The sequence below is a fragment of the Aquarana catesbeiana genome, linkage group LG05, assembly GCF_042186555.1.
Source record: "Aquarana catesbeiana isolate 2022-GZ linkage group LG05, ASM4218655v1, whole genome shotgun sequence".
Taxonomy (NCBI): domain Eukaryota; kingdom Metazoa; phylum Chordata; class Amphibia; order Anura; family Ranidae; genus Aquarana; species Aquarana catesbeiana.
In genome coordinates this window covers 373524684-373668862 of record NC_133328.1, presented here as the reverse complement: position 1 = coordinate 373668862, position 144179 = coordinate 373524684, and the positions used below count along the sequence as shown (strand labels likewise).

At 42.5% G+C, this 144179-nt stretch overlaps 1 protein-coding gene across 3 annotated transcripts; it reads left to right on the top strand.

Moving 5' to 3' along the window:
- Positions 1–44412: 44412 nt before the first annotated feature.
- PXDC1 (PX domain containing 1) lies at positions 44413–140287 on the top strand. 3 transcript variants are annotated; one of them, XM_073630979.1, is made up of 6 exons: positions 44413–46073; positions 85728–85819; positions 97434–97551; positions 98051–98083; positions 111361–111472; positions 138777–140287. In XM_073630979.1, exons 1-6 carry the CDS (start codon positions 45818–45820, stop codon positions 138892–138894), a joined length of 729 nt encoding a protein of 242 aa, XP_073487080.1. In that variant the 5' UTR covers positions 44413–45817; the 3' UTR covers positions 138895–140287. The 3 variants fall into 3 exon arrangements, with proteins under 3 accessions (XP_073487080.1, XP_073487082.1, XP_073487081.1); XM_073630980.1 differs by lacking the exon at positions 98051–98083 and having other exon boundaries at positions 44418–46073; XM_073630981.1 differs by lacking the exons at positions 98051–98083; positions 111361–111472 and having other exon boundaries at positions 44414–46073.
- Positions 140288–144179: the final 3892 nt, after the last annotated feature.

The window sequence follows — 144179 nt, the reverse complement described above, 5'->3', positions numbered from 1 at the left end:
GTTGGAGGTGGGCGAGGCCCCGCCATCTAAAAACTTGGAGGTAGCAGACTAGGTAGTGTCAGATGGGAATCCAGTGTGTTCTGTTTGGTAAACATTTGTGTAGGGGTACATAAGACAGGGTGTATAGACGGCCCAGGGTTGGTCAAAGATAGAGAAGTAGATACCAGAGCAGCAGAGGACAGTGACGGATTAGATAGAGACGTTTGAAGTACTGTATTTGATGAGGTTGAATCTGATATTGGAGATATTTTAGGAATCTTAGGTATATTCAAAATTTGGGCAGCCTGGTGGGCCAACCCTCCCATATATTTTGTTTGTGAGTTATCCCCACTACCATTATGGGATCGGTTCCCCGGTGTTTGAATGTGATTTCTAGAGCTAGTCTCACCACTAGACGGACGTTTCAAATGAGGTGTATAGTGCCCACCACCATAGCCCCACTTACATGATCCTGGGTTGGTATTGTTGGATGCAGGTGCTCCTCGCCTAGTGGACGGCTGTGGAGGGGGAACAGAGATAGATGAGTCAGACTCTGTATCATCCTCTGTCAGTCCGAAATCATTTCCCACATATTTAGCCCTCATATTCTTTTTTGGTCCTCTTCCTTGATGGGGGTTCTGCCATCAATATGCAAAACCTTCCATAAAGGCCACTCTATCTTTGGACATTTTATTTTGTTCTTTGTAAATAATGTCTTTGGTTAGTCTGGTAATATAGTCCTTGACCTCTTGCCAACGTTTAGTGTAGTGAGCATGTTCTTTGTTCGAATCATTAGGTGATTATAATGATAATATGTCTTGATCAAGGCTATTCAATTCTGATTGATATTGTGTGATTAGTAATTTCATTAATTCCATGCTACAATGTGTTAGGACCTTTTCCCATGATTTTTTAAAATCCTGGGTGTAGTTCTGAAAAGAAGGGTACAGATGGACTCGTAACCCAATTGGGCTGATATTTTCCTGTACATATTGTTGTAAGAAATCAACATGCCAATGCAGATTTGACTTCTTTTTGAGCAGTCTTTTCATTTTACTCATATATTGATGTTGATCTCTGGTCCTGTATCTGCATTGACATTAGTATGAATTTCATTCATATAGCCCGTCCAGGCTGTACCTATAAAGTCCATAATGACCAGCCACTGGAGGTCTAAATGAAGACCAGGGAGAGAAAGAGAGGGAAAGAAATTGATATTATTAAGGTGAAAGAGGTGAAAAATAGGGGGGTGGGGATTTATTATAGTTCTTAAATTAGATAATACATCATAGTTAATAAAATATAAAATTAGCAAACCTCAATAGGTTTTTATATAAACCACTTAAATGGGTTTTTTTGGGTGCTCCCACCCTGTACACAAGTTTTAAAAAATTTGTATCACCACAGAGTGGTACTGTGGATACGGCACGTTAATAGTTAATGCCACATCCCGATATTGAAAATCATTAGAAAGGAATTTGAAGTGATGGACTTTATAGGCATAACACAGAAGGTTTTTTTAAAAAAAAATTTAAATATTTATTACAAAAAAATAGAGCTAAAAAACACATACATAGACTTGCATATATTCACAGATAATCCCTATGAGCATGTTAAGTACACAATCTACATACTTAGTACATGTTTAAACAAGATTCATATATTCGATCATTTTACTTGTTCAATCGTAACAGGTTTCAAAAGAGACAGTGTATCATAATAGCTCGACTTGCTCTACATGTTACGCGTTCAATAACGCTTCCTCAAGAGCTTTTGGCATATTCTATGAACAAAAGAATAGACATAAATTCATTGCATTCTACATTAATAAAATAATTTAGCATATGTTCATATATAATATGGTGTTTCCGCCCCTGTGATATTGGCAGTTAGAAACATGTCTCTAGGCCAGAACCCAGAACCTCTATTAACATGTAGAGGTACAGAGGGAGCCTACTGAGGAACAGAACAGGGAAACCAAAAAAGAAGGAAAGGGAAACAAAAGAAAAAGAAAAGAGAGCAAGAACAGAAAAGAAAAGAGAGGGCTGAGGTGTGCGATATGGGGACTATGGGGACGGATATATCATATAAATGATTTAAAGAGCGGGCAATGGGAGTGGCCTTTTCACTATAGGATTATAAATGTATAATCATAACCAGATGTCTACTTACATTTTCCACAAAAAGGAAAGAAAAAAGTGTAATAACATAGAATGAGCGGGGAATGCTGTCCTCCACCTTAATGGGTGTCCAAAAGGGAAGGTCTTCAAATTGGATGAAGTGATCTGCATATATATATATATATATATATATATATATATATATATATAAAAATAATATAAAATTCAATGTTATTAATCTAATTCACATAAAATAATAAAAAAGGAAATAAAGAGGAAGAATATGTATGGATGTGATAGTAATCATCTCACCTAGTAAGGCCAAACTGAACCAAAACCAGCAAGAAATGAATAGTAGGCTGTGAATATCAGCAGAAAACAACATCATTATGGGAACCCTTAATAACTAATGTAACTATAAATAAGAAACTCAGACAAGTGTAGTAATAAATAAGGCCGTGGCTGCTTTATTATTGGTTTTAAGACAATATTTTTATTCATCATAATAAAACCAAATCAATAAACTTTAAACAACCTAGCCACTACGACTCAGGCTGCATATAATATGTTCAGACTCCAAAACTATCCACACAATATTATAACAAAGTAATATCAGATAAACTTCAAAGACAGATTAGTCCCCCTTTGTATTTTATTTTATTTTTAATTTTTTTTAAATTTTTTATTACAAAGGTGACACCACCACATAATTACAGCCGTGACAAAAAAGAAAAAAGGGGAGGGGGGAGGGGAACACCACAGATCCGTCTTCTGAGGCGACTGAGCCTGACTAGATGAAACCCTTCTTATATAGCCCTGTCCTGCGCTGGAACTGACCAGACTTACCCGGTCTTCATTACCAGTACCCCCAAAAGCCTGGGAAAGTCACCTGTACTCCTCTCCCCAGGCCACGTGAGTACCAGGTGTCAACCTGAGAGCCTTTGCTTGAAACTGCCCATCCTTCCGCTCTCCCATGAGGAAAAGGGCGAAATTGAAACCATCTCCCCCTTTTCCTATCATTCTAGCATTATAAAGAAGAAGCGAATGCGCTGCATTAAAAAAATTAAAAATTTGCAGTGTGACGAATGTGCTATCTCCATTACGAACGCTAGTTTTACCAGACCGAGAACTTTCGTCTCGTACTTGATTCAGAGCATGCGTGGAATACTGTGCGCCGAAATTGTCTACACGCGTTTGGAATTTACAAGAACGGATTTTGTTGTGGGAAAATTTGAGATCCAGCTCTCAAATTTTTGTTGTCGGAAATTCTGACAACAAATGTCTGATGGAGCCTACACACGGTCGGAATTTCCAACAACAAGCTCCCATTGAACATTTGTTGTCGGAATTTCTGACCGTGTGTACGCAGCAAAAGGATGACACAGCACTGTAAAACTGGCCAGCAGCAAGACATAGCAATAGCAATTCTAGGCCCAAGTTCACTAGAGACAAAGAGCACAGGTAGGTGTTATACTACAATTATAAGACCAAATATGACACAGCAGTGGGAAATTGGTCAAAAGCAGGACAATTTTAATGAACAAAGGTAGGCCCAAAAATGACTAGAGACCATGAAGTGAATTCATAAAGAGTGTCTAAGACACTCTTTAGAATCCTGATGTGCCTTCATACAATATATATCGGTGTGAGCAACAGACTCATGTACCTGTTGGTAACAGATACATTAACCTGGGGCATGCACCAGAACACCCTACCTGTCTCTGTACATAAACATAGAGTTGGTCTTAAAGTGATTGTAAACTATAAAGGTTAGGGATTTACACCCACTGCTGTTGTGCTGCTTGATTGTTATGTTCATTGTTTTTAGGTATGCCCACCCCCCCCCCCCTTTTTTTTTTTTTCCCCCACTGTTTGACTTTGGGCTATAATGGATACAGCGCTCGTGGTGTTGTATTCTATGTGTGAAAATGCAATTCTGTTTTGTTACATCGGTTAAAATGCACACGAGCCCCTCTATTGTTGGAGTACAACTTGATGAAGTCATATGAAGCTAGATACCGGTATCAAAGGTTCCTTTGCTTTCGTAACCCAATGCATCCCCTTGTTCCTTTCTGTGCCCCCTAGGCGCGTATTGTTTTTGTCTTGTCTTTCTCTATGTATGTTATTTTGCAAATATGAAAATATAAAATAAAGCTTATACAAACAAAAAAAGTGATTGTAAACAATCACCTTGTAAAACAACCCATTCCGTTTAAAATAGAAATGGAATGCAAAACATTTTTGTACAGATATAAATTAAACATTATAAATACCTTTTTTCCCTTTTTTTTATAAGTGATCACATTCCTTCTGTTCTCAGCTGCATACGAGCTGGGGGGAGGAGAAGCAACAGTACACAGCTTCCTGGTGAATGGCTGTGCAGCAGAGGTGTGTCAGGACAAGTCTGAGAACTGACCATGCTGTGTTCTCCTGCCTAGTGTGGTCAGTTTTTAATAAGAAAGCAAGGAGTCTAGCAGGAACACCAGGATTTCACACAAAGGAAGCAATACAAAGAGAACAGGATACTTTCTCATACAAGTACACGGTACAGCAGGCACATATAGTGTTGGAGTAACTTTAATTACCATTTAGTTTCATTAGCTATAAACTGGAGATATTTCTTTTTCTAATTTGGTATGTGAACAGCGCCACTTTGTAAAAGTAGTGCTATTAGGAGCTACTTGAATCTGCCACGCGTATCGGTAAAGCTACATGCCGCTAACAAATTTATTTAAAAGGCCATATTGCCAGAAAAGTGTGTTCTACATGGAGATACATGTTGTTAGCTATCACAAAAATAAAATCATTTTGAAAATGCATTCAAAGCCACACAGAGATTAGGGAATCTGAGTTCAGTAGTCTGATGTATTGTGTTTGTCTCAGTTCAGATTAATCATGGACCTTGTACATAAATAACAGGTTGGAATGTGACAGCGCTGTGGGGAAGATGTCATCACACATTCTGTAAATAAGACTATGTCAATTATGCAGCTGTGCTGGATCTGCCTGTTTGTATAGAACACCTGAGCTGACTCTAGGTAGCCCACCTCACACGATGACATCTTTTTATATCCCTCTCTTGGCTATAAAAAATCTAGGATGGCATCTATAACCCCAATAAAACATAGTAAAAACAAAAACACTTGGGGGGTATGGCCAAGATGGCGGCGGTGTAGGGCGCTTTGTTGAGGAGCTCTGCATCCATCGGGGGGATTATATCCTGTTTCCACACTTTGGGACTTTGAAAGTCTGCCACAATACCCCCGGATCATCCCCGTCAGGGAATGAGACGGAACGGGAATAAATCTAAGGCGCAGAAGACGGTGAACGCTCCCAAATCTTCCAAGTCTCCGGGAGGGGCGACGGTACACGTGGCTGACAAGCACAGCATGGCTTCCCAGACAGAGACCTCTGACCCTGCGCTCTTAGAGCAGAGCAACTTTGAAGCCCTCATGCGAGCGATCACCGGTTGCCAGTCCTCATTGTCGGATCTCACCATCAAGATCGACACGGTCCAGCTGGAGGTCGGTCGGATCCGGCAGGATTTTGACAAGATTCGTCAGAGAGTCACGGAGAGGGAGCGCCGGGTCAGGGAAACAGAGGACACGGTCCGCGATCACACAGCCTCCCTGCATACACTCCAGGTGAGAGTGAGATCCCTGGAAGCCAGATCCCAGGACGTGGAGAACCGCAATCGACGAACAATCTGCGGATTGTCGGTCTTCCGGAAGGATCGGAGGGGCCTGACCCGGCAACATACATGGAGCGGCTGCTTCGCACAATTTTTCCTCAATCAGCCTTCTCGTCCTTCTTCGTGATAGAGGATGCACAGGATGCCACCGCAGCGCGGACAGCCAGGCTCTCCGCTGCGCACCTTCATATTTAGACTGTTAAACTTCCGTGATCGGGACCTAATCCTAAGGGAAGCCAAGAAGATGCAGGAGATCCGTCATGAATCCGCACGCCTGATGTTCTTCCCGGATTTCTCGGTCGACACTCAAAAGCTCCGGAGATCGTTTGATGAGGTGAAACAGGCCCTGCGAGCAAAGGCCATCAAATACAGTATGTTATTCCCAGCGCGCCTCAGGGTGCAGGATGGTGAAGCCACACGTTTTTTTTACCTCACCAGCTGAGGCATCTCAATGGCTGAATACCCTGCCGCCACGTTGATCCAGGGATCTCCTGCACCTGCAGCTGAACGGCGAGCAAGCTCTGTGAGTACTGAACTGTTCCCTTTCTATTACCTGCTCTGACTGATCTCATCCTTATGCTAATACTGTGTGGATGAGTCCCTGTCCCCTTGCACACATTCAGCTAAACGTGGGACATTACATCTATTCCTGATGCAAACATGCGGGGGCTTAGGGCCTCCGACAGGCATGTATGGACTCAACTCTGCACCCCTGTTTTCATCATCCCTTTCCATGGAGATACAGGACTCATCTCCTTTAGAAAGCACTTTTGGATGGAGCCTTACATATGATCTGGTACCTAAAGGAAGACTGACTGGTAGCTATTAAATCTGCTGTTTATGACTTTATCTGTACTCCTTCTTGGATTGGGCCATTTCATACCATAAAAAAAACAAAAACATTTGTGAATAACCATTCAATGTTTATGGGATCCCGTGTGGCTCCAGGAGATACTAACATGACAAATAAGAGATAAATCGGGATCAATGTATTAGTGCAGTGGAAAAACATAACTACCAGCTGGTTTAACAGGTAATAAATCTGTTACAGGGGGCACAAAATTATATTATATTGATTTTTTTATTTCTGCCTATAGTTACATTTTAAAGCTTAACTCCACTTTATGACAACAATTTTTAAAATGGTCCTTCAGCAACTTTAAAATAAAATAAGCAGCTCTGGCTCCAATACTTACTTACTCTCTGGTGTTGTCCTTTGCAAACTCACTTACACTGCAATCCAGGATCTGCCCTCTTCCAGGCTGAATAATGCCCAGCATCTGTCCTCTTCCAGGCTGAATAATGCCCAACATCTGTCCTCTTCCAGGCTGAATAATGCCCAGCATCTGTCCTCTTCCAGGCTGAATAATGCCCAGCATCTGTCCTCTTCCAGGCTGAATAATGCCCAGCATCTGTCCTCTTCCAGGCTGAATAATGTCCAACATCTGTCCTCTTGCTGAATAATGCCCAACATCTGTCCTCTTCCAGGCTGAATAATGCCCAACATCTGTCCTCTTCCAGGCTGAATAATGCCCAACATCTGACCTCTTCCAAGCTGAATATTTCGCACTTTTCATTTCGCCCTTTTAATTTCGTGCTTTTCAGTTCATCTCTGAGCGGCCGTTCGTCAACCAGCCATGTTGCAGAATCAGAGGAGATAACGTGTTATTTATTATTGGCTTTGGAGTTATTGCTTTGACCCAAGTCCAGTCCAGGAACAGGAAGAGGAGGATTTCTTGGATCAAAAATTGGTTGCTTTATTAATCATGACCAATTATATCATATGCTTTTGCTGCGGGAGCTCCAGGAGAATAATACGGATGATTTTCAGAATTATTTCCGGATGACGGACCCCTGCTTTCACCAACTCTTGGCGTTGCTGACCCCCTATATTAAGAAGCAGGACACATGCATGAGGCTTTTATTTTTTGGTTGAATAATAATGATTTGGTTTGTTATATTTTCTATATTTTTGGATGCATAGAATGCACTTTTTGGTTAAGTTCTATTGGCAGATAGCATGTCTAATTTTATTTGTTTCCTTTTTTTAATGCACAATAAAAAAATTGTGGAGAATAATACTTGGCTATGTGTTTTACTTCAAATGACAGTTTGGGAGTAGGCAGTTACATTTAAAAAAATACAATCTAAAATTAATAAGGGACACCAACATAGTTGTGTCTTTGATCTTAAAAACTACAGGATAAAAAAAAAAAAAAAAGCATAATAATATTATTCTTGATATCACTAGAAAATCAGTATAACCAGCAAAAGAGCTTCATTATTATCCCATTAAAGAAGAAGAGGATGTGCACTGCATTTTGAGATTTCATAATTTGCCGCGTCACAAATGTTAATTCTCCATAACGAACGCTACTTTACAAGACCGACCGCTTCAGGCTCGTCCTTGCTTCCGAGCATGCGTGTTTATACTTTGGACTTTTGTCTGACGGACTTGTGTACACACGCTCGGAAAATCTGACAACAGACATTTGTTCGCGGAAAATTTTAAAGCCTGCTATCCAACATTTGTCCGTGGCAAATCCGACAACAATTGTGCGATGGAGAGTACAAACAGTCGGATTTTCCAGCAACAGCCTGTCATCACACATTTCCCAACGGAAAATCCAATAGTGTGTACGAGGCTTTATAGTCAATATTTCAATAGTAGAAGATCTATTTCTGTATTCATTCCCATAGAGTAAAAAGTGAAAACGACAATATTTGGCTCCCTAAATGGAATTGTGCATCATAGATGAAGCAACCACATGTTAAACTGAAATTATTTATTAAAACACACTGCATAAATTCTGAATCTAAGCCTTCCAGCAGTATAGCAATATGTCAAGAAGACAGCAAATCATATTTTAATATAGCGATAGTAATATACTGAAAAAAATGATATATTTGTGTATGTGTTTTCTTGGATAAAGCATTACCTAATACAACTGGCCTATAAGTAACATACCGTAATTATATTTGTAAAGATAGTTTACACCTTAGGGGTATGGTGTTTTTTTACAACTGATGTTTATCACTTCACTCGTCTCACTCCATAATTGTAAATAGACTAAATCTTATATTTGCAAATATATTTTTGTGGCAGAAAATACATTGTAAGTGTATTTCCTATGAGTTGTAGGCTCGTTTTTGTAACAATCTCATTAACATTCTCAGCAGTGTATATACCTAGATAAGAGATCAGTGAGATTGATTGTTTTGCCAATAATTAGATACAAATGTCAAATACATAATGCAAATGGAACAGATCAATTATCAAGGTTAGATATACAGTACTTGTTTGATTTGCCATCAGTGGTTCCACTTCATGGGAACAAGCTAGAGCTTACCTTATTCAGGAACAAAGCTATTAAAATGGAAATACTGAGCTCAGTTTTTTAATACCAGCTTCTGTCTGACATGTTGCTGTTGGAAATAGGTTTCTATATAGTTTACACCTAGTAAAGGCCAGGAAAATGTAATCATAAAGCTTAAATGATGTAATTTATTACCTCTTCTGGAATAAATGTACATTTACATGGTAGGCACAGTAGTACAAGAAACAGACAAAAGAAAAAACAGAAGGACGGAAAAGGGAGATGGCTCTTTGCAGCTTTTTTACCAGCATGCGGCAAACACTTGGAAATTAGATTTCTTAGCTATACCAATGTCACCTTTAATAGGAAACTAGCGTAAATATAATAAGGGGGGGTTGCCATTGCTTATCTCCATCTGAAAATCCTAGTTGCCTGGCTGTACTGGTTAATAAGAAAAATAAAAAATACTGGTTAATAAGAAAAATAAAAAATCGCGCTACCCAAAAAAAAACTGACCAAAAACTGTGCAATTGATAATTGATGTGATCCAAACTCAATTTACAGTAATAAATTAGTCAAACGTGCAAAAAATACATATGAGTACATAAAAAACATGTGAAGTGAATTAATGTTAAACATCAAAACTCGTTAGCAATTGGTAAATTAAATGACAAATAATGAATGAATAAATAAATAAAACCCACTAAAAATTATAAGTAAACAATGTGATGTAACCAGTGAGTGATAAGGTAAAGTCCATAAAAAGTGAATAAACTGTTGTCTTCAAATGTTGTGTGAAATCCACCACCAATATCAGCAGAAATGAGCCCTTACCAGAACACCATGATCCCCCATGACAGAGGATCAGGGAGAGCGTGTGTTATACCATAGACGTTTGACTAATTTATTACTGTATATTGATTTTAGATCACATCAATTATCAATTGCACAGTTTTTGGTCAGTTTTTTATGGGTAGCGCAATTTTTTATTTTTCTTATTATACTTGTGCATTGATGTTGTACATATTTATTGCAGCTCCCAATTTTGAGGATGGTTGGTAATTGTCTCACCACCACTCTTTTGGTTTTCTTAGCGTGGTTTCTATACACATTTTTGTAATACTGGTTAGTTTGCTTTAATACGCTGAGTCACTGACCTGGAAGCAAATATTCAGATTAGGAAAACTGAAGCAAAGTCAAAGTCTGCATACACATGCCAGACCAGCGATTCAATATTTTGAAGTAAAAGTGTTAGCATGACAGCCAGACAACGTGTAGTTTCAAAAGGTGAGCTTACAAATAGCACCCCACCCAATATTTCTCCTATGATATGTTTTATTTAAACTAGTACCTCTACATTTACTAAGCAGTGTTAAAAGAGAAGTAATCATACTTACTAAGCAGTGTTAAAAGAGAAGTAATCATACTTACCTAGGTGGATGTAGCATCGGACCGATGCTGCATCCACCTAGGCAGGGCTTTTTTTCTCAGAAAATAGGTGCAGGATCTCAACCATGACCTCCACCCCCCTCCCTTCCCCACACACACCCTCCAAACTGCATCAACTAATGGGTGTGGTTAAATTTTACGACAAACAGTGGAAGGGTCTTAAAGGGGCAATTAATACCAGGGGTGCATTACGTACAGATTGCAGCGTTCAGGGGGGAAGTGTTACACACAGAGTGCAGAGTTCAGTGGTGCGCTATATGTAGAGTTTGGGGTTGTGCTATGTGCAGAGTTCAGGGGTACGCTGCACACAGATCACAGAGTGCAGCCTTCTTCCATAGCTGCTTACCTCTGCATCCCTTATCCACATCTCACCCCTCTTAAGCTCCAACCTCTGCATGCAACCCCCCCTCCACTGCCCCATCTTTACCCTTCCTACTTAAAAGCTCCACCATCTTCCACATATCTTACTTGTGTTGCTGTATTACGCTGAAACACCCAGCCGCCTCTAGTACCTCCCTGCACATTGTAGATGGCTCTGCCTCTCTCACTTGCAGGGAGATCATCCAGTGGGAGTGTCAGGATCTGCACTGCACCCCAAGCAACTGCATCTCCCTTGTCCCCATCCTGCACTCAGTGGGAGCCACGCAGGAGATCATATCCGTGGGAGTCGTTGGGAGACAAGCTGTCACTTGTAAACACAGAAGCTGGACTTCTGTGATTGCAAGTGATAGTGGTGAGCAGAAGGACTGAGCCAGAGGTGGAGGAAATGAGTTCCACCAAGTTCCAGCTGAAAAAAAGCCCTGCACCTAGGTAAGTATGATTACGGGATGAAAAAAAATCCCATACTTCTCTTCTGTCCCCCCGCTGCCTCTTCACTGAGAACCGAGCCACCAAACACCGCCGATGGATCGGTTCTCTGAGCTCCCAGAGTGGAGAGCTGCTGACTGTCAATCAGCAGCTCTCCTGCTCTGCTCCTTCATGCTCACTGGAGCGCTAAGCTGTGGAGGAGCGGGGAGCAGCCATCTCAGCGGCTCGCTGAGAGGCTGAGACAGCCATCAGTCCAGGCACCTGGCGGATCCAAACTTCCAGAGTCGGGATGACGGGGTGCCTGAACTGATCTTGGTGACGTCAGCAGAGAATGGACTTCAGACTGCTCTCTGCTGAAAACGGGTCACAGGAGTGCTAAACTAATTGCACTCCTGTGACCCATAGGAGAAGCCCAGCTGAATGAGCTCAGGCTGGACTTCTCCTTTAACCCTTTTGCTGACAGGCCCTGTGCTCCATTTTGTACACTCGGGTGGCCAGAACATTTTTGCAATTTTTCCTTTGCTTTTTTATTTTTCACTTATAGCTTTCAGATTTTGTCAAAGACCCCCCCCAAGCCATATATTTTCGGAAAGCACATGATTAGTAGAATAAAAAGAAGGTACTACTGATTTTTTAGACCCCGCGGTATTTGCGCAAATGTTTATCAAACCAATATATTTGCAAAAAATACACTAAAACCATTATTAGAAGATAAAAACACAGTAAATTTTACAAAATTCCTACTAAATATAAAAGCTTAACCTGTATTGAGTTAATAAATAACAAATATTTGTAACTTTTAAATTGTGCCTTTTTGTGAAATGGTGAAAATTGAACAGATACAAAAGTGTAAATATCCAAATTTCTTCAAAAATCTGAAGGTTTTCATTTTTCCCTTACAGCTTTCGGAATTTGCGGCACAAATGTTTATCAAACAATATTTTTGCAAAAAATACACTAAAACCATTATTAGCAGATAAAAACACAGCTAATTTTACAAAATTCCTCCTAAATCCCTACTAAATATAAAAGCTTAACCTGTATGGAGTTAATAAATAACAAAAAAGTGTAATTATTACATTGCAAAATGGTGAAAATCGAACGTACACAAAAATGTAAATATGCAAATTTCTCCTAAAATATGAAGGTTTTAATTTTTCCCTTAGAGCTTTCAGAATTTGTGAAAGACCTCCAAAACCATATATTTTCTGAAAGCATATAACCTCTAAAATAAAAAGAAGGTGCTACTAATTTTTAGACCCCACGGTATTTGCAAAAATGTTTATCAAACCAATATATCGCAAAAAATACACTAAAACCATTATTAGCAGATAAAAACACAGCTAATTTTACAGAAGTCCTGCTAAATCCCTACTAAATATAAAAGCTTAACCTGTACTGGGTTAATAAATAACAAATGTTTGTAAATTTAAAATTGCGCCTTTTTTGAGAAATAGTAATAATCGGAGGTACGCAAAAGTTTTAGAAAATCTGGAGGTTTTCCTTTTTCACTTACAGCTTTCAGAATTTGTAAAAGACCCCCCCAAACCATACATTTTCTGAAAGCACATGGCCAGTAGAATAAAAAAGAAGGTGCTACTGATTTTTAAGGCAGCACAATATTTGCGCAAATGTTTATCAAAACAATATTTTCGCTAAAAATACACTAAAATCATTAATAGTGCACATAAACACAACATAACTTACACAATTCCTGCTAAATTGCTACTAAGCATTGTTCACATGTGACATACTAAAGTGTACGCCCACGGAGGGTCATGTTTACCCACACAGGGATGCACAGGTGTTCCATGCATCCCCATGCAGGCAGTCCCATTTATCTCAATTGAGATGCAACGGCTGCACAGGCATAGCTGCTGTTCCCAATCTGACATGACCCCGAACGCAGACAGCGTGAGCTCAGGGACATGCATGCGGACCTACATAGATGTAAAATTGTGAGCAACGCCTCTGTTTGTGCAGTTGCTACACCCCAAGTGACATCAATGAGATGGCCTGCACAGAGATGCACGGAACACCTGTGCATCCCTGTAAAGGTACGCTGTGTTTGCCCTGTGTGAACAAAGCCTTAGGCCCCTTTAACACAAGCACACCGATCAGATCTGCCTGTCCGTTTTTTAGGCGGCCCCAATCGGACCACCCATTGTTCTCTATGGAGAGGCTGATGTAAATGGACATGTGTCCGTTTACACCCGCCTGCATCCGATCAAGTCCAGTCCGCTAAAAACAGACGGATGGGGATTCCATTCCCCATACATCTAGCAGATCGGATCAGAAGGTATCCGGTGGAACTGGAGACGCAGTCCATTTCCATCTGACCACCCCATAGAAAATAGCGAGCTGTGTCTCCGTGTCCACTCTGCATCAGCAGAGCAGACGCGTACCTGTCATCCACCTGCTCAGCGGGGATCAGCAGACAGATCTCTGAAAAGTATTGTAAGAACAATGCTTGCAGTTCACCAAACACATAACAAACCTGTAAAGAAGACAAACATGGACCATGTAGCAAAAATCAAGTATAACCTGTCTAACATTGTTGATAGGCTGTACGAGGGGGTGCTGATAAGTACTGAGCCTTACCCAGAACAAACTTGAGTGAGGAAGCTGTAAATTGCAGGGTGTACTGGCCAATTTGTCTATATTCAATGGCACATAAATCAACTACCTATGATTTTAACTTATCTTTCTTTTTCAGGTCCAAAGTGAACATGGCAGCACCTCCAGAAAAATTCAATGTGAAAGAGCATAGGACCATAATCATGTTTGTGTTTCTCCAAGGGAAAGTTGCGAAGCAGATCCATGATGAAACGTCACAAACTTTGGGTGACAGTGGCATGGCAAGACTGTTGTGGGGTTGCTGGTGATGGCAAATAGTCACCCACATATAACAAAATGCTTTAGATTGCCAGAAATCTAGTAGTGAAAGTGAAATCCAGTTAGATTTTCATTATTATACAAATGAGTGCAGCATAAATCAAAACTCAATAAAACATGTATAAAATGTAATCTTAAGTCCAACAGAGTTCCAGTAGGAAAGAGGTGGACTAGCAGTCCTAAACAGCACTGAAGAGAATCCCTGTGATAAAGGACAAGAATCCAATAAAAAGGTGACTTTCCCTCCACCTCCAGTGTACTCGTTTCGCTCACCTCAGACTGTGGACCACTGAATTACCAGAAGGTCATTAGCGCATGTCCCATATATATACATCTGGGAAGGATCCAAGACCTCCAACCGTTTCCCCAGGGGTATAAATGATAGAAGAAAAGTGCTCACTCATAACCAGTTTCAAAAAGCTTTATTCATAAAAAATTGCTACTCAAAAACAGGCTTGATTTCAGCGCATATCCAGAGCAGTAACAAACAGTGTAAAATCCCAGGATGGCAGCGGGTGACTTTCAGGGCTAGGCTCAGCCCTTCCTTCTCAAAGCTGGCTGCTCAGCTGCTGGCTAATTGCCAGCTCCTATCTCTCCACAGTGACTCACCTGTTGATGATATCCTGCTCACTAGTCCTGCCTACTTAAAGCGGGGGTCCACCTAAACTGCCAAAAAAAAAAAATATTAAAAGCCAGCAGCTACAAATACTGCAGCTGCTTACTTTTAATACATGGCCACTTACCTGTCCCAGGGTCCAGCGATGTCGGCAGGCGACGTCGAGAACCCGCTCGGTTCTCGGCAGCTGCCGCCGCCATCCTAGTTGAGGGATTTAGGAAGTGAAGCGCTGCGGCTTCACTTCCCGGTTCCCTACTGCGCATGCGCGAGTCGCGCTGCGCATCGTAACTGATCCCCGCTATCTCCTGGGAGCTGTGTGTTTCCCAGGAGACAGCGCGGACTGACAGGAAGAGGCATAGACTCCCATGGGAGTCTATGCCGGAGTCTTAGACAGGTATCTGCACCCCCCTCCCCCCTGAAAGGTGCCAAATGTGACACCGGAGGGGGGGAGGGTTCCGAAAAGCGGAAGTTCCATTTTTGTGTGGAACTCCGCTTTAAGCCATCCAGTCCAGATGATCTCTGCCTTTGCCTTGGTCACATCTCTAGAGACGCTCTCCCTTGTTCCTGTTAAAGACTTGCTTGGCTGACATTCCTTCTGGCTCTAGATCCTGCTTGCTGTTCTATTACGCTGAACTCTGGTTCCCTGATGTTTTGGCTTGTCTGACTTTCCGTTCTGGTTCCTGAACTCTGGCTATGTTTTGACTAAGTTTACTCTATTTACCTTTTTTTTATTATTATTAAACAAGTGTGATTTAACTGCACTTTTGTCTCAGTCTGATTCATGGTTTCTGACAGTGACGAAGTTCTTGTGAACATAACGCACGCGGGGAAGGAGCTACGTTCTGATGTTCATTATTCTCTGGGTGTGTTAACCTAGAAATGAACTGCTTAAAGACTAGGCTGACAATTTGCCCAAGTCTTCTAGTCACTGGTTCTAGACATACAGGGAGTGAGCCAACTGCCTTTTTCAGACTCAACTCCACTAGCTATGGCACAACCCTTGTGTGACTATGATGTTTCATTTTGTTAGTTTGCTATTAAGGCTAGCAGTGTATTAGACCCCTTTCACACCGAGGGCATTTTGCAGGCGCTATAGCGTTAAAAATAGCGCCTGCAATCTGCCCTCAAACAGCTGCTCCATTGACTCCAGTGTGAAAGCCCTAGGGCTTTCACACTGGAGCGGTGTGCTGGCAGGACGTCAGGAAAAGTCCTGCCAGCAGCTTCTTTGGAACGGTGAAGGAGCTGTGTGTTTACCGCTCCTCCACCGCTGCTCCCCATTGAAATCAATGGGGCAGCGCGGCTATAGCGCCGGCCAAACGCCGGCATTGTGGCGCATTGCGGGTGGTTGTAATCCTTTTTTGGCCACTAGCGGGGGTTAAAAGCGCCCCACTAGTGGCCGAAATGCGCCACAAATCCGACGGTAAAACACCGCTAAAAATAGCGGCGTTTTAACGCCAATGCTATGGGTGGCTCGGTGTGAAAGGGCTCTAAAACATACATTACTGATATTATATTAAGCTTATTATTTCCACATGCATATAAAAAAGTGACTATAGATTCATTTTTAAAGAGGAACTGCAGTCTGCTCACATAATTTGTAATAAAAACATCTTTGCCATTCTGCAGCTTCTCTCCAACCACTTTGCATATTGTTTTATATATACTGTGATTCTGTACTTGCCAAATATGCTCCAGAAATCTCCCTCCACTGAGTCTGGCTGCATCCATTTTAACTGTGGGCAGCTGAAGCTGCTTTGCCTGTTCACTTCCTGGATTTACACAGACACACAGAGGCCCACCTTCAGCTCTGCAGCTTTCATTGGCCCTCTTATGACTCATTCCCCCCCTCCCTTCCTGGCAGACTTTCACAAGAGTGAGAGAGAGCTGTGCATGATGCCATAAGCCTAGGCTAATGACCAGACAAGAAACAGAAAGTGGGCTGTATAAGGTATCTACTGCCAGAAAAAAATGTTTTACTATCCAAAGTTAAAACAAGGGCAGAAGATTTAACCACTTGCTAACCAGCCGCTGTTATTATACTGCGGCAGGTTGGCATGATCCCGCGAACTGTCGTAGCTGTACATTGGTCCCTTGCGGGATCATGCCAAGCAGTATAGCTGCACAGTGGGGGTATCGATGCTCGTGACCAGCGGTCACGATGACCGCCGGCCACAAGCGATCGCGGGCACGAGAGGCTTAACAGGGACCTGTGTGTGTAAATACACACATCCCAGTTCTGTGAGGAGAGGAGAGAGAGATCGTGAATTCCTACGAGCTGGGAACCACAATCTCTCATCTCCTATAGTCAGTCCCATCCCCCACAGTTAGAACACACACATAGGGAACACAGTTAACCCCTTGATCGCCCCCTAGTGTTAACCCCTTCCCTGTCAGTGACATTTATACAGTAATCAGTGCATTTTTATAGCACTGATCGCTGTATAATTGTCAATCGACCCAAAAATGTGTCAAAAGTGTCCGATGTGTCCGCCATAATGTCGCAGTCTCGATAAAAATCGCTGATTGCCACCATTACTAGTAAAAAAAAAAATAACAATAAAAATGCCATAAATCTATCCCCTATTTTGTAGACGCTATAACATTTGCGCAAACCAATCAATATACGCTTTTTGACAATTTTTATTACCAAAAATATGTAGAAGAATACATATCGGCCTAAACTGAGGAAAAAGTTAGCTTTTTTACAAAAAAATTGGGGCTATTTATTACATTGCACGACCGCGCAATTGTCAGTTAAAGTGACACAGTGCTGTATCGCAAAAAATGGCCTGGTCATTGAGCAGCCAATTCTTCCGGGGCTGAAGTGGTTAACAGATGGAAAGTTTAAAAAATTACTGAAGGTCCGCTTTAAGCAGAAAAAGGTATTGCTAGGCTACATGTGATCTAAACTGTTCTGAAAATAGAATACCACAATATGTCATGTCTGCAAAACTGCTGACTGAACACTTAAACATCAACCACATCCTACATTCTAAACAACTGTACTAGTAGTAATCACTGAGTTTGTTTCTATGTTAACTTCCTTTCAAGACACCAACATCAATACACAGGACCCACAACAATGTCTGTAGGAGCTGTATAGGTTTAGGGCAAAACACTGCTGTAGTTTTATGTCTCCATTTACAGTATACTTCAATGGATGTAACCTGAGCTAGCCACAGACATGAGATAAGTGTATATTGTCTTGTTAGAAAATGTGTCCTGATTTCTATTGTTCTTCTCTTCCATAATCTATGCTGACAACATTTGTCTGTACTAATTCCTTTCCTCTCTGTTCACAAAAACTGGCTGGGTCAGAAGAGATGACTTTGAAAGTTTACGAAATGTTGGGCTGCCCTTGAGGGATTTGTTACCTAATAGCGTTCAGATCATGCCAACACATCTATAGGAAGGCTTAGGTGTATGCAACTTTTGTAGCTACACAAGACACTGCACCTACCCTCCTATGGGTCCTTGGCATGCTCAGTCATACAAAAATTGTTCTTCTCACAACTATATCCTTGCACAAAGACCATACCTCCTAACATTTTGAGATGGGAATGAGAGACACCTACTAGCAAACATATGTTGACATAGGACACGCCTCCTGCCACACACCCTTAAAGGAGAATGAACCAAAAAAAAGGTTAATTAAATCCACAAGGGCTTTTTTTATCACTACTATTCCTTTATATTGGCTTTTAAAATTTACAAATGCAGCAATTTAGAATTTGGATGACAGGTTTAGCACTGGGAAACACTTTTTGAAAGATAAAAATGCAATTTATATACAACGATATAGATCAGACCAAAATGAGGGACAAATGAGGGGGGAAGAGGGACAGAGGGATATTGCTCCAAATCAGGGATAGTCCCTCGAAATCAGGGACAGTTGGGAGCTATGCAAAGACTAGCACTGCTGCCAGCTGTTTATTTAAAGTGGTGTTGGAGATCTATAACAGCTCACAACATACATTTCTTTGGATCCTTGCACAAAGCCTACTGTTCATCTGCCTATGTAGTATACAGAGGTAGGTAGGTTCTCAGCACCACACAGCCAACCCTTCATCCCACAAAGAGAAGGACAGGATTGTATTCACCACTATGGTGATTTCACTTTTCATGCTCACAAATGACAAGACTTTGGTGCTTTCCTTTCAGTGCCCAGTCCACTCTTTAAGCCACAAGAGACAGTCCATTCTTTATACTACAATAAGATGGTGGTTGGTTCCCGTCAGCACTCAACTCACCCTTCAGGGACAAGACAGGATGGGTTTCATACCACTCCCAACCCTTGCCTCATCCCAGAAGTAACAAGATGATGGTTAATTCCCTACTGTGACTCTCAAACCAGACACCCATTATGAACATAGCAGGTATAGGTACCTATATTGTCCAGATTGCTCCTCACCCCGTGAGGGACAACATTGGGTTTGGTTTCTTACAACATGCACTTCAAAACTCATTTTGGAGATAGGAACACCCCAGCACCCAGCCTAGCCCTCTTTCCAAGGGTGAGATGATTTCAATGCCCACTCCTGTTTTTTTTGTGTAGCACCCAGCCTACTCCTTATCCTCAGCCAGGGTTCCTTATAGCACCCAATCCACTATCTATCCCAGAAGGGGCAAGATGTGCAGGGCATCCTCTAATGCCTGTCTACCCCTTGTCCTATGGGTGGGTTCCCAACAGCACCCAGCCAACCCCACACCCCGCAAAGTACAAGAACTAGGTGGGTCTTATTAGTAATGTTGAAAATGTTTCCCCACTCATCCAAATGGGCTCTCCAAAGTGCTAAGGCCCACTCCTCATCCCACAAGGGACAGGACTGATAGATGCTGTATGTACACTAAAATGATGCCTGCAGAAGGACAACCAAATGAAATGCTAATTAAATATGAAACAGAATGGCATACTACTGTAAATATCTGAATGACAGAATCACTAACGTTGTACTCGCGCTCAGTGCAAATCTCTAACTTTGTATTGGTGCTCAGTGCAAATATCGAGGTATGTATCGGTGCTAAGTCTCAGTGCAAATCTCTAACGTTGTATTGCTGCTCAGTGCAAATCTTTAGTTATGCATCGCTGCTTAGTGCAGAACTCTAACTTTGCACCAGTGCTAAGTGCAAAACACTAACATTGCATGGACACTCAGTGCAAATATCTAAAGCTGGCCATTCACTAATCCAATTTTGGCCAATTTCTGCTGAATGGGCCAAAATTTGTTCCATGGGTGGCCCTATTGGCAGTACCTGGCTTGACAACAGTCAATTTTTGAATTGTTGAAAGAACAGAGCCTGCATCCAATCAGATATTCTGATAATTATGGGTGCCATTTGTCAGAATACAATAGCTACCATTTAGTAAAGATGGAGACATTAAGTGATTTTTCTCATTCAGTCCGTGAGGCTAAACTAGAGAAATCTAATCATGTATGGCCAGCTTAACTTTGCATCAGTGCTCCATGCAAAACTCAGCCTGCATTGGTGTTTAGTGCATAAGACGTGACTATTCATCACAATTTTGAATGCAGCTTTGAGTCACAAAAAAAGCAATTATCTATTTTTAATGCATTGCCACAGCTAGCTTTTCATGTATTCAGATAAGAAAACCAAAGACAGACATACACAAAATCTCACAGTTCTTTTTGGCTGGACTTTAAGGCACAGGAATAAGTCTTGTACAGAACATTCCATTAAGTCTGTAGCTTTAAATCTCTTGAGACTGGTCATATTTTTCAAACACATACACGTCTAAAGTCTTAGCGGGACTAAGATCTAACTGCTATCTCAGAATCCAAGTAAATCCTCAACTCAGTAAAACATTAAAGCAGTATTAAACCGCAAACCTAAAATGTAATATATTGCTGCTTACCAATCATTAGATGTGTTGGCTGCATTAGTTTTCTTATTTAGGCATTTTCTCTCTGTTTTCACCTGGTGATCTGGCCAGTAACACACCTCCTGTATTAGACCCCTTTCACACTGGGTCATTTTTCAGGCGTTTTAGCGCTAAAAATAGCGCCTGTAAAGCGCCTCTCAAGCCACCCCATTGTGAAAGCCCGAGTGCTTTCACACTTGGGCTGTGCGCTTGCAGGATGGGAAAAAAAGTCCTGCAAGCAGCACCTTTGGGTGGTTTGGGAGCAGTGTATACACCACTCCCAAAATTCCCTGCCCATTGAAATGAATGGACAGCACTGCCGAAGCACCTGCAAAGTGCTTCGGCAGCACTGCAACAAGGAGTGCTATTAACCCTTTTTTCGGCCGCTAGCTGGGGTTAAAAGCGCCACGCTAGTGCCCGAATAGCGCTGCTATAACAGCAATAAAGCGCTGCTAAGACTAGTGGAGCTTTACCGATAACGCCTGCACTGCCCCAGTGTGAAAGGGGTCTTAGAGTGCCCCCACTCTGGGTGAAGGACCACAGGGGGCACATCAGATAGCAGCATTGACAGTCAGGGGGGGCGGATGTGTTAAACCTTGAGTTAAAATTGAAGCCAAACTCCAGCTAATACTTTATAAGGAGTTACAGCAAACAGTTTTTTATTTTTTTGGGGTGGGGGGGATAAAGGTTTACATAAATAAATAAAAGATTAACATTGTAAACACCCCTGTCAGTGGTAAATGGTTTACCTCATCAATGCAAACTGATACGTTTGCAGGAGAGCTTGTTCTTTTGAAAAAGAACAGACTTACTGGCCAGATCACCAGCTGAAAATGAAAAAAAGAAAGCCATCACACCTACGAATTTGTAAGCTGCAGTATAATGAATGTTTGCTTTTGGGTTTAATACTGCTTTATATGTGAATAACACCACTTGCCTTTAATCCCTACTATCCCTACGAGCTACTAGCTCATTCCTCTCATCCTGTACAGCTCAGTGTGCTGACATCAGGATCTTGAACTCTAGTACCTTTGGGCTGATATCAATCCACCCCATGGTACTCAGAAATTCAGCAATAGTGGCCTGCGGTGGAACCTTTGGGGACTTCTCACTGAACCCTAGGGTTCTGCAGAACCACAAATGATAAAGCCTGCTTTAGAAGGATTATATTCGGCAATAGATGCCTTTAAACAGACATAAACAAAGAATGATGATCGGTCTCCCTGGAAATCCTGATAATAATAACATTGTACAGTACACACCCATCTGCTCGTTTGTCTAAAGCCTAAATTCCACTTTCTGAGTAACATTCCAGACATATCCCAGCTTTTCTACAACACCAAGCTAGTCACACTTGTTTTATTATAATCCTGGGAAAACTGCCTGTTCCCTGCTACGGGGGGGAAAATTTGCACTTTTGTAACCGTCAAACACTAATTACAATACAATGGTTCCTTGAGAAAGGGAAAATCAGGAATTCTAGCTCAGGAAAGAAAACTTCCTGTGCTGTTGGGGGACTAATGTCCTACTGTATATTGGGAAGAGAGAGTGTTATCCATAGGTAACAGTGGAAGCAACCATTGCATAGCTCCCAACTGTCCCTGATTTCGAGGGACTGTCCCTGATTTGGAGCAATGTCCCTCTGTCATTCCTCCTCATTTTGGTCTGTTCTATATAGATGTATATAAAATGCACTTTTTATCTATCAAAATGTGTTTTCCAGCACTAAACCTTTCATCTGATTTCTAAATTGCTGCATTTGTAAATTCCAAAAGCCAATATAAAGAAATAGTAGTGGTAAAAAAGCAATTGTGGGTTTAACCAATCTTGTTTTTTTGTAAAATTCTCCTTTAAGGGGGCGTGGCAGGGTGTGTGTCCTATGCCTGCATACTTTTGCTGATAGGTGTCCCTCATTCCCACCTCAAAAATTTGGGAGGTATGCATTGTCATTATACTGTTTTATTTGGTACAATTCATCAATACTAGTTTCAGCACCCAGACAAAATGTAAATACAAACAGGATTGTTAAAGTTGCAGAAACTGCATTGCTTTATGTAATAATCTATGTGAACCAATTAGAATGTCTTTAAAGGGCTGATTCACACCAGATGCAGTCCGGGGCATTATTATTCTGCATAAAAAAGGAATGGACATTGTTTAACCACTTAGGGACCAAGCCTCTTTTTGACACTTGTGGTTTACAAGTTAAAAAAAATTTTTTTTGCTAGAAAATTACTTAGAACCCCCAAACATTTGCGCAGCAGTCTTACAAGCGCATTTCTTTTGGAAAAAAATACCCTTTTTTGAGTTAAAAAGTAAGACAACAGTAAAATGAGGCCAATTTTTTTCTATATTGTGAAAGATAATGTTACGCTGAGTAAATTGATACCCAATATGGCACACTTCAAAATTGCGCCGGCTCGTGGAATGGCAACAAACTTTGGCACTAAAAAATCTCCATTGGCAATATTTAAACATTTCTACAGGTCACCAGGTCTAGTGATAGAATTATTGCTCTCGCTCTAACGATTGTGGTAATACCTCACATGTGTGGTTTGAACACTGTTTTCATATGCAGGCATGACTTACATATGCGTTCGCTTCTGTGCACGAGCTCGGCGGGACGGGGCGCTTTAAAAAAAAAAAAAAAAAAAAACCTTATTTATTTTACCTTTTATTTTTTATTTTTACACTGTCCTTTTAAAAAAGAGGAAACAATTTGGGTCACTTTTATTCCTATTACAAGGGATGTAAACATCCTTTGTAATAGAAAAAGAGCATGAAAGGACCTCTTATATATAAGATATGGGGTCAAAAAGATTTGAAAGTTTGAATTTAGTTCTTTAATCAGTATTTTAACCAGTTGTGGACATTGTACAAAAACCTACTTGAAGTACACAGGGTGTGTAGTAGACCTTGTCTTTCTCCCCAACTGCCACTTCTCCTATTGAATTTGCTAGCAATTCCTCCTGGCTGTCAAAATGACAGCCAGGAGTTGCTCTGTAGATACAGCAACTAGTACAGCAGCTGCTGTCAAAAATGTACTGCATGCACACAGACACTTAGCAGCTTGTGTGACTTCCTGGGCTGCAGTAGGTGCACACAGCCATGGCGAACTGCGGATACACCTCCAGACAGGGAACTGTTCATGGGAAAGGGAGACTAATTGTACCTATGCAATGAAGGGTCTCACATGACAAATTTTTTGCAATAATAGGAGCCAATTCTGATCTCTCCCTGTAAACGACAGTAGCCTGGTTGCCAATACTGATCCTCTTTCTTAAATTGTTAGTTGTCACGTCTACCCAATGCAGGTGGTCAGACACTATAGCTGGCTACTGTGTTCTTCACCTATAGCAGCCCACTTTCCCACAAGGCAAGCAGGCCTACTGGTACTCGGTTGCCCCTAGGTCTTATACACAATGCTATAGTGCCTGACCACCACGCCAGGGCAGGCGCGAACTGAGCAAAGCAAATAGGTACTTGCGGTTAGCAGACAGGTAGCGTGGTTCTATGACGATCCAGGTAAAAGGCAGGCTGAGTTCAGGGAATAGTCCAAAACCTGGTCCAAGGTCATACACAGGGAAATCCAATCTAGCAGAGCAGGGCAGACAGACAGGGGCTTGATCAGGAATAACACACGTATCACTCTCTATAACAAGCATGCGAGTGAGGGTTTTGCTGGCTTATAACGGGTTTTTATTTCCACCCAGAGACTGATCACATTAATCACCTTTCAGGTGGACAGAGAGACAAGGAGAGTGCCATAGCCAAAACTCGGATGATGGAATGAGGAGCAATATCTAAGTGCTCCTGACATTACTAAAGCCATATCATTTTTTAAAATTAAAATAACACTTGCTTGCTTTGTGCAGTGGTATTGCCCCGATCCTCCTCTTTTTTTAAGGACTACTAAAGCCAGCCGCTGGCTATGGGGGAGCATAGTCTGCACGCTCCAAACCTGTGTGTCTATGGAGCTGCACTCCATAGACTTACACAGCGAGACTTAGGCCCGCCCTCCCTACTTCCTCTTCACTGCATCTGATTGACAGCAGCAAGAGCCAATGGCTCCTGCTATTGCTTAAACGCTGTGTAAAGAGGAAAAGAGGGGAGAATAGATGCAGCCGTGCACAGCGCTGATCTCTTCTCCCCTCTCTTCTCCTTCACACAGGGGAAGGGGGGGCACAGAGAAACTGAAAACATTTTTTAACCTAATGCAAACAATGCATTAAGGTAAAAAGGTTTTTAGGTTTAGTAACACTTTAAACACTTTCGGTTGATTTACTAAAACTGGGGAGTTCAAAATATGTTATGTGCAGCTCTGCATAGAAACAGCTTCCAGGTTTTTTTCTGACTTCTCTGATCAGCATATTTGTTCTCGGTTGGTGCCTCATATAGTGGTAAAACTATTAGAATAGTGGAATAATGGAATTTAAAAAAAGGACTGAATGAGTTCATTGTTATTAATGAAACCCACAGTTACATTTAACAAGGGATAATATGAAAATATAATTGAATCCAGGAATCGATCTAACTTCCACTGGGGAGTCAGAAAGGAATGTAGTTTTCACCTGTGTTACAGATTAGCAGCAAGTGCCCAGAGGGTTTCGTTTGGTGCACCCATGATTTGGAAATTGGTTGAAGGTTGAAGAAAAATCAGGCTGAACCTGAAAGACACGTACCTTTTTTTCAACCTTGTTACATATGTCACTTTTAAAGTGAACTTTTCAATACTCTTGCAAGTGCAATGGTATAATTTAACAAAAAGTACCTTTCATAAATAAGACTGAGCTCACACTAGTGCGATGGAACAATGGTATAAAAAAATAAAAATCACAATGGAAATCACAATATTTTCCATGATGCCTAATCACATCGATGCTACTTAACACGATGCGATTTTGGAAAAAGTCCCTGTACTACTTTGTAGCAATTTCAGCATAGTTTTGGCCTCATAGATTATGCAAACCACATCCAAGTTACACTACATCACACTGAAAATCGGATCAAAATTTAAAACGCAGCATTGTGAACCTAGCCCAGGACTGATCCTAGGGTCACAGACGCCTGGGTGCAGAAATATTTCTGGTGCCCCCACACAGGCGTGGTCATCTTACTAACTCCTCCCCTTTACAAATGTTAAAGGCGCAGGGAGGCTCCTCCAGTCTCAGGCCCATCACTCAGGCCCTTGGTAGAGGCCAACGATGAAGAAAGATGTCGGCAGTCCAGCTTACATTAACTCCGCCATTGCCAATCCCCCCGGGTCTAAATGCAGCACAGCCTTCTTCCCCCCCACTCCACCCCCGGAAGCCCACCTCCCAGACACACACTGGATCAGGGGAAGGGATGATGTGGCTCTACTCACCGGATCTATATTCTTAATTAACAGTTCCCCTTTAAGCGGCGGAGGCGGACGCCCTCCCCTGTTATTTCTCAGATTCTCCTCCCTCTCTCTCATTTACCGGCTCTCCATCCGCCTCCCTCTGCAGGTCCTGCACCCCCAGAATGCGCTCAGCATCCGCACACCCTCACTTCTACTTTATGATTACACGGGAGGCAGCAGTCAGTGTGTGCGCCAAGTGTGCCGGGGCTACCAATACCACCGGCCTCTTTGTGTGGGAGGGCCCCGGACATGAAAGGACACCTGACTGGGACAAGGACGGCGCCCCCCCAGTAGAATGGGGGTTTATTGTTCAAGAAAGAGCCAAGTACTGCATGTCTTCATATACAGTATAATAAACTAGAACTATGTGCACACATTGCCGCCCATCTTGTACCTGATGAGTGTGTATATCTCCTTGGGGTAGCAAAACGACCTCAGAAACTCCATAGCCGGGGAAGCGGGGATGATCCGCTCTCTGCGGTCACCGCATCCACGCATTCCTGAGGCTTTTATAGTAGCCCCGCCCTCACCTGTCACCAGTGGCCAATCGCTGTGCGTAGGGACAAAGTAGAGGCATGGCTTGCTGCTTTCAGTGACAGCTGGTCAGGGCTCTGCAGGTGTAATGGCTGGGCGCAGCCATACACAGGGCCGATCCTGGGCATCACAGTATGCCATAGAAACTTAAAGTGCCATGGTGCCAGGCCCACGGAGGCAGCGTGCGGCTGAATGTAAGTGAGTGGCACTCACAGAGTGCTACTTGAGCTTCGGTGCCCCCTTCTGCCTCAGCTCGTGGTGCACGCTGTGCACCTGTCCAGGATCGGCCCTGACCTGGCCTAAAAGCAAAGCTCCAGTCAAGTAACCTTGCCTAGGCAAGAAAAAGAATAGTAATCAGACAAAGATGTCATTAGTCTGCTGCAGGCAGGAAGAATCATTTCCTCATTCTCTTTTCTCTGTCCTTGTGACAAGAAAATCAGATTAAGGCATTGTCTTAGGGAGAACTGTGATGTTTCTTCTATGGGAGGAAATGTAAGTGTTACATTTACAAGTTAACTGGCATGCATTCATTAACCATGAAAATATATCTGATTCTAAGTCCAACCACAAAATTGTAGTTTCCTTTATTTCTGCATAATATGCCAAAAATCTTATCTGTGCACCAAAATCTGTCAGCTCTATGTATTTATATCAAACTCTGCAGCATATGCAGGACACACAAGATCCTAAATACCTGATTAAACTATGTGCAAAAATACACATTTTTTCATGAGTGAGAAAAAAAGAATAGGGATGCTTCTGTTTTTTTGAGAATTGAAAGCATTTGGCCGTGATGTTTTTCTTCATGGTTCCTTATGATTAGTCCCCACAGTAAGATTAGGAAACTTCATTGGTTACAGTACACTACATTGGAGACAGACATTTTGAAGTATGTTGAAAATTTTTTGCTTCAGTGTTATTGCTAGTTGGTAGACATCCTCCAAAATATCTACCTTCTTCAGGTGTGGTTGTATGAGAGAATAGCTAAATACTAATTATACACATGTATGTAATGTTTGTATGATGAATGAATTAAAAACTAAGACTGGGGTTAGGCTACTGTCCTCCTAAAGTTTGTCACCCTAGGTCTGTGTTCAGGGACATTACTGTAAATCATATGGTCCTACATCAAAATTTTAAGGAGGCCTAGCACTCTGCATTATTAGAAATGGGTTTATATTATATCCCTGATAACAGCTCCCATAATATTGGTGGGCAGTAAAAATGTCTGGTATTCATGGCAGAAATTACCTTTATAGTCAGTGCAAGCGTGCCATCTTTATACTTTACTGGTCAGGGTATATTCCTGTTATTCAATTGTACAAAGATTAAAGCAAAGAGATTAAAGCAGAACACCATGAACACTGGTTTTGCATTGCCATCATTACTCACCATGGACTGTGCCAGAATTACCATAGTTAACTTTTTAAATAAATTGTAATCACATGTTCCTTAAAAATACATGTTAATTTCAGATTATGTGACCTATGGGAGGAAAGTAGTGGCACCCATACATCTCACTCTACTGATATGACTATCACTTGGTACCACATTGCAGGAAGAGGACACCCCCTTTACCATGGCTGCTATGGTAACAGGGATCATTTATTAGCATCAAGGGGAAGCAGAAGAGGTTCAGTTGAGTGACTTTTTCCAGAGATTCACTGCACAAGATTTAATTAAAGACATGAAGCTGGATTTCAAATGTAAAATATAACTGAACTGCACCCTGAAAGCCCACCATGATTTCTATCCTTACTCCATGCCTTCAAGCAGCCAAAAGGCCTATTATGGCAGTAGTTATACTTCCATCTGTTTTCCCTTTCCACAAGTCTGCGCCTGTATGAAGGCTTTGTATTTTTGCAAATAAGCTGTTTAATTTCCAAACAACTATTAAAATATTTCAAATGAATTATTTTCTGACCACAAACACATACTTTGGAAAGTGATGCACTGCTGAAGTTGAAGGTATAGAGAATGTTTAACTGATCATGGTCTTACGCTCTTGAACCTACAGGTATTTATAACAAAATTTTTTCTTATACCAAAAGTGTCTATTGGTTTCAACTGAAAAACATGTTGAGCAGGAAAAAAATAATCATTTGTTATTTTTTAAGTTGCCAGAAGGAGTTTTTAGAAATGTTTTCTTTCCCTAAAGCTGAACTTTGAGCACAAACTAAACACACATATATGCAAACCTTTCTCACTAAAATATTCAATAATCCTGCTTAGCCAGTCTTGTAATTTTCCCCCATTAGACAGCAAAGGAAGGTCAGTGACCTCACTTATCATGATTGCACTTTATCAGCACAGCTTGGTCACTGACCTGCCCCTAATTTGCTGACTGTACAGTAAAGGAGCCCCACCACACTAAGGTCACCATCGGTGTGCTCTCCTTTCCCCGGTTTTTCAGTTCTCATAGCTACACATAAAATTATTGATTTAGAGTAGGGGTGCTCAACCTTTTTGAGACATCTGCCTGGTAAATTCCTCCACAAACTTCCATGCCCCAAGATTAAAGAATAAAGTTTATTTTCTTTATAAAAAAAAAAGAATAAAGTTTATACACAAACAATCCAAGTATGGTAATGCAAAACATGCTCTGAAATTCTGGAAGGGCCGGGTGTCACTGTGTGTGTAGGGTTTCTTTTGTGGATGTCAGGGCTGGGCTCAGCCCTTCCTTCTCTGAGCTGGCCACTCAGTTGTCGGCTAATTGCCAGCTCCTATCTCTCCACAATTACTCAGCTGTTGATGATATCCTGCTTGTCAGTCCTGCCTACTTAAGCCGTCCAGTCCAGAGGATCTCTGCCTTTGCCTTGGTCAACATCACAGAAACTATCTCCTGCAATCCTGTTCAAGACTTGCTTTGCTGACATCCCTTCTGGCTCCAGATCTTGCTTGCTGTTCCACTACATTGATCCCTGACTTCTGGCTTGGCTGATTATCCATTCCGGTTACTGAACTTTGGCTATGTTTTGACTATGTTTGTTCTTTTTTACTTTTATTATTAAACAGGGGTGATTTAACTGTACTTCTGTCTCGGCCTGATTTAATGGTTTCTGACAGTGGAGTAGGTTATGGGATGCTGCAGTTGACTTGGGGCCCTGTAGGTAGGTGATGAGGTTTCTACAAGGGGCAAGGGAGAATTGAGGGAGGTTTGAGGGTACTATGGGACACTGTAGGAGGTTGGGGAAACTATGGAGGGCTAGAGGCTCTGCAGCAGGCTGGGGAACACTGGTCAGTGCTGAGGAAGGTTGGGGGTACTCTGGAGTTTGAAGGCTCTCAGGGGGCTAGGGTGGTACTATGGGCCACTATGGGAGGTTGTTGGCACTAAGGTAACTGGGAGGTAAGGTGGGTAGTCAAGGGATCTGCAGCTGGCTGGAGACCCAGGAGAGGGAAGATTGCAGACCATTAGATGAGAACCACTGGTTTAAAGAGCTATTGGGTTTATACAGTTTAATACAGAAGGAATAGGAGGGCCCTGCTTATGGAGCTTACAATCTAAAGGGAAGGGAAGGTGGTACAAAAGCAAACAGCTGCAGGGGGTGATCTGATGGAGATGACTCAAGTACAGTTTTTTAGGTGGCGTAGGCATCCCTGAATAAATGAGTTTTCAAGGATCGCCTAAAGGCTGACAGGGTAGAAGCTGACTTGACATACAGGGCTAGTTCCAGAGGATGGGAGAGGTTCTGGAAAAATCGAGAGGCGAGCATGGGAGGTGGTAACAAGGGAGCTAGAGAGCAAGGTGTCTTGGGAGGAATGGAGAGGAGGATTTGGGCAATATCTGCAGGTTGAGGTTGGTGATTTAGGTTGGAGATTGTATATATTGGGCTAGTGGAAGCCAATGAAGGAATTGGCAGAGAGGGACAGCAGTCACGGATTGGTTGATAAGGTGTATAAGTCTAGCAGTAGCATTCATAATAGACATAGTGTTGGCATGTAACAAAGTTGTTTATTGTTAAATTCCTAAGCCTTCTGGAAAATCACCTTTTGAGGTGATTTACTGTATACAATTCCACGTATGCAAACTGTACATCATAACTTTTGCTTTAAGGCTTAGTAGACTAGAGAATGTATGAATAAAAGCATATCATAACTAGCAAGGCTGTACTTTAGTAGAAGTGAAGCTAATACAGTAGATGGCTTTTCTTCATCAGTACCTTAACTTATAATGATTCATAATGTTCTTTCGCCTAATGGCCTCACAAATCCTACAGTCCATTAAACTACAGATCCCTATTCTCAGCTTTGGCTGTTGTCAGTCGATGTGGCAACAGGAAATTGGTCCTCAGGCTTGCCTGAAAAAATAGAACCATCTGGTGCATCAACAATAACCGCTGTCTCAGCAGATTAACTGAGTTTCACTACAAGCTGGTAGCACTTTGCTGCTGTTACAACACAGACACTTTCAAGCAGATATGGTTGCATGTACTATATCATCACATAAGTGAAAGTCACTTCATAAAATCCACTGTCACTATTTAAACAAAGCAATCTATAGAAACTAGTTAAATGCCCTGTGAAAAGCAAACAGTAAAAAAGGACTATAAGGCCATGCTATGGTATTGTTAACTTTTAAAAGCCCATTCTTATGTGGCAACAGTGATGTACTGTTATATAGAACATCGGAGACTAAATTGGAAGGGTTAGAACATCTGTCCGATTTTTATTGCTTTCTGTATCCCTTAAAATATCGCCAATGTAGACGTAGACACAGTGATAAAAAAAACCTTATTTAAAGGATGGACAAGAGTTAGTGGCAATTTTTTTTTTGCTCTTTTCATATCCTTTGCATACCCTTTGCACACGTTCATCTCACTCATTGGCCCATTGGCTATGCTTACCAGAACAGGAAGTAAGGGAAACATCCCGGGGGCACCCAGACAAGAGTAAATACTAGACAAAGCTCCAAACTACTTTTCCATTTTATCCATAGATCAGAAAAAAAAAGATGTTACTCTTTAAAAACTTGCAATATGCAATATATACCTTAAAAAATGGTCTTGTTTCTCTATAAATACCTTTTTCGCCTTTTTTTAATAACTCAATACTGCTGATCTTTTCCAGCATTTTCCTGTCTACAGTACTCGTTACAGCACTGATTGCACATCATTGCTCTTGGCTTGCTCCTGATAGTGACAATATTGGACCAAGGATGTGTAAAGTGTGTTGGTATGGCCGCTTGTAGTCTTCAACAGAGAAGCATGTCACAGGGTGACAACGAAGAAACACAGTTGAGAGACAGTATACACCTTATAACTGGAAATACCTGAACAAGGTCCTTGATTGCAGGATCACCATGTCATTTTTAGATGAAAGCTGCAGATTAAAAAATACTGAAAACAACTTTTGAAATTACTTTAACATGTTAAAGCATAAATTAGATTTTAGTGATTTATGGAATATGCACTGAACTCTAGGCTGGTCTAAAATTTAACCATACAGTGGTCTTTAACTTTTGATAAAAAATATAGCCACACATATCAGTGATGGCTCCTTTTCATGTTCCAGGTAGTAATTAATTTTGTCGGTATGGATTATTGTCTTACCTAACACACATATTTCTGGGAAGGTGAAGAGCAGCATGAAAATAGACTTTGTTCATATTATGCTTGGGCCTGCCAGCTAACTTGGCACTGTAGTTAGCTGCTGGCTTAGTTATCCCCATACTTTTAGGGACCTCAGTGTCATCACAGAATAATGCACACCAGATATCATGGTCATAGAAGACATTGTGATGTATAAGAACTGTCATGGACATACTACTTCCAGACCTGCAACAGGGCTCAGGCGCATCCCCACCAACAGGTTCCCAGTAACGAACAGGCGTGCGCCAATGCGCATGTGCCGATCGCAGAGATCGCACGCACAGTGATTCGGCTTTGGCGCCCAGTAGCCTTTAAGAGGGGCTTCCACAATTCAGCACTTGCTGTTTGATCTGCAGCTTCACCTGTGACCTGTTCCTGTAATCAGCATCCGATCACTTGACCTGGCTCTCTGACCACGCTGCTGTCTCCAATCCTGAACCTTGGCTTTCCCTGACTCTGATTCTGTTTACCTGCCTGTCTGATCTCCTGTTACCAGAAACCAGCCTGAACTTGACTATTCCTTGCCTGCCGAATCTGTTGAACTGATCCACTGTGTATGACCCGGCTTGTCTGACCTTGCTTCTGCCTGCTGTGTGCACCCTGCTGACCTGCATCCAGCTTACCTGCATCCTGCTGACCTGCATCCAGCTTACCTGCATCCAGCTTACCTGCATCCAGCTCACCTGCAGCCTGCTGACCTGCATCCAGCTTACCTGCAGCCTGCTGACCTGCATCCAGCTCACCTGCATCCTGCTGACCTGCATCCAGCTCACCTGAAGCCTGCTGACCTGCATCCAGCTCACCTGCAGCCTGCTGACCTGCATCCAGCTTACCTGCATCCTGCTGACCTGCATCCAGCTCACCTGCACCCTGCTGACCTGCATCCGGCTTACCTGCTGACTTGTATCCAGCTTACCTGCACCCGGCACTCCAGTCAGTTTCAGTGTCTCCTAGTGGACATCATCTCCAGTTCCAGAGAATCCACCAGGCACTCATACCCCACTGTGCTCCTACGGTCACTGTCCTCAACTCCAGCGATCTGGGAACCAGGGCTGTACGAGAGGTCTCCCTCTGCACGTCAGGCTCACATACGAGGTACGTGTCAGTATCAAACAGCCATGCCTGAGCCTGCAAGAGGGACCTCTGCTACTGATGAAATCTGCCAATTACTCTCCGTCCTCACTCAAGAGGTGAAATCGCTTCAGGACAGCTATGAACACCTGGTGAGACAAGTGCAGTCCCGGACGAGTATTACAAACCCTTCTTCCAGTGGGTTGTCATCAGAGGCTTCCCCCGCACTCCCTGTAATGATGTTATCTCCAGAACCCAGGGTCCCAATTCCGGAGAAGTTTTCTGGGAATCGAAGCAAGTTTCGGACTTTCCGCAATGCATGTGAGCTGTACTTTTCCTTACTACCCTTAACCTTTTCACGGGAAAACACCAAGGTGGGGTTTGTTGTCTCACTTCTGCTGGGAGAACCACAAGCCTGGGCTCATCACCTGCTGGAAGAACACCATGTTTCTCTGGACTCTTTGTCATCCTTCTTTGACGCAATGTCACTCTTATATGATGACCCCCAATGAACTTCCACTGCCGAAGCTGCTCTTAGCACGCTCCAGCAGGGCCGCAGAGTGGTCGAAGATTATATAATGGACTTTAGACGCTGGAGCGCGGATACCCAGTGGAACCATGCAGCTTTACGGCACAAGTTTCGCCTAGGCTTGTCAGAAGGACTAAAGGATGAACTGGCTCGGGTCGGTGTACCAAATTCCCTGGAATCCTTGATGACCCTAACTATTCAGATAGACCGTCGTCTTCGGGAACGCAGGATGGAGAGGGTGACCCAGCAGACTCAACCAACTTGGATGTTACCCCAAGTGCCTACGACCTCTCGTCCTGTTCCCCTTAGACCGGTCCCAGTTAATCCTGCACCAACCAAACTAATACCGGACTTTCAGAAATCTGGGCAGGTCGGACTAATGAGACCCACATTGTCTGCCGAGGAACGTCTACGTCGGCAACAGCTCAACCTGTGCTTGTACTGCGGGGGACCAGGCCATTATGTACATTCGTGTCCTGCCAAGTACCGTAGATCTTCATCCATCCCACCACACAGTCACCCAGCTCTCTCTACTCACCTGGCTATTCCCATCACCCTTCAGTTTTCTGGAAAGACTGTGTCTGTTACAGCAATAATAGACTCTGGTGCATGCAGTTGTTTTATTGATTTGAACTTTGCCAACCAACAACGCATTCCACTCCAGCACAGGGCTCAAGGACTTTCTGTTTTCTTGGCAGATGGATCCCGTATTAAATCTGGCCAGGTGACTCAAGAGACTCCCCCACTGCCTGTAATTACTGTCTCAAACCACAAGGAACTGCTTAAGTTTGATGCTATTGCTTCCCCTCTGTTCCCGATCATCTTGGGTCTACCGTGGCTTCAGGCCCACAACCCGCAAATTGACTGGGGCTCCGGAGAAATCAGGTTTCAGTCCCTCTACTGTCAAGAACATTGTCTGCCCTTACCTTCCAAGATATCTGGTCCTTTGCTGTGCCTGGAAGCTGACTCAGAATTACGCTCAGCAGTACCTGAACAGTATCACGAGTTCTTAGACGTTTTTAGTAAACGAGGGGCAGAGACACTTCCTCCTCATCGTTCCTACGATTGCCCGATTGAGTTACTGCCTGGAGCTGAAATCCCCTTTGGGCGAATTTTCCCTCTGTCTGAGCGGGAGTTGGAGGTTTTAAAGGAATATGTTGACGAAAACCTTAAGAGGGGGTTCATCCGGCCATCCACCTCTCCAGCTGGGGCAGGGATCTTTTTTGTGGAGAAGAAGGACCACTCATTGCGTCCCTGTGTGGACTACCGGGAGCTGAACAAGGTCACGGTCAAGAACCGGTATCCCTTACCCCTGGTACCTGAGCTTTTTCAAAGATTAAGAACTACTGTTGTGTTCACCAAACTCGATCTTCGTGGGGCCTACAATTTGGTTCGCATTCGTGCAGGGGACGAGTGGAAAACGGCCTTCCGTACCAGGTTTGGCCATTATGAATATCTGGTGATGCCCTTCGGCCTGTGTAATGCCCCTGCTACCTTCCAGCACCTGATAAATGATATCTTCAGAGACTATCTGGACATTTCCGTCATAGCCTACTTAGACGATATCCTGATCTTTTCCTCATCCCTGGATCAGCACCGGAAACACGTCAAGATGGTACTCTGCCGACTCCGTCAGCATGGCTTATACGCCAAACCAGAAAAATGCGAATTTGAGCGGCAGAGTATCCAATTTCTGGGCCTGGTAATTTCCACAGAAGGGTTCAAGATGGACCCACAAAAAGTCACAGCTGTTCTGGACTGGCCTGCACCCTCAAATAAAAAAGGGGGTGCAACGTTTTGTTGGCTTCGCCAATTTTTACAGAAGGTTCATCAAAGGATTTTCTGCAATTATCTCTCCGATCACCCAGCTAACAAGACAAAACGTCCGATTCCAGTGGAATCCCCAGGCTCAAGCTGCCTTCTCTACCCTAAAGGGACTCTTTACCTCTGCCCCCATCTTGAGCCATCCGGATCCCTCTCTTCCTTACCTACTCGAGGTTGATGCCTCAGAAACAGCTGTGGGGGCAGTTATTTCTCAGCGCCAAGGACTCAAGGATCTCATGCACCCCATAGCTTTCTTCTCTCAGAAGCTTTCGCCTGCAGAGAAGAATTACGATGTGGGGGACCGTGAACTTTTGGCCATTAAAGCCGCACTCGAAGAATGGCGATACCTGCTAGAGGGAGCGGCACATCCCATACTTATCTACACGGATCATAAAAATCTGGAATATTTACGAACTGCCAAACGTTTGAAGCCGCGTCAGGCACGATGGGCGTTATTCTTTTCCAGATTTTCATTTCACATCACCTACCGGCCAGGATCAAAGAACATCAAGCCTGACGCTCTCTCTTGGATGTACGATGACCCCAAAGAAACTTCAGTTCCGGACACCATCTTATCTGGGGGCAACTTTATGCTTTTCCAGACAGACCTGATGTCCGGTCTAAAACAAGCCTCAGAGGGGGTGTCCGGTCCTCCAGGATCAATCTTGATACCCAGGGATGGGATGCTTTGGAAGGACAGCAAAATTTTTGTGCCAGAAAGTTGCCGGACAGAAGTGTTGAGCCTGTGTCACGACCATCCGCTGGCTGGACATTTTGGGGTTCACAAGACTCGTGAACTAATCCAGTGCATGTTTTGGTGGCCGAAGCTTGAGGAAGATTGCAAGGACTATGTTAAATCATGTGTCATCTGTACCCAAAGCAAGTCTACCCCTAAAGAGTACGCCGTCTGCTTTGGAAACCGCCCGGGTGTTCATCAAGGAGATCGTAAGGCTGCAGGGGGTACCAACCAACATTGTATCTGACAGGGGAGTCCAGTTCACCTCCCGCTTCTGGAGGTCACTATGCCAAATTCTGAAAATTGAACTTTCCATGTCATCTGCTTTCCACCCCCAGACTAACGGACAAACTGAAAGGACGAACCAAACCCTGGAACAGTACATCCGTTGCTTTACCTCATTTGTCCAAGATGATTGGGTAGCACTGTTGCCTTTAGCGGAATTTGCTTTCAACAATGCCAGCCATTCAGCCACAGGTCAGTCACCGTTCTTTGCGAACTATGGGTTCCATCCAGTCTTCCTGCCTAACATTATTCCAGAATCTCCTGTTCCAGCAGTACAAAGCACTGTCGAGTTCCTGGGTCGCAACAACAAGTTGTTGCAAGAAGCTATGGCCAAGGCGCAGGCAACCAACAAGAGGCTTTATGACAGGAAGAGAAGAGGTGAATTACGTCTCCAACCAGGTGATCAGGTGTGGTTATCTACCACCAACCTCAAGATGGCTTGCCCTTCAAAGAAGCTGGCACCCAGATTCATTGGCCCTTTCCCAGTTAAAAGGAAATTGAATGAGGTCTCCTATGAACTTACCCTGCCTGAGTCGCTCAAAGTGCACCCGGTGTTTCACGTGTCTCTGCTTAAACCCACAGTACCCGACCCTTTCCCGGACAGAGGAACGGGGCCACCCGGACCCGTTATTATTAATAAGGACGAGGAGTATGAGGTGGAGGCTGTCGTAGACTGCAGGAGAAGAGGTAACCAACTTCAATTTTTAATCAAATGGAAGGGCTATGGACCAGAGGAGAACTCATGGGAACCTAAGCAAAATGTGCATGCCCAAGAACTGATCCAGGCCTTCTTCCGCAGACATCCTCAGAAAAGAGCTCTTTTGGGCACCCGGAGGTTGACCTTAAGGGGGGGGCAATGTCATGGACATACTACTTCCAGACCTGCAACAGGGCTCAGGCACATCCCCACCAACAGGTTCCCAGTAACGAACAGGCGTGCGCCAATGCGCATGTGCCGATCGCAGAGATCGCACGCACAGTGATTCGGCTTTGGTGCCCAGTGGCCTTTAAGAGGGGCTTCCACAATTCAGCACTTGCTGTTTGATCTGCAGCTTCATCTGTGACCTGTTCCTGTAATCAGCATCCGATCACCTGACCTGGCTCTCTGACCACGCTGCTGTCTCCAATCCTGAACCTTGGCTTTCCCTGACTCTGATTCTGTTTACCTGCCTGTCTGATCTCCTGTTACCAGAAACCAACCCGAACTTGACTATTCCTTGCCTGCCGAATCTGTTGAACTGATCCACTGTGTATGACCCGGCTTGTCTGACCTTGCTTCTGCCTGCTGTGTGCACCCTGCTGACCTGCATCCAGCTTACCTGCATCCTGCTGACCTGCATCCAGCTTACCTGCATCCTGCTGACCTGCATCCAGCTCACCTGCAGCCTGCTGACCTGCATCCAGCTTACCTGCAGCCTGCTGACCTGCATCCAGCTCACCTGCATCCTGCTGACCTGCATCCAGCTCACCTGCAGCCTGCTGACCTGCATCCAGCTCACCTGCAGCCTGCTGACCTGCATCCAGCTTACCTGCATCCTGCTGACCTGCATCCAGCTCACCTGCACCCTGCTGACCTGCATCCGGCTTACCTGCTGACTTGTATCCAGCTTACCTGTACCCGGCACTCCAGTCAGTTCCAGTGTCTCCCAGTGGACATCATCTCCAGTTCCAGAGAATCCACCAGGCACTCATACCCCACTGTGCTCCTACGGTCACTGTCCTCAACTCCAGTGATCTGGGAACCAGGGCTGTACGAGAGGTCTCCCTCTGCACGTCAGGCTCACATACGAGGTACGTGTCAAGAACAACTTTAACAAAATTAGACAATTGCCTTTGACTTACGTTCACCAGCCACTTTATTAGGTACACCTGTTCAATTGCTTGGTGATGCAAATTGCTAATCAGCCAATCACATGGCAGAAACTCAATGCATTTAGCATCTAGACGTGGTGAAGCTGACTTGCTGAAGTTCAAACTGAGCATCAGAATGGGGAAGAAAGGGGATTTAAGGTGGCATGGTTGTTGGTGCCAGATGGGCTGGTCTGAGCATTTCAAAAACTGCTGATCTACTGGGATTTTTACGCACAACCATCTCTAGAGTTTACAGAGAATGTTCCGAAAAAAAGTGAAAATATCCAGTGAGCGGTAGTTGTGTGAACGAAAATGCCTTGTTAGAGGTCAGAGGAGAATGGGCAAACTGGTTCAAGATGATAGAAAGGCAATAGTAACTCAAATAACCACTTGTTACAACCAAGGTATGGAGAATACCATCTCTGAAAGCAGAACACATTGAACCTTGAAGCAGATGGCGCTATAGCAGCAGAAGACCACACCGGGTGCCAATCCTGTCAGCTAAGAACAGGAAGCTGAGTCTAAAAGTCGTACAGGCTTACCAAAATTGGACAATAGAAGATTAGAAAAACGTTGCCTGGTCTGATGAGTCTCGATTTCAGCTGCATTATTCAGATGGTAGAGTCTGAATTTGGCATAAACAACATGAAAGCATGGATCCATCCTGCCTTGTATTAACGGTTCAGGCTGGTGGTGGCGATGTGGGGGATACTGTATTTTCTTGGCACACATTGGGCCCCTTAGTACCAATTGAGCATTATTTAAACGTCATGGCCTACCTGAGTATTGTTGCTGACCATGTCCATCCCTTTATGACTACATTGTACCCATCTTCTGATGGCTATTTCTAGCTGGATAATGCACCATGTCACAAAGCTCAAATCATCTCACCACTGGTTTCTTGAACATGACAATAAGTTCACTGTACTCCAATGGCCTCCATAGTCACCAGATCTCACGCCAATAGAGCACCTTTGGGATCTGGTCGAACGGGAGATTTGAATCTCGATTCATGGATGTGCAGCAGACAAATCTGCAGCAACTGCGTGATACTATTATGTCAATATGAACCAAAACCTCTGAGGAATGTTTCCAACACCTTGTTGAATCAATGCCACGAAGAATTAAGGCAGTTATAAAGGCAAAAGGGGCTCCAACCCGGTACTAGCAAGGTGCACCTAATAAAGTGGCTGGTGAGTGTACATGCATAAGGTTATATAGATTAGGAATGAGTGTTTCTACAACAGATACAATCTCATATGCGCCATGGGCACCTAGTTATCTACTAAAACAAACCCATCTGACAGGACTGCATAATAATCAGATACTTGAAACCCTGTTTCAATATTAAAACAAGGTTCTCATAAGTGGGCCTAATCTTTATCACTAATGAGGAATATCTGTTTGCCCAACATTTAAACAAACTATTCGCAGTATAAACAAGAACTCTATATAGAAGAAGAGAGAAAAAAAGGGAAAGACAGAATTTAATGAAGAAGAACAAAGGAGTGAGTCACAAATCTCTGCAGCAGGTGTCTGAATATATAAATTACTCAGTAGAGTTGTAGTGGATGAAAAGGTGCCACATTAGTTTTGATCTGTTTTGAGTATCGTTCAGGATATTTGTTAGCCTATTGTTACTCATGATCAATTTGTTCTAAGTTGTAGTTTAATCAATAGTTCTTTAAGTAATATTGTATTTCAATTTGAAACTTAAAAATTAACCTATCAGGGTGAATAAAATTGAATTGCCATTACTGACATGTTTTTGAAAGTGCATATTCCAGGTCTGTTATATTTGCTTTACTACTTTGTGGATCATATGCACATGATTGCTTTGGGTTTTAGTTACAGAAGAAAAGATAAGGACACCAGTACAGAGCTGCCATCTAAGTCAGCAATGGCAGCTCCTGTATTCTGTCCTTACAGGCTGACAATCAACACAAAGACCCATAGATGTTTTGAAACTGGTACCTGCCATAAATATAAACTCATACAGTATATAGCTTTTGTGGCATAAGACAGAGATATATATTGTATAATCTCATACATACACTGAAAAAATCATAGCTCCCAACTGTCCCTCATTTGGAGCATTTGCCCCTCGATTAGAACTAAATCCCTCTTTCCCTCCTCAGTTGTTCAACTTTTTTCATCTGATATATATATATATATATATATATATATATATATACAGTATCTCACGGAAGTGAGTACACCCTCACATTTTTGTAAATATTTTATTCTGTCTTTTCATGTGACAACACTGAAGAAATTACACTTTTCTACAATGTAAAGTAGTGAGTGTACAGCTTGTATAACAGTGTACATTTGCTGTCCCCTCAAAATAACTCAACACACAGTCATTAATGTCTAAACTGCTGGCAACAAAAAAGAGTACACCCCTAAGTGAAAATGGGCCCAATTAGCCATTTTCCCTCCCCGGTGTCATGTGACTCGTTAGTGTTGCAAGGTCTCAGGTGTGAATGGAGAGCAGGTGTGTTAAATTTGGTGTTATCGCTCTCGATCTCTCATACTGGTCACTGGAAGTTCAACATGGCAACTCATGGCAAAAAGCTCTCTAAGGATCTGAAAAAAAAAGAATTGTTGCTAAACATAAAGATGGCCTAGGCTATAAGAAGATTGCCAAGACCCTGAAACTGAGCTGCAGCATGGTGGCCAAGACCATACATTAGTTTAACAGGACAGGTTCCACTCAGAACAGGCCTCGCCATGGTGGACCATAGAAGTTGAGTGCACGTGCTCAGCGTCATATCCAGAGGTTTTCTTTGGGAAATAGACATATGAGTGCTGCCAGCATTGCTGCAGAGGTTGAAGGGGTGGGGGGTCAGCCTGTCAGTGCTCAGACCATACGCCGCACACTGCATCAAATTGGTCTGCATGGCTGTAATCCCAGAAGGAAGCCTCTTCTAAAGATGATGCACAAAAAAGCCTGCAAACAGTTTGCTGAAGACAAGCAGACTAAGGACATGGATTACTGGACCATGTCCTGTGGTCTGATGAGACCAAGATTAACTTATTTGGTTCAGATGGTGTCAAACATGTGTGGCAGCAACCAGGTAAGGAGTACAAAGACAAGTGTGTATTGCCTACAGTCAAGCATGGTGGTGGGAGTGTCATGGTCTGGGGCTGCATGAGTGCTGCCGTCACTGGGGAGCTTCAGTTCATTGAGGGAACCATGAATGCCAACATGTACTGTGACATACTGAAGCAAAGCATGAACCCCTCCCTTCGGAGACTGGGCTGCAGGGCAGTATTCCAACATGATAACGACCAAAAACACACCTCCAAGATGACCACTGCCTTGCTAAAGAAATTAAGAGTAGAGGTGATGGACTGGCCAAGCATGTCTCCAGACTTAAACCCTAATAAACATCTGTGGGGCATCCTCAAATGGAAGGAGTAGGAGAGCAAGGTCTCTAACATCCACCAGCTCTGTGATGTTGTCATGGATGAGTGGAAGAGGACTCCAGTGGCAACCTGTGAAGCTCTGGTGAACTCTATGCCCAAGAGAGCTAAGGCAGTGCTGGAAAATAATGGTGTCCACACAAAATTTTGACACTTTGGGCCCAATTCAGATATTTTCACTTAGGGGTGTACTCACTTTTGTTGCCAGCGGTTTACACATTAATGGCTGTGTGTTGAGTTATTTTGAGGGGGCAGCAAATTTACAATGTTATACAAGCTGTACACTCACTACTTTACATTGTAGCAAAGTGTCATTTCGTCAGTGTTGTCACATGAAAAGATAGAATAAAATATTTACAAAAATGTGAGGGGTGTACTCACTTTTGTGAGATACTATATATATATATATATATATATATATATATATATATATATATATATATATATATATATATATATATATAAAAATACTAAACCACGAAAAATTAAACTGCTGAGCCCCTGAAATGTATTAGTTGTTATTGTGACCTCTGTTTGTAATGAATAAAGACTTGCAGCACTTGTTGCACTTATACCATACTTATGACACTCTCCTCTTCCTCCTACTGTTTTGACTATTCGGGGGACCCCTTGGGGTACCCTGGCTGATTGATGCATTAGTGTTCAGGAAACATTGCCCCCCTTACATTGATGTTCAAGAAAGAGTGCTCCCCCTACGTTGGTGGTCAGAGAAGAATGACCCCCCCCACATTCGTGGTTAGTAAAGAATGCCCCCATTACATTGGCGGTCAGGGAAGAATTTCACACGTAAGCTGGCTATCAGCAGGGACCAGCCGAGATTCGAACCATCTATGGGCAGACTAGTTGTGCCAAGCTGATCCATCGATCACTTGGGTACAACCAGCATGTCCCATTGTTTACATGTGATCTTTGCCAGCGACTATAGCCACTAGCAAAAATCACTGTATTCACCCGGAAGAGACCGGCTCACCACTACCCCGGTGGTCGGTGAAGAATTTCCCCACTGCAGTGGTGGTCATGAGAGAACATCCCCTGACATTGGTGGTCAGGGAAGAATGCTCCCCTTATCTAGATGGTCAGGGACGAATGCCCCTTTTACACTGGGGGTTAGGGAAGAATACTCCCCTTATCTAGATGGTCGGAGACAAATGCCCCTTTTACATTGGTGGTCAGGGAAGAAGGCTCCCCTGATCTAGATGGTCAGGGACAAATGCCTCTTTTATATTGGTGGTCAGGGAAGCATGCGCCTCTTATCTAGATGGTCAGGGACGAATGTCCCTTTTACATTGGTGGTCAAGGAAGAATGCTCCTCTTATTTAGAGGGTCAGGGACAAATGCTTCTTTTATATTGGTGGACAGGGAAGAATGCTCCCCTTATCTAGATGGCCAGGGACAAATGCCCCTTTTACATTGGTGATCAGGGAAAAATGCTTCCCTTATCCAGATGGTCAGGGACGAATGCCCCTTTTACAGTGGTGATCATGGAAGAATGCTCCCTTTATCCATATGGCCAGGGACAAATGCCCCTTTTACATTGGTGGTCATGGAAGAATGCTCCCCTTATCTAAAAGGTCAGGGACAAATGCTTCTTTTATATTGGTGGACAGGGAAGAATGCTCCCTTTATCTAGATGGCCAGGGACAAATGCCCCCTTTACAGTGGTGATCGGGTAAGAATGCTCCCTTTATCTAGATGGCCAGGGACAAATGCCCCCTTTACAGTGGTGTTCGGGGAAGAATGCTCCTTTTATTTAGATGGTCAGGGACGAATGCCCCTTTTACATTGGTGATCAGGGAAAAATGCTTCCCTTATCTAGATGGTCAGGGACGAATGCCTCTTTTACATTGGGGGTCAGGAAAGAATGCTCCCCTTATCTAGATGGTCAGGGACAAATGCCCTTTTTACATTGATGATCAGGGAAGAATACTCCCTTTCTAGATGGTCAGGGACAAATGTCCCCTTTACATTGCAGGTCAGGAAAGAATGCCGACCCTTGCATTGTTGATCAGGGAAGAATGCCCCCCTTACAGACATTTAAAAAGAATATTTGTTTCTTTCTGCTGGCTCTGCAAATGATGTTAGCCCCAGAACTATGTTGGCACTATCAAACTGGAGGTCAATCAGCCACAGTTTAAAGAACCCACAACAAACGCTGGAGGAACCCCCGGGTGAGAATGAGTGCTGTAAATATATAAATAGCTGCCTTGGCATACTATATAGTCGCATTCACACATATCAAAATAACATCATTTCCATGCACATTAGCTTACTCATCTCCTTTCAATCTGAGTCATTCATGCACAATGTATTTGCTATTGTTTCTTGCTTTCTTTGCATGATTTGAATGTAGAGGAAGGCTGGAGATGTTTGGCTATGTGATGAGTGTGTGGTTAGGCTGGCATGTGACAGTAGTGGTGGGTATGGAGTGTGATGGGACTGGGAGTGTGATGGGACTGGCAGTGTGATGGGACTGAGTGTGATGGGACTATGATCTCAGTGTGGAGTGATCAGCATTCCTGACATTGTAGAGCGGATACATAGCAGTGCCTGCCTCTGTCTTCCTGCCAGTGATCAGCATGTAGGAGAGAGGGAGGTCCAGTGTGCTGAGTAACACAAGACATCCACAGTCAGCCAGGGGGTGGGAGTGAAGAAGTAGAAGCGGACACGTAGCTGCCTGCCATCGCCCTCATCTCCCAGCATCTTCCCTTTTCCTGCGGCTTCATCGGGCATCTTCTACCCACTCCCAGACACTTTATTCTGCCTGCCTGCAAACTTCACATCGTCCTATGGGAAGTACGATTGGCCCGGACTACTAATATAACGGATCGGAGAGTGGATGTGTCCGGATGCAGTCCTGGGAGAAGCCCCTGCAGATGGAACTTCTCAGACAAGTTACAAAGTAACAGTATAAGCTCACTAAAGGAGCTGATCGGGTGGCACCGCTACTGCACATGTAACCGATACGGATGTGTGTTGGCCAGCCTGGATCTAGTTACATGACGATCTGATGAGCCCTGGCACTGTGGACATCAGACATCTGGGCGCATCAGGGGTAATCTTAAACCCTGGCACTGTGGACATCAGACATCTAGGCACATCAAGGGATAATCTTAATCCCTGGCACTGTGGACACTGACATCTGGGCACACCAGGGTCAATCTTAAGCCTTGGCACTATGGAGATCTGACATCAGTACACATCAGGGGCATTCTAAAGTCCTGGCACTGTGGATATCTGACATCTGGGTACATCAGAGGCCACCTAAAGCCCAGGCACTGTAGAGATTGGACATCTGGGCACATTAGGGCCACCTAAAGCCCAGGCACTGTAGAGATTGGACATCTGGGCACATCAGGGGCAATCTAAAGCCCTGGCATTGTGGAGATCAGACATCTGGGCACATCAGAAGCAATCTAAAGCTCTAGAACTGTAGAGATCAGACAGCAGGGCAATCTAAAGCCCAGGCACTGTAGAGATCAGATATCTGGACACATCAAGAACCATCTAAAGCCTTGACACTGTGGAGAGCAGACATCTGGCACTGTATAGGCCAAACATCTAGGCACATCAGGGTCCATCTAAAGCCCTGCCACTGTAGAAATTAGGCACCTGGTCTTGACACTGTGTAGATCAAACATCTTGGCACACCAGGGACCATCTAAAGTATTGAAACTGTAAAAAGCAGACATCTGGGCACATCAAGGACCAATTAAAGCACTGGCACTGTAGAGATCAGACATCTGGACACATCAGGGACCACCTAGAGAAATCCTGTTGGGATGTGGGTGCCAGGGTCTGCAGGGGGCTGAGGATGGCATCGGTTGTGTTTGAGGGCACCTCCCTGGTGAACATGTTTGTGAAGGACTGCTGGGTTAATGGGATCAGGAGACTTATCATAAACCGGAAAGGTGACGAAGAGGAATTCTTCGAGATCAGGACTGAGTGGTCCGACAGGAATATTTTGTATTTGCACAGGAGTTACTCAGACTTGGGGAGGCTCTTTAAGAAGTTGCTTGAATCATTTCCTGAAGATCATGGGGAGCTGTCACAGTCGTCTCTGCTGGAAGGTTGGTCATTTGTCAGGAAGGCCACACAGTAGGACACAGTCTTATCTGTGGCCGGTTAGTTATTTATAAAAAAGCTCATTGAGCAATGGTGAAGGCAGCTTGTGATTAGTCACAATAACTGGAAAGCTACAGGTTTCTTTTCTAGAAAATAATAAAAATAATAATTTGTGTTCTTTGCAGTATAAAATAAAACAATGTAATTTAAAAGTATTTGTAGAGCGTTGCCAGGCTACTTTTCCTGCACACAGCTACACAATAATTGATACTGTTGGCGCTATATAAATCCTGTATAATAATAATTAATATCTCATGGTTGTGTGATCATGTGCAATTTTCCGCAGTTTATGTTCTGTTGATCTGTTGCAGTTTTTTTTCGGGATTCTTCATTACTCAAAATCACATGATATTTGACTACTTGCAGTTTTCCTTTTAAGAGATTGCAACTACTAGGCCTCATATACAGGCGGGGGGAATTTACTAAAACTGAAGCAGACAAAATCTCAAGCAGCTGTGCACAGTAACCAATCAGCTGCTTTCTTCGGCTTGTTCAGTTACCCTTTAACAATGAAAGCTAAAAGCTGATTGGTTGCCATGCACAGCTGCTCCAATTTTAGTAAATTCCCCTTGTGGTATTTTAGTGCCAGCTACAGCAAGCATACAGCACATCTGGATTCACAGGTGGAAAGTTGGAAACCTTTGACAGGCTGAATACGGCCACAGCTGTCTATGGGTGTACAGATGCGACAACACAAAGCTATTATTTCCGGTTAAGGACAGATTGCCCCTGGATCCAAGCTGCTTGCGTCCCGGGGTTATCATCTGTCTCTGACCACAGGTAACAGCTCCATGTGCAATTGCACACAAACACTGGCAGACATCTGCATTGGCTGTCACCCTGTTATTGCTTTGTACACCACCCACCTCTGAATCCAGCTGCAGGAATCCACTGAATTCTTGCCGCAGCTGTCAGAATCCAGCATATTTCTGCACCCAGGAGTCCACAGGAAGTACAAATCAATGACAGGCTGCCAGACCCTGCAGCTGTATGCTTGTAACCACACAAGTTAATGGTTATATACATGCAAGGACAAATGAGCAGCCCTGGACGTGGACACGTGGCTGCTGGCTGAGGCTGTATGCAGCACCTATGGACTCCTGGGCATGGAAATGCTCTGGTTTCTGGTGCTGTAAGTGAAAATGCAGCCATATGCATGAACCCATACTACTAAGAACTGGCTTTAAATTTGGACACATAATATATGTAGAAAGGAATTGACTGGAGAAGATCAGCAGCACTGAGATTGCAAAAAAGATGCCAGTGGCCCTTTATGGAAAAAAAAAACATGGAAATTGTTTATGATACACAGTGCTTTCGGAAACTCTGATTTACATTATTAAATGTTAAAAAAATTGTAACTGTTAGGCCCCTTTCACACGATCGGACCGTTCAGGTCTGCCTGTCAGTTTTGATGGGGGACCTGAACGGGCGCTCCATGTTAGCCTATGGAGCGACGGATGTCAGCGGAGACATGTCCGCTGACATCCGACCCCGCCCGATCCGCTAAAAGAAGATGGACGACCCTACGTCCGGATCCGTCGCTGGCGGATCGGATCGGGTGAGATCTGACGAAAACGGACATGCTGTCCGTTTTCATCCGATCGCTCCATAGGTGAGCAGAGAGGGACCTGTCATCCGCCGGCTCAGCGGAGATCAACGGACTGATCTCCCGCTGAGCCGGCGGACTGAGGCGGGCTCCGTGGAAACAGAGTCCGCCTCGTGTGAATGAGGCCTTAAAAAGAACACAATGTTAAAACTTGAACATTCACGCTGAAATTGGTCACAGCAACAATTCAATGAATAAACACACATCTTTAGTGTTGATGACCAAGATTCAGGCATAAGACCTAAATTCTGTAGTTGAGCCATGATAGTTTTGCTATGCATATCAACCAACCATCCCCAATCAGGGTTGCCTGCAACCCTGGGGTCCCCTAGAGGTTGCAGGGGGTTCCTTGAACCTTAGCTGATGGACCTACCATTTGATGCATGGTTGCAGAGCCAACGCAACTTGGTAGAGTCAGCTGCATGATACTGATGTTCTATTTGGCTGTCAATAAGGCACTTGAATGGGTCACATTCGGTGGCAGTACCACCCATCGAATGTGGCATGCTATTTAATTTTGCCCTGGCCGCGAAGCAAAGCATCACAGCCGCAGCAAGTGTAAAGCCTTGACCCTTGACACTGTCAGGGGAATGTAAAACCGCAACGTAACCACCTGCTTAGTGTAGTATTCTGACCACTCATGTGCGGGGCATTCCTCTTACTGGCCACCCCTGTAAGGAGAATTTCTCCCACTGACCCAAAAGACTTGGTTTTACCAAGGGTTCCCCAAGACCTGAAAAATATTTTAGGGTTCACCAGGTAAAAAAAGATTGAGAAAAGCTAATGTAAATGAAGGAAACACTATCTTAGTGGACCATGTCACAGTGGATATGGGCAGTGGAGGCTAATAGAGGTGGTGACAGTCAATTAGGCTGTCAGATTGTCCAGTAATGCTTGTTTATTGGACATGAATGAATTCAGATGTGGATCAATATCCAATGAGGAAGACTAATTAAAGCGTTTGTTAACCCCCCCCCCCCAAAAAAAATGGATCTTTATCCCTTAAAGCATTTTATATGACACAGTGCTTGTCCTGTGTCATTTGGCCCCCTGTAACACCTAAAAAACCTGGCTGATCCTGCCAGTTTCTCCCCACCCCTATCTAAACTGACCACGGTGTATCATGGCCGCTGAGACCAGACACCGTGGTCAGTTTACGTGCCTCTGTCATCAGCAGCCTACTATCTGCTCTCCTCTCTGCTCCTGTGTCCTCCTCCCCCCTCCCCTCGCTGTCTGTGTGTGAGCCGCCCCTCCCCCCTCCTACTGCTCTCATAACACTAACCTGTATACACCATCAGCACTGCCTCCTATTGCAGTGTCCCCCTCTGTGAATGATTTATAAATATAAACGCTGTAAATACCTAATTTAAGAGCCGAGATTGTGATCAAATGATCAGCCAACTCTCTCCTCCCCTCCAGACTGACATCAGCAGGGTAATATCATCCCCGCCCACTGCATCACTCAGTGGAGAAAAGGAGAAAGCTGGACAGTCATGTGATCGCAATCTCGGCAGTGAAATTAGGTATTCGCAGCATTTATTTTTATAAATCACACACACAGAGGGGGTTACTACAATAGAAGGCAGTGCTGATGGTGTATACAGGTTAGAGTGGCTTAACAACCACTTTAATATACTATATACTGAATTGAAATGCTAGAATAGAAGATGAGCTACTTCTTTTTTTTTTCCCAAATATTTTTTATTGAAATTTTTATCAATACAAAGACATATAAAAAAAAAAAAAAAATATATAGAAATATAAAATTATCATTGGAATGTTACATGCACATGGATATATAAAATCCGGTTCAAGTATTAACTGTTCTGAGTCTCATCTCAGAAGATGAGCTACTGGACTTCTATTTTGCACAGATCATAAGTTTAGTCTGTGGGGCTGGTGCACACCAGAATGCTGTGCGAGAAAGGTGCACTCCGGTCGTTTTTTCTCACACTGCACTCAAAACGCACTGCCTTTGCGATCTGTTGCGTGTACCAATATATTCTTAACGACAGCCGAAACGCAGATTGCAAAAGCAGTGCATTTCTTCCACCAAATTGCACGGTACCATAGTACCATGCGATTTTGTGCTGTGTGTTTTTTTTTAAAAAGTAGTGCTTGCACTACTTTTTGTGCAGTCTCTGCACGGGAACGCGCAGGAATCACACAGGAACACAGACTGCGTTCCTGCGCTCTTCAGGTGTGGACCGGTCCTAAAATCATGAAGTGATACAGCCTAACAAAGATCTAACGGCCAAACCAAATGTATGGGGTATGAAAAGCCTTCTATTTGCATCCTTCAGTGGATACCCACAGTGTTCATAAATAATGGGTGCATCTTTTGTTTTATTTTTATGAAATTATGCTATGCTAGTTTGCCAAAGCATTGCATTTGACTTGTAATGGCTATTAACCGCTTCCAGACCAGCCGCCGCAGTTTTACTGCAGCAGGTTGGCTCCTCTGCGCGAAACCACGTTACTGTACGTGGTCTCGCGGGGGCTGGATAGCAGGCATGCGCTGCACAGCGGGGGTGCCGATGCTCGTGGCTGACGGTCACGATGGCCGACGGCCACGAGCGATCGTGACCAGGAGAAGCAGGACAGGGACGAGTGTGTGTAAACACACACTTCCCTGTTCTGTTCTGACAGATTGTGTGTTCCTATTAGCTAGGAACTATGCTCTGTCACTTCCTGTAGTTAGTCCCTCCTCCTTCAGTTAGAATCACCTCCCAGGGAACACAGTTAACCCCTTCACCGCCCCCTAGTGTTAACCCCTTCACTGCCAGTGACATTTTTACAGTAATCAATGCATTTTTAATCTCATTGATTGCTGTATTAATGCCAATGGTTCCAAAAATGTGTCAAAATTGTACGAAGTGTCCGCCATAATGTCGCAGTCATGATAAAAATTGCAGATCGCCGCCATTACTAGAAGAAAAAAAAAATAATAATAAATATGCTATAAATCTATCCCCTATTTTGTAGACGCTATAACTTTTGCGCAAACCAATCTATATACGCTTATTGCGATTTTTTTTTTACCAAAAATATGTAGAGGAATACATATCGGCGTAAACTGAGGAAAAAAACAGTTTTTTTATATATTTTTGGGGGATATTTAATATAGCAAAAAGTAAAAAATGATGCGTTTTTTTCAAAATTGTCACTCTTTTTTTGTTTATAGCGCAAAAAATAAAAAACGCAGAATCGTCAGTTAAAGCAACGCAGTGCTGAATCGCAAAAAGTGCTCTGGTCAGGAAAGGGGGTAAAATCTTCCGGGACCAAAGTGGTTAATGAGGGTAAAACTAAAGTAATTAATGGAAATAAAAGTGTACAGTAGGTGTTGCCCTTATGAACCAATCCCATTCTAGCAATCATTGCTAGAAAATATTTAAAACACAATTTGATTGCTGTGTACTGTATATAAGAATTGCTTTATCTTTAAAAAATGGTTGTGAAAAGAATACCTGGCTACTCCAGATGGAGTAAATCATAGTTAAGTGTTTACAGATGTGCACTTCCACCTAGTTAAAGGAACAGACTTGCTTCAACAATATATCACTTCCTGCTTTGTTTGCAGCAGCACTGTATAGTCTTCTATGTTAATTGCTGTGTCTTAACTATTGCTTTTTCCTGAAACCTTCTGAAAACATACTAAATGACCTATATGGGCTTTGTGGGACATGTTAAAAGGAAATAAAATGAAATACAATAAACAGAGTGCTGTACAAAAGCCACCCAAGTATTTGCTGAAGTGCAGCTTAGCACAGTCTTGGTGATTATGTATTCAGTTGGAGATGCTTTAGGCCTCGATCACACTGGACATTTATCCTCAGTGTATGAGTCTCCAGCGTTTAGCACAGATACATGAGGCTCTGGAGTTTATTAGTGGGTGGAAGGTACAGTCACACTGCCAGCAGCCTGTAAAAGAGACTGACAGCTGCTATGGCTGGTAAGGCCTCATGTACACTGCTGCTGGTAAGCGGATGTTTAGGAGCAGTTGGGCATTTTTTTCAACTACTCCTGAACTCTCCTCTATGTGATCTTATCAGTACATGTCCACAGGGTCCTTTATAGGCAGTTGAGTTTAGAAGCTTTTTTTGGAACCCAAAAAAATGCATTCAGAAGCTGTGTTTAGAGACATTTCAAAGGCCAAATGTGGCTAAGTGTATTTAGGTGCATGTTCGTCTAGTAGCGTTTTTAAAGGGAAACAATTTATTTATTACTTTTGAGCCTGGAAAATGCTAAAAACACACCAAAAACTCAATTATCACTGTATGCAAGCTTGATATATACCATGTGATATTCCCCTCATCAGTCAATTATGCTGTACAATACACATTTCTCTGGGTAATTACGCAGATGAACATACATATTAGAAAAGTATCATGTGGACATGCGTTGAGCCATCAATGGATGTGTCCAGTAGAGACGAACTCTGGTCCTCTCACGCAATTTTCTACATCTTTGCAGCCTCAGCAAAAGCAACATCAGGAGCATTTCCTCACACATGCTCATCATGGGATCCATATTAACAAACCAACCAAAAAATAACAGCTAGCTACAAGCACACTGCTTTCTCAGCTGCTACTCACACTGTTCTCTCACAGAATGGCAGAAATTGTTAATAAATACTTGTTTTTAGTGCTTTCTAATCATTTGGGAGGGTCTCCTGAGGTTATCTTTAGTAAACGCTCCTGAACGCAAACTTTTTAAAGGCTGCTAAACACACGTTTTTAAACGTGGATTACTAGCTGTGATGTTCCAGCGTTCAGGAGAGGTTGAGAAACAACGTCCCGTGTACATAAGCACCTACTGGTACTTACTTTTAGAGTATTATTTGCACAGACACGAATACCAGTCTGCACCCAGCCATAGCAGCTTTCAGCCTCTCGTAGACTTTTACAGGCTGACAACAGTGGGGTTGGATGGTGTACCTTCCATCCGCACATAAACCCTAGAGCCTCAAGTATCTCGGCTAAATGCCGAAGAATCATGCACTGAGGTTAAATGCCCAGAGTGCTAGAGGCCTTATTGGTTACTGTGGTATAGTGTGGCAATATACATTGTTGGATTGTTAGGTGGGGTTGGAAGTGAAGGGATGTTTGTCTGAATCCAGGCATATGAAGAGGATTTTAAGGCCCTGTTAAAGTGTTTGTTAACCCCCAAAAAAAAAAAAAAAATAAAATGGAGATCCTGGTCCCCCAAAGCAGATTAAACAACACAGTGCTTGTGCTGTGTAACGTGCCCCCCTCCAAAATGTAAAAAAAACCTCCCTGAATCTGCCACTTCCTGTATCTCCTCTCTGTACTGACCATGAAAATGAGGGATGCTAAACCCTGACCAACGTGGTCAGAGTGCGTCCCTCCGTCATACGCAGCTGTCCTCTCTGCTCTCCTCTCTCCCCCCTCAGCTCCCCCTACTTGCCTGTCAGCTCCCTCTCTGTGTCTTTGGCTAAGCAGCCCCCCCCCCCACGCCGCTATTATTAAAAATAACAAACCTACAATGGGTCACTGCCAGCCCCTCTATTAGAGCCTGGCAAAGCACACTATGTAAGTAATTTCTAAAAACAAGCATTGTAGTAACCTATTTATATCTATCTTCAGGCCGGTCACGTGACTCGCAGCCGCTTTACAGCTCCGAGAAAGGGCTTCTGTGGGAGGCCACGTGATCTCCATGGCTGACATCAGAGGGAGATCTTGGTCCCTGCCGCAGAAGCCATGTATCAGAGTTGTAAGTCGATCGCGAGTCACGTGACTGGTCTGAAGATAGCTCTAAATAGGCATTTACAACGGTCGTTTTTAGAAATTACTTACTTAGTGTGGTATGCCAGGCTTTAATAGAGGAGCTGACATTGATTTATAAATTAGACTTAACAAACACTTTAACACAAAGGCTGAACATGTGCGATATTGCACCTGTTCCCGCAGCACATAAAGATACTTTATTTTTTGTCAGACATGCTGAGTTGCCATACATTTTTAATGGTGCCCTAAACGCACCAGTCAACACATGTGTGCATCAAATTGCAATGCAAATTAACTCATGGCAACATCTTGCAATGTGTTGTAGTGCAATGCATTAAGGTAAAAAAAAGTTTCTTTTGTGCAACTGTGAAGCATGTGGCCTCCCATTGAAATGAAACCTGGTGTACCTAAAGGTGTAAACAGAGCCTTAAAAAGCATTTCTAGGCAACAGGTGAAATATTCAGTTGGATACTAAGGCTGTACATTAAACAATGTTTCTGGATTCTGGATTGTGCCAGGGACACTGGTGGCCCAGACCGCAGAATTTGGTTGCTAGGTTACTTGTGGCCTGGGTCACACAGTGGCTTTGGTTGCTAGGATGCAGGCGGCTGGGCTGCACAGCCTTATTGATTGTTGTGGTGCAGGTGACCAGGGCCAAAAATGTACTGCAGACATTGCCTCCATGATTGCGACCTGAGAACGCCATGCTCTGGCTGTACCAAAGTCAGATAGTTGACTTTGTTTACTTAGGATTAGTAGGAATTCCAGCATCTCATTTACCTCCAGACTTCCAGGACATGTTTTCCTGATCGATGGCTATGAACAATTTCATAACATTGATATTTTTTTTACATCTGGCTATCTGAATGTGAAAGTCAGGAAGGAGCCTGTGGTGGGTGTTTCACCATTACAGCTGGCATATTCTAGGATTACTAGGTTGCAAACAAAAGGGGTTCGAATGAACCGGTGCAGAACAGTAATGTCTGAGTAAAAACAAAATTGAAGTACTGAGCAGGTAGGCTATCATCAGGTGGATTTGGAATACCAAAGGGGGCAATAGTAAGCACTCTCTTCTGTAGAAATCACATTTTCCAGGACATTTGGAGACAATCACTGAAATAAGTGGAGGACAGCAAACACATTTTCCTTATTGGATGAGTTGAAAAATACTGTATATGCCCGGAGCCACCTCAAGTAGCTGATAGAGCAAGGCCAGATGTCTTCCTGTATATTGTTTACGTAGTCAGTCTGGTTGAAAAAAGACACAAGTCCATCCAGTTCAACCATGCGGACATAGGGACATCAGCTTGTCTTTGGCTAGCCTAAGTTTTAAAAACAGCAGTATTTAATTTTGGATGCACTGTGGCAAAAGCTTTTTATGCTCGTCACTAGCCATTACAGAATGTGTGATTGAAGGCGAAGGTAGACTCACCAACAGACCCATGCCAGGGGTGGATGCTGCCTGAGGCGGCCATGTTTGCTGCCCCCCTTCTATAGTCAGTTGCTAGGATGCTGGGCTACATGGCCTCATTGGCTACAAGGGTGCAGATGGCCAGGCTGCATGGCAACACTGGTTGCTAGGATGCAGGTGGCTGTACCACAGAGTTTTGTTGGTTCTTACGGCTCTATCTCTCTTATTGCAGGGAGATCATTGGTCGTCATCAGTGCATAGATGTGGATCATAGTGCAGTTTACCCCTTGATGCCCCATCCCACACTGTACCAGCATCTCTTTTGTCCGCACCATGAGTGCAGGGCAGGCAGGGATCTGTGAGAGCCGCCGAGAGGAAAGCTGTCCTTGTAAACACAGAAAGCTTTTGTGTTTACAAGTGACAGTGGTAAGTAAGGAGCGGAGGGTGAGAGCCTGAGGTGGCAGAATAGACGCCACAATCTGGTTAAAAAAGTCCTGTGTGCGTGGGCCATATGAAATGGCCGGACATGCCAGATTTGGCCTGTGGACCTTGTGTTTGACACGTTTTATAAATTAACAGATGCAGAGTGACTGAACTGAAAGTATACATTACTATGTTCCAACAACAAAATGTACAAACTGTGCAGGGACAGTAATAGTGAAGACCTGGCTAAACTGTAATGGTAGGCAGGAAAGCAGTCTTGAACCTTTCATGGCACATAATATGTTGCCCCTAGTAAAATAATTTGTGGTTGCCTGTATGCAACAATGCTGCCCTAGACTATGGACCATGTTGACCATGAAGAAGACGGGGTTTTTTTTTTATCAAAACAGGGCATTAAATACCTAATATTCGCATGTTTTACGATTTGCAAAATAAACACCTTTTTGTAGGTGAGATGCTATTTCCAAAAAAAAAAAAAAAACTTCAAAAGCCCAGAAGATTTTAATAATTGTCATAACAGTTGATGGCTTCTTGCACTGCATAATTACTGTCCCGGTACCCGCAGCCACCACTCACAGTCGCCAATGGAGATGAATTTGAAGATGCAGCTGTATATGGTTGTGTGCTGGGGGTTGCTTAAAGCACTAGTACAGATTAATGCTCCGAACGCAGATAGCGTGCATTGGCAGAATATGTCACAGAGCATATTTTGAGCCTGGCAGCATTTAAAGTATGTGTGTTGCATAATAACTGGCACTCATTTTTTGTTATTCTGATGGTATAAATTCTGCCTGTCCCTCAGCAAGTTTTGTATTTAAAGTCTTGTGTGCATTTTGGGCTTTGTTGCATTTGAAGTGTACACCTAGAGTAAACATGGGAAGATGTTTTTGATGGTTACATAAGCAGTTCTTAACTTTGTCATTAAGTGACAAATTACAGCTGTGTTGGTCTTTGGGAGCTGCTTGGTGGAGGAGAGTGATTCTTCAGCAGGTTTTTATCAAAAGGAAATAAAGAACACTAACTGCTGATTGCTTAGATTGGAGGCCTGCTTTCAAGGCTGACAATATGTAACTCTACTCTGTCAGCAATACAATGCTCAGTTAGGGGAGTCTGGTTCACTTTCACTAGGCCAACGCCGCACACCTGTGCGAGTGGTGAATTTAGGTGTAAAGCATTTGTCACCCACCCATAATGTCCTGTGTGAGAGCAGCCATGGTGGCAGTTGTTTATGAGAGAAGCGGGAGAGATTAGGGCTCATTTATGCAAGCCTTGCCCTGTGCAGAGCAATCCATGGTGAATTGTTTTTCAGAGGGCATTTGCAAGGTAGTGAGGAGGCGATATGGGCTTTGGGCAGGGATCATTTTTGCTGTGCCACAATGCAATGCATTGCAGCCACAGCATGTGTATACCCCAAACGTCTGGCTTTGCATCTTGGGATCGGTAAAAACATGTCTCAACTGCATGTTTTTACGCCCCTCCCCCAACCACAAATGTAAACTTAGCCTAAGTTGGAAAACTGTGCTTTACTTCTGTGAATTGCAGCTGTGGGGTACAGCATATTTTCTATGTGTGCCCCCTCCCTGTTCTTAGGTCTTAACTAAACTTAAAAGTCCTTGTTAGCTCTACTATCTGTGTCAGCAACGAATTTGATTGATAGCTCTTGGGCAGTCATCCCCTGTACTGCATTCTTGTGTTATTATTTTTGAGGATTTTATTTTGTTGATTTGAGGGCCCTTTTTTTGCTGTTGACCCATCTGTAACACCCCTCTCAACTTTTTGCAGTAAGGATTTTCTTTGGTGATGATGGTGGTGACATTGTATAGTTTCAATCCCTTGTGGGTACATTGGTTTTCCTTTTGTGTTTATGTTGACTTTTTTTTCAAGTTTGGGGTGCCCAAAGTGCAGCATTTACTTGCTGCATCCTTTATAAGAAAAACAAAAGTGCCCCAAAGCAACCTCACACTATCACCCACACTCGCTGCAAAAAGCAACAGGAGGCAACAGTGGTGCACTTGGGGCAGATAGAGGGTGATCAGTTCCACAAGGTGCTCCCTCTGCAGATATTACGATTAATAAATGATTTTATGATTTTGATTTTATTTTCTCTCTTAGGCTACATGCCCACTGACATTTTAAAAAATGGGCTGTAAAGCCAGTACAGACGCCAGGAAAAAAGCGGCGTTAAAAACTCGATTTTATCTGCGTTTTGCATTGAATTCAGTGCACGTTACTTTGTGCTGGCTTTCAGCTGCGTTTCTTTGTCTCTATTGAAAATCAGTGGTTCCCTGTGGGAGCCCATTGATTTGAATAGAGGTCGCACCAGAAGTCAGATCAAGAGGATCCGACTTCTGCTGTGACTTGTGTGCTGAGAATCGAGAATCTTGAGGGGGGAACCCAGAGAAAATGTAAAAAAAAAAATTTGTGTGAGGTTCCCCCCTAGGATGATACCAGACCCTTCGGTCTGGTATGGATCTTAAGGGGAACCCCCACACCAAAAAAAATGGCATGGGGGTCCCCCCAAGATCCATTCCAGATCCTTATCCGAGCACACAGCCCGGCAGGTCAGGAAGGGGGGGGCAGCGAACACCCCCCTCCTCCTGGACCATACCAAGCCACATGCCCTCAACATGGGAGGTTGGTACTTTGGGGCAGGGGGGCCCTGCGCCTCCCACCGCAAAGCACCTTGTCCCCATGTTGATGAGGACAAGGGACTCTTCCCGACAACCCTGGTCGTTGGTTGTCGGGGTCTGGGGGCGGGGGCTTATCGGAATCCGGGAGCCCCCTTTAATAAGGGGGCCCCCAGATCCCAGCCCCCCACCCTATGTGAATGAGTATGGGGTACATTGTCTTTTTTGTTGTCTTAAAACTTGTTGTAAAAACTCCTGTGTTGGAAGCACTTTTCAGGCTCTTTGGAAGCGCTGCACATTCATTTCAATGGGCAGGACGTTTTGGGAGTGCTAAATACAGCACTCCCAAACTGCCCCAAAGATGCTGCTTGCAGGACTTTTCAGAACGTCCCGCAAGCGCACCGCCCCAGTGTGAAAAGTCACACTTGAATGAAAGGGAGGCGGTTTTCAGGTGCTTAGCAGAGGCTATTTCCAGTGCTAAACTGCCTGAAAACCACCCCAGTGTGAAAGGGGTCTAAAAGTAAAAAGTTTTTTTTACCCTAATGCATTCTCTGCATTAAAAGAGAAGTCTGGGATTTAAACAAAACAAACATTTATACCTTCCTAGATGGATGCAACATCTGTCCCCCGTTCAGTTCTCGGACTTCAGTGAGCAGAGAGCCGGTGACTGTCATTTACCGCTCTCTGCTATGAACCTCCAGTGCTCACTGGAGCGCTGGGCTGTGGAGGGGGCAGGAGCGGCTCGCTCAGGCTCTCAGCAGCATGCCAAGAGGCTGAGGCAGATGCCGGTCCAGGCATCTGGGTTGATTACAACATTAAAGTGTGGATTTTTACAGAGCCTGGACTGGCTGAATGATGTCAGCCGACAGCAGACTTTAGCCTACTGTTGACTAAATACAGGTCACAGGAGTGTAGAATTAGGTGTACTCCTGTGACCTACAGGAGAAGTAGGGCCAAAAAAGGTTTGACCCTACTTCTCCTTTAAAAAAAAAATCTCAGTGCAGCTCCCCCCCTCAGCCCCCCTTATATTTGCCTGAGCCCGATCTTGATCCAGCTATGTGCACATGAACAATGGCTCCCTGAGCTCTCTCCCTCATTGGCTTAGAAACAGCAGTGGGAGCCAATGACTCCTGCTACTGTCAATTACAGCCAGTGAAGAGGGAGCAGAGGGCGGGCCAAGCAGTGCTCTGTGTGTCAGTGGACACACAGAGCTGGCTCGGGAGCGAGCCTGCTTGAGTGCCCCTATAGCAAGCGTCTTAGCAAGCGTCATAACAAGGGTCTTGCTATGGGGGGCACTCGACTGGGGTTAGGAGCCAGGAGCGCCAGCAGGGGGCCCAAGAAGAAGAGGATCGGGGCTGCTCTATGCAAAACCATTGCACAGAGCAGGTAGGTTTAACATGTTTGTCATTTAAGACATCCCATAAACCTGCAACTTAACATTTTTTTCATGTTGGTTAGTGCAGGAGCAAAGTTCAAACTTCACTTTTCACCCCTTTTCACACTGGGGCAGTTTTAGCGGCGCTTTTAACCCCTGCTCGTGGCCGAAGAAAGCACAGTATCGGCAGCGCTGCCCATTCATTTCAATGGGCAGGGAATTTTGGGAGCGGGGAGACTGCCCCAAAGATGCTGCTTGCAGCACTTTTTTTCCCGTCCTGCAAGCGCACCGCCCCAGTGTAAAAGCACTCGGGCTTTCACACTGGGGAGGCATGAGAGCCACTTTTCAGGCGCTATTTTTAGCGCATAAATGCCTGAAAGGCACCCCAGTGTGAAAGGGGTCTTAAGGTTAACATGGGGCTTTTACAGGCATTTTCTAAGCCTAGTATAGTTTCCTGACGCTTTCTCCACCTTAGAGCCGTGCCTGCCGCATACAGCGTGCCATACAAGTGAATGGCTGTATGTGGCCATGCTCTTGTAAATGGCTATGCTTATTTGTATCAGCGCTTACCCACGCATGTGCAGCAGCAATGTGTTTTCCCAAACACAGAACTTTCACGTTCGGAAAATACATTGGACACACATGCAGGGGCAAATGCTGATGCAAAAAAGCATGGCCGTGTACAGCCATTCACTTGTATGGCAGGCTGTACACGCCAGGTGTGGCTCCCCGGGTGCAGATAGTGCACAAGGCATAGAAAATAGCCTGTGTGTATGAACCCATAGTAAGGAGAAATCTCCCTAGACTGCAATATGAACCTGACAGAACCTTTCAACTTTCACCGCTTTGTCCAAAGCTAACGGAAATGTACTACAGGTATACAGTAACTATGAAAGCTTGCCATTTTTTTGTGTCAGCAAGACTTGAGGGAATAAAAATTGATTGAAAATGTAAATATAGTTTCTGGGCTTCAGACTTACCGACACTGTTAAATAATGCAAAAGTCCTGAGTTTTATTTCTAACATATTATTGCACAAAATGGGAATATGTTGCATGTTAAAGCGTTGCTGCGTGTTAATCTATGGTGAAAATGTAAAATCAAATATTCCATTTCTATATTGTTTTTTTAATTATTTCCACTCCTATTAATCTGAACGATTGTGAAGTATTTCAGCTTATGCAGACCCCCACACATTTACATCCTTGGATTCACTATACCCTGTGAGTAGACACTGCTGTGTCACACATTACACAGAGCCTGCCTTCTGAACTACAGAGGTGATGAGAGGAGGAGTTTCAGGAGGCGGAGTCAGTACAGGAATCACTACTTGCAGGCAGCAAGGTACCATGGGATATGTAGTCTTTAGAAAATGAAAGTAAATGGCAGAGGAGAAGCTGCAAAGCACAAAGGGAATCCAGGAAGCTGTGGAAAGAGAGAGCCGGTGTTCTGTCAAAAGAGCCAACTCGTCAAAATCTCCAACCATGTCACTTCCGGTGACTCTCCAGCAGCTGTAATTGGAGATTTCGATGAATTGGCTGTTATCACAGAACACCGGCAGCATATACACAACTGTACACGATGAGTAGGCTGTTTTGACAGAACACCGGGTAAGGAGGAAAAAAGTTGTCTCCGCCTTAGAGACAGTCTTGTTGTTGGTTCTTAGCACGGGTGGACTAACAATGTTTACTCATTATATCATCTACCGTACTGTATACGCTGCCGGTGTTCTGTCAAAACAGCCAATTCATCGAAATCTCCAATTACAGCTGCTGGAGAGTCACCAGAAGTGACATGGTTGGAGATTTTGATGAGTTGGCTCTTTTGACAGAACACCAGCAGACAGGCAGCAATCACAGCATTAGGACTCATGCACACTGCTGCTCCTAAACTCACGTTTAGGAGATTTTGGCGTTTTTTGCTGAAGCCCCTGAACTCAACTCACTAAAAGCCTAAGTGGTTGATTTATTAAAGGCAAATAGACTGCACTTTGCACTGTCTATTTGTCTTTAGTAAATCAACCCCCATGCGTACATGCACACATAGGGGTAGATTTTCTAAAGGCAAATAGATTGTGCACTTTACAGATGCAGTTGCCCTCTGTAAAGTGCAGTTGCTCCAGAGCTTAGTAAATGAGGCAAAGCTTCACTTTGCAAAGAATACCCAATCACATGGAAGATAAAAAAAAAATCGCATTTTTGCTTGCACATTGTTGAATGATGGAAGGCAGCAGACCTTCCCCTCAGTTACTAAGCTCTGGAGCAACTGTCTATTTGCGTTTAGTAAATCAACCTCATAGGCTTTTACCAGAGTTTAGTAGCAGCAAAAAAATAAAATTCTCTGAAATAAACAGATTCCCAGACACCAAATGCTGCTAAACTCTGCTAAACTCACCTAAACTGGTTTAATAAAATGAAGCTTAGGTGTGTTTTTAACGCTGATTTTGTCCTGTCAGGATAAACAGCGTAAACCAGTGTGCATGAAGCCTTATGCCGCGTACACACGATAGGAAATTCGGCCAGCAAAAGACCGATGAGAGCTTTTGGTCGGAAAATGCAATCGTGTGTATGCTCCATCGGACTTTTGCTGGCCGAATTCCAGCCAGCAAAAGATTGAGAGCATGTTCTCAATTTTTCGGTCGGAAAAAGTTCCTATCCAAAAATGCGTTAGTCTGTATGCAATTCTGACGTGCAAAATTCCTACGCATGCTCGGAAATAATTTGACGCATGCTCGGAAGCATTGAACTTCATTTTCTCGACTCGTCGTAGTGTTGTACGTCACCACGTTCTTGACGGTCGAAAGTTCAGCGAACTTTTGTATGACCCTGTGTATGCAAGGCAAGCTTGAGCGGAATCCCATCGGAAAAGCCATCATATATTTTTCTGACCAAAATCCCGATCGTGTATACGCGGCATTAGGCTACTTTCACACTGGGGTGCTTTTCAGGCGTTTTTGCGCTAAAAATAGAGCCTGTAAAGTGCCTGAAAAGAGCCTCTCAAGCCACCCCAGTGTGAAAGCCTAAGTGCTTTCACACTGGGGTGGTGCTCTTGCAGGACGAGCAAAAAAGTCCTGCAAGCAGCATCTTTGGGGTGTTGCGGGAGCGGGGAATACACCGCTCCTAAAATGCTCCTGCCATTGAAATCAAATTCAATGCAAAGCGATTCGGCAGCAGAGATTAGCGGGAGCTTTTAACCCTTCGTTCGGCTGCTAGAGGGGGTTAAAAGTGCCCCGCTAGCGGCCGAAAAGCGCTGCAAAAATGATGGTAAAGCGCCGCTAAAACTAGTGGCCCTTTACTGCCGATAAACCCCCCCCCCCTCCGCTCCAGTGTGGAAGTGCCCTTAAAGTAAGCTTTTATTGCATAGTCTTTATAACTATTGTTTGAGGCTGGGTTCACACTGGTACGACACGACAGCCGTCCTACTTTGGATCCGACTTTGCCCTGCGACTTGAAGCCGACATATGTCCGACTTTCAATGAACAGGGATTCAACTTGGATCCCCGCCAATACCAGGCACTGTGTTTGGTATGAATCTTGAGGGGGAACTCCACGCCAAATTTTAAATAAAAAACTGCCATGGGCATGCCCTTGGGTCTGGCATGGATTCTAAGGGGAACCCCCTACGCCGAAAAAACGTTGTGGAGGTCTCTCCAAAATCCATACCAGACCCTTATCCGAGCATGCAGCCCGGCCGGTCAGGAAAAGGGGTGGGGACGAGCAAGCACCCCCCCCTCCTGAACCGTACCAGGCCGCATGCCCTTAACATGGGGGGGTGGGTGCTTTGGGGCAGGGGGGCACCCTGCGGCCCCCCCACCCCAAAGCACCTTGTCCCCATGTTGATGAGGTCAAGGGCCTCTTCCCGACAACTCTGGACGTTGGTTGTTGGGGTCTGCGGGTGGGGGGCTTTTTGGAATTCGGGAGCCCCCTTTAACAAGGGGGCCCCCAGATCCCAAGTGTCAATAAAAAAACACACTAGACAGGTTTTTAAAGTAATTTATTAGGCAGCTCCAGGAGTCTCTTTCGAGTTCTCCGCGCTCTCCGGTTCTCCTCCCACTCTCCAGTGCCTTCTGCCGGGCTCCTCTGCTATCTTCTGCCCACTCTTTTACTAGCGGTGGCCCGGTCTTCTCCGTCGTCTTCTTCCCTCTTCTCTTCTTCCGATGTTGACACAACGCTCTCTCCCGCTGTAATGTCGCGTGCTCATCGCGCAACCACTTATATAGGCATGGGGCGTGGTCACCGGGTGATGTCACCCGGTGACCCCACCCCTTATGACGTCACCACTTGGGGCATGATGAGGCGGTGACGTCATAAGGAGCATGGTCACCGGGTGTCATCACCCGATGACCACGCCCCATGCCTATATAATTCGTTGCGCACCGCGTACATGGCATTACAGCAGGAGAAAGCGTTGTGTCAACATCGGAAGAAGAGAAGAGGGAAGAAGACGATGGAGAAGACCGGGCCACCGCTAGCAAATGAGCGGGCAAAAGAGGAGAAGATAGCGGAGGAGCCTGGCAGAAGATACCGGAGAAGAGGCCGGAGAGAGCGGAGAAGTCGGAAGAGACCCCCGAAGTCGGAGGAAGACCCCCGGAGCTGCCTAATAAATGATTTTAAAAACCTAGTGTGTTTTTTTTGACAATTTTTTCCCCCAGGTGAATATGTAGGGGTATGATGTAGGGGGGGGGGGGCGCTCGCTCGTCCCCACCTCTTTTCCTGACCGGCCAGCAGGCTGCGTGCTCAGATAAGGGTCTGGTATGGATTTCAGGGGGACCCCCACGCCGCTTTTTCGACGTAGGGGGTTCCCCTTTAAATCCAGTATGCTCTTGGAGGGGGAACCAATGCCGGTTTTTAAATTAAAATTTGGCGTTGAGTTCCCCCTCAAGATCATCAGAGCACAAGTCACATTCCAAAGTCAGATCATGCAAGACGGCAATCCGACTTTGATCCGACTTCAATGATAGTCAATGGGCTGAAGTAGGATCAAAGTCGGACCAAAGTAGTACAGGGAGCATTTTCAAAGTCGGACCGACTTGTGTCGGACCAATTAAGACGGCTCCCATAGGGAAACATTGATTTTCACACGTCATGCGACATGAGCTCCCAATGTCGGAGCGCTTGTCATACCAGTGTGAACCCGGCCTGAAAGTTTATGTGGTGACCATAGAGTTTGTTTAAAATAAAACATCCATGTATCCGTACATATAAAAATTACCTATTGCTCTACCTTTCTAAATTTGTCAGGATCCTGTCTAATGGTAACCTCTGACCTCCGCCTGAACCATCAGCCAATGTATTTTAGAGGTGAATCCTCCAGGATGGGAGATGAGCCCCTGATTTCCAGACTAAGGAGCAGCACTGGGGTTGTCTGCTGAGCACATAAGGATGTATGCTCATTGAATGCATCAATTAAGACAGTCTTTATGGGGGACTGATTTATGAACTATTAACAATAGACTAATAATAATTAAAGAAAACAACGTTATTGCTGTCTGTATGCTAGGTATATTTAACATCACTTCCTGTTTACAAAAGGTACAGTCACCAAAACAGGAAGTGGGGGGAATTTTTGTAGATAGTAACCTTTTTTCACTAAGAAAAATGTTTTGGCTACGCTTCTGTTTTCTTACTGTAACAAATGTGCCCTTATGCATCCTTAGATGATTCATTCTGGGCTCCGTACAAGGTACTCAAATATAGATATTATCATTGTGTTCGTTTGGGTTACTTACTCCTAGCGCCATAAATGCATATATGGCATTGGCATAACCGCTCTCCCTACATTTCCTTATGTTATTTTCAGTATATTTAGTTGGTTTGCATTGGCTGAGCATGGTGCGTTAGATTAGCCTCATTGAAAGTGACACATTAGATTAGCCCTGGTGTGGTAAGGTTAGAACTAATGATCCTAATATACTAAACTGCACAGTTTGCTCTGCTTTGATAATAAAGCATTTAATATCTTGTGAAATGTTACTATGCCACAGTAATGCACAATGATTATTTAACTTTTATGGGTTCAACCTCTAATGTCTCCTTTAGTTCAGCATTTTGTGTCTTCGTTCTTTTTACAGAGCTAGACAGAATGCAATGTATCTATATGGCTGGGCAGATATACATCTGCCCTCATCCAGCTCCGTTAGGTTTGCAAAAACAAATGGAAAAAATGTGCAGCCCATGTCCGCCCTCCAATAGAGTTTGCATCCATCCTGTTCTGATCCAACTCAGCAGAGGAGGCCAATATATCTCCAGAAGTGGAGAAGTGTATTATAATCACAATTAATTTCTCATTCCCCAGCCACATGTATAAATATGCTGTATATATATATAGATATATATATATATATATATAGATATATATATATATCTATATATATATATATATCGTTACATTTTACCCATTACAGAGTGGACATTAGGTCCTGTGGGAGAATGTCAAAGCATTAGGTCTCTATAAGAGAGTCTAGGGAGTCAGGGTGGTGCCACTGCTGCTGAATGTAACAGTAAGTGACTGCCACAGCTTCAGCGCCCCCCCCCCCCTTGTGCCAGCTTGCGGCGCCTGTGTGATTGACTCTGAGTATCCGTGTGTGGACACCTTGCTCCGGGGGGGGGCACTCGCCCCCCCGTTGCGGGCACCCATGTATGCACATAGAGACATCAGAGACATCAAGGCTAATTGGCTATACAAAAAGCAGAAGAAGGGAAACTAAGCATAAAAGACAAACTGACCTATATACATCTTTGGCAAGAACAAAAAAGTTGAGTTACCTTACTGGTCTCAGTGTTCTAAGATACAGCAAGGAGAGGATTTTATCTGCATTATGAAAAGTTATGAATCTCTCAACAGAGTCGGAGGCTTTTTTTAAAAAACTTTGCACAATTTACTGATCGTGTTGATATACTGTGAGCTTCTGGTGTAATATTTTTCGCTGAAAACTTAAAATTATTTCAAGGGTCCCTTGAAGGTAAAGGGTTGAGAAAGGTTGCTTTAATTGCTTAAAAAATATGGCCGTCAATGGATAGCAGTCTTTTTGAATGAAGGTGCCACAACACCCTGGGGTTTCCTCTGGATTCTTCAGGAGTGCCATGGAAAAATGCTCCAAGGTTGCTCAAAAAAAAACTAGCTAGTGTGTGGATCAAGCCTGCCTTTTTTTGCGCAGCAATAAAACCTTGGGCACCATAAGGGCCAACCCTAAAAAATATAGTCCTCAATGGAGAACACATCTTTTTTCATTGAAGGTGTCGCAACAGCCTGGGGGGTTCCCTGTGGATCCCTCAGGAATGTCGTGGCAAAATGCCTAAAAATTGCTCCAAAGCTGGCCAAAAATTGACAACTAACCGGTGGGTGGATCAATAAAACCTTGGACTCCGTAAGGGCCAGCCGCTGGCCTCCTAACAACTGATAATGTCATCGATTGAAGCACCTTGTTGTTTGCTCCTCCAACAGCACTGGGCTCACATTAGCTGTGTGACGAAGAAGAGAAATGCTGGAATGCTGGAATACAATCAGTAACAGTGTGCAAAAGCATATCTGCATTGTAAAAATAAATCCCCTTTAATGTTGGGTGTCCTACATGTTTGGACGCTGCTGCGTTATGCATGTAAAATGGAGTGTGCATAATTTTAAAGGGAGCCTTGACTGAAACAAGGAGGACAAACGCTGGTATAGCATGACCTCCCTGCAGGGAAATGACGTCCTGTAACTGTAGCCAGATTTTGGTCATTAGAAAAGTGTCACAATATTTTTTATTTAACGTCTAATGACCTCATCTCCTTTCTCCGGTAACCCTGAAATCCCTCAGTCTCCTTCGCTTCGCTGCCGTTTTGGACTTTGATGAGCACATTTCTCTTGGTTTCTTTTTAACACAGTCCCAAATTGCTGTTGTTCCTCTTCTATCGCCCTGAAAGCGATCCCGTATATTTGGCAGGGAAGCATCAGTAAGATGCCAGATGCTGACAGAGAAGCTCTGTGTGCGCCCTGTAGTGTGCCTGGGGATGCTCTTTACTCCTAACTTCAACTTTGCCCCATAAGTCTTTTCAGTACTGAAAGTTATTGTCTCTCTCCACCCAAGCAGATGTTGTGTGTAATATTTATAGCTAAATGGCATTAGATCTAGCCAGCCTCATTGGATAAGGAGATCTGATTCAATGGAGAAATGTCAGGGAATTTTATTCTGCATGCCCTTTATTCTAGTGGAAACAGGATCTGTTTTGCTGATTGTAGTTTGATCCTGTGTTTTTTAAACAGGTCACATAGAAAGTAGTGTGTGTGTCCCCTAGTGAGTATAATGTATACCGTGTGCCTTGTTAGCTAAATAGTGCGACTGGACAGACTGCTGGCACTCAGTTCTGGAGATACAGCAACGAAACACGTTTGTTAGATATGGTCTGTATGAGAAAATCTAGAATATTTAGATTGAAGAACTGAGACTTCTTTCATCAGGGCCACCGATAAGCATAAATTGCAATGGACCCCAATGAAAAGATAAAACATAAGCACGTATTCAATGTTTACATTAAAATCATATTAAACCCTCTGTTTTTATGCACTTTTAGCAGCTAATTTACTCACCTACTGAGTTTGCAGCTTTTGAGCCTTGCCTAAGTTCCACCTTAAGATGGTGCCATAATCACTGCCCTAGATCTCGTTTCAGGATGGCTCTTTTCTCTTGCAGCATCCAATGTGGCAACCCTTGTATGCAAGGTGTTGTGTTTCTTTACGCTGTGTGCATCCATAGAAACACACAGCTCCATAGCTTAGGATGGCAAGGCACTCCATTGTCCCTCCTTCTCTTCCCACTTTTCCAAGATAACAGACTGCGCTGTCCACTCGAGTGATACCACTTTAGGACCAAGCCTTTTCTGGCCCTTTTTGTTTACAAGTACAAACCAGCATTATTACTTAGAATTACTTTAGCAGAGATCCTAGAGAATAAAATAGCGATTGTTGCAATTTTTTATGTCACACTGTATTTGCACAGCGGTTTCTTTGAAAGCTATTTTTTGGGAATAAATACACTGTTATGAATTTTAATGCAAAAATACAAAATGTATAACCTAATTTTTTGGTAAAGTATAAAAGATGATGTTACGCCAAAGTAATTAGATACCTAACATGCCACACTTTAATCTCCATCTCCATCATGCCTAGTCATGTCTGTGAATGTCAGAGTTTTACAATGCCTCATGGGATGTGTAGTTCTGCAACATCTGGAGGGCCGTAGTTTGAGGATCCTTGAAGGGTCAATGAAATATGGAATTTGACCAAATATTTGCCCATCATTTTAGCAGTGTTTTAACTGTAAACCTATAGCCACGTATAATTTTATAATTAGAAATTTAATAAGTTAAAATACTGGTAGAAGTTATACTATCCTGCTTATAATAGTTGCTTTCATACTACATATTATAACTTTTGCCCCAGTAAACCCTGTTGTGTTGTTTAGTACAGTTCCATAGCATGCAGTGTATAATTACCACATTGTGTTTTTTGTCTGGAGGTCCTCACATCTGTCTGGTCAGTGAGTATGGCTCAATCGACAGCTTTGTAAAATAAATGAAATGGTGCAGAGAACAGTCTGCCACATGTATGTATGTTCCATTCATCCCTAGATATGAGATGCATTACAAACTGCTCTTTCATGTGAAAAGTCATTTTTTAGCTATATTATCTATAGGTCCAGGATAAAAGCCAGCGATCGCATATGCCTCAGGCAAAGACACTTGGAGCAGCGAGTAACCGATTCTACACATCAGAGGCCAAGCTTGCTGTTTCCAGATGTGCTGCCTTTTTATTGCTTATTCATCAAGGAATAGTTTGTGTGGGATCAGAAAGCTCCAATAGCAGGAATAATTCTTAAAGGAAAATGTAGTGTTTCTAGTATCAGGTTTATAAAGATTATATATATATATATATATATATATATATATATATATATATATATATAAATATATATATATATATATAACACCAAAAGTATTGGGACGCCCGTCCGTAGGGTTTGATATTGAGTTGGCCCACCCTTGCAGCTATAACAGCTTCAACTCTTCTGGGAAGGCTGTCCACAAAGTTTAGGAGTGTGTCTATGGGAATGTTTGACCATTCTTCCAGAAGCACATTTGTGAGGTCAGGCACTAATGTGGACGAGAAGGCCTGGCTCGCAATCTCCGCTCTGATTCCATAGAGGTCCAAGGTCCATAAAGACATGGAAGAGCGAGTTTGGGGTGGAGGAACTTGACTGGCCTACACAGAGTCCTGAACTCAACCCAAAAGAAACACATTTGTGATGAATTAGAGCGGAGGCTGCGAGCCAGGCCTTCTCATCCACATCAGTGCCTGATCACACAAATGTGCTTCTGGAAGAATGGTCAAACATTCCCATAGACACACTCCTAAACCTTGTGGAGAGCCTTCCCAGAAGAGTTCAAGTTGTTATAGCTGCAAAGGGTGGGCCAACTCAATCTTGAACCCTACGGACTAAGACTGGGATGCCATTAAAGTTCATGAGCGTGTAAAGGCAGGCGTCCCAATACATTTGGTAATATAGTATATATATACTATATATATATATATATATATATATATATATATATATATATATATATATATATATATACACGCACACACTCACTGGCCACTTTATTAGGTACACCTGTTCAATTGGTTGGCAACACAATCAGCCAATCACATGGCAGTAACTCAATGCATTCAGACATGGTGAAGACAACTTGGTGAAGTTCAAAATGAACATCAGAATGGGGAAGAGTGGGCTGGTCTGAGTATTTCAAAAAATGCTGATCTACTGGGATTTCCACGCACAACCATCTCTAGGGTTTAGAGAATGGTCCAAAAAAGAGAAAGTATCTTGAGTGGTAGTTTTGTGTGGACGAAAATGCCTTATTGATGTCAGAGGTCAGAGGAGAATGGGCACCCTATTGGGAATGTGTACAGTAGGTATATACACATCAGTGTAGGCACTAGGAAGTGCATTGTCACAGAAATCTAAAAAAAGGTACATTTTTCATGGCAGCTTAGACACAAGTAACATTTCTAAATATTCTCTACAATATGGCAAGTCTTCACTTTCTGAGATCAGGTCCACTTAAATGTGAATGGCTGCAGGGGCAGCCAATACATAAAAGTATACATATCTTTTAAGGCCCAAATAAAACATTTAGCACTGTAAGTTTCTGCAAGGCAGTTTTTTTTTTTTTTTTTTTAATGCTTCTTTTATGTGAGAAAATATCAAAGGTTTCCCAACCATTTAATGATGGCAGAAGTGTGCCTGAAGAATTAAGCAGGCCATACACGGTCGAGTTTCAAACGAATTTTCTTTTCAAAATCAGAAAGTTCGTTTTTTTTTGTGATCCGATGATGCCACCATTGATTTTCGAAATTCGGCCAACCAAGCCTTCAGTTTCACTGCATGTTGCTACAGAAAAGAATTTTCGTGGGCGGGAATCTTCTTTTCTCTCCGTAAATTTTCTTTTCTTATTACATTTCTCGCACGATTCTCCCATCATTGATTAGAAAATCGTTCGTTTTTCTAAAAATTCCCAACATGTCCGATTCCTCAAATTTGATTGCCGCACGAAAATCGTCTGTTGTTGCAGCCCACTAATGGTGCAAAATTCGTACGAAATTCGAACCGTGTATGGCCGGCATTAGGCCCATTTCACACGTACAGAAAGTCGGCTGGCTCAGCAGCAACTGTACAACTTTTAGTAGATGTGTACCGCTGTCTGTTCAACAGAAGCCAGTCTAAAGACCGGCTTCTGACAAATAGTCATGCTGGAAAACCAGCATTTGATCATCACCTGCAGCCAATGCCTGCAAACGCTGATCAGTGTATTCTGATTGGGGGAGTCCCCCTGTTAGAAAACAATAGATCAGTGGGACAGATCCGTGCATCACACATCGTTGTGTAGAGGCGGGGATCTGTCCGTTTTTTTATGTTCAACTTACTGGTTGAATGAAAAAAGACTGAATGTGATTTCATGCACAGATGTCAATGCAATTCACACATGAAATCGCCAAAAATAGTACAGAAACCTTTTTTTAAATTGGTGCAAGTCGGAGTCGCACCAATTTGACCAGTTCAATGGGCACAAATAGGGTGTAACGTGTCATGCGATTTTGAACTGTCAAATTGCATGACAAGTCGCACCGGTGTGAGCAACGGAAAGATGTGCATACTTACTTAACCTAAGGGCGCTCCAGTCCAGTCTGGTCTTGTGATCTCCCCAGCAGTCAGCTTCAGGGGAGAGGAGAGAGCAGTGGCAACAGCAGCAGTGCCTGAGTGGTGAAGTCACCCATAGACTTACTATGGGGCATCTCTTTTCTACTATCCCTCTTCTCCACCGAAGCTGGGAGCCGGTCACGTGACTGGGCCGGAACGCCCTTAGATTAGGTAAGTATACACATCTTTCCTTTACAGGGTAATTAGTATAGGGCTTACAATGGGGGAGGGGGCAGGTTTAAACTTAGCGGTCCTTAAGGAGTGTCCATAAACCAAAAAATGCACCTGTCTTATTTTTATTCAGTGCATTGCATTATGTGTGAGCTTATGTGGGGGTGGGGGACAGAGAAAGCACAGCCTGCGCCTTCTCCCGGCTCTCTCCTCCTCTCCTTGCCGCTTCCAGCACTGGGATGACAGAAGTAGTGATGCCTCTGTCACTACTCCTGTCAGCCTTATAGTAGAAGGAACTTGTGGCGCCCCCATCCCTACAATACACGGTGCGCCCAGGGCAGCTGTCTCCTTCTGCCCACCCCTTGTCAGGCCCTGAATGCAGCACATGTGTTTCTTTTTGCACTGATGTCCAATGCAATTGTTTTATTAGTATATGTGTGGTGGGGTGCCATTGAAAATGAATGCAGTGCAGCGCACGTACACAGCATGAAAACACACAGAAGTGTAAATGAGGCTGTAAAGATCAGGGTTTTCCATTGATTCATTTGGCACCTGAGATCTGACTGTGTATGGCTACCTATCCTGGATTTACTTAGGTCCCATTTTCTTCATCAACTTTCAGTACGTGGAATTTTGCAGGAACTGGACGAGATACTATATTTATTTTCAGGGAAGCTGTCTTTTTGTTTTCCTTTCAGCGGGCCCATGCATCATTTAATGAGCTAGTGGCTTTCAGCTGTTGCCAAATGTATGATAAGTGAACCTGCTTTATAGCTTACTTCAAAGGTAATGAATAATTTAAGTAAGCTAATCTACTCTTCGGTAAAAAGAGAGTTTGTGAAACTTACATAAAAAGACGGTTGCTTTTTTAAGTACGTTGTACATGAGAATTTATACAAAATGTATTTTCGTTGGAAACAAAACTTTATTTGTCTGAACGAAGACTTGCTTGTGCTGCCCATATCAACTTTGCCCTCCAGATACTCTCGTTCAGTCTCCTGTATTGTACTGTTGTGTTTTATGTTTTGTCGAGCACTGAGATTTGGGTTATGTAATGGTCTTCATTGTGTTATAGTCATATATGGACCCAAAGTATTCAACTGACAATTGCATCTACTGACATCCCTATTACATATTCAAACTTTCAAATTCAAAATATGGCGTTTAATAAGGCTCATGCCTTATTAAACGCCAGGTTGAAGCCCACATACACAATTTACAATTGAAGATTTACTAGCTATACAATACCATTCCAAAGTATATAAACTTTAAAACAACAACAATGATGGAAGACCAGCTGAGCAATAGACTTTACATGTTTGTTAAGAGGGTATCAAGGGGTATCAGCTGGTGACCAATCTAACATATAATATTAACAAGTAGGATACATTCGTTATCACCGGGGCTTGCCCCGGTGGATCTGGTCATGGGCAGATTGCTGGGTATGGGAGTCTGAAGTGGCTAAATGTCAGATTGATAGAGCAATTCCTTTTTTTATTCTCATTTCCTTTTCTCTTCTCTTCTTTTTTTTTTTTTCCTTCTTCTGTTTCTATTTCTACACCGGTGCCTTAAACCTGATTAGGATACGATCTATGGGCAGATAGTCAAGAAATAGACAAACAAAAGGTTCAAGAGATAGTAGGAAAATGTGCAGTATGCAGATTATGCAAGTTTGATGTACCTAATGTTTAAATGTATACTTGCATGTAATTGAAATGTCGGTATGTATTTACATGTTTACTTCAATAAATTCTTTTCTGGATAAAAAAAGATACATTCGTTATCAATACCCATACATATCATTTTTGGAGAACAATTCCTTTTGAATGAATTTCATGGAATATACTGTATATGTATTAGATGACAAATGCATCTTACTCATTACTGTTATATCTTAGATCAGGCATTCTCAACCTTTTAACCCTAGAGGAACCCCAAACATAATTTTCATGTCTCGAGGAACCCTTACTAAAACCAAATCATCAGGGCTCAATAGGAACAATGCTCCTTATCTTAGTGGTCAATAGGAAGAATGTCCCCCTTAAAGTGGTGTTTAGAATGTCACCCTTAAAGACAGCTAAAAAGATATTTGGTGTCATGCTGCTGGCTTTGCTAAGTGGTGGTGAACCTTGAACTTTGTTGACATCATCAAATAGGTGGTTCATCAGCCACAGCTCAAGGAACCCCTAGCAACCTCTGGAGGAACCCCAGGGTTCCACGGAACCCTGGTTGAGAATGGCTGTCTTAGATTGATCACCAACTGATAATCCTGAAGAAATTGAAATCTTCACAAGGAAACATGTAGGGTCTACCATCATCGTTGTTGTAAAGTTAATATACTTTGAAATGGTATTGTCTAAATAAAAATTGTAAATAGTGTATGTCAGGGCTTGACAAATTTGCTTTGAATCTAGGAGCCAGCTAAAAAAGTTAGGAGCCAGGTTTTTTAACTAACAAATCTTACGGGTGAAACGTGTAACATGTTCCCAAAGGTAAACTTATCCTTTAACCCTTTTACAGCCAGAGGCGTTTTTGCGTTTTGTACACATGTTTAAAAAATAATTTTAGGCCTGAAGATTACATAAAACCCTCTACCCTGCAGAATACTTTTATACTGTGGGACGGGAATGAGCCATGATTGGATAAAGTCATGATGACAGTGTCCAATCATGACTCTTACAGTGCTCTGTGCCCTGATTGGCTGAAGCTTTCACTGCTTCAGCCAATCAGGGCTTGCAATGCACTGTTCAATGCCACAATGCATTGTGGTCAGTTCGGGGGGGCCAAACAAACGATCAAACGACCCATTTGTTCGGCTGTTATCCGAACAATGGAAGTTCAGCCCAAACTTATGCTTGGACCGAACCGTTCGCCCATCCCTAGTGAGGAACTGCACTCCTGTGATCCCCAGGATAAGATAAGCCAAAATAGCTATTCTTGTTCTTTACTATGGCATGTAGTAAGACATGAGCAGGAAGTGTACCAAAACGTTTTTTATTTCACTCATGGAGAATGTGTGTTTAAATTTATAAATAAAGTTTTTGTAATTTTATTGATTATACGTATTGAGATATTTTTGGTACCTGAAAGTCCAATTTTTTTTAACTTGGAAGTTTGATCAATGGAGTTTATTGGGTAACTACCCAATTTCTGGGAGAATGGAAGTTGATGATGATGTTTTACTAACTTGATGAGTATACCTGGCAGGAAGATGTTGGCATTAGTATACTAGTGTACAGAAGTGTAGATCCAGTATTAAGATGTCAAATAGCCCAACCACTAACAGCATCGAGTTTGCATGTTTTCCCTGTGCCTGTGTGGATTTCCTCCAGGTACGTCGGTTTCCTATCACACTCCAAAGACATGCTGGTAGACTTATTAGCTTCTGTCTAAATTGGTTCTAGTATATGTATGTAAGAATGTGAGTTAGGGATCTTAGAGTGTAAGCTCCTTGAGGGCAGGGACTGATGTAAATGTACAATATATAATATGTAAAGTGCTGCATAAATTGACGGCGCTATATAAGTAACTGTAATAAATAAAATAAATAAATAGCCATAGAGAAGTGAATAGTGACAGAGGAAGATACATTTCATACCAGAAATGTTTTTTTTTTTGTTTTTTGTTTTTTTTAGGCATTGTAGTTACAGTTGTGCTCATAAGTTTACATACCCTGGCAGAATTTATGATTTCTTCGCCATTTTTCAGAGAATATGAATGATAACACAAAAAATTTTCTTTCACTCATGGTTAGTGTTTGACTGAAGCTGTTTATTATCAATCAACTGTGTTTACACTTTTTAAATCATAATCCCAACAGAAACTACTCAAATGACCCTGATCAAAACTTTACATAACCTGGTGATTTTGGCCTGATAAGATGCACACAAGTTGACATAAAGGGGTTTGAATGGCTATTAAAGGTAACCATCCTCACCTGTGATCTGTTTGCTTGTAATTAGTGTGTGTGTATAAAAGGTCAATTAATTTCTGGACTCCTGACAGACCCTTGCATCCTTCATCCAGCGCTGCACTGACGTTTCTGGATTCTGAGTCATTTGGAAAGCAAAAGAATTGTCAAAGGATCTGCGGGAAAAGGTAGTTGAACTGTATAAAACAGGAAAGGGATATAAAAAGATATCCAAGGAATTGGGAATGCCAATCAGCAGTGTTCAAACTCTAATCAAAAAGTGGAAAATAAGGGGTTCTGTTGAAACCAAACTACGGGCAGGTAGACCAACTAAAATTTCAGCCACAACTGCCAGGAAAATTGTTTGTGATGCAAAGAAAAACCCACAAATAACTTCTGGTGAAACACAGAACTCTCTGAAAACATGTGGTGTGGCTGTTTCAAGATGCACAATAAGGAGGCACTTGAAGAAAGATGGTCTACATGGTCGAGTCGCCAGAAGAAAGCCATTACTACGCAAATGCCACAAAGTATCCCCCTTACAATTTGCCAAACAGTACAAAGACAAGCTTCAAACCTTCTGGCACAAAGTCATTTGGAGTGATGAGACCAAAATTTAGCTTTTTGGCCACAACCATAAATGCTTCATTTGGAGAGGAGTCAACAAGGCCTATGAAGAAAGGTACACCATTCCTACTGTGAAACACAGAAGTGGATCGCTAATATTTTGGGGATGTGTGAGCTACAAAGGCACAGGAAATTTGGTCAAAATTGATGGCAAGATGAATACAGTATGTGATCAAAAAATACTGGAGGAACATTTGCATTCATCAGCCAGGAAGCTGCACATGGGATGTGCTTGGGCATTCCAACATGACAATGATCCAAAACACAAGGCTAAATCGACCTGTCATTGGCTACAGCAGAAAAAAGTGAAGGTTTTGGAGTGGCCATCTCAGTCTCCTGACCTCAATATCATTGAGCCACTCTGGGGAGATCTCAAACGTGCAGTTCATGCAAGACAGCCCAAGAATTTAGAGGAACTGGAGGATTTTTGCCAAGAGGAATGGGCAGCTTTACCATCTGAGAAGATAAAGAGTCTCATCCACAAATACCACAAAAGACTTCAAGGTGTCTTTGATGTTAAAGGGGGCAATACACAGTGCAGGCGGTCCCCGGGTTACAAACAAGATAGGGTCTGTAGGTTTGTTTTTAAGTTGAATCTGTTTGTAAGTCGGAACAGGTACATTTTTTAAGTGTTGCTTTTTGGATAGCACAGGGAAGGGTTAACGTCCCAGTAACATTTGTTTTGCTGTCTGTGCCCCTGTTCAGAAGATTTCACCTCACTTTCTGTCCCAATGACAATTGGATTTTGAACATTTAGAGTTGTGGAAACAAGCCTTGGTGATAAAACATCAATGGAGGTACCTTTTTTCCATAATAACTCTCAGGAGTGAATTTCCTTTCCTAGGGATAGATTTCCTCTTATTTCCTGTTGTCTCCCTCCATTTGTAAGAGTCATTTGTAAGTCGGATGTTTGTAACTAGGTGACTGTATTAAGAAATGGGTTATGTAAACTTTTGATTAGGGTAATTTGGGTAGTTTCTGTTGTTATTATTTTTTTATTTTTTATTATTTATTTTTATTATGATTTAAAAAGAGTAAACACAGTTGATTGATAATAAATGGCTTCAGCCAAACACTAACCATGAGTGAAAGACACGTTTTTGCGTTATCATTCATATTCTCTGAAAAATGACCAAGAAATCATAAATTCTGCCAGGGTATATAAACTTATGAGCACAATTGTATGTTAGATGACCATTAATAGTGTAACTCCAGCCAAAACTTTTTTTTTATTTTTCAAATTTTTTATTTCTTTCTGAATCCTCAATTTTCCTTAACTTCTTGTCCTGTGACAACGCTGCCAGCAGAAAGCTAATAAGAGCCAGTCAGCAGTAGTCAGCAGTAGCCAGTCAGCACTTTTATTACAATAGCAGTAGTTGAGGCCTTACCATAATGTGTGAAAAGCATTTTTTTGCTGTTGTGTCCATGTGTAAATTTCCGTTCCTGGCCCGGTGACAGCAGGATTGAGGGGAGGTCATCCTGGTGGAGCTCTGAATAGCAGTAAAAACCTTACAGAGGTTTGTACCCTTACACGGTGTATTGAAAACCTAAAAAATGTTTGGACTAGAGACATACAGTAAATGCATAGCCGATTTTGTTTTCAGTTTCAATAGAGTAGGAAAGGGTTAAAACCAATGCCAATGCATTATCCCTTTTGCAATGGAAAGATTTCCCTTAAGTTTCTGTTCTGCAGATGAAACATGTAGTGCGAGCAAATCTGCAGAATGTTAGGGAAATTCTTTCTTACACGGGTTTTTCCCCACTGAAAGATTTATCTTCACGTCTTGTTCTAGTGAAATCTCTAAAATGTTGGATTTCCCATCAATTCCTGTGTCTGTGATAGTGAGTAGCTATAGCCATAGCAGACTGCATGGCTGATATGGGTCCCAAGGGTAAGAAGGGAGCCCCACTAGGGAAGTTGTCAGTTGCGTTCCGGGTTCATCTGAACATGATTTCAGAACGAATCTGGAGCCAAACCCAAGCAGCCCATCCCTGCTAGTTACCGGTTTCCTTTGCATTCCCCCTATCTTTGAGTATATTAATTGCCTTTAAAGCTTCTGGTTATCCTGGCCAGCACTTTGATATTACCCTATATGCCTAATATAGTGCTCCCAAGGCTGTGATAGGCAAACTGATTGTCTTCTCTGCTAGAAAGCGATAAAATATTTGATATTTACAATTCTCACTAAAATGACCCAGTTTAAAGAAGTTTGTATCAAGTTTAACTAACAATTATGTAATGACATAAAATTAAAATTGTATTTTTTTTTTGTGTTGTTTAATTTATACTAAACCATGATGTCCAGTGCTTGGTGGTTAAAAGGTTGAGGGGGTTTAGAATTTACACCAAAGCCCCAGACAAAGTACTGGTGAGCCTCTGAGGACTTAGCAGGAGAATTTAGGTTAAAGGTTAATTCCTTGCAGTGCTGTGCCATCTTCTCTGGCTGCTCTATCCAAGGCACTGGTCTCTACTAGTGTACTGACTGTTAATAGCTCTCCTGTTGCCTGTCCTTGATGTAGAGCAGTGGTCTCCAAACTGCAGCCTGGGGCCAGATGCGGCCCTTTGCTTGATTTTATTAGGCCCTGAGGCACTATTTAATTCACTGACACCAACGAAGGGGCACAATTCCTACCAATAACACTGGGGCACAGTTCCTACCAATGACACTAATAATGGGGCCCAAAAACACCAATGATGGGGCACAATTTCTCCCAATGACACAAACAATGGAGCACAGTTCCTCTCACTGACATCAAAGATGGGGAATTGTTTACTGCCACTGATGCTGGGACATTTTCTACTCATGCTGGCCACAGTCCATCCCTCCTAAAGTCTGAAAGACAGTAAACTAGCCCTTTGTTTAGAAAGTTTGGAGACCTCTGATGTAGAGCATACTTACACTAGGCACGGTTGCCATGTAACTTGCCAAACTACGTTTTTCCCACTCCTCACTTTCTCGCTGGTCTGTGCTCACATAGTGTTGTGCCCGAGCATGCTCATGTCATCACTACTGCCAGGAAGAGCATAGTGATCCCTGCTTCACTGCTCTGTGAGTGCTCAGTGATCTATGAGAGTTCCATGCTCGGGTATGGTTTAGCATCACACATAAGTGTACTGTGCCGCAGTACATCTTAACCATGCTCCAGACCACCTCTTACAAGCAGGCAAGGGCACAGTACATCGAACCTTGTTTGAGCACAATACGATGCAAATACACTACGCAAATAAACTTCTCAGACATGGCACAGTCACCCTACTGTGAGTATGCCCTTAGAAATACACTATATTACCAAAAATATTGGGACGCCTGCCTTTACACACATGAACTTTAATGGCATCCCAGTCTTAGTCCGTAGAGTTCAATACTGAGTTGCCCATCCTTTGCAGTTATAACATCTTCAACTCTTCTGGGAAGGCTGTCCACAAAGTTTAGGAGTGTGTCTATGGGAATGTTTGACCATTCTTCCAGAAGCGCATCGGTGAGGTTAGGCACTGATATGGACAAGAAGGCCTGGCTCGCAGTCTCCACTCCAATTCTCCCCAAAGGTGTTCTTTCGGGTTGAGGTCAGAACTCTGTGCAGGCCAGTCAAGTTCCTCCACCCCAACCTCGCTCATCCATGTCTTTATGGAGCTTGCTTTGTGCACTGGTCCAAATCATTTGGTGGAGGGGGAATTATGGTGTGGGGTTGTTTTTCAGGGGTTGGGCTTGGCCCCTTTGTTCCAGTGAAGGGAACCCTTAAGGCATCAGCATACCATAACATTGTGGACAATTTCATGCTCCCAACTTCGTGGGAACAGTTTAGGGATGGCCCCTTCCTATTCCGACATGACTGCGCACCAGTGCACAAACAAGGTCCATAAAGACATGGATGAGCAAGTTTGAGGTGGAGGAACTTAAATAGCCTGTACAGAGTCCTGACCTCAAGCCGATAGAACACCTATGGGATGAATTAGAGCGGAGACTGCAAGCCAGGCCTTCTTGTCCACATTTGTGCCTGACCTCACAAATGCTCTCCTGGAAGAATGGTCAAATATTCCCATAAACACACTCCTAAACATTGTGGACAGCCTTCCCAGAAGGGTTGAAGCTGTTATAGCTGCAAAGGGTGGGCCAACTCAATATTGAACCCTACGGAATAAGTCTGAGATGCCATTAAAGTTCATGTGCATGTAAAGGCAGGTGTCACAATACTTTTGGTAATATAGAGAGGTCATGGGGGGGGACTTATCAAAATTTTGCTAGGAAGCCAGATGAATTGTAGTTCCATTCTTGCTCTGTGACCATGGACAACAAGATAAACAAGGGGGTAATCTACCTAGCTGGAACACAGGCAGCAATAGTAAGATGACAGGGATTTACCCTATCCCTGCGCTATTCAAAGCATAAAAAAAAGTTTTGACTGTACATGTAAGATGTGGTTACCGTGTCTTGGGAAGCTTCCAATTACTTACAGAATACCTAGTGATCCTTTAGAGATTTTGGACAGACTGAGGCTGTCTTGCACACATTACCCTGCAAACTGCATTTACACACTGTCTTAGGTCAATAACTTTGCATTACTGTGGATATATATGGGAATACTACCTGCTTTGTTCATAAAAACACTATTTAAATAATTGTTAATACTCAAAGCAAGCTCCCCCATCCCCATCCCCATCCATGTCTCTATGCTTTATTTGGTTGAGAACTCACTTTGAACCCCCCCCCCCCAGCATTTCTGCCCGTGGCCATCTTGAATAATGGCAGATGATTCATGTAGCATTTACTTCCTGGAGTCCACTTTTTCAGGCATGCAAGCACGAGAGGGTGTGCCTAGCTAAGAAAGCCCTTCCTCACCTATTGAGGACTCCTGGGATGTATGAGATCATTTTCCTAGGCACGGAAACCAGGAAGTAACTGAAGAAATGTAAAAGAAAAAAAGTTTAAAACAAGCAAAAATGTTATACTTTCCTATGCATTTACTAATGCTAGCAGCATAAGAATTAAAAATTGTCAACGTTGGTTGAGAGAGTGACGTTCTGCTTTAAGTTTCTGGTTTATAAACTTCTAAAATAATGGCTTGTAATAATTTGTTTATGGTCTTATGTATGCTTGGAAAGACCCAGAACATGCTATTACAATTTGGTTATGAACAGTGGTTAAAATTTTTAATGAGATATGTCAGAAGTAGCATTATCCACAGGCCATCCTAAACCTTTACCTCCCATTCTCCTACTTTAATCTCACCTGGACTCAAGGGACGGTTAAAACAGTGAAATTTATTTTCACACGCGTAGGCATGGAAAACTCTGTACAATATTTTCCAAAGGAGATTACCATTTCTACAGAGCAAACATAAAAAGAAAGAGCTAAAGTTGTAGGAAAATATATGGATGCAAACCTTATCATTATAGTCTTCTTTTTTTGTTTTCTTTGTTGGCTTGTGTACAGAGGCGTTGTTAACCTGAGTTTAACGAGTGTTTGAAAAGCTCATAAAATACAACTCAGCAGAGTCTTATTTCCCTTATGGTACAGTGGATGCCAGTTCTTGGGGCTGCATTTGACCTACTTTGCATTGTGATCCTGCGATTTCCATCCTCTGAATGTGGTGGATCCTACTGGAGATGTTGTTTGTATTGCAGGCAATGCCTGTCAAATGCATCCTTTTGCATATGAAAACAAATGCATTTGTTGTGCTACATTGTTGTGCTACATTGTGCTGCATTCAAATGTAAAAGTCGGCATTCAACAGCAATTCCATGGACAGCTTCCCCTATGGGGCTTGTAGTTGCTAAGACACTGGAGGTCACCATAACCAGTGACTCTACTCTGGCCCCAGTGAGCTGCCAACCGGGCAATTTCCTGGCCGAGAACTGAAAGTTAACAAATTGGTCCGTGGTATGGACACTCCAGCCTCAGTGCCACTCTAGATTAATGTCCATGTACGTACCCAAGAGATATTTTAATCTGTCACCTGCTCTGACATTTGTGGTGTGGAGGAGTTAGGAACTTCTAAAGAGTGCCTATGATATTTTATGAATATCCCAGATAGTATGTCTTCTGCAATAAAAAACGTCCTCACAAATTTTTAAATGTATGCTAAAGTTCTGCTTTAAGTCAATCTATAAATCAATATAAGAGAAAGAACATTTGCGTTGCAACACAGAGTTTACCATAGTACAATGATGTGGTTGACTTGTTAACTATACCAGCAAATCCGAACCAAATATTGCAATGCACACACTGCGCTAACACACTAAGGATTTACAAGTCCTTAAGCTTAAGGCTTTTAAAGTTTAATTAGTACAGTTCGTCATTGGCTTCAGGCCAAAGCATATGCTTTCAATTAGGTTAAACTGCATTAGATTGAAGTCAAGTCAGTGCAGTACACTTATTTGTAACACGTGGTCCCTCTTGGCTCCAGATTACTATGGACAGTGCTGTGGTCTAACAAATTGCACAAAAAATGGCAATTACATTCTTTCATCCTAACCAAACGATATTCATATTTTATGTTACATTTATGTGAGAAAGTGGATATTTATAACCTGCGAGTTGCTGATTTGACTGACTGTAATGTTTATCATCAAGTCAAGCAAGATAAAGATCAAAGGGGTCTTCACACTTTAAAACAAAACTGAAGCTTTGTTATCATAACTTGAACTGTCAGATATAGGCTCGGTTCACACTGCAGCGATGCGGGAACTTTGCGAATCCACTGCGGATTCCCACATCGCATGTCTCCCAGCGTCAGTTCACACTGCCCTATGCAAACTGCTGGGAGTGTCAAATGAAAGTTAATGACACCCTCAGATCAGTTTGCATATCGCAGTGCGAGCTGCAAATTTGGACAGGAATCGGATTGCATTGGGTTTGAACACCCATGCGATCCGATTCTGCTGTGGACCAAAAAAAGGTCATGTGCGAGTTTGGTCCGAATGCGATGCGAATTCAGCCATACTATCTGTATGGCTGAAATCGTATCGCACATAGATCGCATGCAATTTGCACTGCAGTGCGGTACAAATCACATCCAATGTCAGACATTGCACCAGTGGGAACAGGCCCTAAATGGCTAGAGCAAGGGTCTTCAAACTATGGCCCTCTACTATTCCCATCATGCCTAGCCATGTCTGTGAATGTCAGAGTTTTACAATGCATCATGGGATGTGTAGTTCCGCAACAGCTGGAGGGCCGTAGTTTGAGGATCCCTGGGCTAGAGTGTAAGGCAACATACTGGAAAATACAAAGGATGGAACACTTATAAAAGAATAGCAAATAATTTGTTTAGCCATTCTTTAGGTTTACATAACCATGCAATTCTATATAGCCACTCAATCAATAACCAGAGAGGAGTGATGCACCAGTATTTACAGCCTTGAGGACCCTCTAGCTTCCTATGTGACTGTCCCACTTCTAGAGGTTCTCCTTGTGATCCACTACTTCCGATACTCCTTTAGCACTTGATAATGTACTTTTGAACGAAACTAGTTGGGAGGAGCTACAGCGGTGACTTTTATATGCAATTTTACCCCTGCCTTTTTGTAAGCAGTTTTAACTTTCATTAAAAAGTTTGGATTTTTAATAACGACACCACGAGTTCCTCATTTGTCTCTCTGTTGAACATCCTAGTTGTATGGTAACCCATCCTGGAATCTTGGCTCCTTATATCCATCCATCCCATGGGGATACTGGGATAAAGTGTAGCCAGACCCCCATCTTGGGTTTCAGAGTAAGTGACTTGAGAGTTGGATGTGCACTTTTGGGTGTGAAGATTTTGCTATTTACACAGAAATATGGATTTATGTTGATACACAAGTATAAATTAACTTTTTGCACAACAGTGCTTCTCTTCTTTTTTCTGATGGACTTTACTGGATTATTATGAATGTTTTTAACACGTTCTTATTTAACGTTTTTATATATATATGAATGTTTTACTTGATTAATTGTTATGAATTTATGCTAAATCACCTCTTCCTTCACCAGCCAAAACTCTGCAGTATCTCACTTGTCTGCGAAGGAGCAGTTATGCATACACACCTTGCAGAACTGGATAGCAAGGGAACTATGTTGTAGGGGCAGAAGAATATTCTCCTACGATTGCTAGCATTATGCAATGCAATATGCCCCTATTATCTATAGATCTAATGTTTCATCTGTAGATATGTCATCTGTTTTGCTGAAAAAAATATTGTTTTGTTTACAGAGCTTAATAGCTCAAATTCAGATTTTCACACACAAGTGAATTAGTCAAAGAATTGACATGACTTCCTCACTTCTCTTTCATGCTTGCTTTGTTCATACAGCTCCTTACAGACTTCAAATTAGAGAGAGAGAGAAAGAGATATTACGAAGTGTACACGTTCTGCTGTGCACTGGCTTGAAATAGATACAAAACATGATTTGAAAATGTAAAAACAAAAAAAAAACATAATAGTTTGCCTTTAAGCAAATTGTTAACCTATTTTTTAGAGTAGAGTATTCCTTAAAAACTAACTCCATTTTTTAAGCAGCTTTTTTCACATTCTGCGGTCTAGACCCAGCCCTCTTCTGGGTTGAATGACACCTAGCTTCATTTAAACAACCTCCTGTGAGTCCAGGGCCCATTGAACCCTACTCCTGGGGGTTCATCATAACTGCACCCTGTGCTCACAGTACATTGCTGTGAAGAATGGCACTGGCATCATTACATCTATGCCATTGTCTTGTCTTCTACAGTGAACATTTGTAAAGTTTGGTCTCATCTTCCTTCCATTAGCCTTAAAGTGATTGTAAACCATTACACATACCCAGTGAAGTGACTAGCCTTAGGGGATACACAGAGATGAAACAAATCCTCCTACATCAGTTGTACCTGTTTATCTGCAGTATTCTTTTCTTTACAGCTTTTCAAAGTCCAGAATTTACAAATCTTGTCTGAGTTGTGAGAAAAAAAGGGAGGGGGGGGCTGAAAATACACTCTGCAGAGCTCAGTGAGGAGAGCTCTGAGAGCTGATTGGAGGGAAGGGATGCACCCCCTTTCACACAGCACACAGGAACAGAGCTGAGGCTGTCAATCAGCTGGAGGTCCCTCCCCTGTCACATTTTTTCTCTTGGTCTCATGAAAACTTGTCAGAAGTGGCTCATGCTGATAGCAGAGGAAGGAGGCAGGAGACAGAAATGACACTAAACGCTCATAATTGAGATAAGTACACAATATAGAGGGATATGTTTTATTCATATGTCTGAGGTTTACATCCACTTTAATGTACAGTGTAACCAATCAGTGTTTTCATGCTTACTTGTTTCAACTGCTGTGAAGTTAAATATGGGTATTATTATGGGTTACTTTATCTAACACATCATATTTGCTTTTGTAATTCTTTATTGAATAAGCCTGCTTGTAAAAAATTAAACTTTCATAGAAATAAAAGAGACACACATTTACCTATATTCTTAACTCTCACTCTCTCTTTTTCAGGACTCATCACAATAAAAGATGCCCATGAAATAGAGGCAAGACTGAATGAAGTTGAAAAACTGCTGAAGACTGTCATAAATATGGCTTGTAAAGTAAGTATGTCATATGCAACATTTCTGTTTGTTAAAAAGTGATACTTGAGTGGAATTATCATAGTATATTTTATGTGCGTATCCTGATCTATTCATTAGTCATTTTCATTTTTATGACATATTTTTGACCAAATAAATTGTCAAGTAGGCAAAGGTGCCAAATATTTCTAAAAAAGCTTTACATATAACACCTGGATTTTCCATAGATTGGCATATTCCCTTTTAAAAGTGTTCCGTAAAATGAAAAAACCTCCAAAAGTCAATGAGAGTATCTTATGGGTTGAGGATGACTGGGGGCTAAAAGGGGGGGGGGTCTATAGGTGGTTGATAAATGATGAAAGGTCAATTGGGGTAAATGAATCCATGAAGGTCTTTGTAGCGCTCGATGCCAGTCGCTATTCTCAAGGTGAGGTGATTAATCACAAGACAGTGTTACCCCTACCTCTCAACTTTTTGAGATGGGAACATGGGACACCTATTATCAAAAGTATGTAGGCCTAGGACACACCTCTCTGCCACGCCCCCTTAAAGGAGAATTATACAATAAAAAATATTAGTTAAAGTCACAAGTGTTTTTTGTTTTTGTTTTTTGTTTTTTACCACTACTATATTCCTTTATACCGGCTTTTGAAATTTACAGTTGCAGCAATTTAGAAATTGGATGGAAGATTTAGCGCTGGGAAACAATTTTGAAAGATAAATAGTGCATTTTATCTAGAAATACAGTACAGGGGGTCCCCGACTTAGGAACATCCGAGTTGCGAACCACTCCTACTTACGAACGGGGCCCGAATGACGTCACTGCCGGCCGAATGTTCCTCTCCTTGCTGGAGTGAGCCGTTCCTCCGTTCCTGGCCTGGCTGCGGGCCCCCCTCGTCATCCTGCCTGTCCACCCACAGGCCTGGTACAGTCCGGTGGCCTGCCAGGCCGCTAAAACTGCCCGTCGTGGCCGAGGCCTTGGCCAGCCTAGTGCGGCCTAGTGAAGCCTCCAGGATCCCCGTTATTTCCTGCGCCGCTGCCTTGCGGAGGTGCACCGCGGCCGGCAGGCCTGCCTGGACTCGTACTGCTGCTTTCACCATCAATCTCCCTGCGGTGCCACAGTGTACCTCTCTTTGCTGTCCGCTGTCCCTGCTGCCATGAAAACAGTGAAATTGGAGAGCTGTGCTCAGCTGTGCACAGTGCTAGGACTCCTGTTTTGGAGGTGACAGGGTCAATAAAGAGAACCTGTCACCTCCAATTTCTATCGCACAGGGAATTGTTTTCTCCTGTGTGATAGCAATAAAGTTAAGTGAAAAAAAACTGATAATAAATAAATAAATAAATAATAAGAAATACAGTAATAATTAAATTAATAAAATAAAAAAGTAATTAAAAAGTAAAGAATAAGAAAAATAATATCAAAAATAAGAAAATTATACAAAAATAAAAAAACAGTAAATGACAAGCTACAAATAAATTAAAAATTTTAAAAAATGATAAAAAAGTAAAAAAATAAAAGAAACAAAACATATTTGAACTAACCGCTTCGCCCCTGCCATCCGGTTGCCTTTCTCTGTTAATTTGGGTTCACTTCCTGTCTCTGAGACTGGATTTGCACTTAAAAAAGGTACTGTTCCGACTTACAAACAAATTCGACTTAAGAACAAACCTACTGTCCCTATCTTGTTTGTAACCCTGGGGGCGCCCTGTATATAGATCAAACCAAAATGATGGACAAGTGAGGAGGAAAGAGGGACAGAGGGACTTTGTTCCAAATCAGGGAGAGTCCCTCGAAATCAGGGACAGTTAGGTGCTATGGTGTTACCCACATGGCTTTTCAGCAAGCTAGCGTTGACGGCCTTGAGTGGTTCCTATTTATCATTTGTTGTTACTGTCCTAGCTATGTGTTGTGTGTTTCTGACCTTCCACCCTTCACTTTTTGGGAAGGAAATACATTCCATATACTTTCCTTTACTGAATGTACCCCCAACCTCGAACTCTGTTGGCGAGCCAGTGAGAACACCCATAGAGCTAGGAGTGGTTCCAAAGATATGATTGCTGACATTTACAAGAAATTCAGCATTGTAACAACCATATTGGCAGCTGCTGATACTAAGTGCAAATGTCAATGATATTAAAGAATATTATTATTAAAAAAAAAAAAATCATAGCACTAATATTTAAAGTGGCATTTATTAAATTAATTATATAAAAATTAATTATTTTCATGTAAATGTTTGGGGGTCATCAAACAATGTAAAACTTTATGAAGGAGTTGATGTCCCAATGAGGACACAAATAGCGATAAAAACCTGAACGTGGTTAAACCCTTCCTCACAATCCAAAACAAAAAAATTAAAATTGGTTGAACTTCACACATAACATAACTACCTATGAAATTGTTTTTGGAAAGTTCCTGGGCCACAATTAAACAGCTTAATTCCCAGAAGAGGATCCAACAACCTACTTTCACTTCATCCCGTTATTTTTAATGATTTGCTTTGCACATTTCCTCTTGAAATGCTGCCTTGTTCAAACAAAATACAGTAAAACCTTGGTTTGAGAGTAACTTGGTTTGAGAGTGTTTTGCAAGAAAAGCAAAATTTTTAATAAATTTTGCCTTGATATACAAGCAATGTCTTGCTATAAGAGTAGCGTCATGTCACAACTGAGTATAAAATAGAAGAGAGGCGCCTCTAAGTGTAGCAATATGGTTACATTTAATGAAGGTACAACATTTAGCAACTTATTGCTACACTTATGCCACGTACACACGGGCGGAATTTTCGACCGGACTGGTCCGACGTTCTTTCCGACGGACTTTCCGACGGACTTTCCGACGGACTACTGATGGACTTTCGAACGAACGGACTTGCCTACACACGCTCAACCAAAGTCTGGCGGATTCGTACGTGATGACGTACGACCAAACTAAAATAAGGAAGTTGATAGCCAGTAGCCAATAGCTGCCCTAGCGTCGGTTTTTGTCCATCGGACTAGCATACAGACGAGGGGATTTTTTGACCGGACTCGAGTCCGTCGAAAGATTTGAAACATGTTTTATTTCTAGGTGCGTCGGACTTTTGGGAAAAAAAAGTCTGCTGGAGCCCACACACGATCGAATTGTCCGACGGAGTCCAGTCCGCCGGACCAAGTCTGCCGGAAAGTCCGCTCGTGTGTACGTGGCATTAGAGGTGCCTCTCTTCTCTTTTATACCCTGTAAAAAAATGCTTTGATATACAATGCTTTGGATTACAAGCATGTTTTTGGAACAAATTATGCTCGCAAACCAAGGTTTTATCTTTTGATGTGAAAAACTGCAAGGACATTGAGACTATGTTATTACATGTGTCACTAGTAGCCAGAATGTCTTAGATTTTTTAGACTTTTCAATTTAACCACTTCAGCTCCAGAAGGTTATACCCCATTCCTGACCAGAGCATTTTTTGCAACGCTGTACTCAAACAAAATGTATGTCCTTTTTTCCCCACAAATAGAGCTTTCTTTTGGTGGTATTTGATCACTGGGATTTTTATTTTTTGCGATATAAAAGGCCAACATTTAAAAAAAAAAATGATATTTTCAAATTTTTGTTATAAAGAATAAACTAAATTTTTGTCATACATTTAGGCCAAAATGTATTCAGCTACATGTCTTTGGTAAAAAAAAAGTCTCAATAAGTGTATATTTATTGATTTGCACAAAAATGATAGCTTCTACAAACTATGGTATATACAGTATACTGAAATGTACGCTGCTTCTACATTTCTTGAAGTGCTAAAATGGCAGGGTAGTACAAACCCCCCCCCCATAATTACCACTTTTTAGAAAGTAGACACCTCAAGGAATTTGCTGAGAGGCATATTGAGCCCATTGAATTTTTTTGACACAAAGTTGTCACTAAATGATATATTGCTCACACATGCCATGGGTATATGTGGAAATACACCCCAAAATACATTCTGATGCTTCTCCTGAGTACAGGGATACAACATGTGAGACACTTTTTGTCAGTCTAGCCACATACAGGACCCCGAAAACCAAGCACCGCCTTCAGGCTTTCTAAGGGGCGTATATCGCGTATTTCACTTACTCACTACCGATCACAGATGCCATGAAATGCCAAGATAGCACAAACCCCCCCAAATGACCCAATTTTGGAAAGTAGACACCCCAAGCTATTTGCTGAGAGGCATGTTGAGTCCATTGAATATTTCATGTTTTGTAATTTTCCAGAATCTTGTGGCAAAACATAAAATATTCCATGGACTCAACATGCCTCATAGCAAATAGCTTGGGGTGTCTACTTTCCAAAATAGGGGTCATTTGGGGAGTGTTTGAACTGTCCTGGCATTTTATGCCCAACATTAGAAGCTTACCATGTCCACGTAGCCTCTGACCCCCGTACCATGTCCACGCAGCCTCTGACCCCCGTACCATGTCCACGCAGCCTCTGACTCCCTGTACCATGTCCACACAGCCTCTGACCTGTACCATGTCCATGCAGCCTCTGACTCCCTGTACCATGTCCACGCAGCCTCTGACCCCCGTACCATGTCCACGCAGCCTCTGACCCCCGTACCATGTCCACGCAGCCTCTGACTCCCTGTACCATGTCCACACAGCCTCTGACCCGTACCATGTCCATGCAGCCTCTGACTCCCTGTACCATGTCCACGCAGCCTCTGACTCCCTGTACCATGTCCACGCAGCCTCTGACTCCCTGTACCATGTCCACGCAGCCTCTGACTCCCTGTACTATGTCCACGCAGCCTCTGACTCCCTGTACCATGTCCACGCAGCCTCTGAACCCCGTACCATGTCCACGCAGCCTCTGAACCCCGTACCATGTCCACGCAGCCTCTGACCCCCGTTCCATGTCCACGCAGCCTCTGACCCCCGTACCATGTCCACGCAGCCTTTGACCCCTGTACCATGTCCACGCAGCCTCTGACTCCCTGTACCATGTCCACGCAGCCTCTGACCCCCGTACCATGTCCATGCAGCCTCTGACCCCGTACCATGTGCACGCAGCCTCTGACCCCCTGAACCATGTCCATGCAGCCTCTGAACCCTGTACCATGTCCATGCAGCCTCTGACCCCCTCCTGTAGCATTCTGCGCAGTCTCTGACTCCTTCCCGTTCCATGTAAATGGAGAAATATGGTTTTTTACTTTTGTTTAACTTAAACACATTGCGAATAGCACTAGCAACATGTTTATAGTTTAAATATTGATATTTGCACTGGTTAGCACTTTTAGGTATTACCTTTTAGGTATTTTTTTGCAGTGCCAGTAAAAAATGCGGCTCTGCCAGTAAATTTGATGGTTTTTGGCAGCAAAAAAAAAAAAAAAAAATTGGTGCCGTTTGTAAATTTTAGCGTTCTGCCAGTAAATTTCACTTTGGGGGGTTGACAACACTGGCCTGATCTTAGCAGGGAAACCTACTCTGTCATTAAAGCTATCTGTCAGGGTGCCACTGATCAAAGATATTGATCCATTCGTACTATACTAGAGGTGTATAGTGTGTGTGTGTGTTAGTGTTACTGGCAATCAAAGGGTTTAAATTGTGAATTTGTGGCGAGCAATCTGATGCTGTCTGGGATTGACGCTAACTAGTGTCACCCATGACATTAATACGGTGATCAGAAATCTGTACTCTGTACTAATGACACCGTGACAGGGAGTGAAAGGAACAACTGGGGGGGCGATCAGGGGGTTAAATGTGCCTAACTGTGTGTTCTGGTGTCAGTGTAGTGCTTTTACTCACAGTAGATGTTCTCTTCTCTCATACTGGATCTGAAAAGGACTTCTGGGCCTCTGTTTACATTACACAGGTACAGGACGTTCTGCCGTTCGCCAGAACTGATCAACAGGTTCAGGCCATAAATCATTGGCCTGGACCAGATGATTGATTGATTGGTTCTGAATCAAGTCCAATTACCGCGCCCCCTACCCACTAGAGCGAATCAGGTACAGGTCACCTGATTTCGCGCAAACTGGCCGCCCTGTGGCAGTAAATGTACTAGGGCAGTCTGGAACAGGTTAAAGTCACATTGCTAAGTATTAAAAAAACATGTACAGCTGTGGTATTTTGGAGTAATAAAGTGTATGTCTCCTTTTTGCCCCTATTTTGGTCTTTTTGTTTTTTGTTAAGTTTTGTTAAGTTTTTTAAGTTTTTGTTTTATCTGTTTGATAAATGCAAAAGGTAACTTTTAATTTTGTGCCAGAAACCTTGAGAACTGATAACTTCCTTTGCACAGGGTAGGGTTATGGAGATAAGTAGCTGGGGTGTGAGGAATTGAGGAGAGGTCCGTGTCCTTTGTAATGCATCAGAAATAAAGTTGGCAGGTCTGACAACACGTGCTTTGGAATTCAATGTAAAAAATACATTGTGTTGTCATGGCAAAGAGGAAAGAAAAAGCAACATTGTTTTTTTTAGTAGGTTACATGTTTCCTCATTAGCACTTTTTGTTGCAGTTTGTCTTTGTTCCGCCCTGGCATTGTGTACATTATGTGCATGGGTGGCCTTATATCCGCAGATATGGATTGCTTGCCAATTTTTATTGCATATACAGTGGAACCTTGGATTACGAGCATAATCCGTTCCAGGAGAATGCTTGTAATCCAAAGCACTCGCATATCAAAGCGAGTTTCCCCATAGAAGTCAATGGAAATGAAGATAATTCGTTCCGCATTGACTTCTATTACATGCAATACCGCATGTGGCCAGAGGTGGGGGGGCACCGGAGAGCCTCTGAAATATTCAGGGACAGCTCGGCTGAACTCGGAAAGGCTCGGAAACACTCGGGAACGAGTATTTCCAAGTGATTCCGAGTATTTCTGAACGGCTCCAAAGTGTCCCCAGCGCCCCTGCACCTCTGGCCAAATGCGATTCTGCACACCCCATTAGCTTGAATTCTGCTCGTTTTGCGAGACCACACTCGCAAACCGAGTCAGAATTTAAAGAAAAAAGTTGCTTGTCTTTCAAAACGCTCATTAACCACTTCAGCCCCGGAAGAATTTACCCCCTTCCTGACCAGAGCACTTTTTGCGATTCGGCACTGCGTCGCTTTAACTGACAATTGCGCGGTCGTGCGACGTGGCTCCCAAACAAAATTGACGTCCTTTTTTTCACACAAATAGAGCTTTCTTTTGGTGGTATTTGATCACCTCTGCGGTTTTTATTTTTTGCGCTATAAACAAAAAATTGCGACAATTTTGATAAAAACGCATTATTTTTTACTTTTTGCTATAGTAAATATCCCCAAAAAATATATAAAAAAACCTTTTTTTTTCCTCATTTTAGGCCGATACGTATTCTTCTACATATTTATGGTAAAAAAAATTGCAATAACGTTTATTGATTGGTTTGCGCAAAAGTTATAGCGTCTACAAAATAGGGGATAGTTTTATAGCATTTTTATTGATAATTTTTTTTTGTACTAGTAATGGCGGCGATCTGCGATTTTTATCGTGACTGCGACATTATGGCGGACACATCAGACAATTTTGACACATTTTTGGGACCATTGGCATTAATACAGCGATCAATGCTAAAAAATTGCATTGATTACTGTAAAAATGTCACTGGCAGTGAAGGGGTTAACCACAAGGTGGAGCTGTAGGGGTTAAGTGTGTCTTAGGGAGTGATTCTAACTGTGGGGGGGGGGGGGGGGGCTGTGTGTGACATGACACTGATCACCACTCCTGGGAACTGTGATCAGTGTCAGTGTCATTAGGCAGAACAGGGAGACGATCGCGGGTATGCCCCCAGACATCGAGTCCGCAGGACCCGCGATCAAGGTCAAGAAGCTCCCGGCGGCCGCGCGAGCCGCCTCCTAAAGGGCAACGTACAGGTATGTTAATCTGCCTGTACGAGCCCTTCTGCCGCAGTATATCTGCGTGAGACGGTCGGGAAGCGATTAACCGCGTTACTCGTAAACCAAGGTTACACTGTATTTGTTTACTACTGATCTTTGTTTAACTTTACCGATTTATGTATTTATATTTCCTGTACTTTGACGCAATGGGGTTGATTTACTAAAACTGGAGAGTGCAGGCGCAGCTCTGCATAGAAACCAATTAGCTTTCAGGTTTTAGCCCTTCACACTGAGAGCAGGAATGAAATTGTGAGTTGTGAGTTCAGCTAAATTTGGACGATTTCATTCCCACATGTCAATCCCGACTTGCCGACCGGCGATTTCAGAAACATCTGTGCGGGTTTCTGCACAGATGTCTATGGAAATCGCACCCCGAAGTCGCCAAAAGTAGTACAGAAACTGCTTTTGGGAATCAGTGCGGCGCGGCAATCGCACCTAATCGGATGGTGCCATTGCCGGCAATAGCCGCCTATTTGGCATGCGATTTGACATGTCAAATTGCATGTCAAATCGCTGCTATGTGAACCAGCGCTTATTGTCAAAGCTTTATTGAACAAGCTGAATTTAGAAGCTGATTGGCTACCGTGCACAGCTGCACCAGATTTAGCACTCTCTAGTTTTAGTAAATTAACCCCAATGTGTCATTCTTTGAATTTCCGCTTATGGGATCTTTGGCCCTCACCCTTGATATGTCTTTTAGCATTTGTACTGAATGACATCACTACTTTCTATGTATATTCATTTCATTTCTATGTGTTTCATGAAATGAAATGTTGACACAATGGGGTTGATTTACTAAAACTGGAGACTGCAAAATCCGGTGCTGCTCTGCATAGAAACCATCAGCTTCCAGGTTTTAGGCTCAGTTCACGCTGATGCAATGAGGGAAATTAGGGTTGTCCCGATACCACTTTTTTAAGACCAAGTACAAGTATCGATACTTTTTTTAAAGTATTCACCGATACTTTTTTCAAGTACTCGTCGATACTGATTACCGATACTTTTTTTTAACGTCATGTGACAGTTTGACTGATGGGTACTGATAGGTGCCACTGACTGATGGCTGGCATTGATAGATGGCACTGACTGGTGGGGACTGATAGGTGGCACTGATAGGCAGCACTTATGGGCACTGATAGATGGCACTGATAGGCGGCACTTATGGGCACTGATAGATGGCGCTGATAGGCGGCACTTATGGCACTCATAGGTGGCACTTATGGGCACTGATAGGCGGCACCTATGCGCACTGACAGGTGGCTGGCACTGATGGCACTGGCAGCGAAGAAGACCCGGACAGGGGACAAGAACCGGCAGAGGCAGAAGACATCAGCTGCCTTAATAAATTACTTTAAAAAACTGTGTACTGCGTTTTATTTTTGACGTTTTTTTTAGATGAATGGGTAGGGGTACAGTGTACCCCATACTCATTCACATAGGGTGGGGGGCTGGGATCTGGGGCCTCCTTGTTAAAGGAGGCTGCCAGATTCGGATACGACCCCCGCCCGCAGACCCCGACAACCAACGGTCAGGGTTGTCGGGAAGAGGGCCTTGTCCTCATTAACATGAGGACAAGGTGCTATGGAGTGGGTTTCACAAGGCCCCCCTGCCATAAAGCACCCACCACCCATGTTGAGGGCGGGCGGCCTAGTACAGTTCAGGAAGGGGGGCGCTCGCTCGCCCCTACTCCCTTTCCTGACCTGCCAGGTTGCGTGCTCAGATAAGGGTCTGGTATGGATTTTGGGGGTTCCCCTTAAAATCCATGTCAGACCTAAGGGCCTGGGATGGTCTTGGAGGGGAAACCCATGCTGTTTTTTTTTTCTATTTGGCGTGGAGTTCCCCCTAAAGCCTCAAACAAGACACAGATTTCCTGCATGGTTGGGATCAAAGTTGGATCCCCATTCATTGAAGTCGGACTGATGTCGGGCTTCAAGTCGCAGGGCAAAGTCGGATCCACAGTCGTACGACTGTTGTGTCATACCAGTGTGAACCCGGCCTTATTGTCTAAGCTTAATTGAAAAAGCTGAAGTTAGAAGCTGATTGGCTACCATGTACAGCTGCACCAGATTTTGCATTCTCCAGTTTTAAAAAATAAATCCAATAAATGTTTCCACTTTGAATGATCTGTTTCAAGACATGTTAGTCTCTGATTTTTGGGGATTCGTATGGGGATACTTTACATGCAGAGCACCCTTGGGACTATATATACAGTTTATATATTTCTATATTGTGAGACACTGGCTGTCAGGATTGTGGACAGTGTAACCTAGGTTTCTCACTGACACATGCTGAGGGTTATGGCTGATGTGTAGAAAACAAACATTTGGTTTTCTCAGAATCTTAATAAGTCCTGATCTGAGTCTTGGAGCTTGGGTCTTTGTAGAACTTTTTGGTGGGATAAAGCGTCCATTCCTATGTCCACATCCTACCTGGTAGCCAGACGTCTTTATTATCTCAGCTGTCTATCGGCCTTTATGTATGCAAGTTGATTGATGCTCTCTCTCATTTTCCCTGCTGTGGGAACCTGCTACTGTGTGGAGAGTCGTTGACTGAACACTAAAAAGGAACAGAAACTACCTGACTGATTTGGGAAACCCAGTGGTGCCCTGTTAGTATTACCTGCATTTAATTAGCGGCTTAGAAGAGCAGATGTTTTGTATGTTCTATGCTACAGATTTACTGTACAAAGCCCGCCTACAAACTGTGTTTGTTTGCTGCCTTGTAAAATAAAAGTGCAGGACAAAAGTATTTGGACTGTTTCTGGATGTCCCGGTCTCATGCATGGTTTACTGCTGCCAGCACTGGTTGAACATGTGGAATTACCTTGACAACTAATTTACAGCCAATTACCTCAAAGATCAAATCCTAATAATACATCTTAGGTCAGAGATAAAGCATTAAATATGAACTTTACCCATATCATAAACATTACAACAAAGGCACCTTTAGGCCTGTTTAATGCAGGATGGAATCTGTCCAAGTGGATCTGCCTGCTTAGTGGGGGATCTCTCAGCTGATCCCCACTGTGCAGATTAATTACAGGTCACTATGCAGAGTGGACACGGACACAGCCTGCTGCTCTCTATGGGGCAGTCGGATGGCGAACGTATCCCCATCCATCTGTTTTTAGCAGACCGGATTGGATGCCGGCGGGGGACAGTGGACATGTCTGCTGACATCCGCCGCCCCATAGAGAACAATGGGTGGTCCTTAGAAATGTTTAGCTATGACAATCTACAAACAGATACTTATAGATAATTGCAGGCTTTTTAATCTTTGCTTATTTATTTTTTCCATCCTATTCTACTTATGGTGGCCATCACTAAGGGCAGATGAGCCTCCTTTTACTTCCTGGATTCCTGGGCTTGCCTCCATCAGAATGTGACAGGAACTTTCCAAGTGGCAACTGTGAGGCCAGGGTTGTATCACCAGTGCCTCACTCAATCTGAAAGTGGAAAAAGGAGGCCTTCTCAAAAAGGGCCAATTTGTAATGTAAAATAGTCATCACTTGACATTATCCATACGCGTTTTTATTCTCCAATGGGAGCTTTCCACATTTTCACAATGTTTTGTTTGGGGGGCTGTTAGAATAGATGTCATAATATCAGTATTTCATGATTTAACAAATTGCAAATGCCGGTGTAGCAGTATTCTGAAGCAGTGCAGCAGTGTGTACAAATAATACCAGCTTTTCATTAATTTAGTCAGTCATCTAATGCATACTTATGTCTTTTTCTCTCTTATTTTTTACAGTATTCAAGATCAGAAGTTGTCCTCACTTTCTTTGAGAGGTCCCCTCTGGACCAAGTGTTAAAAAATGATAATGTTCACAAGATTCAGCCAAGTTTCCAGAGCCCTATTAAAATATCTGGTAAGAGGATTTGCAGCTTTGAATATTACTGCCTTTTTCCAGTACTGCAGTGCAAAGAGCTGTGATGATATGCAAGGTGCAAGAACCTAACCAATCAGTACGTAAAGGATTGATTTTGATTTGATACTGTTGGTTACAATACTTTCTTTTTGGTTTATTGAATATACCTCTATATCTACAGTATGGTATTCATTTTAATGGTTTGTTTTGCTGTACATGTGTAAACTATACTAAGTAAACCTCAATTCACTGTATATTGCATAACCAAATTCTAAAACTGAATAATAAAGGTCAATTGCACTGTAATTGTTCAAATACCTCCCAAAATCAGAAAGTTCTGTTAGAATAGTAATTTGCCCTTCTTTGTTTTCTTAAAGTGATCAAGTTTAGCTGTGCTCTTTATTTTTATACTTTTTTTGCTGCTGTCATTTTTTAAGCTATGAAGAAAGTACCGTAATCTTGAAGGATATATTAACTTCCCTATTTCTCTTATTTTTAGTTTCAGCTGTTAACATGCCAGCACCAACTTATGGTAATTGCGTTGTTCATGCTTCATAAATCATAATGAAGTATCCTGTTGTTTACATAGGCTTTGCTGCATGTGCTGTATTATGTTGTCGCATTTTAGGTACAGGCAAAAACATGTACAAGTCCAACTGAGTGTGATGACAAAAATGCACAAGCAGAGGATATCTTCAGTGACAAGCACCTTTTGTCTTTTGCCAACACATAGATCTGGAGATATAGGCATCTAAAAGGTGTATGCAAATTTGAGCACCTCCTACCTCCCAAGCCTCCTTATAGCTTCCTGAGACTCATCACACTAAGGGCCCATTGTTCCTGCCTTGAGGTGCGTTACGCTAGGGTAGCACATTCATTTAGAATGAGTTTTGACAAGCCTAAATGCATGAAAAAAATCACCTGAACTATTTTTGTCAAGCACATCACCCCACATTCTCATTGATATGAGTTGTGGTGAACTAAAGGGCAGTTGCATTTTTTTATACTGTATATGAATATCAATGCACATACTGTGCCCATAGGTGTAAGTCAAGTCTTAAAGTGCCATGAAGCAAGAATAGGTTTTGTGCATACTTGGTGCTGAAACTAGAAATATACAATCACTAATACCTCTTGGAGTTTGGGTACATAATGCTGTTTCTTAGCAGTTTCCTTTTTATCGTTTTCACTTTTAGAACACAAACATTTATTAAAACGAATACCATATATCAGGGTTCTTAAACTTTTCACAAGGGATGAGGATGATGATGATATTGGGTGGGGTGGTAGGAAGCTGGCAGTGGAGTACAAGGAGGATGAAGATGAGGATGATGATGACAGTGGGTGGAGTGGTAGCATGTCGGCAGTGGGGTACAAGGGGGATAATGATGACAGGGGGTTGGTTTTTAGGAAGCTGGCAGTACAGGGGATACAGGGGGATGATGATAAGGAGTATGATGACAGGAAGTAGGGTGGTGAGATGCCAGGTACAGAGGGATGATGTTGATGAGGATAATTATGATGACAGAGGGTCAGTAGTTGGCATCATCTTCATCTGGAATTGCATACATATCGCCAGGGCTGAGGTCAAGGGCAGCCAGGAGTGGAGATGTCATGGGGTGCTGTCAGTGTCGAGCGGGTAAGGACCGTCATGCAGTACCTTGAGGCTCTGGCAGACTAATTTCTCAATGATTTTCAGGCGCTAGCTCAGGCAGGTCCTTCATTACAGACCGTCAATCCTGGAGAGGAGATCAGGGAGCTGCTCAGCTGCAGCAGGCATTATCTGGGCTCTTCACATGGCAGGAGACCTGCGGAGCGGGGGGAGAGGGGGAGGAGCCGGGAGAGGGGAGGACATGGAGCCACTCATTGACCCGGGCCCTTTAGGCAGTGCCCGAGGGCTTTGATGGTCAGTCTGCCCCTGGCCAGGAAAACTAGTTGCAGCTGCTTTAGGCCCCACAACAATGACTGGGCCCAGGGCATCTACCCCTTTTGCCCCATGTTAAAGATGACCCTGTCCCTAATGGATTTCCCAGTACATCCCTACAATCCGTCTGCAAGATTGTCAAAATCATCATCACCAATCCTGTATGGTTCCAGCATGAATATAAAAATAACAAAGCCCGGTTCACATCTGTGTGGCTCTGCATGCAGCGTTTGCGGGGGGCACGGAAGCCCATTCATTTGAATGGGCTGCTGTGCCTGTGTCTCCTGCAGGGAAAAGGTCCCTGCACCTTTTTTTTAAATATCGTTGCACAGAAAAGCAGGAGACTGCACCATGTTTTTCAGTGCCTGAGGGTGCCATTAAGAGTTAATGGCACCTCTGCATGCTTTCTTTATAGCACTGTGTTTTGTGTACGGGGTTGGGAATGCATGTGATTTACATGCATTTGCGCACAGATATCAGCCTAGCAAAACAGCTTAAATTAAATTTACATACAGATACTTAATTTTAACATTTAGATAGTTAGGAATAGAACAGCTGAAAGAAAATCATAATTTCAACATGCATTTAATTTAACAATCCCAAATGCAAAAGCTAGCTACAAACTTGCAAGTTTTTACAAGTGAGATTTTTTGCTGTATCTACTGGTCGTGTTACTCACACATCGTCTAACACAGTAAGTTGATTTCTCTACTTTGATTTCTGATTTAATAAAGCAGAGAATCCCTTTTCAGTTTTGCTTTGAATCGTTTAGAGATCCAGTCCTATATCCTTAAAAGTGGACCATCAGTCATTTTTTCAACTTTCCATCTATTACATTTTCTGCCCTTGTTGTTTTAACTTTGGATAGTAAAACATTTTTCTTTCTGCCAGTAAATACCTTATACAGTCCACTTCCTGTTTCTTGTCTTGTAAAATACCTAGGCTTATGACATCATGCACAGCTCTCTCTCTCACTCTCCTGAAAGTTTGCCAGGAAAGGAGGGGGGATGAGTCATAATAGGGCCAATGAGAGCTGCAGAACTGGAGGTGTGCCTCTGTGTGTCTATGTAAATCCAGGAAGTGAACAGGCAGCAGCTTCAGACTCAGCCAGACTCAGTAGAGGGAGATTTTTGCAGCATATTTGGCAAGTACAGAATCACAATATATATATAAAATAATATGCAAAGTGGTTGGAGGAAAGCTTCAGAATGGCAAAGATGTTTATATTACAAATTATGTGAGCAGACAGCAGTTCCTCTTTAAGCAGTCGCTTACCATAACCCCAAGGGGTATGGATACCCCCAGTTAGGAATCTCTGCTGTGATAAAATCAAAAGTAAGCAGAAAATCGGGCAGTATCAAATCAAAATTCTGATTGGTTGCTATGAATTATAGACATTTAGAGATTTTGCACATTGCCATTGCTGTAGGTACCGCCTACTGGACCCATTGATAATTTTGGAATAAGGTTTTTACTGAAGGTAATTAATTTTAGGTGCTGTCTTCATCAAATACTCCATTAACCTTGCCCAGGTTTGTGACAAGTTTAGTATAAAGCAGAACTAAATCAAATTGAACCCATCACATCACAAAAACATTCCTTATCTACAGTCTGGGCACAGAGCTGAGCAGAGGAAGGATCGGTGTGCAGACACAGTCAGCCAATCAGTGGCTCTGCCTGCAAAAAGATTTGGCACTAGGACATGCACCCCCAGATACTGTTCTCTTCCAGGTTCAGCTGTTACAGCCATTGCAGCTGCTAAGCATTAGGCTCCTTTCACATGGGGCGGATCCGCTACGTCTTCGCTCAATGTGCAGAGAGATGGACCTGTCAGAGTCCCGTTCTCCTGTATGGAGAGATCGGAAGAAAACAGACAGCCTGTCTGTTTTCATCCAATCCCATCCGCTGGATGGGTGGCGAGCGGAATTTGTCGGATCAGATGTCAGCGGACACATGTCACATGCATACCTCTCAACATTTTGAGATGGGAATGAGGGACACCTACTAACAAACATATGTAGGCATATGACACGCCCCTTGCCAAACCCCCTTAAAGGAGAATTAACAAAAAAAAGGTTAATTAAATCTACAAGGACTTTTTTTTTTTACCACCACTATTCCTTTATATTGGCTTTTAAAGTGTACAAATGCAGCAATTTAGAAATTGGATGACAGGTTTAGCACTGGGAAACACTTTTAGAAAGATAAAAAGTGCATTTTATATACAACTTTATGGACCAGACCAAAATGAGGGATACATAAGGGGGAAAGAGGGACATTGCTCCAAATCAGGGACAGTCGCTCGAAATCAGGGACAGTTGGAAGCTATGTCACATGTCCGCTGACATCCGCCTCTCCATAGAGGACAATGGGTGACCCGATCGGGTCCTCCTGAAAAAACGGACAGGCCTGTGAAAGGGCCCTTAAAAGGGTGAGTTTAGCTAGTTACTGTAGAGGACAGCTGAGGTTGAGAAAAATAGGTGTTTAATTGTGATATTTAAAGTGACACTAAAGGATATCCTTATTCTCCAAAAATAATCCATACACATCCACTACATAATGGCTCTGTAATCTATTTTTCATGAAATCATTGCTTACTGTGTTTTTCTACTTCCTTGTTATGGCCTCTGTGGTCTCCAGAACCTCTCCTTGTCCCTCCTCACTTCCTTTTTTTTTTTTTTTGGAACAAGCAGTGCATGTTAGTTGCAGTCACGTACATTGCTCTATACACACTACAAATCCCATAGTCCTTAGTCCCTACTCCCTACTCCATCTCAGGAGCAAGAAAGAGAGGGTGGCTATGTCCCTACATACATGCAGCATGGAGAATGAATGAACATGGCCACTCTGTAACAGGATGTTGGCTCACAGCACCAAAAAAAAAAAAATAGATTTAGAGGAGGCTGAGAACAATAATCGGTACTTTGCTAAGTTAAGAACACGTACTTCAATAACATTTTCTCTTTTTAAACCAGAGTTTAGTGTGACTTTAAGTGCCATTGCGAAGCAAAAAATATAGGAAAGCAAAACAGTAAAAGTTTTCTCTATCTAAGTATATTAGCAGTTCATTAGTTCTGCTTTAAGCAGTATGTTCTTATTTGCTGTAATAATTAGATGACCCTTTCACACTTCATTTAGAGTGAGTGTGTGCATTTGTGTTAGAAATTGTATCTCTTATGTTATATTGCCACCTAGAGGTGAAGTCATTTTTTTCCATACAAAATAAAAAATAGCCTTCGAACCTTTTTTATTTTGGGATATTTTTTTTAAATTGAAATGCTGCATTAAATATTTTACAAATTTGCTTTTAAAACATTGATCATATTACACCTGTTTTTAAATAGGAATATTTTAAAATTGGGAGAATACTCAATATTGTGTTAATGGCCATTCCTGAAAGATGACATTTTTCTTGGGTTGGCATTTTAGCAGGATGCAGCTAGGATCTCCTTGTTGTTTGAGGTATCAGTGTATAAAGCTATACGACTCAGTATATAGATGATGAAGCCAAAGGCGTATTTTGCTTAAGGATAAAATGATTGCAGACTGCAGCACTGGTTAGCTGACACTGCAGTAATCATTCACTTCAGTGGTATCCCTGGATAAAATATTTCTGTAGAGGTGGGTCTTTCCATGCTGTCCTGTGGGCATATATGCATTCATTGTTATGCATCTCTTCACTAACAGCAGTGTTTCTCATATCCTTTAAGTGCCTGACTATTCAGGTTTTCCAGATTTTATAGTAGTACTCTGTCTGTATTAAATAGTAACACAGAAGCTTCAGCTTGTACCTGCTAATCTAAAGAGCATTATGTAAAGCAGGAATTACAAAGCGTTTTAGGAAGTTCACAACGTTTTTTTAGAAGCCCTCAAAAGAAACCTGTATATGCCATGTCAAGCTTTGAGTGGCTGTACTACAGCATCCTTCTGCTCCAGCCTGGGAGTGCTACACATCTTAATAGACAAGCTGCCTGAAGGTTTAAACAAGCTGTTAGCAGGTTAAAGCCTTGTACACACGCTACGATTGTTGGCTGATTTTTGTCAAAAGGGTGTGTACCAGGATCTTGTCTTGCATACTAATGTTACACAATTTTCGTACCACAAACACGAACGTAGTGACGTACTATGAGGAATTTTAGCTCCTGAGCGCCACCCTTTGGGCCCCTTCTGCTAATTTTGTGTTTGGTGAGCATTGATTCCAAGCATGCGTGTTTGTACTTTCGACTTTCGTGTGACAGATTTGTGTACTGACCATACAAAAATCAGACATGGAGCCGTTGTCCGCCAAAAATTGACTAGCCTGCCGTCCAACTTTTGTTGGCCAAAAATTGGAAAACAATTGTCTAAAGGAGCGTACTAATGGTAGGAATTTAGGACAACAGTCTGTCAACAGACAATCCCCTGCCAGCAATCGAACCGTGTGTACGAGGCTTAACACTTGCTTTTAGTGGTTTTAGCATGTGCTTAATCTAGCACAAAACCTGGCATCAGTTCTTTTACTGACCCAAAGCAAGTTTGCAGATCCAAAAAGTTTAAAGGGTAACACCACTTTTGTGCAAACAAGTAAAGTTATTCCTGTGCTACCATGTGTGGAAGGGGAAAAAAAATATAAATAAACTGGAAAAGCTGCCTACACTGGATAGGGTACAGTGCCTTCTGTATACAACGAGTAGACCCAGAATGTACAGCACCACCCTGTCACCTGGAACTAGGTGACAGGGTGGTGCTGTACATTCTGGGTCTAACTCGTATACAGAGGGCACTGGGACGGAGTTCCCATATGAAGCTAGCATGTATAGGACTAAAGGTTGTCGCCCCCATTACTGGTCTTACACTGGGACCCCGCCATCTGGAAGGATTTAACCCCTGCACCACGAGAAAGGGCCGCCATGCCTAAAATTGGTCTATGCTGTTACCCCATTACCCGCAGGTAAGGGGCCACTACTTACAAATGTGTGTTGTGTTGCATGAAGAGGAAAACATCACTGTGCTATATTTGTTCCAGTCACCTCACTCCTCTCAAGAGGACTACTATATGCGCACTTTTATCTTTGGACATTCTTATGCCGCATACACACGAGTGGACTTTACGGCAGACTTTGCCCGGCGGACTTTTCGACGGACTTTATGATGGACTTTCTGAATGAACGGACTTGCCTACACACAATCAACCAAAGTCCAATAAATTCGTACCTGATGACGTACGACCGAACTTAAATAAGGAAGTTCATAGCCAGTAGCCAATAGTTGCCCTAGCGTGGCTTTTTGTCCGTGGAACTAGCATACAGACGAGCGGACTTTTCGACCGGACTCAAGTCTGTTGGATAGATTTGAAACATGTTTCAAATCTAAGTCCGTCCAACTTTTGAGAAAACAAAGTCTGCTGGAGCCCACACATGATTGAATTGTCCGACGAAATCCGTTATGCCGGACCAAGTCTGCCGTAAAGTCCGCTCGTGTGTACGCGGCATTAGTCATCTGTCACTAATATTTTGCTTGCTTGCACTAGTCACTTTATTTTTCTGTTTGTTTGCTGTGTGCTTGGTCTGCACATTATCTACATGATTTTTATTGTATTTAAAAATTGGGGTTGCTTATTGCAATAATATTCACTTCCACTACCTTGCACATGTTCTTGGTCACATGTGGATTTATGCGGTATATCACGAGTTTGTGCTGTATACTAGTACGTTAGCATAAGCACAGTCACTTTATAGTATTTTAGGACACTTTGATCAGTAGATATTAGCACTGCCACGTTGGTTTTACATTTTCACATTTTATGTATTATTTTCCAGATTGGATTAGCACAGCACCATATTTTTTATTTAAACACCACTTTTGTGGGGTAAAAAAAAATAGCATATTAAAAAAAAAAAATAATATAGCTTATACAATTGTGACTCAAGTCATATTTTAGTTGAATGTTATTAAAAATGACTTTTCCTTTTCAATCTGCAGTGCTGCCATTTTCTATAAAATGTAATGTGGCTACCTGGAGGCGTTCTGTACACAGATTGTCCACAGCAGTGGTTCGAAACCTCAGTCCTCAAGTACCCCCAACAGGCCATGTTTTGGGAATTTCGCTTTGATAAAATATCTGTCCAAAATACCAAGCCATTGACTCTGATTTAAAGCACCTATGCAAGATAAAGGAAAACCTGCAAACATGGCCTGTTGTGGGTACTTGAGGACAGGGTTGAGAACCACTGGTGTGCAGAACGCTCCCCAGAAATGTCATTTCCTGCTTGTGTTATCGGCTTACTGATTTCCCCAGAAGTCTGCACTAAGATACAAATAAGATTTTGAGCATCCCCTGCAACAAAAAGGTCCTTTATGGTGCGAGGGGAAATCGCGTCTAAAGGGATGCAGACCCTGCCAATTTTATCATTAGAGCCCTGCGGGTACAGCAGCTGATTGATAATTATAAAAGCACTCCCAGACAGGTTCACTCTGCACATGGATACAGGCAAAGAAATAGTTATTCCTTCACAATAACAAAAGGTAGGAATCTGCAACAAAGTTTGTTAAAATCCCTGCAATGTGCATAGATCACCCAGATGGGAATGTTTTTTTCTCAACAAAAGTGAAGGTAATCTTTAAGATAAGTCAGTGACTCAAAGTACTGAAGCAAGGGGCATAGAATGACAACCAACTAAAATTTCCACCTGCTTACTTGCAGGTGAAATAAGCATGCAGCTTAAAGAGGTGTTCCGCCTGGGGAAAAAAAATTTAAACGTCAGCAGCCACAAATACTGTAGCTGCTGACGTTTAATATATGGACACTTACCTGTCCAGGGAGCCTGCTATATCGACACCCCAGCCAGTCTTTGGATGGGGCTTTGGGTGCTGCCGCCGCCATCTCCACTAAAACCCCTTTCACATGGGCTTTCCAATCAGGTCCACCTGTCAGTTTTTCAGGTGGACCCGATCGGACACTCCATTCACCTCTATGGGGCGGCGAATGTCATCGGTGACATGTCCGCTGACACCCGTTGCTGTCCGATCCTGTCTGTGAAGCCCTATTTTCTATCCATCTGGCGGATCAGATGAAAATGGACAGGCGGTCTGTTTTCATCTGATCCCCCATAGAGGAGAGCGAGGCTTTGACAGGTCTGTCACCCGCCTGCTCAGCAGGGATCACCGAATCAATCCCCCGCTGAGCAAAGCGGAGTCCGCTGTGCGGAAAGCCCATGTGAAAGGACCCTAAGAGAAACCAGCAGTGAAGCCTTTCATCTTCACAGTTGGTTCCCTACTGCGCCTGCTCTTTCTAACTGACCCGGCGGCGGAGGAAGGAGGAGGGGAGCCGAACTTCCAAGGGACGGCGCCGTCTCCCAGAAGGGGTAAAGGGTACCTGTCAAAAACAGGTACTCATTTCCCCCTCCCCCCTGAAAGGTGCCAAATGTGGCACCGGAGGGGGGTAGGAAGCAGATGAGCGGAGGTTCCACTTTAGAGTCAGATAGTGGCAGTCTCAGTCACAAGGGCTTTTTGGCTGACCAGCAGTTTATCTTTGAAGGGCAAAAAAGCTATAGATATTACCAAGCTATTTGCAGGTTTTGTGCAAGATTAGGCACGGCTTAAAGCCGCTCAAAGCAAGCGGGAACCTGCTAATAGCTTGCTTACACCTTCAGACAGCATGTACAGTATCTCACAAAAGTGAGTACACCCCTAATATTTTTGTAAATATTATATTGTATCTTTTCATGTGACAACACTGAAGAAATTACACTTTGTTACAATGTAAAGTAGTGAGTGTACAGCTTGTATAACAGTGTAAATTTGCTGTCCCCTCAAAATAACTCAACACACAGCCATTAATGTCTAAACCACTGGCAACAAAAGTGAGTACACCCCAAGTGAAAATGTCCAAATCGAGCCCAAAGTGTCAATATTTTGTGTGGCCACCATTTTTTTCCAGCACTGCCTTAACCCTCTTGGGCATGGAGTTCACCAGAGCTTCACAGGTTGCCACTGGAGTCCTCTTCCACTCCTCCATGAGGACATCACAGGGCTGCCAGATTTTAGAGACCTTGCGCTCCTCCACCTTCCATTTGAGGATGCCCACACAGATGCTCAATAGGGTTTAGGTCTGGAGACATGCTTGGCCAGTCCATCACCTTTACCCTTGGCTTCTTTAGCAAGGCAGTGGTCATCTTGGAGGTTTGTTTGGGGTCATTATCATATTGGAATACTGCCCTGCGGCCCAGTCTCCCAGTCTCCAAAGGGGGGGATCATGCTCTGCTTCAGTATGTCACAGTACATGTTGGCATTCATGGTTCCCTCAATGAACTGTAGTTCCCCAGTGCCAGCAACACTCATGCAGCCCCAGATCATGACACTCATACATCCATGCTTGACTGTAGTCAAGACACGCTTGTCTTTGTACTCCTCACCTGGTTGCCGCCACACACACTTGACACCATCTGAACTAAATACGTTTATCTTGGTCTCATCAGACCACAGGACATGGTTCCAGTAATCCATGTCCTTAGTCTGCTTGTTTTCAGCAAACTGTTTGCAGGCCTTCCTGTGCATCATCTTTAGAAGAGGCTTCCTTCTAGGATGACAGCCATGGAGACCAATTTGATGCAGTGTGCAGCGTGTGGTCTGAGCACTGACAGGCTTACCTCCCACCCCTGCAACCTCTGCAGCAATACTGGCAGCGCTCATAAGTCTATTTCCCAAAGACAACCTCTGGATATGATGCTGAGCACTCAACTTCTTTGGTTGACCATGGCGAGGCCTGTTCTGAGTGGAACCTGTCCTGTTAAACCACTGTATGGTCTTGGCCACTGTGCTGCAGCTCAGTTTCAGGGTCTTGGAAATCTTCTTATAGCCTAGGCCATCTTTATGTAGATCAACAATTCTTTTTTTCAGACCTTTAAAGAGCTCTTTGCATTGAGGTGCCACGTTGAACTTCCAGTGACCAGTATAAGAGAGTGAGAGCGATAACACCAAATTTAACACACCTGCTCCCCATTCACACCCAAGACCTTGTAACACCAATGAGTCACATGACACCGAGGAGGGAAAATAGCTAATTGGGCCCAATTTGGCATTTTCACTTAGGGGTGTACTACCTTTTGTTGCCAGCAGTTTAGACATTAATGTGTTGAGTTAACAGCAAATTTACACTGTTATACAAGCTGTACACTCACTACTTTACATTGTAGCAAAGTGTCATTTCTTCAGTGTTGTCACATGAAAAGATATAATAAAATATTTACAAAAATGTGAGGAGTGTACTCACTTTTGTGAGATAGTGTATATTAAGATCCGCATTTAGCACTCCCAGACTGGAGAGGAAGGGTGCTTTAAAGACAAATGAAGACTTGACATGGCATGTATAGTAAGCAGTATAAGGGACTATTCTCATTTGTCTGTTTTGATAGAACAGAACATTTGCATTTTGCTGCATGATGATTCATGTCAGGCAGAAATCCCATTCTTTCCTGCAGGGCTGGTTCACATCTATATGTTGCAGTTTAGCGTGAAAGACAAAGGTAAATTCTATGGGCCCATTCACACCTATACATATGTATTCCCATGTGTGCTGCATGCACACAGAAATTGTGTGAAAATCAGCATCAATATTTGCTGTACATAAGAATCTTTAGAATAGCCATTGTAAACTGGATTTAGCAGATGTCATTGTCACCTATGTTTTTGCAAAGTGACAGTTTGACAAAGTTTGATTTGCAATTGTGAACTGTTATGTCTAATTTACGCTGTTCCAAAGAGGAATTTTATTATAAAAATCAGTTACCAAATAATGACAAGCATGAAGGATATATTTTTGTCTGGTCTCACTGAGAGGCTGCACTTCATCCAGTACAAGTATTAAAACACTTTTATTTTTAAGGGGTTCAAAGTATGGATAAATTCTTCATTACATTTTTCTGCCACTAGGTGGCATGACAGGTTATTACAAGAATGATGTTCCGATGTAATTATTAGTTGTTGCTGATTTAACCTGGTTATAAATAATGTTCCAGCATTTATTATATTAAGAGCTTCACCAGGGGAGATTTTATAGTTTGCAATGTAACAGAATTCATGGCGATGACTCTGAAATAAATCCGCCAGGCAATGCTAGCTGCCTTTCCCCTGCAACAGCTATAAATTGGCATTGGCATTTAAGGGTTATAGGCAGGTGCACGCTGCATTAGTAGGTCAAATCTAAAGAAAAAAAAAATACAACCCAAACTCTGCTGCGTAGAATTTAGTTCAGGTTGTAAAGCAGTGGGAACTTCAGTCTACGGTTCCTGCTTATATTTCTTTCCTTTTAAACCTATGTTGCAATAAAAAGATTTAATTTCTCATGTAATAATATTATTATTATTATTATTATAATACAGATTTTATATAGCGCCAACAGTTTGCGCAGCACTTTACAACATGAGGGTAGACATTACAGTTACATTACAATTTGGTACAAGAGGAATCAGAGGGCCCTGCTCTTTAGAGCTTACAGTAGTATGATTGTTAGATTTAACATCTTGATGGAAGGATTTCATTTCCAGAAACTGATTGCTCCAAGGGGTGGGCAACCTTGCCACTCCACCTGTGGTAAATCTACAAGTCCCATAATGCCCCTGCCTTTAGGAATAATTCCCGTGGCTTTCAAAGTCTTCCAGTTTGTTATGGGACCTGCTGCTCTAAAACAGCTAGAATGGCAAGGTTGCATAACTAAAACTCCAAACAGTCATTTCAATTTAGGGATGATCATTTTCATGGAGAAGAGACAAGCCTTCCTGGCATCCAATTAGATTTGATTTTTTTCTTAAAGCGATAGTAAACATAGGCATTGAAAACAGTTTTTAAAATTCCACTGCATGGCAATAGCATAATGTGCTAGTATGCATCGCATACTAGCACATTACGAAATACTTACCTTAGACCGAAGCCCTCCAGTCAGTGCTGACAGGGCTTCCATCTTCCCCTGGTCTTCCTTCCAGGTTTGCAGTCTCCGGCTGTATGAGTGGCCAGGGCCGTGATGACATAAATCCACGTGCACATGCACGTGGAAGACCTTGGCTCTGGCACAGAGCTCTGAAGATCTGGCACGGTACGATATCCCTTTAGAACGCATGCGCCAGTGATGTCACCGGCTGCATCCTGTATACAAAAAGTGTAGCTGCTAACTTTTAATAAACACACACTCATCTGTCCCAGGATCCAGCCATGTGGTCACCTGAACCGTTGCTTCTCTCTGGCCCTACTGATCAGCGCAGGCATTTTAACTGTGGGCACCTGGCCATGACAGCTTGCTGCTTCACAGCCGGGCACACACTGTGCATGTGCGAGTCACGCTGCGCCTGCTGAATGGTCTGGCAATCTTCTGGAACCTGTGAGGTGTCCCAGAAGATTACAGGGAGGAAGGGGGGGTAAGATAAATTATAACAGGTAAATTATAACACTTAATTTTGATCATTTTTATTTGTAAATCCTTAGGCAAAAGTAGACTTTTGATTTCTCTTTTAGTATTGCAACACAAATGTGTCCAGTTGCAGGTTGCAGGGTTTAAACCAGAGGACCAGTTTTTCAATAAAAAATCTAAAATGTACATGATAGTCCCCCTTTTTTAAAAAATACCTCTATTATTCCATAATTCTTTGAAGTAACCCCTTTATGGAACATTTATGGCTAATCTATTTAATAGGGTTACCTATATACATATGGCAAGGGGCATATCTTCCACAAGTTCATGCAACATACTACTCACACACATGACAACATCTTGCATTAGTGCCTGACTGCGATTTTCACAGTCCGGCACAGAATAGATTACATATTGTTTTGACTAATTATTGAACCAGAAAATAATCATTTTTATTCTTCAACATGTAATTTTGTCTCTGTTTCCTTTCTCTTTGTCCTAATAGAAATCATGCGTTCCAATGGCTTTTGTTTAGCCAATACAGAAACGATAGTCATTGACCACAGCATTCCCCATGTAAAGGATCCTGACTTGGACATAGATTCAACAGATCCCTTGTGAGTATCTTGCTTGCACTGCAGTAAAATGAATTCCAGGGTTTTCCTACTTGCCAGGATATCTTCTTACCAGACTACCAGTCTAAACTCTCAGTAATGACCTTACCTTGTCATTTTACTTCCTGGGATATGGAAAGCAGTCACTCTACCTAGTATTTAACTATATTAAAATGTCAACAGTCACATGTGGCCACAGATGAAACAAAACAAACTTTCCAGCTTAGATTTGAATAGGTGCTATTTTTTTATAGCATACATAGAAAAAGAACCTAGGGCTTTAGAGCAGTTGAACAATTTTTTACAGTTACTTAAAGTGGATGTAAACCCAATTCATGAAATGTGACCTGGGCACATATATCTGCAGTGTTTTCTTATTTCTCTTCAAAGCACTAAGTCCCGTGGCTTTCTCCTGCTTCATTCTTCTGTTATCAGCATGATAACGTCTGACAAGTTATCCGTCAACTCTGATAAAACCAGGCTGAAATTGGTGTCAGGGTGGGTGCTATAAATAGATTAGCAGAGGGCTTGTCTATTCACAGCACAGCTCTGCATTGTTTCTTCCCTTTTCTGCCTATGTGGAGGGGGGGGGGTGCCTTTCCTCCAATCAGCTGTCTCACAAGGTATGGCAAGAATCCACACCCACTGGTGAATCAGGAAGAGAAAATTCTCACATGATGTGCACTTTCTAAACAGTATATAAAGCTGAAGACAGCAGCTATACATGTAAAACTTATGTAGGGAGATTTGTTTCATCTCTGTGTATCATCTGAGGCTGTTCACTTCACTGGGTATATGTGAGGGTCTACATCCACTTTAAATATCTTGTCTTTATAGGGCATTAAGGTCGCTGGTTCAAATCCCAACCACGACACTACCTACCTGGAGTTTGTTCTCCCTGTACTTGTGTGGGTATCCTTCGACACCCCAAAGACATGTTGGTAGGTTATTGGATGGCTCCTGGCTAAATTGGCCCTTGAATATAAGTTAGGGACATTAGATTGTAAGCTCCTTGAAGGTAGGGACTGATCTGAATGTACAATATATATGTAAAGGACTGCATAAATTGACAGCGCTATGTAAGTACCTGTAATAAAATAAATAGGGCATTATAATTTGACATGATTAGAGACTTGCCCACTGAGCCATCTTTTCTCTTTCTGTTTTGGTGCATCTCAGCTGTGCTCAGTCATTGTGCCTGATTTACTAAAGGAGTTAAGGTGGCCATACACCAGTAAAATTTATTTCAAAAACCTTTCCTTCTTGGAACATTTGTTCTGTTCTCTAGTAGGTAATAGGATCCAATTATTAATCATTTTTGACCGTAGTATTATTTAAAAAAAATAAATAAATCAAAGAACGGAAAATTTTTCTTGAACAAGCAAAATTCCATTAGTGAATGTGGTTTTCATTTGGGAAATTCCATTAATTCTAAATTAATTCTAAATTCAAATGTTAAAAGCAAATTCAATTTTAAAGTACTTTTGAAAAACATTCATCAAGTCTTTGATGACATTATTGAATATGCTGATGAGATTTTTGGTATGAACATTCATATGGGAATCTACCAGTATTTTTCAAGGTTAAGCCTGTTTCCTTTGCAGTGTGACAATTTTTATTTTGCAAGGGAATTGGCAATTAACTTATTGAATGTGGTGCCGAGAATACCCAATAACTTGCAATGAAAATGAAAAAGAAAGGATTTTTACTTGTATATGATTGTATGATAGAAGTAAGCACAGCTTCACTTCATTCACTAAAAATTCAGTTTGAAAATTGAACAGGCTTTACTTCTTCAGGCAGCGGCTGGCTTTCTCATGAAAGCACTCCAAGCAGCTCACAAGCCAATGGAACGCTTTTAGAAGCATGCCAGTGTTTCTTGGGCTTACCATTTCCATCAGCGCGCCCAAGAAATGATCCGACGGTGCGGCCGGCTTGTCACAGAGGCGATAAGAGACTAGATCGTCTTTGACTGCCTCTATGGCCTTGGAGGACCGGAGCAACATCACGTCACTTCCGGTCCATTTTTTATTTTTTTTATAAAGCAAAAGATCAAAGTTTTTTTTTTTTTTTTCTATCTTTTGCTTTTTAAAGGTAAAGGAGATATCTGGGGTCTTTTTGACCCCAGATCTCTTCATAAAGAGGACCTGTCTATCTTATTTCTATTACAAGGGATGTTTACACTCCTTGTAATAAGAATAAAAGTGATCCAAAAAAATATATAAATAATGGGGCAGTGTAAAAATACGTTGGTCGTGCACGAATATGTAAAAGGTGTTCGCACCACACATGTGAGGTATCGCTGCGAACTCCCATTACCCATTGGGGGGGGGGGATATTCTGGTGCTGATGTCAAGCAGCTGCGCGATCCTGGGTCGACAGTGGCCTTCCATGTGACTTATACTGGATTCACTGTTCTGGATTGTATGTTGTTTTTACATGTTTGGGGAAAAAAAACTATTACCTATTGGAATCTGCTCTGACCTCTTGGTGAGCTTTATTTACCCTTAGCTGGAGTACACAGGAGGTGCCATTGGAGTTAACATACCGCACTGGTTCCTGGGAGATTTCTATGTATGTTCTCCATCCATTCATCCCCAGCCCATTGCCCAGAGATAGAAGATATAATGTTATACATAAATAAGCCAAAGGATGGTAATAATATGTAAGGCATTTCAAAGTTTTGGTAATAGTGACATGCTGCTGTCAGTAGTGCAGAGGACAGTGTCAGTAGGACAGTGGACGGTGTTAGTAGAGCAGTGGACTATGTGAATAGAGCAGTGGATGGTGTCAGTCATTTTTTATTTTTATTTTATTTTTTTACAATTTTATGTATTATTTACTTTTTACAATATCAACACAGTTTACTATGCTTCAGTTCTGAATGAACACAGTGAGCGATCGGTATCAATCACTCACTGTGTTCACTCAAAAAAGGAAGGGGCCAGAAAATGACATGTTTACTGCCCCCTTCCCCTGTTCTCCATCCTGATACTTCCCCTGCAGCAGCTGGCGAGAGAGGAGAGGAGGGAAGCCAGCAGTGCTGTCGTGGGGATGAAGGGGAAGGGGAGGAGTCAGCCAGCAGAAATACGTAGAACGTGGACAGGAGGGTTGGTGGGGGCTCCATTTACTAGAACCGATCAGTTGTATTTTCCTTCAGAAAAATACAACTGATCGGTTCTAGTAAATGCTGCCCTCCTGTGAGGAGAGCATGGGGAGCCGCAGTCCAGTTTGCACAATGTGTCAGAGTTTCAGGTGAACTGGAACCCGGGCACATGTTTCAAAACACAGACAAGTGGCAAACCTAGTGGCAGCACCCCTCTTAATGCAGCACCTGGGGGACACATGCCCCCCTGCCCCCCCATGTTTCGGCCTTGCTTGTGCTAAAAATTGGGGTGGAAGGGTCAGATATTTGCTGAGGGGCTATTTTAGAGGGGAGAGAACATGTGCTAGAAGGTGGGGTGGAGGAGGGGGCAGATATGTGCTGGGGGGCACTTTGGGAACGGAATGGGCTTGTGCTAAAATTTAGAGTGGGGGGAGCAGATGTGTGCTGGGGAGTGCTTTGGGAGGGTAGAGGACTTGTGCTAGAAGGTGGGGGGGGGGGATTTCAAATTCAACCTCCTCACTTCTAGCCCAAGTCACCTCCCTTTCCAAATTTTCCCCCAGCACACATCCGCCGCCCTCTCTCCACCTCCTTAAAAGCTCCACTATCTTTCACATGTCTTACTTCTGTTGCTCTATTAGGCTGAAGCACCCAGTTGGCTCTAGTACCTCCCCCACACTGTAGTTGGCTCTGCCTCTCTCATTTGCTGGAAGATCATCCAGTGGGGCTGTCGGCATCTGGGGCATTTGGGGCAGCACAGTGGCGTAGTGGTTAGCACTCTCGCCTAGCAGTAAAAAGGGTCGCTGGTTCAAATCTTAACCACGACACTACCTGCCTGGAGTTTGCATGTTCTCCCTGTGCCTGCGTGGGTTTCCTCCAGGTACTCCGGTTTCCTCCCACACTCCAAAGACATGCTGGTAGGTTAATTGGCTTCTGTTCAAAATTGGCCCTGGTATATGAATGTGAGTTGGGGACCTTGGATTGTGGGCTCCTTGAGGGTAGAGACCGATGTGGATGTACGATGTATGTGCGGAGTGCTGCATGAATTGGCGGCGCTATATGGGTACCTTAAATTAAAAAAAAAAAAAAATAGGCATGATTGTAGACATGCACCCACACTCACTCAGGTTGAACTGGATGGACTGGTGTCTTTATTCAACCTTACTAACTATGTAACTATCTGCAGTGCACCCCGGGCACCTGCATCTCCCTTGTCCCTATCCTGTACTCAGTGGGAGCCACTTAGAAGTTCAGACCTGTGGGAGACATTGGGAGACAAGCTATCACTTGTAAACACAAAAGCGGGACGTCTGTGTTTACAAGTAATAGTGGTCAGCAGGTAGCAGAGGGCCTGAGCCAGAGGTGGTGGAACTAAGTTCCAGCTGAAAAAAAAGCCCTGATTTGCACTCTACCTATCCTGTCCTCCTGTGACTCAACTTAACTTAGGGATCCCTCTGTCCTCATTAGTTGACACATTTTGGTGGATCATTTTATTCTTAAAATTTTCCTTTGATTTTAAACGGACCTGCAATTTACTATTTCTGGTCTATTTTTACAATTTTATTCTATGTGACAGACCATATGTAATAATTTATTGTCCCCCTGCTTTGTTTGTATTTTTCAACAAAAACAGCTCTCAGTATAAACTGTACGTGATAGACACTGATGGTTTTTCACAGATACAACACATTATGTGAATTTTTGTTGGCGTCTGGCACACCTCAGTCGATGAGCTTCCTCATTATCCAAAGCCGTGAAATATAACATTACTAGCTGAATATTATTTCTCACACCTGGCTGCTGTCTTATTATGATGACGTGAATTGATTAACTGCAGTCGGATCTGAACTGGTTAGCAAGATTACAAAGCAGGGTTATGGACCTTTCACAGCAAGACACGTGGCAGTGGTCTGGGACAGTTCTCCTGCAGCTTTGGATCAGGTCACCTTTATGATACATCTGAATGTTCCTTAAATGTTACATGACTCCTTGATATCTTGCTGATCACTTCTGCCCTGACCACGCTGGGCCCTTGTAGGGTTGCTGAGAGGGAATTAGGAAGGAGAACTTTTATGAATTTGTTTACTTGGCTCTGGTACAAAATTAAACCATTTGATCATGTAGCGTTGGTGCCAAAATGTCTGCAGCATGCTGCTCTATTACACATTTTGGCACTTGAACGGATGAACAAAATCATTTCCTAATTCACTTTGTTGTTTTGGCACTACAGCATATATTATTTAAGCTCACATATCATAGCTGAAAAATAATATGGCTTTGATTCTTTTAAGATTATGTTCTTTCTTTCAAACCTTTTATGTTGTTACTAAAGCTGTGATATTGTAAGTTATCACTTGATGTGATGTGACAGTAGTAAATGTTTTTATATTGTGAATGTACTGTGGCCAGAGTGAAGTCAAGTATATATTTGATTTGCATATAAACTCCAGTATATAGCTGAAAACCCCAGTGGCAAGAGCTATTACACTAAAAACATTTAAACATTCAGTGGCAGTATGAAGTCTGTTTTACAACTCAACTGAAAAAGGCAAAGAAATAAGGCAAAGTACAATTTCCAATAATCCTTAATAACCAATTAAAATAACGTATTTTTTGCATTCAACTGGAATTTAGGCAAAAATTTTTTTTTTCCATTTTGGATAGCGTAATGCCGCATACACACAAGCGGACTTTTCGACCGGACTGGTCCAACGGACCGAGACCGGCGGACAATTTGACCATGTGTGGGCTTCATCGGACCTGCAGCGGACATTTTCGGTCGAAAATCTGACGGACTTTAGATTTGGAATATGTTTCAAATCTTTCCAACGGACTTGAGTCCGGTCGAAAAGTCCACTCGTCTGTATGCTAGTCCGACGGACAAAAACCGACGCTAGGGCAGCTATTGGCTACTGGCTATCAACTTCCCTATTGTAGTCCGGTCGTACGTCACCACGTACGAATCCGTCGGACTTTGGTGTGATCGTGTGTAGGCAAGTTCGTTCATTGGGAAAGTCCATCGGAAGTCAGCCAAAAGTCCGTCGGATAGACCGTCGGACCACTCCGGTCGAAAAGTCCACCCGTGTATATGCTGCATAAGTGAGGGTTATAACCCCTGTCTAGTTTTTTTTTTTGGGGGGGGGGGGTTGCCATCTGTGTGCCATTGGGAAAATTTACAGTTTCTTCCTGTCCCATAGCCAAAACAGGATGTGAGAGGAAATCCCTGCAAATCAATGGAATCCCTTGGGGGCCCCCCAGGCCACCAGAATTAGTTTCACCGTTTGAAGATGTCCCCTTACTTTTTTGGGGACAACCCAAAATGTAGTATTTTCTTTTACTTTCACTTTCAATGATAACAGTAAACCAGACTTTAACGGGGACACAGACAGCAATAAAATCTCCACTATGTCTAAAACTGAAAAAAAAATAATTTTTTTTTTCTTTAGTTATACTTTAAGTACAACCCCAATTCCAAAAAAAAAATGTGTAAAATCTACATAAAAACAGAATGCAATAATTGGCAAATTTCATAAACCCATATTTTATTCACAATAGAATATATATCCAATGTTTAAACTGAGAAAATGTACCATTTTCAGAAAAAAATAAGGTCATTTTGAAATGGATGGCAGGAGCACATTTCAAAAAAGTTGGGAGCGGGCCCCCTGATGATGTCAATACGATGAAAAGCCTAGGGGCGTGGTCGAGGCATAGCTTCACAGCACTGAGAGAGAGCAAGCTGGCACTGGAAGCTTACATTAAGGCCACTTTCACACTGAAGCAGCGGGTGTGTTAGCAGTAAAGCACTGCTAGATTTAATGGCACTTTACCGCTGTTATAGCGGCGCTTTTTGCCCGCTAGTAGGGTGCTTTTAACCCCTGCTAGCAGCCGAGAAAAGGGTTAATAGCGCCTATTCTGTGGCGATTCGGCAGCGCTGCCTATTCATTTCAATGGGCAGGGGCGGTGGAGGAGCGGTGTATACACTGCTCCAACACCGCCCCAAAGATGCTGCACTAAGCTAACACAATATAGGATTTTATTGTCTTTTAACATGTAAATACACACTGAATCGTCCATCCATCCACCCACCTAACCTACTGAGGTTCTCCAAGAGCCAGAGTCCTTGCTGATTAAGAAGGAAATTAGTCTGTTTATTGTTGGAGCGCCTATATTGACCTTTGTCATGGGAGTCAATACAGTGAGGTGAAAGTTTGCCAAAAAGGGATTCACCTTAGTGTTTTCTACTTGCAAGTTTTTGCAGCACTTACCTAGGAGTGATATATATCACAAATTGTATGGGACTACCACAATCACAATTATATGGACTTTTTACAATTTTTTTGTTTATGATTCATTTATTGTTTTTTTTAGATTATTTAACGATTGCTGAAAACACATACAACATCAGTTCATAGACAGTTGTTATCAGTCACAGATAAACTTTTAGTGAGAGTAGCATTCATTTATTTTTTATACATCTAAAAATTTTCGAACTATTTCAGAATAATGTTTGTCAACGTAAAATTGTGAAGATTTTAAATATATCATCATCTACAGTACATAATATCATAAGAATATTCCAAGAATCTGGAGAAAGCTCTGTATGCAAGGGACAAGGCAGAAACGCAATATAGGATGCCCATGATCTTTAGGCCTTAAGATGGCACTGCATTAAAAACAGGCATGATTTTGTGATGGACATCACTCCATGTGCTCATGAATACTTCCAAAAATCACTGTCTGTGAACACAGTGCACAATGGAATCCAAAAATTTAAGGTAAAGCTCCAATATGCAAAGAAAAAGCCATATCTGAACATGATCCAGTAGCACTGCTGTCTTCTCAGGGCTAAAGCTCATTTAAAATGGTCTGTTGCAAAGTGGAAAACTGTTCTGTGGTCAGACTAATCAAAATTTAACAATCTTTTTTTGCAACCATGGCTGCTCTGTCCTCTAGACTAAAGAGGTGAGGGACCTTCAGGCTAGTTATCAGTGCTCAGCTCAAAAGCCTGCATCTCTGATAGTATAGAAGTGCATTTGTGCGTATGAAATGGGCAGCTTGCACATCCGGAAAGGCACCATCAGTGCTGAAAGATACTGTATATGCAGGTTTTAGAGCAGCATATGCTCCCATCAAAGCAATGTTTTTTTCAGGGAAGATCTTTCATATTTCAACAGGACAATGCTAAACCACATACTGCATTTATGACAACAGCATGACTTCAAAGTAGAATAATCCGGGTGCTTAACTGACCTGCCTGCAGTCCAGGCCTTTCACCAATTGTGAATATTTGGCACATTGTAAACACAAAATATACAAAAAAGACCCAGGACTGTTGAACTGTTAGAATCCTATATCAGGCAAGAATGGGACGACATTGCTCTCTCAAAACTCTAGCTGGTCTCCTCAGACGTTTACAGAGTGTTGTTAAAAGAAGAGGGGATGCTACACCATGATAAACCTGGCCCTGTCCCAACTTTTGTGAGACGTGTTGCTGCCATCAATTTCAAAATGATCTTATTTTTTTCTTAAATTGGTAAATTTTCTCAGTTTAAAACATTTGATGTTTCCTATTTTCTACTGTGAACAAAATATGGGTTTATGGGATTTGCAAATCATTGCATTCTGTAGAATGTAAATTGTATACAGCGTCCCAACTTTTTTGCAATTGGGGTTGTAGTTACTGCATCTTAAATCCATGTCCAGACAAGGTCCTGTGGTACTCAAAGCCAAGATGCCAAAATGTATTCCCCCGTTCCCAGAAGCTGATATTGATGAAAATTGCAGATCCATAAAGTATATTGGCTTTGCCAGTGCAGAAGTGACTGCCCTAAGCTTATCATGTTTTGATGTGAATCCAAATTGAGGTGTTGCGATGTAATTAATTATTGTGATTTAGTCATAAAAAGCATGCAAACAGAAACAGAATTTCATTAACACAATAACCAAAATGTGTTCTTCCATTTGTGTAAGTTATCTTACAAAACTCATCCAAAGTGAAATCTTAAGGTTACATATAAATGTAAATGAACATGTTTAAAAAAACATAGAGCTAAGGGGGTTTTGATTTCACACAGAACACTAATTTAGAATGAACACAATTTTTTTGAATACTCACTACAACTGTACACAGACTGAGTTGTCACATGGAATACTGACTGTAGCACTGCAGATTACATTGGGAGATCAGTCTTCACAGTGTAATTAATAGGGTTCCGCTGTCCCGCTGTAAGAGCTATCCTCTGCACTTTGTTGTAAGGTGCTTCTCATTAAGTTTAGGGGCAACTGTCAAACAGACAACCAATCTCCCAGTAATGGGGCTTCTTTTGGAGAGCAGAAGACAGAGAGCAGAGGCAGAAAAGACTGCTGCCCACTTCTGCCCTCTCTAACAGTGCCTGAGGCAGGTTCATCTCCAGCCTGTGGGGTAGTCCAGCCCTGAATGCCATTATTGTTTACACAGTATTTATTAAATAGGTTGTGGATCTTATTTCAAGCAGTTAGCATCAAGGTGGAGGACATCATTCAAAATGGTGCCCCATGAGGGACAAAGGAACAAAACTCTCCTGAATGGGTACCTCCTGTACATGTTGAGAAACAGAAACAATCTTTTAAAGGGTCAGTTCACCCATAATTACGGTTTTATTTAAAGGTCTTGGATACTCTTACCAATGAGATATCCCTTCCATAGTTCAGGATTCTGTTCCCCCTCACCTGGGAGTTTGAATGTTTCTGCCAACTTTCCATCCTGTTGCAGTCTCTGTAATAGAAATTAAATAAGGAGCCCAAAGGGGAGATCATGGGTGCTTTGCAATGGTAATCACAGGTGTTAAGCTTCAGGAACTGAAATCTTCTAAATCTCCCTGGTAGATATTAGAAACTGTTGGGTAGCTTGATACTCTAGAATCCTTACTTAGTTTTTTTGTGGACTGGTCCTTGAAATGTCTAACCTTCTTGCCAGTTGATAAATTGCATACAGAACTTATGTATTACCATGATTTCCAACACAACTTATAAATTGTGGAAAGAACGTATAAAAGTAATTTGTATTAGGTAAAAAAAAAAAACAAGTAGGTGTATAACCCCCTTTATATCTAACTCATCTAAAGAACTGATATAAACAAAGGCTAATTTCACACTGGGGCGTTGGGGGCGTCGGCGGTAAAGTGCTGCTATTTTTAGCGGAGCTTTACCATCGTTTTTGCTGAGGTTTTCGGCCGGTAGCAGGGCACTTTTAACCCCCGCTAGCGGGCGAAAAAGGCGGTTCGGCAGGCGCTGGCCATTGATTTCAATGGGCAGGAACGCTTTAGGAGCGTTGTATACACCGTTCCTACAGCACTGCAAAGATGCGGCTTGCAGGACTTTTTTTACCGTCCTGCCAGTGCTCCGCTTCCTTGGGCTTTCACATTGGAGTGAGAGGAGAGGCTCTTTCAAGGTGCTTTGCAGGCTCTATTTTTAGCATTATAGCCTGTAAAATGCCCCAGTGTGAAAGTAGCCTCAGTATAGGAAGAAAAAACACTTTCCTAAACAGCCAGAGAGGGAAATCTTCACAAATTGCCAGCCTACCAGAAGAATCTAATCTTATCTGCACCAGGCAACCTAGGCTTTGTTCAGATTGCTGCTTTGATCCCAAACTCTTTATCTGCAGACGTGCTCAGAAATTTATTAGCAGGTTTCTGCTGTAAATGTCAAAGTGCTGATGAGCACAGATTGCAGAGAACTGATTGCCTTGCTGCTCACAGATTATAGGAATCAAGTCTCCAAAATTTGGATGGCAGCACATTATCTGCTGTCCAAAAGAATATAGGAAGAAGCCTTTTGTGGGGTGTAGAGCAGCAGGTTATAGGGACACTTCAGAATAATTTATTTTTTCAAAATCAAAAGAAATTCCACGAGTATAGCTATGCAGTCATGTAATGGTGAGATAACAAATTAAGTTTGTATGAAACAAAGTAGTGAGAACAATAACAGCAAATCTGATCTTACAATTCTACTTTATGAATAACAAACTACAAAAAAAGAAAATATAGTGAAACAGGAAGATATAAAAATGGGATGGGGGAACTTGGATTACCTAATATAAATTTATTACCAACCTACAGTGGTCATAGAAAAGAATCACCCCCTTTAAAATAATTACATTTTTTTGCTTTGCAGCCTGAATTCAAGACAGGCACCGTTTTTGTTTTACTCAGCTGTATTTATTAGTGCAACTTATAACATCCAAGTGAAAGATACAACACCAACATATCAGAGAAAAAAAAAATTAAAACAGGATCACTGAGTTGGAAAAAGGATCACCCCCTTATGTCAGCATTTTGTTGGACTACCCTTTGCTTTAATTTACAGCCTTTAGTCTGTTTAGATATGTCTCTACTAACTTTGCACACTCTTCTTTGCAAAACTGCTCAATGTCAGTTAAATTTGATAGTGACCATTTGTGGACTGCAGTCTTCAAATAATTCCACAGATTTTCAATTGAGTTTAAGTCTGGGCTGTGACTAAGCCATGCAAGGACATTCACCTTTTTCTCCTTCAACTAATATGTGGTCATTTTTGTTATGTGCTTTGGGTAATTGTCATGTTTAAAGATAAACCTTCTTCCCATTGACAACTTTCCTGCAGAGGGCAGCAGATTTTCCTCAATAATTTGACAGTATTTTGCGCCATCCATTTTTTCTTCTGTCCCGACAAGTGCTCCAGTCCCTGCTGCAGAGAAACACCCCCTAACAGGATATTACCACCTCCATGGTTTACTGTAGAAATGGTGTTATTTGGATGGTGAGCTGTATTGGATTTCTGCCAGACATATGGTTGGGTGTTGAGTCTGACCATAACACCTTTTTCCATGTGGCCTTAAATATTTAAGGTGCATTAAAGGTGGTCAGATGAGGCTAAAATCATTTGAATTATTTGATCTCAACTCCAAAGCATAAGTCTGGCGGAAATCCATTATAGCTCACCATCCAAATAACACTATTTCTACAGTAAAGCCTTGAGGTGGTAATATCCTGTTATGGGGTGTTTCTCTGCAGCAGGGACTGGAGCACTTGTCAGGATAGAAGGAAAAATGGATGTGGAAAAATACTATAAAAATACCATAAAAATCTGCCCTCTGCCATAAAGTTGTCAATGGGAGGGTTTACCTTTCATCATGACAATGACCCAAAGCACACAGCAAAAAGTACCACACAGTGGTTGAAGGAGAAAAAGATGAATGTCCTTGCATGGCTTAGTCAGAGCCATGAAAATCTGTTTAATGATTTAAAGACTGCAGTCCACAAACGGTCACCTTTCGATTGATCTGAATTTGAGCAGTTCTGAAAAGAAGAGTGGGCAAATATTGAAAAGTCTAGATGTGCAAAGTTAGTACAGACATATCCCAACAGACTAAAGGCTGTAATAAAAGCAAAAGGTAGTTCAAAAAAAATACTGACACAAGGGGGTGATCCTTTTTCCAACTCAGTGATTCTGCTCTTAAATAATTTTTTTTTCTGACATGTTGGTGTTATATCTCTCACTTGGATGTTATAAGTTGCACTAGTAAATACAGCTGGATAAAACAAAAACTGTGTCTGTCTTAATTTCAAGCTGCAAAGCAGCAAAATGTGATTTTAAGAGGAGGTGATTATTTTCTATATCCACCGTTTATGAAGAACCAAAGTAACAAGAAACATTAACAAAGAAAAACAAAGAGATTGAGAAAGCATTGTATTGTTTGCAATGAACGCACATTGCAGTAACTGGAACAAGAACAAATAAATAAGGGAGTTGAGTTTTCTAAAGTACCTGTACCTTTGATTAACTGTCAGTATAAACAAACCAAACATGTTACAAAAAGTATGACTGGATATTGACAGTTATAGTATTTTTTGGGTTTTTTTTTAATCTATAGCAGGGCTCCATAAATTAAGTTACAATAGTTTAAATGTTTTTTGTAATAAATGTTGTCTTTCCATCCTACTATAGTCATCTTCATCTGGACATTAGTTTGGTCTTTTGACAGCTATACTGTTATAATAAAGACAGCTACGATGCTACTCTGCCCAGGCCTCCTTAACATTCATAGAGATATGATTACTAGATCTAGGTAGAAAGGAGCGCCCAGTGTCCAGTAAATACAAGTCGGAAGGTGAGTTTGAAGGCATTTTATGAAGATTGTAAAAAGTATGACAAGCCAGCACGTTTCGGGGGAACAAAGACTCCCCCTGGGGAAGAATCCCAAACAGGTATGTCTGTAGCACAAGGATCAGACAGATGTATGTCTGCATGTCGGCTGTGCTCACTAAGGCAGTGTTGAGAGAGCTTTTTTCCCCCGAAACGCATTGGCTTGTCATATCCCAAACTCCAATAAATGCCTTCAAAATCACCTTCCAACTTGTATTCACTGGACACCATGCGCTCCTTTCTACCTACGCTTCCTAGTTCACATATGGACCTTAAGGCCGTACCCAGAGGTAGCAGCCCAGGACCCAAAAAAAGGGCTGCTCGTCACCTTCTTTTAAGTTGGGCACAAACCATTGGAAGCAAAGCCTTCTCCTTTGCCCACTCCATCACCCACCTACAACTAGTGACTGATTGACGCAGTTCAACGCAGTCTCCAAACCCAACGAGTTAATTAATACTCGAGCGACCTCAGTAACAGATTTTTTGATTTACTAAGAGCAAATAGGCTGTACATTTTGCAAGGGAATTAACTTTATTTAATTAACTTAATTAACTTAATGAATGTGGTGAAAATTAATTTTGCAAAGAAAGCCCAATCATGTGCTAGGAAAAAAAACAAACTTTTTGCTTCTACATGATTGGATGATGGAAGTCAGCAGAGTTTTACCCTTTACTAAGCTAAAGAAAATTACCATTGCAAAGTGAAAATCCCCCTGCAATGTGAACAGCATATTTGCCTTTAGTAAATAAACTCCAGGCAATGAAACATTTGTAAAGCTGTTTAACTGTATTAGAGATGCCTAACCACAGAAGAAGCTACAGGGAATAACAGGACTCAGTCTGTCATGTGCTCCAGGGTCCAAGAGGCCAAGCTCAAGTGGCTACATGGCTGTTTCATTCTTACGCTGGCCATACAGTATACACATTTCAGCCATATCCTGATGAGCCTGCCCATATTCGTTCAGTGGCTGACCCTCTCAGCCCCCTCCTGCTTGACATCCTTTAACTGAAAAATCAAAAGAGCTGGCAGAAAACTGTAGGGCAGTGTTGAAAATTACACCAGCAACCATAGTTGGGTTAGAGTTAAAAAAAAAGGATGAATGTGTTGATGTCTGTTGAAAACCGACAGATGTTTGCTTCAAAGAAGTTCTATGATCACAGCAAACACTTTATTTCTTAACATTACTATCTCTTTCCACAACGTCTTGGATTCCATGTATGCTTTGCAGCTTCTCCTCTACTGTTTACTTTCTTTTTCTAAGGACTACATACCCAATGGTACCTTGCTGCCTGCAAGCAGTGATTCCTGTACTGACTCCACCGCCTGAAACTCCTCCTCTTATCACCTCTGTAGTTCAGAAGGCAAGCTCTGTGAAATGTGTGATACAGCAGTGCCTACTCACAAGGCATAGTGAATACAGTGCCTTTGAAAAAGTATTCATATCCCTTGATATTATTTACATTTTGTCATGCTACAACCAAAAACTTACATGTATTTTACCTGACCTGTCTGGTGTGTTCCTTGGCCTTCATGATGCTGTTTGTGCACTAAGGTTCTCTTACAAACCTCTGAGGGCTTCACAGAACAGCTGAATTTATACTGATATTAAATTACACACAGGTGGACTTTACTAATTAGGTAACTTCTAAAGGCAATTGGTTCCACTAGATTTTAGTTAGGAGTATCGGAGTAAAGGGGGCTGAATACAAATCTACGCCACACTTTTCACATATTTATTTGTAAAAAATGTTGAAAATCATTTATCATTTACCTTCCACTTCACAATTATGTGCCACTTTGTGTTGGTCTATCATATAAACTCCCAATAAAATACATTTACATTTTTGGTTGTAACATGACAAAATGTGGAAAATTTCAGGGGGTGTGAATACTTTTTCAAGCCACTGCATGTTTTAGGGGACTCAAGGAAGTAAATGTGTGGAGATCTGCACAAAGTAAAATGACAAATTTCAAGATCGTTCTGATTAATAGGAGTAGGCTAGAAGTAATCCACAAAAGCTGTGTGTTGTCAGCCCAAAACAGGATTTTTAAGATGATTGCATTTCTGGAAGATCAACTGTTATTTTTCTATACAGTACTTACAGGGTCTCTAAAGGGATAAAACATGAGGAAATGTGCATGTATTGCATAGATCTACTTCCTATTTTTTTTATTTTGCTTTGACAAATGCTTTATAGTTATATGACAATGTCTGCACACCTCATTGTAGTGTGTGGCTTCAACATATTTTAACTTTAACGTCATAAGCAGGTTTTAGTGAGTTTCTATTTGCAGACTAGCAAGGCTATGTGTCTTTTGTTTTTATTTACATTTACAGTGAATTGCAACACCCACACACCTCCCATGCTAGTTAATTATAAATTATTATTATTATTGATCATTGGTTGACACTTTCTTCTTTAAGTATACAGTAGGGAAAACAATTATTTGATTCCCTGCAGATTTTGTAAGTTTGCCAAATTAAAAAGAAATGAAGGGTCTATAATTTTTTATCATAGGTGTATTTTAAATGATAGAGACAGAATATCAACCAACAATCCAGAAAAACCACATGATACAAATGTTATAAATGGAGTTGCAGTTCAGTGAGTAAAATAAGTATTTGATCCCAAGCAAAATATGACTTAATACTTGGAGGAGAAACCCTTGTTGGCAAGCACAGAGGTAAGATGTTTCTTGTAGTTGGTTACCAGGTTTGCACACATCTCAGGAGTGATTTTGGTCCACTCTACAGATCTTCTGTAAATCCTTAAGGTTTCTTGGCTGTCACTTCAGCTCCCTCCATAAATTTTCTATAGGATTAAGGTCTGGAAGCTGGCTAGGCCACTCCATGTCCTTAATGTGCTTCTTCTTGAGCCACTCCTTTGTTGCCTTGGCAGTATGTGTTGGGTCATTGTCATGCTGGAAGACCCATCCACGACCAATCTTCAGTGTTCTGGCTAAGGGAAGAAGGTTCTCATCCAAGATTGTACAATACATGACCCCAACTATTGGCCCCTCCTACCTCCCCTACCTTTGGCAGAGAAACAGCCCCAAAGCATAATGTTTCCACCTCTGTGCTTGACTGTAGGGATGGTGTTCTAAGGGTCATAGTCAGCATTTTTCTTCCTCCAAACACTGAAAATGGAGTTAATGGCAAAGAGCTCAATTTTGGTCTCATCTGACCACAGCACTTTCTCCCAATCCTTCTCTAAATTATTTAGATGTTCATTGGCAAATTTCAGACAGGTCTGTACATGTGCCTTCTTGAGGAGGAGGACCTGGAGGGTGCTTCAGGATTTCAATCCATGGCGGCGTATTGTGTTACCAATGGTTTGTTTGGTAACTGTGGTCCCAACTACCTTTAGATCATTCACAAGCTCTGTGTAGTTCTGGGCTGATCCATCACTTTTCTCATGATCATGCTTACCCCATGAGGCAAATCTTGCATGGAGCTCCAGACCAAGGCAATTGATGGTTATTTTGTATTTCTTCCATTTGCAAATAAACGCTCCAATAGTTGTCTCCTTCTTACCAAGCTTCTTGCTGATGGTCTTGTAGTCCATTCCAGCCTTGTGTATGTCTACAGTCTTGTCCCTGACGTCCTTTGACAGATCTTTGGTCTTTTCCATGATCGTGAGGTTTGAATGGAAGAAAGATTCTGTGGACAGGTGACTTTTATATACATAACGAGTTGTCATTAGGAGCACCTTCTTTAATTGACAGGACTAATCTGTGTACCACATGAGCACATACTGTAGCCAGTCTGTGGGAGCCAGAATTATTGTTGGTTGGTAGGGTATCAAATACTTATTTTACTCACTGAACTGCAACTTAATTTATAACATTTGTTTTATGTGTTTTTTTCTGGATTTTTAGTTGATATTCTGTCGCTATCATTTAAAATACACCTATGATAAAAATTATAGACCCTTCATTTCTTTGTAGGTGGGCAAACTTACACAATCTGCAGGGGATCAAATAATTATTTCCCCTACTGTATCTAAGGCCAAAACAGTTTTTTTTTCTGTTGGATAGAGTAGGGAAGGGTTAAAACCACTGTCAGTTTTTAGGAATCTGTCCCTTATTAGGGAAATTTTGCTTCACTTCCTGTCATATAGACTAAACAGGATGTGAGAGGATATATTTCCAAAGTATGGGAAAGCCTCTCTTAGTGGGAGACTTCCAATCTTATTCTGTTCTGATAGTGACTCGGTAATTTTAATCTACCCTCACTTTCTTTCCATTGACATTCCATTGACGTTGACAATAGTGATCAAAACAGTTAGAGAAAATTAATCTCCATATCAGGGACACTGGCAACAGTAGAGACCTTATAGTGGTTCTATCCCCTCACGCCTCTAAGTAAAAAAAAAAGGTTTTGTCTTTAGTTACTCTTTCTGGCTAGGTCTAAACCTGCCTTTAAGAACTTGACGACAGTCGTATTATTAGCAGTTTAATGATTTCAGTGCAAATGCTGAATGCATACCAATTGTCTTGAGATATACTAAACCTTCCTTGACAAAGGAGCTGGGCGGCTCCAAAATGTGAAGCCATGCCCCATTCACAGCTGACAGCTGAGTGTGACATCATTTCCAGTCTGGCTTTGCAATCCAAGGTGGTTTCACTTCCTGGGTTCAGCCACTTCCTGGTTTCTCTCTATTACCCGGCTGGCTGCAGGGATAAAGCATTCTTTCCTGGAATAACAGACCCCTGGAGCACATCTGAGCTGGCAACTTGATGATATTCATGATAAGCACTGACTGTCATCCTTTTGAGCTAGTTGCTAATTGTCTTTTTTATCTAATAAAGGTTTCCTACTGCTACACTTAGTTTGGCGCCCTCTTGTGTTCCAAGAGGGCGCCATCCCACCTTTCATAGTTTTGATTATGTTCAACAAAATGGTCAACTGTCCATGTACCCTGCTAGAGTTTAGAGTTTAACCCTTTCCCTGCCAACAGCATAATGCTTATGTCAATAGCAGCACTCACCCATAGACAGATTCCTGGCTGTACTTCTTCAGCTGACTGTTGAATTTTTAGTGGAATTGATTCAGATGGCTTCCACATGTGCTGGAATCACTACACATCATTTACTGGATAAGTTCCACATACCCTGGAAAGTGTATATTGACAATTTTGGCTGGTCTAGTTTGTCATTGTTTCATAGGCTTGACATGTTTGGTATCTGTTTACTCATCTTAAGCTCGTCTTTTATGTTTTAGCAAAAACTGGGTAATATACTGTGTTTGTGTGCACTAAAATTTACTTCAGTGTATAATTAATGAAAATATAGGTTAGATAAACAGTTGTACTAATATATGGCACAAAAAATTGCAACTGGGTCCAATTTATTTTACGGGGGCTCTGCTTTTAGAAAATATGTAATGTTTTGAAGGTTTTTAATTAATATTCAGGCATAAAATGCGCATTCTTAAAAAGTGTTCAAAAAATAAAAAATAAAAGGCTCTGGCAAGCAAACTGTTAAAGTGAAACAGAGTTTTGGATAGAAGGGGGAAAGCTTGCAAATCCTTTCTATATTTTCCTTGGGAAGATTTCCCCTCTCTTCTTGTTTTAGGGTTCACACAGGAAGTAATGAGAAATCTCTGTTGCAAAGAAAGTAACAAAAACCTGACAAACGTTTTTTATTGTTTACTACTTTTTTGCAAAAATAAAATTGTTTTAGTTAGAGTTCAACTTTAATGAAGCCAGACGCAAATTGGCACAGGAACTGTATGTGCCCCAGCTTTATATTGAAAGAATAGATTCTGTCAAAGGTGTAGTTAAGAACTGTGATGTGACTGTGACATTTATAAAAAGCTAGATTTTATTAAAAAAAAAAAAAAAGAACAAGGTAAGAAATTGATTTATATATAGATTTGATATAAAAATAATATGTTAAAGTAATGCAAGTAGGTCATACTTATTTGTCTTTGGATTGTTCTCATGACAACCTCTGTGATGACAAAAGTCTGATATTTTTATCACTGCCCACAGAGTCACTAAAATTATGTTCAGCTCTCTTTTTTGCTTCCTGTTTCAAAGAAGAAATGAAAAAGGATTTTCAATTTTCACAGTCAATTGTCTCCGCTCTCGGTTTAGGACTATGACATTTTCTGCTCGTTATATAATGACAATAACATGTCAAAACAACGGCTCATTGTGTCAACAGTAACTAAAGAACTATAGATGGTGTAAAATGGATTTTCTATAGAGGATGGCTATACAATTTTGCAAGATCCACAATTTCATATTACCGTATTTATCGGTGTATAACACGCACCCCAATTTTAGGAGGAAAGTTTAAGGAAAAAAACTTACCTTTTAAATAAAGAACTTTGAAGCAAAATTAGGGTCACAGCTCATCAATGCACCCTGCTCAGTGCCCATCTGCAGCCTCTAAATTGCCCATCAATGCACCCTGCTCAGTGCCCATCTGCAGCCTCTAAATTGCCCATCAATGCACCCTGCTCAGTGCCCATCTGCAGCCATTAAAGGATCACTAAAGCTATTTTTTTTAAAAATAACAAACATGTTATACTTACCTCCACTGTGCAGCTCGTTTTGCACAGAGTGGCGCCGAACCTGGTCTTCTGGGGTCCCTCGGCGGCTGTCCCGGTCCCTCCCCCACAAGGGCTCAACACCTTCATGCAAGCTCCCTCGCATGGTGTTGAGTGCTTGCGGGCGCGCTCCTGTAATACAGCCGGCGGCCATAGTGTATCACTGTATCACTTGGCCCTGCCACATCATTGGATGTGATTGACAGCAGCGCGAGCCAGTCAACGGCCAGGCTGAGCAGCGAAGAGGATGTTGGGGGCGAGCGCGGGACTTTCTAGGGGTCAGGTAAGTAATACGGGGGGGCTGGGGGGGGCGGTATTGTCGGATGTTTTTTCACCTTCATGCATATACATGAAGGTAAAAAAACTTTTACCTTTACAACCCCTTTAAATTGTCCAACAATGCAGCCTGTTCAGTGCCCATCTGCAACCACTAAATTGCCCAACAATGCAGCCTGTTCATTGCCCATCTGCAGCCTCACCTTTCCCATCATTGCAGCCTCGCCAGTGTTGGATTATCCCTGCTGTCTCCGAGGGTAGAGGAGGAGTGAGCGCCGCTGAATTACATAGAGCCGCGATCTCCTGTGTACCCGGCGCTCTGTCACTCACAGCCACGCCTCCTGGTCCTGCTGATATGAAAGACAGAACAGTGGCCCAATGCAGGGCCTGTGGGCGTGGCTGTGAGTGACGGGGCGCCAGTTACACAGGAGATCGTGGCTCTGTGTAATTCTGTGGCACTTGCTCCTCTTCCCTCAGAGACAGCAGAGATCGGTGTGTAACACGCACCCACGATTTTCCCCTGATTTTAAGGGGAAAAAAGTGCGTGTTATACACCAATAAATACGGTATTTAAAAAGTGACCCTGTCCGGCTGTCCCTTTTTGCAACAGTATCCAAAACCCTGCCGCTATGGCTCATTCTAGGCCTTTCTACTTGGCAGTGATCCAACACTTTGCCATAGTGTCAAAACTTGCCATTCTATCCCACCCCCCACACGTTCATACTGAACTGTCTCTCTGGACAATAACAAGAGATTTGGCTGCCAGAACAGCACAGAATTCAGCCATAGTGGCACTGTTTTAAAGGCTAATGTGGGAGTGTTTGTGCTTTACACCGCGCAGCAGTTTTGATATTAGCCAGAGTTGCTACATGATTTCCCCATTAACACGGATAGTGCTGACAGGGGAATCCCTCCTGCCGAGCTATTGTCTGCTCCTGGTGGGGGGATGGAGGCGGGTGGGAGAATCCATCCTTGCCAGGAGAAGACGGTGATAGCAGCCACTAGCGATAATCGCAAGAGGATCCGGCAGGCTGGTTGTACCCAAGTTGATCAATCGATCAGTTTAGTACATTCAGCCTGCCCATTAACGGTTCGAGATTTGAACCATGTATGGCCGGCCTTAAAGTGGCTATAAACCCTAACATATACCCAATGAAGCAATTAAGTAACTGGCCTCGGGTGATACACAGAGATGAAACAAACCTTCCAAAATAAGTTGTACTTGTTTATCTATAAATGCCTGTCCTCTATATCTATTCAAAGTGCAGAATTTACACAGGATCTGTCAGCTTTAAAAAGCAGGGGGCAGGGAGCTGAAGTTACATCAGTGAGGAGAGCTCAGCTCTGAGAGCTGATTGGAGGGAACGGACACGCTCCCTTCACACAGCACACAGGAACCAAGCTGAGGCTGTCAATCTGCTGGCTCTCTCTCCCCTGTCACCATTTTTTTCTTGGTGTCAGGAAAATTCATCAGAAGTGACTCATGTTTAAAGCAGAGGAATAACACAGTGGACAGAAATGACACTTAGTGCTCTGGATTGACCATACACTATGCTTTGTTAGTATTTCATGTGTGAGGTTTACAACTACTTTAAAATTAGTTTTGGTCTGTTTAGGAGTTAGTTCACTTTTCCTGCACATTTCCAACAACTCTACCCCCATTTATTCCAACATCCCCAGCTCATTACATATCATGTTCAGCTTTTTTAAAAAAAGTTTCTTCTTAACTCTATTTCTGTAGGCTGGCCTGGCCTGTCTGCAAAACCTTCCAGGTTGTTGAACCCCCTCTGGAGGTTGAAAGTGTTGTTAAAACTGCGTGCAGGCAGAGGGCACTCTCTCTTCCTGTAGTAACAGTAGCCGAGCTTTGCATTGTGCAGCACCCATTCCTAGAAGAATAAAGAGTGCATATACAGTTTGAATAAATCAGAACACCCTCTGGGGGTGCACTTCTAACCCCAGGCCCATCCGGATGTATTGGCAGGACAGAGTCGGTTTAGGCTACCTGGGCGTTTTGCACGGCCTATGGAAATGTAGTGGAAAAGGAGCGCCTTTTTAAAAAGCTGAGCCGTGGTATGTAAGGAGCTGTGGATGCTGAAATGCTTTGGGCTTTTGATGGAAATGTGAAGCCATTAAAACACACTATGGAAATTGTTTTGGGTATATTGTAACTCTAATTGATAAGTGCAAAATAAATACAATTTAATATATATATATATATATATATATATATATATATATATATATATATATATATATAGTATATACAGTATCTCACAAAAGTGAATACACCCTTCACATTTTTCTAAATATGTTATTATATCTTTTCATGTGACAACACTGAAATAATGACACTTTGCTACAATGTAAAGTAGTGAGTGTACAGCTTGTATAACAGTGTAAATTTGCTGCCCCTGCAAAATAACTCAACACACTGCTATTAATTCCTAAACTGCTGGCAACAAAAGTGAGTACACCCCTAAGTGAAAATGTCCAAATTGGGCCCAAAGTGTCAATATTTTGTGTGTCCACCGATATTTTCCAGCACTGCCTCAACCCCTTTGGGCATGGTGTTCACCAGAGCTTCACAGGTTGCCACTGGAGTCCTCTTCCACTCCTCCATGACAACATCACATAGCTGGTGGATGTTAGAGACCTTCTTCTCCAGCTTTCGTTTGAAGATGCCCCACAGATGCTCAATAGGGTTTAGGTGTGGAAACATGCTTGGCCAGTCCATCACCTTTACCCTCAGCTTCTTTAGCAAGGCAGTGGTCGTTTTGGAGGTGTGTTTGGGGTCGTTATGTTGGAATACTGTCTTGCGCCCAGTCTCTGAAGAGAGGGGATCATGCTCTGCTTCAGTATGTGACAGTGCATGTTGGCATTCATGGTTCTCTCAATGAACTGTAGTGCGGGCAGCACTCATGCAGCCCCAGACCATGACACTCCCACCACCCAGCTTGACTGTAGGCAAGACACCATCTGAACCAAATAAGTTCATCTTGGTCTCATCAGACCATCTCATCAGACCATCTCACTCATCTCTCTCACTCACCGTACTGTATCTAAGGAGTAGCGTTCACACCCTAAGAAAAGAAAACACATCCCCCTCCCCAATAACATGGGGGGGACACTCTGTAGTCCACAGAGGTAGCTGAGAAAAATATAATTGATAACAGTGTGGCACAGGCAAGAAGTGCAGCTCCCATGATATCTGGCAAGATCGACAGATACAATATCTCACAAAAGTGAGTACACCCCTCACATTTTTGTAAATATTTTATCATATCTTTTCATATGACAACACTGAAGAAAATAAATTTTACTACAATGTAAATGTAGCACTGACCCCAGAAGGAGCTGCTGATATTTGATTGGGCCTGTACTCTGCTTTAACACCCCCAATGACTTGACTCAATCCCTTTGACACAGCTGTGGTGCAGTGTTAGTGTGAAGCTAACAATGAAGGATAACCCCACAATGTACAATATAATAACAGTATACCTTTGTTATTATCTGGGTATCCGATGTTCCACCTGCTAGAGAAAGGGACAACACTCCACACAAGTTGTACTTAACCAGGAACGTAACTTTTACTTGAATCAGTATAAAAGTATTACAATATTTGGTTGCTCACACAAACATAGTGCAACAGCCCAATAAGTTCACACAATAATTGGTACACATAAAGTTATATTAAGTGGTCTTTGGAAGTGCGTATCCAAGTGGGACTAATGCCAGAATGGGAAATACCTTAATTCTGGGCACCTTTCCACTTCCTGTGAGCCCTTGTGACCACAAGAAGACAACGTTATTAAACACAGCACAAGATGCAATCCGTAGGGAGCTCCCCCTGCTTTAGAGTGTAAACTTTCTATTAACCAGAAATTAGGATGCAAGGCCCTGCAATGAAAGAGGCAGTCTTTTCTTTATCTTCTGTCTTCTGCTAGCTATTTACGAACAATAAGTTGTAATCCAACAGTTAAGTAAACCAGTGTTAGATAAAGTGGATGTTGAAGATTATCCTTGAAGTGTAATAACCTGCAACTGTATCCAATGTAATTAACTTTGTGTAACACAGTGCTAATAGTGCAGTAAAGGGTAGGCTTGAGGCCTATTTGAACTCAGTCTCTAGTTCCTTCAATTCTCCTGTGTAGGACTACAGGTCCGAGCACACTGTGTTACAGATTCAGGTATGTAAAAAGTGCATTAGGAAAACTTTGGGCAACAGCCCTTTCACCACACTGGGTCCAGGCAGATGGATGCCTTCGCTCCACAGTATCTCAGTTTGTTCGCCACGGCCACGCCATCAGGCTATTCCGTCTCAAAGACGACCGGGAGCCATTTTCCCTCCCCGGTGTCATGTGACTTGTTAGTGTTACAAGGTCTCAGGTGTGAATGGGGAGCATGTGTGTTAAATTTGGTGTTATCGCTTTCACTCTGTCATACTGGTCACTGGAAATTCAACATGGCACCTCATGGCAAAGAACTCTCTGAGGATCTAAAAAAAAATTATTGTTGCTCCACATAAAGATGGCCTAGGCTATAAGAAGATTGCCAAGACCCTGAAACTGAGCTGCAGCATGGTGGCCAAAACCATACAGCAGTTTAACAGGACAGGTTCCACTCAGAACAGGCCTTGCCATGGTCAACCAAAGAAGTGAGTGCACGTGCTCAGCGTTATATCCAGAGGTTGTCTTTGGGAAATAGACTTATGAGTGCTGCCAGCATTGCTGCATAGGTTGAAGGGGTGGGGGGTTCAGCCTGTCAGTGCTTAGACCATACGCCACATACTGCATCAAATTGGTCTGCATAGCTGTCGTCCCAGAAGGAAGCCTCTTCTAAAGATGATGCACAAGAAAGCCCGCAAACAGTTTGCTAAAGACAAGCAGACTAGGGACATGGATTACTGGAACCGTGTCCTGTGGTCTGCTGAGACCAAGATAAACTTATTTGGTTCAAATGGTGTCAAGAATGTGTGGCGGCAACCAGGTGAGGAGTACAAAGACAAGTGGGTCTTGCCTACAGTTAAGCATGGTGGTGGGAGTGTCATGGTCTGGGGCTGCATGAACGCTGCCGGCACTGGGGAGCTACAGTTCATTGAGGGAACCATGAATGCCAACATGTACTGTGACATACTGAAGCAGAGCATGATCCCCTCCCTTCGGAAGACTGGGACGCACTGCAGTATTCCAACATAACGACCCCAAACACACCTCCAAGATGACCACTGCCTTGCTAAAGAAGCTGAGGGTAAAGGTGACGGACTGGCCAAGCATGTCTCCAGACCTAAACCCTATTGAGCAACTGTGGGGCATCCTCAAACGGAAGGTGATTAGCACAAGGTCTCTAACATCCACCAGCTTTGTGATGTCCTCATGGAGGAGTGGAAGAGGACTCCAGTGGCAACCTGTGAAGCTCTGGTGAACTCCATGCCCAAGAGTGCTGGAAAATAATGGTGGTCACACAAAATATTGACACTTTGGGCCCAATTTAGACATTTTCATTTAGGGGTGTACTCACTTTTGTTGCCAGTGGTTTAGACATTAATGGCTGTGTGTTGAGTTATTTTGAGGGGACAGCAAATTTACACATCTATACAAGCTGTGCACTCACTACTTTACATTGTAGCAAAGTGTCATTTTCTTCAGTGTTGTCACATGAAAAGATAGAATAAAATATTCACAAAAATGTGAGTGTATACCTGTAATGATGGCAAAATTGTCTGTCTATGGCTGATAAAAAGAAGTACTTGGTAAATAAATTTACATTTCTTCACAGTTTGTATGTAGTAAATATGAGAGAGAACACACAATGAATAACTATTGTGAAGAATATTATGTTATTATAACTGTGGTTAATTTGTATAATGATAGTATTTAATATATTTATTCATTCTTTTACTTCACTTGCCTTTGCTTAGTTTTTCTCCATATTTACATGCAGACCAAACTGTCTAAGAAATTAAACAGTTACAAGGGTTGGGTCAGGCTACACCCTGCCAAAGCTATGTTCTGCTTATGACAGTCATCTTTAGATCCCATGACTTAGATCTTTTAAAAAATAAAAAAATGCTGTAGCTGAAACCACTGCATTGCTAAAGTTTGCTCAATTCCTGTTTTTGTTATGTTTGCTGGACAAACACTGCAGAAAACCAGGGTACTCTGATGAAGAAACAGCAGCTAGCTCCTTAGCTGCTGACTGTAGCCCATCTCCTCCCACCTCCTGCACCTTGGTATTGGTTGGTTGAGGCGATTCATCAGTTATAGCACAATATCGAGGTACCAGTTGTGAGAAAGTAGCAGTCCAGAGCTAGCGACTATGGGAGCTGCTAGTTGTTTCCCATCAAGTACTCTGCTTTTTTGGAGTTCAAGGGAATACAACATATCAGAAAGGAAATGTAGGCACACTAATTCTGTATTGCCAAAAGTTACCTTTCAAAAGGCATTATATAGGGCTTTGTACTTATTTTCTTCCCTTAATATGGTCAAAATCTTTTTAGTATTGTAAATATGAAATATTGCATATACTGTAAATAAAATATACTTTTTATCCAATCAGCAGGTGAAGCCCTAGGGTAATTTTTCATATGATGAATAGTTTGTGAGTTTAGAGACTCAGTTTCAGTCAGAAGGGGCTAGCTGGACAGAAGATAACTACTTCTATACTTTTAGTGGGCAGTGTTTCTGTGTGTGCTTGTTCCTCAACCAGTGACCAGTGTAAGGTACCATGTAAAAACCCAATTGATCCCTTCTGCTACAGAAATGGAGAGAGACGGCAACACTGTGATCCTTTAAGAAATACTTTAAAAAATACTTAATTGGTTACATCAGAGTGACAGTAAAATTATAGTGTTGACACCTTTCGGCAAAGAGCCTTAGTCGTAGTTTCCCCGCCTTCGGAATACAATGATCACTGCTGGTGCTTATAACTGTCGGAAGTGATCACATGAAAAATCCAGATAGATAGATGGATTGAGAATTTGGACATACCAGACAAATTTTGATCTATCTATGGCCGGCCTAAGTGTTCGTGTTTATGCACCAAGCAGCTTGTGTATTTTGTGTGAAGGAGGTCAGATCATGCCTGTATGTCTAACGGTTTCCTAAAATGTGTACAAATCAAGTAGGCGGCATTATCACAGCACTTCTGAGACTCTTTTCTGTGGTTTTCACTTGTTTTGTTTACCTTTGTTTGTCCTTTCTTACAGATTTGGAAATGGAACCGATTTTCCTCAAGAGGCTGAGGATGCCGATGACCCAACAGCTTATGTTACTAATTTGTCCTATTACCATCTGGTTCCATTTGAAACAGATATTTTAGACTGAAGCTATCAAGAACCTGCAAGGATTTATTTACCATGAAGGTGAAATCTCCTGAGTGCTGCTATCCCTGTGGCCTTTTTAAAACTTTAAAATGCATTTCTCTTAGCAACTAGCGCACAGACTTTAGCAAAAGATGAGTCGACTTTTCAGAATGCCTTAATGTGAACGAGAGGCAGAAGATGCCCTGGAAAGCTTGAAATAAAGGTTTGCTTGTTCGAAATATCCATTCCATAATACTTATCTAGCCTTTAATTGCATGCACGGTGGCTTTTTCTAAACATAGTGCATGATCAGAATTGTTTGCCTAATTGTTGCCAGAAGATCAAAGCATCATACACCAGCAGCAACATTATAATATTGCAGTAATTTATGTTACAGACCCTGACGAGAAGGGGCTTTTCGTAGGAACAATAATCATTATGGTTTTTTTGGATGAATTATCATCAACAACCAAACATAAGCTATCATTTTTCATTGCCTACAGCTGTCCAGAATGTATCCATAGTAGGTGCAATGAAGACAAAATAGAATGGATTTATTTGCCATTTTAGTATATTGTGATATGAGGGACATGAGTATGTTAACAAATATGCCAATAGTATGTGAGATAAAAACAAGTTATAGTTACATGCTTGGGAGCCCAAAAGGACTAGGGGGGCATTAGAGGTGTGCAAGAGCCATACTATGGGCTTGGTGCTCAACACAGAGGAAGACACTCCCTTTCAGTCAGTGCCGATTATAAAGGCCCCTCTGCACAAGCACCAGACCCAAGTGAGTATTCTTATTTTAGTTTGAAGAAAAGTCAGGTTCACTAGTACTGATAACAGAGGAAGTGGTACCAGTAGCACTGTTGATGTTAAGTTAAATCTGTAGTGAATAGAGGAGTAAATTGATGTTTGTGGTAATGATTGAGGTACAATGGGCAGCTGCCTTTGCATGTACAATGTGCTGTACCACGGAGGAAGACTCTGGCCAGGTGGCACTTATGTCAAGAGCTCATGCATGTAGGTGAAACAGCTAATGGCCTTAAAGGAGGGTCTAAACAGTGTCCCTTCACAGGGACCCTCTTCTATACATGCCCACTAATGGGCTAGCTGTTTTTTGCACTTACATCATCTACATTCCAGTGTAAGTTCTTGTGCAATATTAACATTTTTAATTGTTTGTTTTGTATGGGACTTTCTGCTGGGGTGAAATTTCCTGTGATGGGAAAGATATATTTGCTGGATGGAAATAAACAAGAGTGTCAGTTCTGTATACTAACAGAAACAACATTATAATGTAAATAATAGTAAATTATTGAAAAAAAAGCCTAATTCTTTTATACAGTACATTTGAAAATCTATTTTATTGAAATTAAAAAATATTACCCTCAATAAATATATTTGAAATCTGATTTCAGTGTTTTGATTTTTTTTTACATTACCCATTTTGTGTTCATTTAGCCTGTTTTATAACTGATTAGCATAATTCAATATAAGAACTTTGTTTGTCATGTCTTAGTTATTATTACGTATTTAGCTTTTCCCTCTTGATTTACAATACATCATTTGGCTATGCCCTTGTGGCCAAAGCCGCTGTTTGTTTCTCATAGATGATATGGCAACAAATGAGTCCCCATGTCAACAGACAAAATGACTACTGGGTTGATCGTAACTTAGTGTAACTACCAGCCATACATAGTTTACCATTGCTCAAACAGTGAGCTCTGCAGCACTTGCGATCTCTCCAAGGAGATACCTGAATAGACCACTCTTGCAATAAATTTTAGCCTCAAAGGATTTTTCAGGTCTCCCTGCCGGGGCATTTTTTCAGCAGGAACAGCACTGAATGTATGTAAAAGCAAGGGGTGTGGGGTATGCTGGAGGATCTATTGATGCTGGCTGCTGTAGGATCTATTGTCACTGGTGGGGATCTGTTGTTCTTTTGCTATTATTATTTATTTCTTTTTTACACTTTTTTACAGGTTGCTCAAATGCTTTCACAAGCTGCAAACAACTTGTTTACATGAGACTGAATCCGAAAGTGACAAAATCCTCGTTGCTTCCACTTTCTGGCATCACACAGTGGGAGGAACAACATCAGTTCCTCTCCCTGTTTCTGGGGAAGCCAATACTGTCAGTCGCATCCTTACTGGGCTCACCAATTAAAGGTGAAGGAGACCGCCTCCTGTAAAAGTGATCCAGTGGCTGTATAGCCATGTGGAACACTTTTACATTGAAGGGAAATCACCTGCTGTGAAAAACAATACCAGGATCAATGTTTTTTTTCGGCTGGAACTTGGTTGAACTCAGTTCTACCACCTCTGGCTCAGACCCTTTGCTCCCTACTCACCACTAATGCTTGTAAACACAGAAGTAAACACAGAAGTCCTGGTTCTGGGTTTGCAAATGACAGTTTGTTTCCCAATGGCTCCCATTAATCTGATCTCTTGAGTGGCTCCCATTGAGTGCAGGATAAAGGGAAGGGAGATGCAGGTGCCAGGTGTGCAGGGCAGATGCCCACACCCCCGCTGGATGATCTTCCAACATCCTGCCCCTTTAAGACCCTCCCTGTTAGTGAAATTTGACCACACCCACAATTTCAATCGGTATGGAGAGGGTGTGGGGGTGGAGGTTTGGGGGTTGTGTTTGAGTTCCTGTACATATTTTCTGTGGAAAAAAGCCCTGCTCACTGCTATAATATTTCTCAGATCCCAGTGCTCCTCACATTCCAAAACCCAAACTAAAGCTAAAACTTTATTTTTATTTTGTTTGTGGATAGAGCAGTTATAGGTTAGAACCACTGTGAGTTTTTCGTTTGCTGTTTATCTGTCTGTCCTATGTCCTGGTGACCATTGTTATTGGTACTGAAAGTGAAAGAAAACAGGAATAGAGGAAAGTCTTCCAGTGAGGTAACTTGTTCCAGTGACAATCATCAGAGAGGAGATATACCTCATTCTTTCTTCCTATTATGTAGATGGAACCAGACATAAAGGAAAAATATTCCCAATGTGAGTCTGATGGGAAAAAAAAGTGAACAGGGGTTTTAACCATTCTCTACTGTACCAAAATTAAGAGTTTTTTTTAGCTTTACATATACAGTACTTGATAAATTCACAAATTAGAAGATAGATGACAGGAGTCACTTAAGACTCTCACTTTATTGCAATCCAAATTACAAATGAATCTGAAAAATTTACTGGTCAGATTTTAACCTTGTAGCTTTATTATTTGGATTGCAAAAAATGGAAAGAAAGATGTGGGTACCTCATGTAATCCAGAGTACCCCAGCACATGTCAATGAAACCATTTTCAGGGCGCCTAAGCATACATTACAAGTCAGCTTATGCAAATAAGGTTTGATGAACATCTCAAAAATATTGTATTATTAGGGAGCTTCTTCAAATGTGCAAAATAAAGCTGGTGATACTGTAATTTATTAAGGTGAGGCCGTAAGTGTAAACTCTCAGTCTATCATTATTTGGGCCTCAAAATTTGCGGCTTACAATAATTCTCAATAGAATAAATGGCATTTCCTTATGATGTGTGGAACCCATTAAATTGGAATTTCAACTTACACCTAACTAGTCCTAAAACTGTCCCCTCCCCTCTCCTAAAACCCATGCTGCTCTGCAGCTTTTGAGTATACATTTGGGTGTGCAGCTACGCCAAATTTTTCTAGTCTGCTACTGCTACGTCTGGGTTCAAACTCTAGCTGACCTACCTTGGTGCAGCGAGAGTGTGTACCTATGCTAACTAACCTGTGTAAAAAAGATGTATACACTTACCTATTTTCAGGCCGCTTTTGTCTGGTCACATGACCTGGCTCCCCAGGGTCAGCCAGCACTGCTGCAGGGGGGAGGAGGGATGGGTCATTGAAACCTATGGGTGATGTCCCTGCTTAAGGCTTTACTTCACTAACCGTTGTTGGAGCTGTCTCTCCTTTCCCCTGTAGTTGCTGCTGACTGGCACAGGGGAGATCATGTAACTGGAGTGGACGGAAAATAGGTAAGTATACACATCTTTCTTACACAGGTTAGTTAGCATAGGTGCTGGGAGGGGGGGGGGGGGGTGCTGGTTAGATGTAAGCTGGAATATAGTGGGAATCCTATTTTTGGATCCTAACTATACAACTCTGGTAAACATTTTTTTCAAAACAAATCTGAAATTCTCTCTAATAATTGCATATAAGGATATTGCCAAGTGCCACATTTAGTCCTTTCTAAAGTGTATGTAAGCCCTAAAAATGAACTTGTCCTTATTGTTTCCTTTTGGTCCAGTAAATATACCATTGAAGCAAAGGACACTGAGCAAACCTAACACCACTCAGTCTACCAAAAATGCTGTGTGTTGTCAGCCTACAACAGAAATTGAGTGCATTTCTGGCAGATCAAAGTGTACACATGGAGGAGTTATTTGGGGAGGGGAGACCAAAGGTAAGAGGATATGTCCTGGAGGGCACTTTGGGAGGGGGGAAGACTTGTGCTAGAAGAGAGGGGGTTGGATTGGAAATCCCCCCACCTTCTAGCACAAGTCCTTTCCCCTCCCAAAGCAACCTCCAGAACACATCCCCCCCCAACTCCACCTTCTAGCAGAGGCCCACTTGGTTCCCAAAGCATCCCTTTAGCACACATTCTTCCCTACCCCACTCCACCTTCTAGCATAAGCCCACTCCGTTCCAAAATCCTCCCCCCAGCACATATTTGCCCCCTGCTTCACCCCACCTTCTAGCACATGTTCTCCCTCCTCCCAAACAGCACAGGTAGAGACAAAACTAGGGGGGCATGGGGGAATGTGTCCCCCTCATGCTGCATTGAGAGGGGTTCCGCCCCTAGGGTGCCACCTGTCAGGTTTTAAATCATGCTCAGGGTTCCAGTCTGTCTGAAACACAGTCACATTATTCAGAATGGACTGTGGCTGGCCATGCTCCAGGGACACACCTGGACAGGAGGAGCAGATTTACTAGAACCGATCAGCCAGCTTCTCCTCCTCTCTCGCCCACTGGCATTTAGCAGCTGCAGGAGGAAAATGCCTCCTTTCCAGGTTTCACGTCCTTCTGCTGTCTGCCCCCCCCCCCATCCCCAACACAGCGCTGCCGACTTCCCTCCTCTCCTCTCCCACAGACTGCTGCGGGTATGTGTCAGGATGGAGAGCAGGAGAAGGGGCCAGTAAATTTGTAATTGAACACAGTGAGTGATCTGTACTGATCGCTCTCTGTGTTCATTCATAACTATTACTAGGGGAACTACTAGGGGAGTGTTCCAGGTCTTTAACAATCCCACAGTGTATACTACCAAAAAAAATGTT

Excerpts from the sequence above, each read along its gene's own strand:
- PXDC1 (XM_073630979.1), top strand. The coding sequence starts at position 45,818 with ATGGCATCGGTTGTGTTTGAGGGCACCTCCCTGGTGAACATGTTTGTG. Across the intron at positions 85,820-97,433 it reads TCATAAATATGGCTTGTAAA|TATTCAAGATCAGAAGTTGT; the intron begins GTAAGTATGTCA and ends TATTTTTTACAG. Across the intron at positions 98,084-111,360 it reads CATGCCAGCACCAACTTATG|AAATCATGCGTTCCAATGGC; the intron begins GTAATTGCGTTG and ends TTGTCCTAATAG.